Source organism: Diadema antillarum, unplaced genomic scaffold (assembly GCF_040938485.1).
Source record: "Diadema antillarum isolate AM-2024a unplaced genomic scaffold, OU_Dant_1.0 seq00001234_RagTag, whole genome shotgun sequence".
Lineage (NCBI taxonomy): Eukaryota > Metazoa > Echinodermata > Echinoidea > Diadematoida > Diadematidae > Diadema > Diadema antillarum.
The window spans coordinates 1,675,500-1,797,395 of record NW_027272022.1 but is presented as its reverse complement, the minus strand read 5'-3'; the positions used below and the strand labels follow the sequence as shown (position 1 = coordinate 1,797,395).

The 121,896-nt window shown below is 38.4% G+C and overlaps 3 protein-coding genes across 3 annotated transcripts; 1 reads left to right on the top strand and 2 right to left on the bottom strand.

Moving 5' to 3' along the window:
• Positions 1 to 474: 474 nt before the first annotated feature.
• Positions 475 to 8,891, bottom strand: LOC139745100 (transmembrane protein 185A-like). The gene is made up of 7 exons (XM_071655521.1): positions 8,777 to 8,891; positions 6,557 to 6,733; positions 5,474 to 5,699; positions 3,783 to 3,866; positions 2,684 to 2,860; positions 1,333 to 1,456; positions 475 to 686 (listed from the first exon to the last, which is right to left on the bottom strand). The coding sequence occupies exons 1-7, from the start codon at positions 8,812 to 8,814 to the stop codon at positions 475 to 477; spliced, it is 1,038 nt and encodes a 345-aa protein (XP_071511622.1). The 5' UTR covers positions 8,815 to 8,891.
• A 3,656-nt stretch (positions 8,892 to 12,547) lies between these two features.
• LOC139745116 (sorting nexin-25-like) lies at positions 12,548 to 49,511 on the top strand. The gene is made up of 23 exons (XM_071655536.1): positions 12,548 to 12,644; positions 15,136 to 15,471; positions 16,185 to 16,260; positions 19,837 to 19,921; positions 20,564 to 20,621; positions 21,852 to 21,925; positions 22,732 to 22,904; positions 23,256 to 23,442; positions 27,028 to 27,178; positions 28,242 to 28,447; positions 28,868 to 28,907; positions 29,381 to 29,500; positions 30,926 to 31,105; positions 31,770 to 31,925; positions 34,511 to 34,642; positions 35,353 to 35,493; positions 36,144 to 36,260; positions 37,605 to 37,693; positions 38,324 to 38,431; positions 39,893 to 40,033; positions 42,314 to 42,495; positions 44,014 to 44,114; positions 46,197 to 49,511. The coding sequence occupies exons 2-23, from the start codon at positions 15,235 to 15,237 to the stop codon at positions 46,509 to 46,511; spliced, it is 3,069 nt and encodes a 1,022-aa protein (XP_071511637.1). The 5' UTR covers positions 12,548 to 12,644; positions 15,136 to 15,234; the 3' UTR covers positions 46,512 to 49,511.
• Positions 49,512 to 69,714: 20,203 nt separating this feature from the next.
• LOC139745110 (fucose-1-phosphate guanylyltransferase-like) lies at positions 69,715 to 74,255 on the bottom strand. Its single transcript, XM_071655531.1, has 3 exons — positions 74,124 to 74,255; positions 72,692 to 72,859; positions 69,715 to 71,277 (listed from the first exon to the last, which is right to left on the bottom strand). Exons 1-3 carry the CDS (start codon positions 74,203 to 74,205, stop codon positions 69,752 to 69,754), a joined length of 1,776 nt encoding a protein of 591 aa, XP_071511632.1. The 5' UTR covers positions 74,206 to 74,255; the 3' UTR covers positions 69,715 to 69,751.
• Positions 74,256 to 121,896: the final 47,641 nt, after the last annotated feature.

Sequence of the window (121,896 nt, the reverse complement as noted above, 5' to 3'; positions counted from 1 at the left end):
GGACTGAACCTGTGTCAGCTTGCTGAAAGTTCATCTCTCCGAAGCAGCATTTTAATGCATTGCAGAAAAGGACGCTTCCTTCTGTGCAAAAGCACTTGGTGGGAATCGTCAATCATCCCAATCTTCATATCACTTTCCTTTCTATCTTGCTTCGTCATGCTGGTCTTGCTCAAAACTCCCATACATTCCCTGGTAGACTGCTGAATATCACATCTCCGATCCAGATCAATAATCACATCGGCCTGCACGCTTGATGCATCAAGGGTCAATGGGCACTATTGTCATCTACAGTTCAACTGTAACAATAATTATCATGAAGTCTTTATCGATAAGGGGTTGGGAGGGGAGAAGTCGTGGCTCTGTATAACTTACATGATGATAAACACAAGTCACACTTAAAAAAAAAAGACTTTGTGTTATCATGGCATCAAAATATACACACAGACGAGATGATCGTTACAATGGAGCTCGCCATCAATCCGGCGTGTCTATTGATATAATCGGCATAACGAGCTTGTCATCCAGTATAGCTTGCTTGGAATGTATGAAGACATCTCTTTCCATCTCCTCCTCCTCTGGAGCCTCGTCTGGCCGTTGGACCGTGATGGAGATGTTGCCGTACTCCTGGAGGAAGGGACAAGTCCCCAGTAGGAAGGAGCAGAAATCTTTCCGGATGCCAAACCACCCTACATTGAAAGAAATGAGACAGGTAACGGCATTTGTTCTACACAAACTCACTGGGTGAGAATGAGAAGGGTGTTAAGCTGTCTCAAACACTGTGGCTTTAGTGGCATCTTAACGACCCTCTCATTCTCACCCGACGGATTGATATTTAGTCATTCCAGTGAGTATGTTTTTAATCATGAATTGATAAGACATAACTTTCCATTTTTTGATGATTGCTTACAAATGATAATATCATTAAGGCTTAAAATAGCTGTGATGTTGGACTAACCATCTCATTCTAATCCAATTGTTATTTCTGTTTTTTCTGCTGTCTCTAATTCAATCTTCCCCAAGAGAAAATAATACCATCACATAAAAATGTCTTTGGTACTGTCACATTAATTCAATGTCCTACAAACAGGTGAAATAAGAAAGTGGAAGAAGGTTGGTATGCAGGCCTTGGCTAGAGAGAAAAGTGGTCATGTCTGTGTGTGAGTGGGATGGGGGGATGGGGTGGGGTGTTTCTCCTTCCGACAGTCATCACAACTCATTCAACAGAACCAACCAAACAAATTACTGAATTGTGCCTAATGACATAGAAACAAGCAAATGAACATGTTTGTCCTATCCACCAGAAGAAATACCACATCCCTGCAGCACACTTACACTGATTTCCGCCTCTCTGTCCAAAGGCAGTTGGTAAAAGAACCATGAGGGATATATACAGAGGACAGAACACAACGGAGAATGGGTAGTGATTCACTTCATCTAGCTTCTTTACCAGGAGAATCTGTCACAAGAAATGGGTGAGAAAGCAGCATGGCCCTAAGATTACACAAGTATAGGCACAGAAAATAACATCATGGAATGTATGTCAAGTGGACATTTTATGCCTGATAATTGGGAAATCAGAACCAATGTAAGAGTACTGGTAGTATGAACTCACACTGCCACTGAAGGCAAAAGGTCTTTGCATTTGCTGCTCATAAGCCCTTGACTATTATCCCAAAACAATACATACTAGACATTCCTCATCCATTGGCATATTTGAATCAAACTAAAGAAACCAAACACTTTCGGAAAATTTGACAATAGTTCATTACTCATTCATAAGTACAGTGCACTCCCTTTATAACAAGGTAAGTGCCAAAATGTGTCTCGCCCATTCGCGTAGAAGAAGTTAATGTTTTTCTAAATCCCGGGAGTTCATTGACACCGCCTATGACCTTTGACCTTGTGGTGACCTTCAACTCCCCAAGGGACATCTTAAATCCAAGTTTGGTCACAAACAGACAGATTCATCAAAAGTTATGAGCCATAATCAAAATGCGCCGTAAAAACTGAACATTGGGCCCTAAAAGTTTGTTGACCCTGTCTGTGACCTTTGACCTTGTGATGACCTTCAACTCCCCAAGGGACATCTACCATCAAAGTTTGGTCACAAATGGACAGATACATCAAAAGTTATGAGCCATAATCGAAACGCACCGTAAAAACTTAACATTGGGCCCTAAAGTTCATTGACCCCTGCTTGTGACCTCTGACCTTGAGGTGACCTTCATGTTTGGTAAAATGTGTAACTTTGTATAACCACTCTTCCCTCCAAGTTTGATTGAAATGAAAGTCCTCAGTAGAGAGTTATTCAAGTTTTTGTAGCGTTACGGACGGACGACAACGACTACGGACGACGAACAGACGGACGTACAGACGCCGCAAGCGATCCCTTAGTCTCCCCGCACCTCCGGTGGGTTCGACAACAAACAAGGTTATAACGAAGTAAAAATTCGGGCCGTAAAGTTATCCACTTGATGTATCTTTAATGTTTATTTGTTCGGTTAAAGGGAAATTTCGATATAACGAAAGAAAACTGCCGGTCCCAAGGACTTCGTTATAACGGAAGTCCACTGTAAGTAAGCATAAAAATGTTATTTTTGTAATGTAATTTGCGGTACAGTATATTCTCAAAGTAAAAGCACAGATATAAATGACTATGATAATCATGACAGCTTAAACTTACTTCAAACGTGAGGAGTGGCGTTACTAGAAACACAGCTGTCAGAGCGGTCATGAGATTGGCTCGTCGCTGCTCTGCCATAAGTTCAGTGGCTCGTAGGACAAGGAGGGACCATATTACATAATACAGGACTATCAGACACATAAGGCAAGTCAGGATCCAGAGGGGTATAAATACTACCTGTGATGAAACAAAAATTTAAGGAGCATATAATTATAAAAATGTCATTGTTTCATATCCAGTGTGTACACATAGCAGAGAGAGAGAGGAAAAAAAAACATACATTGCTAAAGATCCACTAAGAAAATCTTTGGGTACGATGTCCATAAAAAAATACACATTATATGTATTTCTTATCTGCGATGATTTTTTTTTTTTTAGTTTTGGAATGGAAATCACAGCAACAGCACTTGACATAGTCATAACTATATGGGTGCTACCATTAATGGCTGTAGAAAAGTTCAGCAAAGGGGGGACAAATGGAAAATACAAAATGGTTTACAGCTGTATCTGGTAAACATATCATAGAGCTTCATTTATTGCAGTAGTGCAACACAAGAGCCACAGGATATGTTTGCTGAAAACCTATTTTGTGAGTACCAAGTACCAAGAAAAATAATAATACATAGGATTTGAACTAACATTCATTAAAAAGAAGTACCAAGTACCAAGAAAAATAATAATACATAGGATTTGAACTAACATTCATTAAAAAGAAGTACCAAGTACCAAGAAAAATAATAATACATAGGATTTGAACTAACATTATCAAAATAAAAAGAAATATAAGATGCTAGAAAACAGTCATCTTTTGTGAAACACATTATGTCAGTTATTGCAATTTCAAATTTCAAAGTTCAAATTTGGTCTAGAAGTCAACATAAATGTAAACATCAAAATGTGGTAGAGAAGCAATTTTTGTCAATTTGCAGAAATGGTAGATATCATCTTCCATGTGGTAAGATCATCACCGAAATTGGAAATTATATTTCTGCTAATTTTTTTAGTATATAGATTACAGTACAAATCATTATTCTGGACTGATATTTTGATTGGCTTATGGTGCATTGATGTATAGCACATCAGGACAAAAGGTACTTACCCCCCACCTCCAGCTTATGATTTCATCTAGTTTCAGAGCTATGAATATAAACTGCAAAATGTTTATTGAACACATGGCTTCCAGCTGTAAAGTAGAAAAAGAGACAGATAGAAGAAAATAAAGAGTTTAATTCACCATGACTTTATCTGCAGATTCAAGGTGCCAGCACAAGCTGTAAGTTACGAATATTCACAATGTTGATAATTAATGGTTCCTTTCAGGCCTATCAAATTTAGATGAAATCACAAAAAAAGTAAGCCAAATAAAATAGATAAAAAGGAAATTACATTTTTTTCTCATAACTGATATATGCATACTGACTTCACAATGCATCACGCCTACAGTCAAACTGTTTCTTGATAATAAATATTGTTATTTATATTCCACATACTAAGAATCTTGCTATAGGATTGGTCAAGAGCTGATCACATGATGAAGCGTAGTTTTGCCCACCACATCACCTGAGAAGAAAAGTTCATTACACTCTATGATGATAGTCATTTTGTTTCGCTGATCTCTTAGTCCACACAGTCCTATTGCGTGATATAACTTACAATTTTGAGTACGCACGAAATAAAAGTGCGTTGCACTGTGGTCTATCATTTGACCTGGGTCAAGTGATAGACCACAGTGCAACGCACTTTTATTTCAATGCCATGCACGGGGCGCGGAGTAAATTTGTTGTTTTGTCATCTACGCGCATATGTCTAAAAGTAAACTACGTAGCCTAAGCCCTGAGGATACCCTAAGACAGCTAAGACGGTTTCAGATGTGGAATAAAATGGGACTATCTAGGACCCTAGACGTGGAATATAAAGCAAATAATCAACTTTTAGTTTCAGGCAATGAGACAAACTATCACTTCCACGGCGATCTGAATGTGTACGCTATCTTTCCTCAGCTGCGCTTCAGAAAGATAGCTACATCCAGATCGCCTCGGATGTGACAGTTTGTCCCATCACCTTCACCAACGTTGATTATTTACTTACTATTGCTGTGATGTCCATATTTACACATGCTTGCAACTTGTAAAATGAGCAACAAATACAAAAGCTATTACCAACAGATTTTATGTACAACTTCTGCAAAGCCATCCCCATAAACACAAACAAGAATGCATTAACAGATGAATGAGTCTTTAAATATCAAATCCATGGTCTGCAAAAAAAGTAGCCTGAACAAGTGTAAAACCTATTTTTTTTTCTTTTTTTTGCACAAACTTTATCAAACAACTTGCCATAGTGTACAATCATTCTTTTTATCATTTACTTTCATTTTTTTCAACTGTGCAATAGAAAAAAAAAGAAAGATGAAGACACTCTACACTTAAAAAAAAACAAAAAAACAAAAAAACTATTCCCTTAGAAAACTAGAAATGAAAATGAGTTACAAGACTCTTTGTAGTTATTGGGGGATGTACAGTGCAGTGATTAAAACTATCAACTCACATTCTGGATATCATATGTTCAAACCTTGTCCAATGCAAACACCCTTCAATGGAATGACTTTACTTACAACTTACCCCCCCCCCCCCCCCGACCCAGGGATGAAAATGTGTGCCTAGCAATGATGGAGTAATAACTACAGTACCACAGGGTCCTCTGGAAGAACAGTTCTAACACTAAAGAGGTCATCCTGGGTAAATAAGACCTTACCATAACTGACATCTCAAGAGACACACTGATACACACCTCCAAACCTCTATCATGCTTGAAGCCCCACACACAGGCTGCTATTGATACTGGCGAGGTCAGGAAGAGCGGCATGAAGACGATGAGCCACGGGTGTCGCCACGGCTCTGAGGCATTGGAGCTCTCCAGCTGGTCGCACACCAAGATCTCGAAGATGAGGAGGAGGGAGTTGAGGGCCAGGCAGATGATGATGGCTTTCATGTCGATGTACCCTTCTCCTTCCACCCTGATATATCACAGGATAAAGAAATCAGGTAGCAACATTTATCATCTGGTATTCTGACTGACCGTTTTTTTTTTAAATCAAATTTGCAGACAATTTTCCTTATCAACCCAATAATAGCTGTTCAATTCACTAGTGTTAACTTCTCACATTTCAACCCTTGAAATTCGGTTTGCTGACATCAGTTGGTTTCATCGGTATGTGAGGAGAGCTCAATAAAGCTTTCTGATCATTGGAACAGACACTCTGAGTTGTCATTATAAGGGCACATATGAAAGGCTGACTACTCTGGTAAACAGGCCCATACCATGATATGTGTTTATCTTTTGCTTACAAGTCCTTTCTCTCTCCAGCATTGTGGCGAATGACAAAAACAGCTACAAACAAGTATTGTAAGTCTTGTTCAATACTCCCATATAAATTACTTACACACAAACACACACACAAAGTTGCTGAAGGCCATGGTGAATGGGAGATGAACTTGAATACCTTTGTAGTGTGTAACCAATTTGTCATAAAAGAAAATGATTATCTTGTTCTTGTTTCGGGTTGTGCAACGTTTCCAGCAAAAAACAAAACAAAAAACAAAACAAAACAAAAACAAAACAAAACAAACAAAACAAAACAAAACCCAACTCGATAGAAATTAGTTCACTGTATTAAAAGAAGTACCAATAGGTATGCTTTATAATAATGGAAAATAATAAATTGATTGTAAACAAAGACCTATTCTGTGTTCGCTTCCATCCTAAACTAAATATAGAGTGATGAGATCTAAGAGGCTTCATCTAAAGGTATGGTTTAGCAGAAATGACACGGATTGCTTCAAACGCTTCATCCTTCTCAACCTCTCCACCAACCTGTACTCTGGGTGTCTCCACCAGACCACACCCGCCACAACGGCCCCACAGATCACCATGCACTTCCAGAACCACAGCGGCAGGAACACCAGCCAGAAGCTGCATCTTATCGTCTCATCCAGCCGCAGGGCGAAGACCAGCGAGAATATGAAGAGGCAGACATACACCAAAAATTTGCTGCAGGCATGAATTGCAAAGGCAAAGTTGAGAATGAGCATAAAATTGCAACTAGCAAAGCAAAAACCACATGAAAAGATATTCCTCTACAATTTGTTTTGGTTCTTTCATTGTGGAAAGTCCTCACTAAATATTGAGTACATGTACATGCAACAAACTACACCAAAAATAAACTAGAAACGTCGCTATGGCGACTGGTACGCCTCCGCCATAATGCATGATTCTCCCAATAAGTGTATAGTACAATGTCTTCACAATGTGTGATGACAGTTTCACATAGCTGGCAAAATATTGAAATGACAGGTTTGTCAGAAATGTCTTGAATGGTGATTTTTTTGTTACACACACATGTCCACTATCCATGATAAAAAGAAGAAAAATTCTGTAGTTTTTTTTTACAACAATCAAGTTTTAATCAACCGATGCACAGCGACCCATCGAAACACGGGTGCCCGCGGGTTTGCTCAATGCAAGGCTGCCGCACCTAGCGGCCTGATCCGACTAAATATTTTTAGAGCTTTTTTCTGCGGCTCTCACCTCTCCGCGCACGAATCAGCCTTGTGAAGCTGAAGTCTGACATCTTTTTACAAAAATTTGTAACGAGAAAAATAGAATCAGTACTAACCTGATCTTGTGCATATATTCCAAATTACTATTCCACCACTGATTCCACACTGATAGAGTAGGTGGGTACTCCAGTTTGTTAGCAAACTAGTCACTTTGTAGGTATGACGGGTTCAATTTCTTCGTCAATTCCGCCGTCCGCTAACCTTTGGGCGCTTTTTCTGGAATCATCCTGCGACGCGACGTCACATCACATCACGCATCCAGCACATACAGACAGCGTGCAAGCTCGCTCTGAAAATCTCACAGCTTGCGCGCTGTCTGTATGTGTGTGCTGGATGCGTGATGTGATGTGATGTCGTGTTGCGGGATTCCAGAAAAAGCGCCCAAAGGTTTGCGGACGGCGGAATTGATGAAGAAAGTGAACCCGTCATACGGTATCGGTTGATTAAAACTCGATTGTTGTAAAAAAAAAACCAGACGCAATTTTTTCTTCTTTTCATCATGGATAGTGGACATGTGTGTGTAACAATAATCGCCATGCAAAGTTGCAACAAGTTATATGTCAGATGTGAGATGAATAAAAAGTGAACAGGGAGCTTCATGAGTCTCTCTCCCCGGGGGTGTCATGAGGCTCTCCGGAGGCCTCGTGAGGCGGAGGAGTACTCGTACGGGGTAGCAGGCCTCATGAGCGGGTTTCCCGGACTGGAATTAGACGCAATCGAGAAGGGTGAGGTACTTCACCCAATTCTCGATAGAGACAGTGGTTAAGAGCTTCAATACAGCATACAGCGAGGTATTGGACAACCTTCGTCCTTCCGTCTGTCTATGGAAGAGAGCATACCGGTAACATCAAAAAAATAAGACTCCTCCAGAAAGACGGATCTCTCTATCGTAGGTGTCTAGCACCGATAATGTAGATCCCTATTCTATATCATTCACTAACCAAGGTCCACAGGTGTTTGCTTGCCCAACTGAACAGTGCTGAGGCAAGCATTAACGATGAGGAATCATTGGATTTGGAAACCAATATTCCACAAGTTAGATCTAATTTACACACACACAGCTCTGTATGAAATCAGTAATGTTACGCCGTTAGCTGTCGCAATGTCAGCTCAGGTCCACAGCATACAGCAGGTCCGGCTTGATCAGCTGCACCCATCCAATACATAAGCAGAATCTACACTAGAATTCGTAGAAAACACACTGCTATGCAAGCTAGGGGGCCTACTGTATGTACTAACTACTATTTAGGCTAGCCCTGATGTGTGTGAAGTGGCTGCATGCCTGCTGAGGACGATGTGGCCCGTACCGTCCGTAGGCGCAGGCCGTATTGTGTATACAGCCCAGTGTCATTGCAGTGAACAACACTTTCATCGGATCAGCAATTACATGCTCAGAATATTCCAGCAGAAGCATTCATCACCTATCGTTAGCCGAAATGGCAAAGACTCATCGTTGAAATGTGGAGATTCATACCTTGGATTGAAGTCCTGGAAAAGCCCCTTTAGATTCATTGTCGTCTCATTCTTGTAAGCAGTGCACTTCTTCTCGGAATATGAATACGATGGTTATCTTTTACCGTATTGTTTTGTGTGTATACGTTCATAATGCAGAGTTCAGCGTCTGGTACGTATACTCAGTACACGGTTTGCGCATCTCCTCATCATAGATAGAGGGAGCTATTGCTCTTCCAGCAGCCGACGTGATACTAGTACTGCGTGCGACGTGCGACGCATACCAACGACGATGACCGTCGCGTCTGCGGATCTCTGTCGCAAGTCTGCAAGAAAAATCGTTCCGATCACGACATATTACTAGTAGGTCCCTATGAATCCCTTGATCACATGATACCAAGATGCGATGATGCCATGATGGTGATGAATATGATGAATCTAAAATCAGATATCTTCACATTTTTTATGTGTGATTTCTATCCCTTTTCAACAACACTGTGAATTCTTTATTATTATTATTATTATTATTATTATTATTATTATTTATTCGGCTTTCAATCATAGATATATTACATTTTTCGAAATCAGAACATACACTGGAGTGGAATTCTTGTGCATGCTGTAGTAAAAAAAAAGATGATCACGACGATCGATGATTGTGGAAGGCCCTACAGATGACGACGATGAGAATATGAAGAGGTTGTTTGCAAAAACCGATAAGTCCATTTTTGAAGATTTTGAAGTACGGTCTCTATCATAAAGTACAAAATAATACCTTTAAAATGATATGTTGGTCACTACATATAAAGGTACATTTTGAAGTTATGGTCAAAAGAAGCAAATATTTTCTTATTATTCTCTTTATTTTTCTTGACCTTTAATCGCAAATATCTCCGTTTGGCAAATATTGACTTATCGGTTTTTGCAAACAAACTCTTCATATCATTCAAAATAGGCCTATGTAATGAAAGTGGCAATAAGATAATGTAGACAGTAATAATGATAATGATATAAAATAATGATAATAACAATAACGGTCAAAGTGTGTACAATGATATCATTGTCATCGCCACAAAAAAAAAAAAAAATCTTCTCATTAACCCACTTGTACATAAAACTACTTTTCATGCATTTGTTCTTACACATGTCGCATGATCCTGACGAAAATTACTTTCATATTATATTGTGATCTAGCCTCGGAGAGTCAATACAATATACAACTATTTTTTTTTCAGTTCTGTCGCATATCAAAAAAAAGTAACAGTAATAAAATGCTTCTATCTTTTAGTTTGTCAAAGAGTATATGGATAAATGAATTGTTGGCTGTCGGTTGTAAGTTTCGCGTGTAAGATTTTACACAAAGGGGATAGGCACCTACCCCATGCGGTGCGAATCAGTCAAGTGCACATAGATCCTAATCATCATTTTACTACAGGTAGGACTACTATTCAGGTGTGAGTTTCTTCAATTTTTCTCCCTCTACAAATCAATTTTTTTTAAAGATCACATCTGCTGATAATAATGTAGATTAACAATTTGTAATTTACAGATCGGCAGTTGCGATCTTAACAAATTCACTTGTAGAGGGAGACAAATATTGAAGAAACTCACACCTGAACCTTCACCCCTCTGAATAATATCTTTCTTGCATGTACTATCATTTAATATTAAATTATATCAAAAATAAAAATCCAACTGTATTTTGTGGGAGTACTTGCATTGAGGACATTTCATCATGTTCTGACGGGTATGAGCCACATATATAGAGATGATGTAATAGGCTACACTCTGCATAAAAACATTAACATTTTTCATCAATTCAGATTTCTCAGATGTCTGTAACAAAAACTAATGAATGATGCATATCAGATCATATAAAAATCTATACTCCTTTAAATAGCCTGTTAGGGTAACATATAACTCAATTTTATGCATGAATGACAACATCCGTTTTCTCTGTCAAGGCTGAAAAGAAAAAAAAATCTGCCATTGAAGTGTTAACGCACTTTCACGTAACAATGGAAACAAAATAACGGTATAGAACAATTTAGCCTCATCTTTGAATGAGTTATCAGAGACATAGCTGACTAACTTCATGAATGAGCCTGCACACACTCACACACTCTCTCTTTCTCCCCCCCCCCATTGATATATGCAAGGGGGGGGGGTCGGGAGGGTCGTACGAACCCCCCCCCCCAAATTTTCAAAAGGTCCACTTTTTGTAAAAGGCATTTTTGTTTTTTTGAGGGCTTTTTACTCTATATACAACAGGAAAAAAAAAGTGACCAGGTGGTGTTCTAGCAAATTGTCAAAGACCTCGTAAATTTCGTAACTTAGTTTTAATATGCCATACCTTATTTCTAAGCCGCACTGCCATGCCGAAAAAGTCACTTTTGTATGCACCAAATGGCCCCATTTTAAGATGTGAAATTCAAAAACTCCCTACCGTGGGAGGGGGGACACCCCCCTCCCACACCCTCCCCCCGCTCGGTCGCTCCGCTCCCTCGCAAAGGTAAAGGTCCAGAAATTTTGATTACGACCCTTAGAAAAAAAAATCCTGGATACACCCATGCCCCCCCCTCTCTCTCTCTCTCTCTTTCCCCGCAAAAGAAAAAAGAGAAAATTGATGCTGCACCGACCGATGCTATAGTGGCCCAACAAGATATTGACTTTAAAGAGAAACAGAAAGAAAAACCTGCATAAAAGAAAGAAAGATGCTGGCTATAAGGAATAATATTCTTCTTAATAACAATTTTCATTTCAAGTGAAATGAACCATCAAAACTTTTATCATGCTCTGTTTTACTTTTCTTCGTAAGTATTTAGGGTTGAATTTTACTTTGCCTAGCTTTTTGGCATTTTTGTTCAATTTGGCCTTTTTTTTTTTTGCACATTGGAATGAAGGAATGTGTTTTCGCTGACTGAAAGTGTTAAGTTTCACTTTGTATTTGCATGTACCTACCATGTTAGAAGACGATCGAATGTCCTTTACTTGGAGTGATTTCATTATGTACTATCTATTGACATGTATTAAAATCTTATATTGTATAAGATATATAAGCATGTAAATGTGTTTAGTTATTGGGTCTCTTTTTTGTGTGTTTTTGTTTTTTTTCTTGCATGTGCTCTTGGGGTTTTTTTTTTTCTTCTTCTTCTTTTCTGAGTGTGTTCATCTCTCCGGTGCGAATACAGGACTGTACTAACATGGACCCTACCATCATTTTCCGGGGTAGTGCTCGCTCATGCATGATTTATGGGTTTTGGGCAATCACCCACTGGACAATTTCCCCAGACCCTGAATTCCCTTGACCCTAACCCTAATTCTGAACCTAATCCTAAACCCTATTAAACCAAAACTCTAACCCGGCCTAAAAGGGCCTAAACCTGACTCAGTCAGTCCCTAACCCTAATCTCTGTCTTCCACCTCCCTAAGCTCTAACCTTATCACTAACCAGTATCTAGCCTGGGGCAATCCTCCGGGGTAATTGCCCTCATACGGCGATTGATCTACTAGTACATAGTATGCCAAACATCCAGTACTAGTAAACGAAAAGTTGATTGATTGACACCTGCTGTGATGGCAGAGCGGTTACCGGTAGAGGCTCTGTGTGCAAGCGCAATGAGTGCTGCTATACAGTTTGTATCGTGGTCCGCGCGCATTGCACTAGGACCACTGGGTCAGCAGGTGGAGCGTCATCCGATATCCGCGCCGGTTGAGTTTGTACACTAAAAATCCTATCTACGCAGCTCCCCTGGCCCAGCTAGTGAATCCCCGTAATATATTGTAAGCGAAGTGACGGTGAAGTCGGAACAAACAAAAGGAACTTCTTTCGCAAGGACTCTACAGACTACAGCCAGCTAGAAGAAACCTGTACTTCCAGAATTCCGTAGGTAGGTGCTAGATATTCATTACGCTGTTTCTGCCAGCTGAGGTGGTAATGACATGTTTCCCCGAAAATTATGGGTGAGCCCGAAATCCTTGGCTGTCTTCTTCGGTATGTGGGTACACTGCAAGCTGCAGGGCCTACTGCAGTACAGCCCGACCAGCAGACCGCCGTGCGAAGCACGACAGGGCCAGGGCTGTGCACAGCTGGCGCTGTGTCAGGGTGTATGAGCACCGTGGTGTATGTAGAATACCCCACTTGACTTTGTCTAACGCCTAACTAGGTCTAACAATTGGTTGCATATAACATAACATACCTTGCAAGTGGGGGTAAAGTTGCTTACATTCATTTTCATTTTAATTATTAATAAGGTGATCCGTGAATTATTCACCTTCTGCCTCTTTACAACTAACGTTACAAACAAGTACATTTTGTGGATCTATTCCTACACGAGCTACGTCACAATTTAAATTTTTAATAGATGTGATTGTCCAGACTATGTCCTCTGGGGCTATCCTGAGTTTTAGGGGTCTAAATTATTTTGGGCTTCTGGATATACATTTAAAAAAAAAATTGCCAAGAGGTTCTAACGAATAGATTTAAGTGATTGCAGACATGATGAACTGAACTCTAACTTTTGTCGGTGACTTTGTTTGAACTTTTTGCTTCAGGGACAGGGCAAAGCAGGCTTTGCAAAGCCTGTTGTTTGAGAATAGCACTTAGCCTTTTTTTGTAGTCGCTGAGTCTGCTGTGAACTTTAACTGACAAGTATGTCTAATTCCGCAAAAAAAAATCTCATTTATAGTAATGAAATTTGCTGGGTCAGTTTTTTGCTTCTTAGACAGACACCATTGATACATACGCCATTGCATTGCGACGGTTTCCACCGTTCTGGCTGAAACGCAACTTTGACCCAGTTCCCCCCGCATAAAAATGGTTAAATTTATTATTATTTTTTCCAGCTTGGTTTTCAAACCAATCTGGAAAAAAAAATATATACAGGATTGATCAGCAGACATTTTGACTCACCTCTTCCACTGTTTCCTCCTGTTTTCTGGTTGTTTCCTCCACTTCTTTGCAGCGCTCCCCAATTCATTGCCGCCTTCGTTTGAAAAATGACTGCACGAACGTCTATGGCATACCGGGTACCAAATGCTCATTCACAATATTACGAAGTTAAATTTAGTGCTCAAACAACTTACTAGTACTTTAGTCAATAAACGTAAGTGTACCGATTTTATGGAGCATTTGGCTTGCCATAGACGTTCGTGCAGTCATTTTTCAAACGAAGGCAGCGATGAATTGGGGAGCGCTGCAAAGAAGTGGAGGAAACAACCAAAAAACAGGAGGAAACAGTGGAAGAGGTGAGTCAAGAAAATGTTTACTGATTAATCCTGTATATATTTTTTCCAGATTGGTTTGAAAACCAAGCTGGAAAAAATAATAATAACCATTTTTATGCGGGGGGAACTGGGTCGAAGTTGCGTTTCAGCCAGAACGGTAGAAACCGTTGCAATGGCGTATGTATCAATGATGTCTGTCTAAGAAGCAAAAAACTGACCCAGCAAATGTCATTACTATAAATGAGAAGATTTTCGCGGAATTACACATACTTGTCGGTCAACTGTGAACTACAACATATGATGGTTTATCACTCGGGGTCTCGGCTGGCACTTTTAGCAGGCAGTTTGGAAAATTTACCAGCTGTACGAAAATAAAGGAAAATGTGTTGTCCAGCCCAGGGTCTACTGACTGTCTAGATTATTCATTGTAACAATACATACAATGTAATGTTTAAAAGAGCTCAGAGTCATTGGTAATCATGGTATAAACAGATAGATCTACTGAGTAGGCCTACTGTACATCATACATGTAAAAGTGGATATCAGTCCGGGAAACGCACTCACAAGGCCTGCTCCCCTGTACAAGCACTCCTCTGCCTCACGAGGCCTGCCGAGAGCCTCATGAGGCTTCCGGGGAGAGAGTTCACTTTTTATTCATCTCACATCTGACATATAGATTGTCGCAACTTTGCACGGTGATTTTTTGTTACACACACATGTCCACTATCCATGATCAAAAGAAGAAAAAAATTCTGTCTGTTTTTTTTTTTTTTTACAAAAATTGAGTTTTAATCAACCGATGCACGGCGACCCATATTGTGCCATTCGCCTGTACAGTGACGGGGCATTCAACTGCACATTACTTGAATATGAGACCGTTCTGAAGCAAACAATTTTCACACAACAATAGATATAATGTACTCTTAAATGAATCCCACAAGAATTGGAACAATCATCCCCCAGCATTCCCACTGATTCCCACTGATCTGTTACTAGCCATCCCCTTTAAGCATGTTTCACAGCTGCTGCACAATCACTGAAATGCAGTCAATTATCAATCTTTTAAGCATGTTAAGATTGTCAAAAGAGTTGTGAAACTATCTGATCAGTACAAAATACTGAACATTTAAAATGCACATTTTGCTTCATTGATAGGTCTACACAGCTGCTCGTGTGCAGTTAAATCTGACCAGTTTTCTGGTCAGAAGCGTACTTGTGGCGTACAACATTGTAAATGGATGTAACTACACAGCCATGATCTACATCGGGAGGTTCCTGAATGTGTATACCATTGGAGGGTTTGGGGTCCTCCTGGCACTTCTGGTCCAGTTCCAGCTTGTCAGCACCTCATCACCATGGTTATACCTGGGTGTGGCATTCGTGGGTTTCTTCCTCGGGTGCTCTCTGATCCTCTTCTCCGGGAAGATCACCAAACCAGCCACCGTGCAGCAGCCTCCACCAGCGTTCAATACCCTGGTAACCAAAATCATGGTGAGTCACTTGTCTGCAGTGATCTTCATACAAGTTGTATATCTCAGGTCATCAGTGTGTTGGTTGGTTGTCAGGATGGCATATTGTCATACAAAACATGACATACTGATACAACTGTACAACATTTAGAGTACTGCAGAACTTTGCTGTGCAAATGCTGGCCATTTGCATTTTGTTTTCTTTTCTCTTTACTTACCCTTCTCAGGCTTGTAGATTATCAGTTTGGCATTCTTGAGTTAGAAGCTCAGCTGTGAAAATGTTGGACATAATTAGAGTCAGTTACCATTTGAAACAATGAATGCTGCTTAATCCTCAGAGAGATTACTTTCTGGCCCCTTTCTCTGTGCTATATAATCTCTTCTCACCCTGTGATTGTCAACCTACGGCTATAGTAAAACAACTAAGATTAAGAATGACGTGTGATGTAATTTCAGCAAGTATGAACATGATAACGAGGCATCTTGTGTGTGATTTTGTGAGTGTGTTAGTATGTAGGTTTGTTTTTTAAAGGAATGAGATCAAACTACCTTGATAAAATCCTTGTTTGAAGTGTTTCATTGCTTGATGTAACAACCATGTCTCAGCTGTGACTTGTAGGCATTTCGAAAGAGACAGGCAAAGCGATAAACATCTCTTGACTATACCTCATGGATCTTTGAGAGACATTCTACATTGTAGTCAGTGATGAAATTCTTAACCCATGTTCTTGACAGGAAGTGAAAGCACGACGAAGAAGACGAGGAAGGAGAGTTGTCATCTCACGTAACCTTGACAACGCACTCAAAGAAGGTGAGATCACTTGAGCCAGGCTAAATTCAATCCAAGCCCACTGCAAGGCCATGCATGGCCTTTTATACCCATCTAAGGCTGTCTTTCTCAACTTTCCCATGTCTGAAAAGCATTTCAATACCCATTATCAAAACATGTTTGCAAAACTCCTTTTCGATCACGTTTCTCGAGTTGTTGCATTTATCAACTCTGTCATGAGTAGATTGGGAGGCCTTATCACTGCACAGCTCCATTGTGCAGTTTGACCCAAGGAGCAGAGATGTGTAGTTGGCAGTGGTTGACATGGGCAGGTCCAAGCTATCATCATGTTTCAAAACAACTTTGCGTTTATCAACTCCAGAGAAATGTGTTCTGGCTCAGACTCATTTGTGATCACACTTTTTTTGGCATTTCAGAAACGTGTTTCCAACCCCTTAATCAAAACAACTTTGCGTTTCAAACAGTCCAAAATTCAGGTTGAAAGTTTTTTGGAAACTTAAAGTCTGTGCGAGAACTGAGTTGATGAATGTAGCCTGATTGGCCTCAAGCCACTCAGGAATCACTGTTTGGCCTTGGAACATCTTTAATGCACTTATTAGAGCTTTTTATCATGGATTGCCTTTAAAATCCTTGATGGCCTGAACAGCTTGTTTCTATATCAAAAGAGCTGCACTGCGTGGCAAGAATGAGCTTTTCTATACATTTGAGCTAATTTCTTGTTCGATTCTGTAGTCATTTGCAAATTGTAGCTCCATTTTATGTTTCTCTTTCACTGATGAATATGTGTTGTTTGCCCCAATGTGCATGGTGCACTGGTACTGTACCTATCCCTTTGGGTGTTGAAATGTGATGTGCAAGTTAATTATTATCAATACTTACTATTTAGCATTAATTGTAGCGATGTTTATCAGAGTTGTATGTGCATTTTGTAAATAGTTAAAATTAGGATCTGGTGCCTTGACTATAAATTCTTTGTCAGATATTAGCTTCACTCCAGTGTAGTGACACATGTACATGCCTATACATTAAATGGTATCTGTGATAAGATTTGATGAGAATAACAATTCTAATGTTAACACCAAAGCCAATGTGTGATGAAAGAAACTTTATTGACAAATTCAAACTCATGTTTGGCATGATGATGTAGCAGACAATGGTCATACTGAATATACGAACATGTAATTTTAATTAAAAAAGAATTGCACAGTGATACAGTGTACATTTTTTTTTTAAATATGACTTGCCATTAACAGTTGTTTCAAGCCGTATGGCGACTTCAAGTGTGTACATGATACTAAATGGAAACTGGTGTTTTCATGATTTTATCCTATGTAAACTCACTCGTTCTTACACAGAAGAATGTATGTGTTTTCATGTTAAAACTCCACAAGTTTCCAGATTACAGTATCCGTTACCTCAGCAATATTAGATTACATGAGGGTCTCTCAGAAAATTTGTAACTTCATACTCATTTGTATAAGTCTTTGAAAGAGTGGCATGTCAAGCCCAATAACTTTACAAAGGATAAAGTTTGCATGTGAAAAAAATAACAAAAAATGAACAAAGCTTGCTTGACCTAGGAATGACCTACAAGTTTGTAGCTATGTAGCCAATTTGATGCAGCTACATGCATGAGCACAAGGGGCTAGTACAGGAAGAACAGTAGGGCAAAAGAATTCATAAACTAGAAAACCTGATTTAAACCAGTCTAGAGTGTAAGTTTATATTGAATAATCTTGACAGGGAAAAAGCAAACAAACACATGATCGTGCTGTAAACTCTATTTGTTGAATTTTCTAAGACTGCAAGTAACTGGCCGTTCAAGGACAGACCACATTTGAGAAATCTAGTCTGTATGGCAGACTGACGATACAGTTAAAGATCAACCAGCAGTGAGACTCAATGGAACCAAGCAAAATTCATTGTTCAGTGGGCACAGCGTCTATTGTCATGCACTGAGCTTTTGTCAGGAAAGGGTTCAGCAGTCCCTTTGTTCGTCCCAAACTTTGAGCACACAATGGCCCTGTTAGGGATCTTGGCCTCAGCACACATGGTAAAATGTAAACAGTTCTCTCTCGGGCAAATTGTGCACAGGGCATCACTGGTGTGCAAAAGTAGTTCAAGGTTCTGTGTTACTTGTTATGTATGAACACTTTGTGAAGCAAGTACATAGCTTTCACAGTATGCGTACAGTTGTAGTTCATATACAACTATGGATGTCCATACAACATAGGCATATACTGTATGTGAATCCTTAAAAGTTCGCCGTTAAGAAGTTATTTCATGCACTTTGTGAACTTGTAGTGAACTTGTGACCAATGACAAAAATCTCATATACCGGGTAGTGTCTCTTACACAACTCTATATGACTTAATTGCCATCAGTCAGCAAGTGCATTTAATGCAAAGTTGTAATTACCTCCGCCAAGGAGGGAGGTTATGTTTTCATTACCGTTGGTTTGTTTGTTCGTTCGTTCGTTAGTTAGTTTGTTCGTTTGTCCGTGTGCAAAATAACTCAAAAAATAGTTAACGGATTGGGATGAAACTTGCTGGAAAGGTTTAGAATGACACAAGTAATAAACGATTAACTTTTGGTAGTGATCCGACAATTTTGGGGGAATCCATGAAGGATTTTTGATATTTTGGCAGGTAGGGTCGATGAACTTGGGAGTTCAGGCTGCGCGTATTTGAGGTTTGCATGCGCGCACTAAAGCGTGTGCTCTACATTGTAGTTCTGCTAGGGCAAGGCGCGCTGTGCAGCTGAGGGTTTATGACGTAACAAAGGCTTCTATATTGGGAAATTGGGCGGCTTTCAGCACACAATGCAGTACGTATGGGTGGAAATCACTGATCTCTGTGGAAGAACAAGATCAGTGCGAGTGGAAATGGGCTGCATGCTTGGCGGAGGTCTGCGCTCTCAGAGGGCTTCTCTAGTTATTGTTTTCAATGACTATATAATGTGTCCTCTGTTTAGGAAAAGATATACATGGAAATGAAGTTCTAATCTTAAGCAGTCTTGATGAAGCAGAAGCAATTAATGAACATGTTTGATGAAAAAAAAAATATGAGTGAAATGAGCCATGTTTTCAAATGAAAGATATTTGTTCATATCAAATTATACTCGCCAGATCAAGACATTCATTGTGTAATTTCGTTAATGGGATGCCATTTTGATTAACTGCATTAAAAAAAAAAGATAAAGATTCATGACTTTCTCAATAACATTATTCTATAAATGGTTCCTTTTTGTTGTTTATCTCACTATGCAAATTGCTTCATTAGTATCAGTTAAGATAGTATTTGTTCAAGGTTCTTATACATGTATATTGACAGGTAGGCTTTTTTTTAGTTTTTTTTTTTTTACAATGTACATGTATGTCCTGTCATTCTGCTGTTCAACTTTTGCTCTGTCTGTGTTTCTGTCACCTTAGCCTTGTCACCAGCTGTTTGTACCATGATATAAATTCACAGCTACCAATCTAGTTATGACAAGATTATAAAGTTTGTGGGGAAAATCCCCCAGGACATTATGGTTTTATGCTCCTTATCCCCCCTACATTGGTCTAACATCACCCCTTTCTATATCTCCCTTTCTCAGTGTTTGATCTGGTTGTGAGAGACTATGTCATGTACTGGTACAACACTCTAGGACAAGATGGGAAAATATTCGCAGAAGCCTTGGAGTAAGTCTACATTTCTACCATTTATTCAACCTGTACTGTGAGGTCAGAAAAGAGATTCCAAATTTGATCACGTACAACAGTTGAGACAATGACAACAGGATGCATTCTGTATTGTATGCCGGTGGTAAATAGTATGATCCAAGAAATGTGCTCTGTCAGTTTGCTCTTGAAAAGATCAATGTTACTTCAAATCTCTTTGAAAAAAAATCTGTCAATATGAATAGTTCATTTCAGTGCAGTTTAAGGAGGAGAAATCAATTGAGATCCGCATTCCCCCTTCTTTATACATGCACTACAAATTCAGAGGAGTTGTTTCAGAATGATACCACTATATAACTCTGCTCAGCAAGTTATGATCATTATTGTACAAGTCTCAATTAAACAAAATTGTCTGTTTGCTGTCAATATTGTCTCTTTGCTGTCAATATTGTCTCTTTTTAATCATTGTTGATACAGATTTGATGAGCTCTGTTTTCTAACTGCTTTTATAAAAGTAAAAAAAGAACAAAACAAATACAGATCTGAAATTCTCCATGATATGTGCATTTTTGGGGAAAATAGACTAAAGAAGTTACTTATAGTTACTGTCACTGCAGCTGCAAGAATGTAAAGGATTTTATAATCTTCCTTTTCTTTATCCAGAACCGATTTTTGGGAGGTTGTTCATAACCTATCCCTGAGGTTGAAGCGAATAGACATGGTAAGAAACCCTTTTTGAAACATGTTTCTTTCATGTCTTCTTCTGCAATGGATTATCAAAATGGAGAAGATAAGCATTTCCACTATTAGACAGAGATGTCCATTACAATAATATCAGAACAATAGAACAGTGTAATGTAGAACGACATACTTTAACACAAATTTTATAAAAATAGTGAATATGGTTTTATGTGCTTTGAACTGTGCATTAAAGTTATCTTGATTTTTATGCATTACGTTGGTGTGAGATTATGTTTGAAGCAAAAATTTTATGCTGGATAGAAAAAAAGATATAATAATAATAAAGGACATTTATATTGCGCAGCTACTATGATAATATACTCTACTGCGCATTACAAAATGACATGCATACAAGAAATTCAAACAGAAAATACATTGCTTCAAGAGATGACTTTTTAACCTGGCCTTAAACTCATTAATTGTACAATGTAACTGCTTGTCTTACAAACAAAGGGAGATTATTCCATAATTTTGGTGCAGCGTACAAAAATGCCCTGTCACCAAGAGTAACTTTTGATTTCCCCAATCAATGGATATTTCAATAATGTTTGATCCCGTGAACTTCGAAGATGATAAAATATTTAAAATGATGTTTTTAACTCTACAAGTTCCTGTATGTACACTGGTGCTGTACCATGAATAGCTTTATACACAATTAGCAGAGTTTTAAATATGATTCTCTGCTTTACAGGCAACCGATGTAATGCACGTAGTAATGGACGACAATACCTTGATCATCACAGATAATACATCATAGTTTTCAAGTTAAGATCAATTTGTGCAGTGCACATGATAGATAGGTAGCATTCTTCTCCCTCTAACACTAGAACATAATAATGCTGAAAGATATCCATAGAAAAGTTAAGAGAAAGGTAATTTATTTGTACATGTATCATCATTTACAAGTAAATTGATATGAAATGCTGGATTTTTGCCAAATAATATCTCTAGATGACATGACAAGGGATTTTAGAAGATAATAGATGTTACCCGCTATCCTGAAGAATAACTGTGTATTTCATCTCCAAAATGTATTGACGGACTGAGTAGATTCAGTTCAGGAATTTTGCCTATAGCAGTTGTATGTGCAAAATGGTGACATGTGTACGTTTGTGTGTGACCCCTGGATTTTATGTCACTGAAAGTTTTACTGCAAGATTTATGTCTTTCGTCAAATCGCTTTGATTACTGTTGTAACTTGAATTCACAGGTTCGCTTCCTTTCAAGTGATGTCGTCTATAAAGTGTGTGATCATTTCCAGAAGTTGAGAGAAACCAGTGTAAGGTATGCACTATTAATGTAAAATCATGCTTTCATAAAACTCACTGCATGATATGCTGTCAATGCGAAAGCTGTTTGTAGTGGGCATTGTATCACCAAACCACATGCTTTTTGGTTATTGAATATAAAATTTGAATGGTTCTGAGTCCAATACATGTATTTTTAAGGTGTCATTGTGAACTCTTGAAAGCCTTAATTCAAGTTTATTGTACACATTGCTGCATCACTGTGCTCTCTTTTGATCAACAATGGCTATACAAAATGACATGTATAAGAACAAATACATTCAGAATGAACATAGAGCCCAAATTTGATGAAGTGTTACATGTTATCCTACACCTAGCACCACAAAGCATTTATATAAATACATGGTTTACATACAATGTATATGACTGCGCCTGAATCACCTGTAGCTTCGTGTAGAGCAGTGAGTCTTTACAATTTCATTGTCTTTATCTTTTTCTTCGCATGCTTTACTGGAAGCAGATTTCAGTTCTTTTGTTATCATGGACAATGTGTTTTTAGTCTGGAGACATTTTTATTATAACTATTGTTCTCATTTTGTATATTTAACAATACATAATATCGATTTTACTGATTACAATTTTTACAGTGGTTGTTTCCATCCCTAACACACATGTTAGAACTATTTTAAAGCACTAATGCTGGGTTTTTGTTTCATCTGCAAATGGTAAATTATGCCTTTAATGTAACCTCAACTACCACAATTGATGCTGAACTTTCTAATGATTGAAGTGACCTGTAATCCCTCTCAAACCTCTCTGGATTCTGCCTCTTCAATCTCGTAGAGAGGGGGAGGAACCAAAAATCTTCTACCTCCACCCCTCACTGGCCAGTGAGGAGGCAGAGATGGGGTTCCTACGGGAGGCGGTGGAGGTTCTCCTGGTGTTACTCCTCCCAGAGAGGATTGCTGGATGCGAGACGGCCAGGCAGCTACTCAGAGAGATCGCCACATGTCAAGGTAATCATCAAGTCATGATTTAAGTGGCTTTCATTCATTTTCACATTTTCTCTCTCTGTAAATATGAAAAATAACTCTGTGCTGTTTTCTCCATCAAATTATTGACAGTGCATATATCATTTATATTTGAGTCATATTTCATATATATGAGTTAAAATCTACTTGAAATGGAACAATCACCATCAGTGGCTGTTTGTTATCTTTTGTTTGTTTTGATCAAGAAGATTCGTGGATGTCAGGAAAATAACCCTAGTTTTAGTTTGAAATTTTGAAGGAAGTTTCACAAGAAGTTAGAGATCTTTCTGATCGTGGCTATTGATGGTCCTCTAACCCCTATCTCTCTCGGTGCAGTCATCAAACCAGCTGTGGACATGCTATGCAGCCCTCACTTCATCAACGCCACGTTCCTCATGCACCTAGAGAAGACTGAGAAGCTAGTGGAGAGGAGCAAGCGTCGCTACGCCTTCGCCGCCACCTACGAGGAGTTCATCAAGCTTATCAACGCCACCAATGACGTGGACGAACTCCTGCAGATCAGGTGGGATCTCAAATTATGATGATGTTCCATCTAATCTTGGAACATCAGTTTCAGAGGAAGCTGTTGAATCTTGGCATTTGTTGAGATGAGTCTGTAAAACTGATTGATTGGGGAGAAATTTTCGCTTCACTTTCCTGCTAATCCATAACTTGCAAACACTGTGTTCGTGCAAGTAATTCTTTCAAAATTCAGGAAAAATAATCATTCAAGAAGTCTAGAAAAGTAATCATTCCAAAAGTCCAGAAAAAAAGAAATCCTTCTAAAAGTTCGAAAAAGTATCATTGGTAATCTGTCCAAAGGTCAAAAAGAAAAAACATATGTGCAATAAAATGTTATTAAAACCAAAAGTGTCAGATAATATCGGTATAGTGTTCATACATCTCATGAACCTAAAATGTCAGTGAAACCAGTTGTACATACATGAAGTAGCAAAAAAAATCAAACAGAGAGCTAAATGTTTACAATGACATCTATCTACCGTTCTTACATCTCTAGACAGCATTGCATCTGATCTCTTTTTTAAAATCATTTCCATATTTCTGGTTGTCACCATGAGATTTGGTTGGTAGATCTAAATCTTCAACTTCATCAAATTCACTGGCACAGACAGAAGTGTTCAGGAAGTCACATACAGTCGTAGGAATGAGAGGGGAATGAACAATGATGTTATGGGTGATTAGGCCTGCACAAAGCCATACAGGCTACCTACAAAACTTCTGATAATCCCTGCTAGGCTGGGTGTGTGTGTGTGTATGTGTTGTTGTTGTGAGTGGGTGTAGGAGGGGGTGTCCTTGGGAGGGACTTATCTCATTCATAATGGGGGCTGAATACACTATTCCCATATAAAGGGAAGAGAAGGGAAAACCCCTTTACAAAGCAGGGAGCTTTAGATTTTAGACGCGCGGACGTTCAAAGGGGAAAAAAAAAAATGTTCTGATCGTGCGCAGAAGTGCGGGTCAAGTTGACGCACGCTTCTGCGCACGCTCAGAACATGTTTTTTCCCCTTTGAACGTCCGCGCGTCTAAACTCTAAAGCTCCCTATTATGGTAGGGATGAGGAATGATGAAGAAAAAATGACTTTATAGATTATGGCTCGGCACATTCAGAGATGAATACTGTACACTTATGCCGAATATTTCGCAAGGTTTTTATTTTCACGAATTTCGCAAGTCAGGTGCTATTCGCCAAATTAAAGACACGCGAAAATATTGACTCTGATCTCGTTGTGAATGTGACATATGCGTGTACATTTCTCTGTTCAGTACAGGACTCCACGATCGCGAATTTAACCACTCGCGAAATTGTCAGGAATTCCAAATTAGTGAAAATTTAGACTCGTGAAATATATGCCATATACCGTACAAGATTGAATTACTTTCCCTGCCACACAAGCTACCAAAATACTCATTTTGTGTGACCCCCCCCCCCTTTATTGATATACAGTGGAAACTCGATATAACGAGATGGTCGGGACCGAGTCATTTTCCTCGTTATAGCCGATATCTCGTTATATCAGTAGGCATAAAAGAAGGCATGAAATAAAGACATTAATTTGCACATGTGGGACTACCCATTATATTTCAATCAATACTGATAACTTGATATTGTGTGTGAGGGAATTACTCACCTTTATGGGTAAGAAGATGTTTTTCGCCAAGGAAATCCAATATCAAGAATGTGTTTCTTATCAATTGTAGATGTTTGAATTTGTAAATTTATATAGCTTGCGATTGTATCAAGATCGTCTGTGGATTGGTATGTGGTTATCGTATGGGTGTGTGTTGTGTGGAAAGCTTGAATATGGTCTGCACAATGCTGTGTGTGTATGTGACACATTCTGTATGTACATTATGACTGCGTGTGTGTGAAGACGGGGAATTCCCTAAGTAGAAGGCCAATCACAGAGACTCCAACCCAAAGTACCTTCTGATCTGGAGATTCTCCCGACTGAAACCCCGAGCAAATGGGAGACTCGATCAAAGTTGATGTGTGCGAAGCGCGAAATTCCCAGGGTTCTAGATGCTCTCTGGTGCTATCTAAGGCTTATTTTTTCAACATACGACAGAAATATGCAAGAAATCCTTTCCAACGGGAGACAAAGAGCCAGGGCGGGAGAAATTAAATCTCAAACGGGAGAACGGGAGATTTTGCAAAAATGGGTTTTCGGCGGGAGATCTCCCGTCGAAAACGGGAGAGTTGGAGTCTCTGCAATCACAGCATCAGATTGCCTCACACCTACTAAACGTCATGATGATGTCATATATGGCCGTCCCACCACATTTTCTGCATGTATCAGTGTGCGTGCACACACACACTTCACACGTACAACATGCAGAGCTAGCTGGAGAGCACTGAAGAAAATGATTATGTGTGTACAAGACAGTTTTTGGCGCATCAAGCTTTACAATCTCGGAAGATGATAGCACAGGCGAAGTAAAGCTTTACCGAAGGCATTTTGCTTTACCTCGCTATAGCAGGTTTGATTTACTATGTTTTTCTTTGTTTGGAAGTCACAAAATTTATCTCGTTATAGCAGTTATTTCGTTATAGCCGATCTCGCTATAAGAGTAGCATTTTACATAGACTTGTGTGGAAGGAAATTTGGGACTGAGAAAATTTCCTCGTTATAACCGATATCTCGTTATAGCAGTGTTCGTTATACCGAGTTTCCCCTGTAGTTTGTCACGGCCATTTCATGGCATTTCGGTGAGATAACCTTCTCCTTGGTATCAATTCTCCTCAGAGTATTTTGATTCTCTGTCTGTCTCTCTCTTGTATATAAAAAAAAACCTGACTAAAATGTATGAAGAAGCAGTGAATGTCCTTCTGCCAGTTCTCCAGGGTGTAGTATGTTTACAGGCTTGCTTTTATTTGGAAGTGTTTGGGGGAAAGGGAGTAAAAGAAGCACAATTATGTCAGCATTACAGGGTCTTCTTTTCACAGTACAATTCGGCAGTTTGTAAAATTGATAACAAAGACGACTGCTAAATACAGATTTAGGGATGGCAAAAGCATTAATGTGGAATTTCACCTTGAAGAACAGTTGTTTAGAAGTAATTCCAGTCTGCTGAGCAGAGATTTGTGAAAAACAGACTTGTTTCTAAAAAAATGAAATGACAGAAATTTCATGCATCAAACAGATGATGTATGCTATGTACTATTAATGTGTGTTTGAGTATCTGTATTTCTCCACACCATCCTTAGCAACATACTTCCTTCTGTCTGATTTCAAAAGTTTTAGTTGTTTATCAAGTAGTGGAGGGGAGATTAGTCTAATAAAAAAAATAACAAGAAGATGTTGCAATCAGCCCATTCACCAACATTTGTCTTTGTTGTAATCCAGCAGTTTTTCTTGCCCATTTTCCCACCTAAGATGCTATATTTTGCAAATATTGGATGGCTGTTGTTATTCAAGTTTGTGGCCTTTTCACTTTTCATTCATGGCTCGTGCACACAAGCTAGTCTGGAATGTATTGTAATGGTTTTCCTTTCTTTGGTCCTCAATTTCTATCTACATGAAAGTTATGTCCACTTTGAGAATGCAATTAAGATATTGACCATTTTGTTACATTTTCTTTTTTCTAGATATCACATTCTAACAGAGATCATGCATGCAACTGTGATAGAGGATTTCAAGCAGTCTAGAGGAACACTGGAGGGTGAGAAGGGGAAGGCAAAAGGAAGCAAAAAAGGAGACTTGCTCAAGGGGCGCAACCTCAAGAGATACATCAATCAGGTACGTCAGTTTAAACTTCGACCACCGTGTGCACCATACTCCTTTTCAATGCACCTGACAGGATACCACTCGTGTATTGTGGCTTCAAATAGAGTGTAAATGACCACCTATTTGAGGCTTTGATGTAGAACCAGTGCATGACATATGGTAACTTTAGCCCGCAAGGTTTTCAAGTTTGACCACACTGTTTACACTCCGTCAATTCTCTGAAAAAAAAGAAAGAAATGAATACTTTATTTGACTTTGCATTTGGTCCACTAAACTCTAAACAAATATGACAAAAAATGATATAGTAGTGCGAGTGGACTGGAAATTATTGTTAAGGGCACCTCAGTATTGTGTGTTTCTTATGTACAGTATAAACGCGGTTCTGTGATTTCAAAGAAGGTGTTGTCTGAGGGGCAAGAATAAAGTAAGCGCATAGCCTCTAGCTGGCTCTAGTGCGCGGTATGCGTACAGCATATGCCTACCTGCCTGGCTGGACTGATTAAATCACACGCAATGATGGGATGTGGGATGTAATGCTTACGCGCTGGCCGTGCATACACAGTTTTTGCCCCTCAGCAAGTTGAACCATGGCTTGATGACATCACTGGAGCCTCGTCTATTATGTAGCATTGTTTCAAGGATAACAAAGAAAGTTCGTGTAGGGGTTTGTATGGAATGATTTATAGAAAATACTAGTAAATGTCTTGTGTTGTATGTTTTAAAATTTTGTTAAACACAGAGGTGGAAGTGAAGCAAGTGTTTGTGCCAGATGGTATGATACCAGACTTTCATGTAGCTATTTAAAAACTTGAGCTGTTATTACTTACATACTTTCAACAGTTTCTCTCCCCCTGTTTACAATAAAGTATCCTCAGCCACAGAAATTTATATGGAATTTGCACTGAAGTATTACTTTTTAAATGGCACTCGTGGCACTTTGGCACTTTTTTAAACAATGATAGGTGCATAATGGCGTGATGACAGTACTTCATGGAGCTGCTTCAAATCAAATTCATGACTACAATCATCATCATAGACTTTAGAATGCTTAGTTTTCTTATCATACTTCGTACAGTGCAATGTGGCCAAGGCACAGTGTGAGAAGCGACTGAAGCTCCTGGGCGGTCCTGACTACCAGTCCTACTACCGGGTGGGGTCCGGACAGGAGGAGTCCGGCCCCACCCAACGCCTCATGTCCCTGGATGAGATACTAGCAGAGAGTAAAAAGAAAGGATACTTTCTTCGTTTCCTCAAAGAGGAGGGCAAAGAGGATCTCCTGAAGTGAGTACAGTAGGATTCTTTTAGATTGATTCTTTTATTCATATTTTATACATAGCTCAAAATAGTGTCATGACAATGGATGTTAGCAGCTAGTAATTATTTGAAGAATTATGGGTCATGAAGTCACAGGGTTAAAGGTCAAGTGAAAATGCTCAAATTCCTGAATACTAGCTCTCTTAAATGATTTAGCCTTGCATCCTAATGAAACCTAGTTCCATGAAAGTAAACATTCAACACATTTGTGACAAACATGTCATTTCATTTTTTTTTGCCAAGTATGTGAAACTATTGTCTTACATTGTCATGATGCGCTTTAGACCTACATGTATTGGGAGAACCATGTGATATGGCAGAGTCATACCAGTAACCATAGTGACATTTCTAGTATTTCTTGGCTTTTGTCCTTTTTCTATCATTTAGCTTCTGGCAAGCAGTTGAAAGCTTGAAGACAAGTAAGAAGGTAAATTGGTTTTACTACTGTTACACTGTCATTGTTGTCTTTAGATGTTTCTGCAGCTACACATGTTCTTCAAATGAACTTCCATCATCTACAGATAAATTCTAGCAATAAGATATAACTCTATGGCATATTATCCTGTCTTTGGTAACATTCCATACATATTGTGTCTAGAGCTGTACTGTAACTGCTTAGGTAATTCATATCTCAAACATATGGTACCTCTTTAACTCTGGTTTTAAGAAATTGGAATTCATGCCTTTAATGGTACATTGTACAATTAAATGCCAGAGAAAGCTGCCAGCTATGTTCTTCACTATCCTTTTCTTTTCTTTTTTCCTGTTTTATTTTTTCCTTTTGCATGGTTGGATGAATACATTTTGACAGTCTTCTAATGTTTCTGTATTTATGGAAATTATTTGAAATGAAAGCAGCATGGTGTATTCAGTCCATGATGTCTCCTTCTCTACCCATAGCCGCGAGACCAACACATGAATGCCACCACCGTCTACCGAACCTTCGTAGCCACCAGCAGTGTGGTCAAAGTGGACAGACCACTCATACAGGGCATGGAAGCCTTCCTCATTGGCAATGCTGTGAGTTAACACCACATTTACACAAGAAGCTCTTGTAGCTCAGAGGAATAATCACTATGGAATGTCAATCCCAAGGTCCCTTGTTCGAGTCTCCTGATAGCACTGCCATATGCCCGTAGACAAGGCTCTTGATCATCATTGTATTTCCATTAATAATTAATGTTATCCATTGTCATGAAAGAGTTATTTGATAATACCATATGTGGGTAACTAAACGAAAACAAAGCCCACATTATAATGTGGATACATCAAAGCCATTAGAAAGTAGTTATGACAAGTAATATGGCTCAAATTTTCCTCCTTTCACATCCCTGATAATCATTGAAATATAATGGTATCACTATTATGTGCATGAAGTTAAAAAGAGAAATGTGCTTTCCTGTGCAAGTAATGAAAAGTTCTGCTTGTTAGTATTCTTCCTCCAGAGTAGTGTCTCCAAGGCTCTGCTAACTATGTCTCTACTGATGTCTGCTATACTACACAAGATATCTATGGTGATAGAATAGTTTGCCTGAGAAGGAGAAATGGGAATTCCCCCACCCGTATCCGGGCAATTACCCCTAGAGGGCAATTACCCCCCAGCTAAATATTGGTTAGGGGTAAGGTCAGAGTTAAGATTAGGGTTAGGGTTAGGTTTGGTGTGAGGAGTTTGGGATAAGGTTAGGATTAGGTTCAGGATTAGGATTAGGATTAGTGCCAGGGGAAGGGACCGGGGCAATTGCCCAGGGGGTAATTGCCCTAGACCCCCCCCCCCCCCCACCCCACCCAATGTGCATGTGGATTTAAGGAATGCAGAAAGATCAATGAAACACCTGTGATAGTTTGAGGAAAATGGACAATCCATGTACAAGATTTAAAGTTTTGATTAATTTCACTTGCTGCCTTCTCAAAATGAAAACTCTATTTGATGATTAGTGATGTCAAAGTAATAATAATAATATTGATAATTAGTTCTTAGAAATGCATAATACCATAGCAGTGGAATGATGTAGCAAAATATAGATGTAGTTTCACAAATTATAATTTTTCATGAAAAGTAGACTTTTCCTTGACCTATTGCTGAGATAATTATGTGAAGGCAAATAATTAGTCTCCCTGCATGCTGGATGAGCAAGGTTCAGTGTTTATTTGATTTCCTAGAAGAGTGAGTTTTTGGTCAAATACCATTCATATTTCCTTTATGTAAGTTCTAATGTTGTGTCATTAGGAATGGTTGTACAGTTCCCATCTGCAGGGAAGGCACATGGAATTAAATAAAAGTATGAGAATACATTCCTTATTTATAATGGATTGTTTGATTTACTGCAAACTCTTCCTGAGCATTTCCTGATTTTTCTGTATTTGTTGAATCCACATGTTTGTATATCTCGGGAAATTCCCTTGTTAACCTGTACCTTGTGCTACCCATTACCTACTGCTCTCCAGGGACCTGATGCCTTCTACCAGGCGCAACACAAGGTCTACCAGCTCCTAGACCAGGAGCACTACCCTTCATTCCTGGTCAGCAACTTTTACGCCAAGCTGTGCCAGGAGATGGCGCCCCAGGCCAGCGGGGAGGGCCTACCATCGGCCATCAAGGATGAGCTGCAGAACAGCTACAGAGAGGTACGGTCTATGAAGTGGTGTTTAATACATCAAGTGTCATACTTATATATCGTACTGTCGTTTGATTCATGGATTGCATTTTCACCATAATTGTATCATGGGATGAATATAACTAACTTTCAAGAAGTTGTGGTGTGTTCTCATTTTTGTTTTAGATAAACTGTTTTCAATTATGTAAGTTGATTGTTGTTGTTGTTGTTGTTTTGAAAACACATGGTAATATATGTTTGTCAGTCTTCATGATTCTTCATAGGAGACGTTTAAAAAGTGCTCAGGTGATAGAGTGCCTTTAAAATCTGTTATCTTCAGCTTGCAATGCGGTATTCCTCATTTGGTGAGATATTACTGTTCACACTGCATATTTCATAGATGCTTTATAAAATGACATAGGAGAGTCCAGTGATGTGTGAAACTAATATGTCACCAAAATATTATCTCTTATAACACAAATGCAATATATATCATCTCAATGGGTTGAAAGCACTAAATTTGCTTCTTGAAATTGATATGACTTTTTCAGTATTTGACTTTAACCAAACTTCTTGTATCTTTTATGATTTTGTAATATACTTGGTGTATGCTTGAGGGTTAGTTTCCAACCCATTTTCACATAATTGAGTTTCTCTTTTGTTTCATTCAAAAACAATAAACCAAACAATCCTAGGAGTCATCCCAGCCCAGCCCAGATCTGGAGACTTCAGAGAGTTTAATCGAACAGACAAACACCATCGAGAGCACGCTGAAGAGGATTGAGGAGAAACTTAGCAACAAGTCACAGGCTCTTAGCAACTTGAAGAGCTCCCATGGTTCAGATTCAAAGGTAGGTTGGTGATGGGGAATGATGATGTTGACTCAAAGGACATCCGCTTCTTTGACAACGACAGTTCGTAAAACTGTCACCTAGACAATGAGCTCAGAGAGAATGATGCTCTTTTCAATCGGCAGCATTCTCAAGATGACAACTTGATGTCTGGTAATAAATCACAGGACCATTACCACCTGGAGAGGTTCTAGGACAATTACCCCTTGGACAGTTACCCCAGACCCTTCCCCCGACCCTAACCCTAATCCTAATCCTAAACCTAATCCTAACCCTAACCCAAACCCAAGCTCTAACCCTAAACCTAACCTTAACCCTAACCATAATTTTTTACTCTAACCTTATCACTAACCGGTATTTAGCTGGGGGGTAATTGCCCTGATATGCCTGAAGAGTTTACACTGATCTGATTTAGGTTTGATGCCTGTGTTCAAGGAGAGGGGACAACTTCTCCTTTTAAGCATCTGCCTTCTAGTAGTGCAGACAGCCAGTAAGCTTTTAGCCAGTAAACCCAGAAACATCAATCTAGAGAAGTCTAGTAGTATGACGCGACCCGCTGGCATTCTGCTTTTACAATTCAGACTTTCAGTTTGACTCTAATATCTTGACAATGTTCCTCTGTTGCTATTACTCCCCAAGGCAATATTCACCTACACAATATTGCCCAGACAATATTCACCTAATCAATATTGCCAAGACAATATTAACCTAGACAATATTGCCCAGAAAATAATCCTCAGGAGAGAAAATTCCCTGTCAATATTCCTGTTGATAATACTGTGATACTTTATTCCCAAAGACAATATTTCCCAAGTAAATATTCCCCAAGTCAATATCCCTGAAGATCTTGTACCCTGAGACAATGTTTCCTAAAACACGAAACTCCAAGGCAATATTCCATGAGACAATATTACCCCACAGTGATAAGCACTGCTGAAGGATATTTTCCCCTCTAGGACAATTGCATGCACAAGTTAGTTTTCTGCAGGACAAGGTATTTAATCCAAATTACCATCTTGGGGTACTGTTGAAGTGGATATCTTTGCATCAGTAATTTTTCAGGCTTGGCAGGATAAAAAATATCTTCTGTGTGTTTGATTCTGCGGAACGAAACATTAATCACGAGAACATATGACAAGCAAAAGTATTAGCATGCCTTTTTCATTTTTTATGCCTCCGCCACGAAGTGGTGCCGGAGGCATTATGTTTTCGGGTTGTCCGTCCGTCCGTCCGTCCTTCCGTCCGTCCGTCCGTCCGTCCGTCCTTCCGTCCGTCTTTCCGTCCGTCTTTCCGTCCGTCCGTAATGAATTTTGTGGACAAGGTAACTATCAAAAGCTGTTGAGGTATCTTAATGAAACTTGGCATGTATGTGTATTAGGGGGTGAAGTTGTGCCTATCAACTTTTGGGTGCACATGCTCAAGGTCAAAGGTCAAAAGGTCAAGGTCAAATACATAAAATTTCACTATTTCCACCATATCTATGCAATGCCTGAAGATGTTTTCTTGAAACGTAGTGTATACATGTATTACCCAATTTAGATTCTCTGGTGAAAGTTTGGGTCATGAGGTCAAAGGTCAAAGGTCAAAAGGTCGAGTAAAAGTATTAAAACTTCTTTTTTTTCTCTGTAAATTGGAAAATTGTTCAAGGTACAATCTTTTGTATCTTCATGGAACATAGTATATACATGTACTGACTGGCAGTGATTATCTAGAGAATGTAGGGTTCATGGGATCAATGGTCAGGGGTCAAAGGTCAAGTGCAACACTTCAAAATTTTACTATTTCCCTCATGTTCATGCAATGCCAGCAGGATTAGTATTCTTTTTTTTACACTTGGTGTATGCATGTGTAACCTAATAGAAATTCTCTGGAGAGTTTTTTTTTTCTTTTTCTTTTTTTTATTGCCTCAAAGGTCAAAAGGTCAAAGATCAAGTGAAAGTGCTGAACTAACTTTTTCCTCCATATCTCGGAAGTGGCTCAATTTATCGTGAAACTTACTGCATATCTATGCATGTTCTTCCTGAAAGTGATTATCTTATGAATTTTAGGGTCAAAGGCCAGATGAACATGGTAACAAATACTATTCAGTACAGAAATTGCACTTTTTCTCCATACCGGTACCATGAAAATTACTCATTGCATTAAGTGTATGAATGGGTCAAAGTCAAGTTAAAGTCCTTAAATCCCCAAATACATGCTCTCCTATTCATCCAATTAAACCAAGGTCAAGGAAGGTGAACATTCAACACATTTGTGACAAACTTGTCATTTCAATATTTTGCCAGTTTTGTGAAAATGTAATCACACATTGTCCACATGAACTATCTAGACCTATTAGGAGAATCATGCATTATGGCGGAGGCATACCAGTCGCCATAGCGACATTTCTAGTTTTTTTGCTACTTTTATTTTTGAGCTAGTTTCTGGTTGCACAAAAATGTCTACTTTTGTAGTATGTGTAATTTGCCTTGCTAATATGCAAAATGAATCTCTCACAGATGCCAATGGAATATGCGAGAGGAAATTAAAGAGAATTAGCTGCTAAGTCAGTTGATAAACCAAAATGTGTTTCTCCTCCCTGGCAGATGGAACAGCTCCTAGAGAAAGAGATTGAAAACCTGAAACTTCAAAAGAAACGGCTGGAGTTGTACATCCGGCAGACGGAACTCTGGACAGAGCACATAGACAAGTGGAGAGTGGATGTTGTTCTTCCAGTGGTAAGTTGGTGGTTTTTTTTTCATTTTTTTTTTCTTTTACCTGAATTTAACATCTATCCACTTTAAGGACATCATGTCATTTCAGGTGGAGCTGTGAGCACTGGACTGATGTCAGCTTTATGTAGTGTGAACATCATCTTATCGAGAAATAATCTGCCATAGGAAAATGTCAAATCATGCCGAGTTATATGTCTCGTGAGCTTTAATAGGAGGTCACTTTATCTTGAACAAGGAATTCTTGTAGTTCACTGACCTCACTGGTCTTTTTTGTTCTCTTTTCTATTGCCATTCCATTTTGAAATCACTGCATTTAAATGTTTGTTCAGGAGATTCCAGTTATCACTGCATCATGCTATAGATGATAAGAGAACCGTGCTTGTTTTTGCAACAATGTTGTGATTTATGGTTGTTTCAGACTGCACCTACTTAACAATTGAACATTTCACCCCATTCTGTGCAGAATTGTATAAGTCATAAGATGATTTTATGATACCATTGAGACCGTGTTTTACAAGCCTTGATTATTTAAGTGATGCTAGACCTCTTTAGTGTCTTTGTTGAGAAGGGCCAAGAGACATTGTGAGCAAAAAAGATTTCATATTATAACTGATATCACAGTTGACTTCATTTATACTAAGTAAGCTTTCTGGTTACTGAAGGCAATATGATGACTTTCTCCTCATTGTCCATTCTCTACTCCCTGGCATCAGGCTCAGGACTCAACAGACATGAAGTCCGAGCTGTACTTCCACATCGTTGTCCACCCAACTGACCCAAGCATCCCGCTGTCTGGCTGGGTAGTCTCAAGAAGACTGGAAGAATTCCATACCTTACAAAACAGATTGAAAGAGGTATGTAGACACTCTTTACGGTGCACAGCCCTTCCAACATTGTCCATAATCTTTCTTATTGTGACTGGTACAATAAAAAGCTGGTTACATGCTAGTGGCCATGACCAATAAATGTACTTCAATCAGGTTGTCTATCCCTAAAACTGCTGGCATTGTGCTGTAGCACAAACATACTGAGTGAAAGAATGGTCCGCAGTTACTACACAGTGCATGTTTTGCCTCATAAGAATATGAAGTGAAAAATTGAAAATTTGATTGTCATAATTTGATATCAATTGCTTGTTTGATGGATTTAAAGCCATATTGGTATGGCATCACTGCTTACTTTTGTTTGTAGATAAGATTACCAAACCCGGTCAATTTTGCTGCCTGCTCATGGGGAATGTTGTTATCTGTTAACCTGTTGAGGACGGGCTGATTTTGCTACAACACGCATTTCCCATAGACCCCTGTCGGAGTGTACCCGGGACTCATCGTTAATGGGTTAATGTAGAACTTTGGTATGATTTATCTTTACCAGTTTTTGAACCCCCACTTGCCCAATTAGGGAGCATAATTAGCATGGTTGCAAATCTTGACTTTACCTTGCCGTGAATGATGCCTCTTGCTTGACTGACTCAATCAATGTTATACCTATTTGTCACACACAGTGCAGTCACTGGCTGAACAAAGTCAAGCTCCCTCAGATGAACAAGAAGCTCTTCAACAGAGAATCCATGAATGAATTCTTGAAGCGATCTCAAGAGGAACTCCAAAAATATCTCACAGTAAGTTACATATGTGACCCTGCATCACAAAACGAACAGAAAGTCGCCAGACATGAAATTTTAGTTAAGGGCATATTCGGAAAGGGTAGACTTTAAGCTTTAAAATGATGTATATATCATATCAAATGGACTCTCCTAACCTATCTAAATATTGGAAAGAAAGCACACACTCAGAAAAATGTGAACTGAGAAAAGAGGCTCTGAAGTACAGTGTCTATTCAAGTACTAAATCTTTACCAAGCCGTGCTGGCTGTGCGATGAATGGGACAAAAAACAGGATGTAAACCAGCAGAGTAACAAAAATGAAGGGATTATCAGGTTGAACTGAAATTGAGCGTGCCTTATTAACACATTCTGTCCATAATTAATCCCAACTTTGAAAGCAGTAGCATCGTCCTTTCAAAAGTTATTAGAGTTGAAAGAGAAGAGTATGTATAAGGTTTTTAAGAAATGAAAAAGGGGACTCTAAAGACACACCTAATCACACTATTCTACCAAAAATGTCCCAGGTAAACTGCTAAAAAACACATTTTCCTGTACGTTTTATGATCCCAAATTTTAGCATAATGTAGAAGAAGACTTGTTCTTTCAGAAAATATGAAAAAGTCAAGATCGGTTAGGTTGACCAATTTCACCTATTTTCAGTCCTCACACAAAATCAGTGTGTGCGACTTTTTGTTCGTTTTGTGATGCACGGTCACATATACTCCATTGGAGGAGAGATACAATACAATGCAATAAGTACAGTTATATAGTGCTCTTACAAACCATGAGTTGTTTCACAGCACTTTACGTATCATAACTGTAGCACAGCTGCTATATACATAAAACTCTACTGTGCTGCAGTAAAAAATATGTCTGCTTAATTTCTCTTTAGATTATATATGCCTAAAACAATTGTCAATTTAGAAACAAAATTACTTAATAAAGTTGAGACATTATGGCAATGATTTATAGACTGTACCACAGAGATTTATGAAAAACCCCCCAAAACCAAGTTATTATAACATCTCCAAATGCATACACTTTACTTCTTGCATACCAGGCAGTGTTTCACTTCTAAAATACTCATTTTAAGAGAATCTTTCAGACACTTTTTCACTTTGAATCTGCCAAATAAAATGATGACAATTAATGCCTGAGAAATGTTATTTAAAAACAGAAATACAAAGTTGCTAACAGTCTTGTAAAGAAGATGAAGTCTGGCTGGAAGATGGTAGTAGGTAGATTCATCCATGGTGGTACAAAGAGAGAAACCCTCCATGATTCATCTATGCTTTTACTGCTGTGAAAATTTGGTTATCATTTTTTGTTGTTGATGTTTGAATTTTTCCCCATATGCAGGCTGTTCTAGGAGACGACCTGCTGAGGCCCAGTGAGGCACTGTACTCGTTTCTCGTACCCAAACCTCACTTGTTACTGGAGGAGCCACCGTAATGTATCGTTCCTGGATCTGTTACACCTGTTGCAATCCACTCTACCCTCATTGTGTGGACAATTTTTACAATTTGATTAAGATGCAGGAACTTAACTCTTCTAAATTACTGTAAAAAGTGGATATGTTAACATTATACAAACATGAAACTAGTATATTAGTAAAAACAATTTTTTCCTTTTTCTATGTTATACTACTCTATGTTTTTATTCCTTGGAATTTATCTTACCCAGCCAAGGGCAAAGAATTACTTTTTGTGAAAATTTCCACTTTTACAGTAGTGACTCATTTACTAATTTGTCATAAATTTTGACATTAAGAGGCTATTAGAAATGCAGAAATTGGAGAAAAAGAACAATTATACAGGAATGACACTGAGTTCAAATGAAAGAGAATTTTTAACTCTATGAAATGATATATTAACTGTAGGTAGTAAAAATTTACAGCATCTAACGATACAAATTAAGTTTCTGAAACTTAAATGTGCATTGCCATCTCCAGTTTGTATGTTGAATGCTGTATATGATGAGTGCCATGACATGTGTAGTAACTATGCAATCTAACCATCGACCAAGTATTCCTCCCAGACAAATCGAGTAACCACTATTTTACCATCTTGTGTGTGTAGGCCAGTGACAAAGAAGGGTGGCTTCTCGCTGGCCAGTATATTCAAGAACCCGCTCTCTGCGGAGGAACGGTCAAGCTTGGCTGCAGAAACGGATGCAGAGGAGGAGAGGTCAGTAAATCATTTTATGTATTTACCCTTGGTCAGGTATGGTGGTCAAGTTGAGACCTGCCATATGACCATATCCAGCCCCCCCCCCCCCCCCCCCGAACCTTATTTTTATTGTCGAGGAATGGTTCCATGACATTTGCTCCTGCAACAATTGCTCCCATGAAATACTGTAAAACGAGAAATGTTCGCGTGCATTTTAATTTCGCGAATTTCGCGAGCGCCAAGATTCGCGAAATTAAAATGCACGCGAAATTTCTTATCTACACTATATGCATTGAATGCAAGAGGCAATTCGCGAAAATTTCTTGCCACAAAAAAGGCCGTCGGCTCCAATTCGCGAAAATTTCGTGCCGCGAATATATCATGTATCTGCACGCCAAGCCAAACACAAATTCTACCCACAAACATAACCCTAACCCTATCCTAATCCTCACCTCAAACTAAACTTAAAACCCTATCACAATCCTAAGTCCTTGGAGAAGATATCACCAAAGCAACTGTCGCAGGAACAAATGTCATGCGACTCCAGGAATAGATATTTTGAGTCACTAATTCTGTGTATCTCTACATGTGGCATGCAAAAAGCTGTAGTGACCAGCCAAGACTAGTTGCATATTTCCTAAAGAGGCATGAGTGTGTTGTATGTTATCATTATTATTGTACCGGTAGTCTCCATGGCAACAATTGAAATGCTCACATCTCATAAGCTCTATTGGAACAGCTGCCAATGGTAATTGTAACTGCCATTCACAACAATTTTCGGAGCCGTTGAAATCATAATCTGAAGCCCCAGTGACAGAATGAGAAATGGGTATTTTCCCTTTTCAAGAGATAAGTTGGTGATTTCCCTCCTTGGAGAAGATATAGTAACACCAGAAATATTCACGGCATGAAATTTTCACAAATTGGAGCCAACGGCCTTTTTCATTACATGAAATTTTCACAAATTGTAGCCGATGGCCTTTGTCGTGACATGAAATTTTTTGCAAAGTGGATCTGACAGCCTCTTCGCGGCATGGAATTTTCACAAATTGAAACTGACAGCATGAAATTTTCGCAAATTGCCACTGGCATTTAATGCATAAAGTAGACAAGAACTTTTACGTCCATTTCGATATCACGAATAAGAATAGAGCACTAGAAAATATACCACATATACAGTTCATACTGTATGCGCTGTTATTTTCGCGTACAGATATTTTCGCGAATGAGGAAGTCATAGATACTTTTGCAAGATGCTGTTTTCACTAATTGACACAGAGGCCTTCATAAGCGGCACTATTACCTTATATAGCGCATGGTGACATTTTTGCGTGTTGTTAAATTTGCGGTCCACCTGTGATTCACGAAAATTAAACCCTCACGAAAATCACACCTCATACAGTAGTTGGCTGATATATAACTCAGATCTTGATGTGATGAATTCATGTATGATTGTTTCTCTCTCTGGTATATCTCCAGTGTCCAGGATAGAAAAGATTCCATTGCAGAGCCCATCTACAGTCTGATAAGTGAAGTCTTTGAACTCCATGGGATGTTCCGCTGGCTGAGGCGGACGCTCATCGTCTTCGTCCAAGCGACGTTTGGAAGAACCATCAACAAGTGAGTTGTGATACCAAGCAAATCACAAACACGTTCTTGTAATATTGTATGCCACATTGTCTTGTCATAGTCAAGAATTGAAAGTAGTATCAGTTTACAAGCAGATGACCACTAATTCAGTAATCTGTAAATGGTGATAACTTTGTCACCAAGTGAGTTTTTCTTTTTTTTAATCAATTGTGTTTGTAGTTTATGTTTGTATCTTTTAGTATCTTGTCATTAGAAGAATATAATATTTTAACAGTTCGCAGCAAAAATGCTTTTAACTCAGTAATTTATTCCAAAGTTATGGGACTTAGTAGGACATTTCACAGCAGTCACATGTCAAGCATTCAAGAATCCACAAACATTATCTTGCCCTAGATTCTCTTTATGGGGTCACTTGTAGTGTTCAGCCTCAACATAAACCAAGCAATAGTTGCATTTAGCCAAAATTATTGCAGAGCAAATACCTCGAAATGAAAATCAAATGCATGTTTGAATTTACTTTGATAGATAGAATAAAGTTATTAAAACACAATGGCACAAACTTCATAGAATTAGGCAAAAACAAAGAAAGCCTTTTATGATTGAGGTGTTGTTTTTATGCCTCCGCCACGAAGTGGTGCCGGAGGCATTATGTTTTCGGGTTGTCCGTCCGTCCGTCCGTCCGTCCGTCCGTCCGTCCGTCCGTCCGTCCTTCCTTCCGTCCGTCCGTCCGTCTTTCCGTCCGTCCGTAATGAATTTTGTGGACAAGGTAACTATCAAAAGCTGTTGAGGTATCCTAATGAAACTTGGCATGTATGTGTATTAGGGGGTGAAGTTGTGCCTATCAACTTTTGGGTGCACATGCTCAAGGTCAAAGGTCAAAAGGTCAAGGTCAAATACATAAAATTTCACTATTTCCACCATATCTATGCAATGCCTGAAGATATTTTCTTGAAACTTAGTGTATACATGTATTACCCAATTTAGATTCTCTGGTGAAAGTTTGGGTCATGAGGTCAAAGGTCAAAGGTCAAAAGGTCGAGTAAAAGTATTAAAACTTCTTTTTTTTCTCTGTAAATTGGAAAATTGTTCAAGGTATCTTCATGGAACATAGTATATATACATGAACTGACTGGCAGTGATTATCTGGAGAATGTAGGGTTCATGGGGTCAAAGGTCAGGGGTCAAAGGTCAAGTGCAACACTTCAAAATTTTACTATTTCCCTCATGTTCATGCAGTGCCAGCAGGATTAGTATTTTTTTTTTTTACACTTGGTGTATGCATGTGTAACCTAATAGAAATTCTCTGGAGAGTTTTTTTTCTTTTTCTTTTTTTATTGCCTCAAAGGTCAAAAGGTCAAAGATCAAGTGAAAGTACTGAACTAACTTTTTCCTCCATATCTCGGAAGTGGCTCAATTTATCGTGAAACTTACTGCATATCTATGCATGTTCTACCTGAAAGTGATTATCTTATGAATTTTAGGGTCTAAGGCCAGATGAACATGGTAACAATTTACTATTCAGTACAGAAATTGCACTTTTTCTCCATACCGGTACCATGAAAATTACTCAATGCATAAATGTATGAATGGGTCAAAGTCAAGTTAAAGTCCTTAAATCCCCAAATACATGCTCTCCTATTCATCCAATTAAACCAAGTTCAAGGAAGGTGAACATTCAACACATTTCTGACAAACTTGTCATTTCAATATTTTGCCAGTTTTGTGAAAATGTAATCACACATTGTCCACATGTACTATCTAGACCTATTAGGAGAATCATGCATTATGGCGGAGGCATACCAGTCGCCATAGCGACATTTCTAGTTTTTCTAGTGTTTCATGCATTTCCAAAAAGGATTATTTGGTTGGAACCCCATTTGCAAAATTTAATGAGGTAATGATGACATGGCCATGCATGTTTCTCACGATGTAATTTGCATACAAATTTGTTACATTTCCCTGTCACATATTTTTCATATCGAGCTGTTGTAAAGTTGTCATGATTTAGTAATGATTTGCAAAGTGGAGGGTGGTTTAATCGCAAAATTGTCGATAATACATTTTTAGCATGAATAATTCGTAGTATCATTAGAGATGAACGTAGCCTAGTCTACAATTGCTTAACTGTACCATTTCACATTTTGTCTATTACACTATTGTTATTTTTACCTAAGCTTTGAATACTTGTTACATCACTGTGTGATGTTTTACACACATCATGTCTTACATCATTGTAGCTGTAGAAAACATGATAAAATCAGCTTCAATCACACTAAATCAATTCAATATTTCCAATTTTGTGTTTTGTAGACAACTGCGTGAGACGGTGGACTGGCTGACATCGGAGTCCATGGTCCTGTTCTACATCCATTACTTCCAAGATTCCATGTGGCCTGAAGGGGAGCTGGCTCAGGCCCAGCCATCTCCCAGCTTAGAGGAACAGCGGGCAACTCAGAGGGAGGCCAGGGATAAGTTCCTGGAGAATCTACCAGGTGAGTTGATTTTCCACAAAACTTTGAAGCAAGACCATTGATGATGTTTAAAGAAGCAGTATTGTGATGATTCACCGATGGCCCGATCCATTTGTTGCCCACTGGGGTACATTTTAAAACCATGAATAGCGCTGCTCAGCGAATGCCCGCATCAAATCACACACTCATCCATGATTGACTCATGTGTAGATTCTATGGCTGTGTGTGTACTTATATATAGATCAATGATATAATTGTACACATTTCATTACGATGATTCTTGAATAAATTCAAACCGGGCCAGCCTTTTCACCCCATGGTATTCCTACACTACAGGATCTATAATGAAAAGATGAACATAATGGGAGAAATGTTGTCAAGATAGGACTTTCAAACAAGAATTTCCAAATTTTAGATATTCTGACTGAGTAGTGATACTGATTGTAGCAACCAATGGAAATGACGGACATGAAAAATCAGTGTCAAAGTTCAACAAAATGAGGTTAAGGTGTGTTAAGTGAAGGAATGTGTTCTTTTCATGAAAGATGAAATTTTATAGAATTCTCTTTATACTTTCTTTATATTGTCATGAACTGTAGTAGTAGTCTTATCCAGCGATGACAGCACCGAAAATTTAAAAATACTTAACTTTCGAATCGACTATCATTTTTATCCTCAAACTTTGCAGATTTTATCTACTAATATTGCTGCTTTCACATTTATATGTGGGTTAAGGTTTCCTTTGCAACAGATAGTACTCTACTAGTTTGATTTTCATGGGAAACAGATACAGTTTATTTGATTGTTTGTTTGTTAGTTTGTTTTTTCGAATTGACACTCCTTTCATAATGGCCTGTCATGTGTAGGATGTATAAGGCACATTGTCAATTCAATTCAATTTTTTTTTCAATTCAATAGTTTATTTATTTCCATCATCACAAAGAAAAGAAAAGAAAAAGTTGACATAATCCAAAGTGATACAATTTTTTTTTTCATTTCTCTTACACTCGTCCGATAAAGGATTTTTTCAATACAATATAAAGTATATTATACACGAATGATGTCGTAAAAAAGAAACCATGCACTTTGTCATGGCAACAAAAATAGTAAATAATTACAATGATGAAAAACAGTGTTCCACTAAAAAAGCCACGCTTGTAAAACGTGGAACACTGGAACAAAACAACAACAGCACCAATTTGTTATACCAATAAGACATATTCATTTCAAATTCTTCTATATACTATTGTACATTTTACTCATTGATATAATGATGTTGATACTATGAACAATACTTACTAGGATTTTAGGATGCAAACGTATAAACTATATAACATATCACATTTGTGGCACAGACACTATGGGGCCAGGTGTGCCAGGAAAATTGAACGGAAAGGAAGATATGCAATCGGCCACAAAAAAACATAACGACGACAACAACAACAACAATATCACAATACACAGAAATAACAGAATTTGAGGAAATTGTCACCACATTGATAGCAATTGTTAATGCAGTGCTCTTCTATTTTCGTGCAGATTTCCTGCAGAATCTGCTGGGGAAGGGTAACAGCCGTCTTGGAGCCATAAAGATATTTGAAGCCCTGCAAGACGTCCGCACCAACAAACATATTTTTTATGTAAGTACTGTGCTGTGAGTGAGCACTTAATGAAACCCTATGCTTCTATATCTGACAGCTCTATTTTGCATCTCATTGTTAGTATCTATTAAAGGACAACAGACTCGAGGAAAAATTGATATTCAATGGACATACTGGATCGAGAAAATCAGAATGGTGAAAATGTTCAGTACAGAGATTAGAGATGGGACATGGAAAAAATCACCAAATTTTGCGTACAATAATATTTTGAGATGAAAATCGCTCATGAGAACTGTATGTCACATACTGTATACCAAGTCTTGAATATATAGTGGATGCAGTCTTAGCTGTAGTCTTGCTAATAAGCCGCATTTTAGCCAGCTTGCATCAATGTGTGCTAATCAGTATCAAGAATCAAGAAGCGCAACTTTAAAGCTTGCTTTTCCCAAAATAAAGTGTCTCCGTGTAAGGCTAAATTTAGTCTCTCAGACAATACCATGCCGAAGGCTCATTTCCTCGTTTCATTTTGTTGAAAGGTTTCTCTGAATGCTACCCTAATGGAATGATGTGGGAGGGAAATGTATAGCCTTAAGTGCATCTAGTGCATTGTCTTATTAGACAAAAAACAACAACAAAGGATGTCTAAATTGGAACCCTCAAACTTGTTTTGCAATTAGTGTGAATACTTATTCTCACTTTGTGCCTGCAGGAAAGGGGATTTTAAATTCATTTTTTATACATTTTATGTTTTGTCTTTTTAAGGAGAGCGTGTCACAAAATGTGATTGTCGAGATGTTTTTCTTCAGCAATGTCCTTTTTTGTGTGCGTGGGTGTAGTGTCTTTTTATCTTCCATTTCTAAAAGTGACCAAATGAAGCCTTGATATGTTTTTCTGGCAGGGTTTATGTTCTTGTTGCTCTTGGTATGTTTTAAAACTGTTCACCAGCTTCAAAGGGATGTCTCCATACTGATGTAGAACAGATGAACATTAGTTCAGCAGTGATATCTTTAAGATATTATTTACTCTGTTCTGTGCCACTCTCATGAGAAAACATAATTTCTGCTTGCACTTGGCAATATACATTGCAGTTGAATGCAGAAGAGATCAATTTTTCACAATAATTTAAAAAAGATGTGAATCACACTTTATTCTGTCTCTATTGTAAGAGGGTGGAATTTATTATACTGGAAATCTAAGCACCAGGTGCTTGAAATTGAATATGATAAAGTGATAAGTAAAAAAAAAAGAAGAAACATCAAGCTATCTACATGTAAAAATAAATTAGTGATCTGTTACCCCGTTTTTACTGTGGGCAGGTTTTTGAGCCTCCTCTAGGGGGCTTGAAAGCCCGCGTGAAAAAGTGGTCTCACTCTCTTGTCTGTTTATACTGCGCGAGCTGAAAACAGGCCCTACAGGTGCAGGCCCTAGCAGGCTCAACTGGCTCCTCCACTCTGATACACAGAGTGGGCTTTTTCCTGAAAGTGTGCATGTTGTGCGGCTTTCTTCAGTGGGGGTTGGTTGTGACGGCTGGGTTGTCTACATTGGAGGGTGATGACCTTCAGCGATAAAACTTCCGTGTCAGCTAAAAAGCAGCTTCTTGAACCCCCTAGTGTTTATACTGCAGCAGAGGCTGCTAAAGCAGGCTTTGAAACCAGCCCCTGTAGGTTGTTTCAGAACCTGACCTGATTGGATTACCATTTGTCTGTTTATACTGAGCTTTAAGGCTGCGTGAGGCTGCTTCAATTCCTCGTAGAACTGAATGCTCTTTAACATTTCATAAAGTGGATTCTAAGTATCTCTCAAAACGTTACAGCTGAATCCTCACCTCATCCAATACTATACCATCCCTTTAAATTTCTGGGTTTTTTTTTTAATGCAGAATCCTATCAGGATGAAGATTTTTAGACTTAGTGACTGACTCTTATATTCTTATATTTTCTGGAAGTATACAGAAATGAGAGTATTTAGGAGAATTTCATGAAAGAAGGGTATTACTTCTGCATCATGGGTAGAGGAGCGTGGAGAGTAAAGGTCATTATCCAGTATGGTGTATGGGAGGCATAGCAGTCATTGTCATATAGCGGGCCATGATGTCCTTCGTTTCGCTTTTGATAAATCCAGAACCTCTTGGAGCTGGCCCTCCTAGAGCTGTGTCCGGAGCTCAAGGATCCACGACTCCTCGAGGAACTCGAGCAGGACGAACAGAGGCGGCAGAAAGGGTCTGGTGAGGTGGCACCCTCACCCCCTGTCCCCGCTCCTGAGGAACTGGGTGAGTCTTCGGTACCCAGGGAGGATTCTGAGCCAGCATCGGGAGCAGACGGCGGGGAGAGTCAGGACGTCTTGAAGGGGACTGCTGGGGATGATGAGGGAGAGTGGAACGTAAGGCAGAGGAGAAGATCGGTAGAAGGAAGGGAAAAGAGTGATGCTGAGGATTGAAGAACAACCTGGAGAATGTTTTCCAGGCTAAGATCTTACTTTCTCCAAGAGACAATGTTAACCTTTAGAAACCATGTTTATTTGTTTTTGTGTTTGTGTTGCATTGTGGTAACCGCAGAAGACCCTCCAAGGGTAAATATTCCAGAAAGTCTTGAGTCTGGCATAACACTGATCTAAATATAGTGTCTTTCATTACTTCATTCTGTCGTTAGTTACCAGTCCATTTAAAAGTCTCTTCTACTGTGTAGACAGAATGTTCTCCTCTAGAGCATTGTAGACAATCTGATATTTTTCATGGTGCTGTATACTTACTGTCTTCTTCTGTAGTTGAAAAAAAAGAATGTGGACTGCTGGTCCTCCCCAAGGGAAAAAAAAGAAGAGGCAAAAGAGAGATAAGTCTTTCAACTGAGTGCCAAGTCAAAGATGACTTGCTTCAGTAAAATTGTGTGGTGGTCTTGGTAGACTTAGAATCAGCAAGTCAAGTAAACATTTGTTTTTCCATTGTTTTTAAAGGCCAGGGTCACATTTGACTCTATTGGTAATGTTTTAAGACTAAAATGCAATTTACAAATGTTGTAGCTGTGCCTCTGGGTATGTGTGTGTGTATGGGTGTATGTGTGTATGAGTATATCTTGGTGGATCTAGAATACCAAACTTTCCGTGAGTTAGAGTCTACCTTTTAAGTATCACCAGAAGACGTCTTGAAAGTCACAAAACTTTGGTAACATGCTGCAATAATTTGCTTTTTGTGCACAGGTACAGCAACACAAGTTCGTTCGTGGCAAATAAATGTGATTGTTACAGTTTTCTGAATAAATCTGGTGTGATATGACACCCTCGCATGACATGTTGTGTATGCATGGTCTGGATAAGAAAAAATAACCTGGACTAGACAACAAAAAAAATCTACTTGGTATATTAAAACTCACATACAGTGCAACAAAACTACATGACAGCACCACAAGACCCTAGTGTATATGTCAAAATTTCAGAAGGAGCCTTGACCACAAGGTCTTTGAGAAAAAAGGCCTACAGAAAATAACTACCAGTAGTTTGGTTAACTCACACTTTAAAAAGAGAGGGTTCAAAATGGTTCTTCAGATGACTTTGTAAGCATGTAATGAGTGAACATTGCAGGAGCATGCTTGCACTCAATCCACCATATAGTCTTATCGTCATGTGCAATTGGCTGAAAGTTTGACAGAGGGACACTTACAGCCAATCAGCAATCAGCTTAGATGGACAGCACACACTTACTGTAAGTGATATCATGACTCATGATTATGGAGGAAATTTCTAGGGCACATGATCTGTAAATACATAAAGATATCAATGGACTGGCCTTGGACAAAGCATATCTGGTCAGATTGTTGATAGAGATTATGAGAAATATCAAAAGGCAGCAGCAACTTGGATGCAAAAAAATAGAGATTATAAAGGTATACTTGTTTTATCATCCATCATTGATGAAGATGTCTGCTTATGGTTGAGTTTGTTTTTAATGTTTGCTTTCATGGACAACCATGCATTCCATTCCAATGGTGCTGGTGATGATGTTGCAGGTCACTACAAGCCTTTTGTAGCGGCATCAATTTCTGTCAGGTTGAGAATATTGGCAAATTGCTGCATTTTATCCACTTTTGTGAAAGACCATGCATTCTTCATAAACCGCAAATGCTTTTGAAGTAGCTTGCATATTTGAGTCATGCTTGGAATAGAAAGACAAGGGGGGTAGGAAGAAATCTTTTGCACCAAAACTCTCAGAGCTCTCCATCTATTATGGTAGGCCTCAAAATTAAATCCGGCATCCATACACCACATAAGAGTGATTGAATGGGACTGAAATAGCTGACTAATATCTTAATATCCGTAAAAGCAGCAAACGAAAGTATGATGTAACCCAGTTTAGCAATATTTGTTTGAACTTTGGCAAACTTCATAAAGTGCTTGTCGCAACCTCAACAGCTTACCAAAGTTTTTATGAGCCATGCCCTTGTAAGCAGCAAATAATTGAATTTTTATACACAAAATATTGCCCAATAAAAACAGAAATGTGAGTAGCCAATGATGCAAGCAGCTTATTTGTAACATGTTATGCCATGAATCATCCAAATACTCATAGACATAATTCATATTACCACTTCCCATTAATCAGGGAAATTTGCCAAACATATGTAATCATGTACAAAACTTTTTCTTAAATGTTATAGAAAATATGATGATTTTGATGACAAAGATTATGACAAGAATTTATGATGAATTTTATCTACAAATTAACAGTAGACAGAATGAGTGCTGCAGAATGGAACAATTGAATATGCAAATTGTTATTCATATTCATCTGCATGTCAGCTCAAACATTACTGCCTCAAAATCTTTTGCCAAACTATGCTGGGGTTAATTTTTTGAACTCATCACCTTTGTTTTTCCAGCTCTTTATATTCCTGTCAAATTAAGAACTGCTTTGCTTTAGAATCAAATAATTCCGATGGGGCACACATTATAAGATCTTGATGTGAAATGCTAGTGTGTCTTGAGATTAGTTTTAAAGAACTTGTTTTAATTCTCCTTTTTGTATGTCATTGATGCAACATTTTATCTTTCAATTTGCTGACAGCATTGACGATGTTCCTTACTTGGGTATTAAATCTTTGTCTGTCTTGATATACTGTTCCAAATTGCTCCTATGTGAGAAGAGATTAGTGTAATGTTATCAAGGGTGTGGAAATTCACAAAATGTCATTGTGTGTACAACTGCTGCTTATTTGCTGACAAATCTGTGACTTGAATCTATGGTTGTAGTTCATTTGTTAGATATGATTATTTGCTTCATCCACAGCTGAGCAAGCCACTAGCAGGTTTGAGTTCTGTAATGTACTTCTTTTCTCCTTTCTTTCTTACTTTCTAGCTGGAGTTTGATGAATAATTATATTTAAACTCTGTAGAAATACATACATGGCAAATGATGCTCTTTGAGACATTTTAGAGGCTAGTGTTCACGAGTAGAAACTTTATCACATGAATACTTTTATTGAACAAACTGTTGTGTATAATGTACATGTAGATGTACATGTACCAGACTTGATGGCAATTTTTTTTTTTAGCTCACCTGAGCCAAAGGCTCAAGTGAGCTATTGCGATCGCCCTTCGTCCGGCGTCCGTCGTGCGTCGTGCGTCGTGCGTCGTGCGTCGTCCGTCGTCCGTCGTCCGTCGTCCGTCGTGCGTCGTGCGTAAACTTTTTACATTTTCATCTTCTTCTTGAAAACCCCAAGACCGATTTTCATCAAACTTGGCAGGTAGCATCCCTAGGGGGTTAGGAACTCAATTTGTTAAAATGGGCACCATGCCCCACCCAGGGGGCCCCCAGGGGGCCCAAACCCCCCAAAATTAAGGAATCTGTAAAAATCTTCTTCTCTAGAACCAGAAGTGATAGAGCTAAGTTAATACTATGAGTTAGTACATTGATGACTGTAGTTTCAAGTTTGTTCATGGCAGAATCAGGGGTGCCCCCCTTGGGACCCAGGGGAGGGGGGTGGGGAAGGGTTCTAATGGGGCCTAAATTGTACATTTTCATCGTCTTCTTGAGAACCCCATGACCCATTTTCACCAAACTTGGCAGGTAGCATCCCTAGGGGGTTAGGAAATCAATTTGTGAAAATGGGCACCATGCCCCACCCAGGGGGCCCCCAGGGGGCCCAAACCCCCCAAAATTAAGGAATATCCGCAAAAATCTTCTTTTCTAGAACCAGAAATGATAGAGCTAAGTTAATACTATGAGTTAGTACATTGATGACTGTAGTTTCAAGTTTGTTCATGGCAGAATCAGGGGTGCCCCCCTTGGGACCCAGGGGAGGGAGGGGGTGAGGAGGGGTCCTAATGGGGCCTAAATTGTACATTTTTATCTTCTTCTTGAGAACCCCATGACCTATTTTCACCAAACTTGGCAGGTAGCATCCCTAGGGGGTTAGGATCTCAATTTGTTAAAATGGGCACCATGCCCCACCCAGGGGGCCCCCAGGGGTCCCAAATCCCCCAAATGAAGGAATCTTTATAAATCTTCTCTAGAATCAGAAGTTATATATAGAGCTGAGATAATACTATGAGTGAGTACATTAATGACTGTAGTTTCAAGTTTGTTCATAGGAGATCCAGGGGTGCCCCTCTTGGGTAGGGGGGGGGGGGATGGTGGTTGGAAGGGTCCAAATGGGGGCCTGAATTGTACATTTTCATCTTCTTCCTGAAAACCTCATGATGGATTTTTGTCAAACTTGGCAGGTAGCATCCCTAGGGGGTCAGGATCTCAATTTATCAAAATGGGCACCATGCCCCACCCAGAGGGCCCCAGGGGGCCCCCAATCCCCCCAAATTAAGGAATCTTAAAAAAATTGGGCCCTTATTGTACATTTTCATCTTCTACTTGAGAATGCCTGGTCAAATTTTGGTAGAGCTGTGAATAATTTAGATTAGTGACTGCGTGAAAGGTGAACTTGCGATACTCAGGTGAGCGCTAGACCCGCGGGTCTCTTGTTTTAATGTAGAGCGATGATGTATGAGTTTTTAGTTAGAAATTGTAATTATAAATTTTATTTTGTCAATAAGAATGCTGAATGTACACTTAACTTGTGGAGCTTCTTCATTATTGCCAATGATGAAGTTGAGGTTGATGTAGAAGAGAAACATGGTTTGATAACACAGTGCATGAAAAGACAATCACAATGACCATGTGTACTTATCAGTTTAATGAGCAAAATGAGGCTCTGAAATTGAAAGGGAGAAATCCATAAGAATGTAGATTTATTTTACCAGGTGTATATAATGAGATTTCCAATTCAGTCAGGTTTTAATGTAGTCTGCTGTTCCAGACTCCACTTTGACACAGCTTGCCTGCAGTATTAGTCTATACAGAACTGACCATAATGACAAAGGTAGCTAAGAAAGGTTTCTTGAAATGCTCTCCTTGATTATGTAAACTTTCCACCTTCTACATTGTATTTGAAGTCATAAAAAATCAGATTGCTACCACATGAAAATCTGCTGGTTCTGGAAAAAAACACCAGGTACTTAATAACAACAACTATTCATGTGTCATGCAAAAACTAAATCAGGACTGTGGAATCATTTATCTGAAATCTAGTTGTTCCAGCAAAGAACAAGACCAAACAAAATGAAATAATGAGTCCACCGGGTACTAGAAATATGTGTTTGCTTGAGATATTTTAATGTGTGTGTTAGTGTGAGGTTGTTTATAGGAGTGTTGCTTTTGTGATATTTCAGCAATTCCTTTCTAAAGCTCTTGAGCTGTGTGGACTTCTACCAAATTCTGCCTCTGGGTGTTCACATTTAATTTCTCAACAATTTGTCATAAAATCTCATTAAACAGTGAGGGTGGGCAAGTATTTTTGTCCTTCCTCAGGCTTGGCCTGGTCTTAATGCCGATTATAACATCTGTAAGACTTCAGAAGAAATCATCTCAGAGAGAAGATTTGTTTTGGAAGTATGGTTTGGAAGAAAGTTATGATCATGTCCCATTTTATTTTTTGTTTTTCGTTTTGTATTCATATGCATGCAACACTCTGGGGTTTTACAGAATTGTGCTTGAACGTTTATCACTCTATGTACTACCCCCAAACTGTCACTGGAATCTGATGAAGTGCAGATTAACATTATTTTTTATCACATTTCACATGTTGCCTTTTTGTCTGTGATTCTGTCTTTTTTGTTATTAGTGTGTTGTAGTGATGAGTGATTCCCTGATTTTTTTTCATGTGTTTAAAAGAGTGAAATAGCACACGTGTAGATAACACCCCTTCTTTCCACAATCCCCATCTTCAAGAAAAAAGACTTAAAGGGAAAATTTTCCTGATATACATGTAAATTTGTGGATTCAGTAAATTGAGAAATGGTGGAAGAAGTTAACACATCTGTGAAGTTTGAGGAATATATAACAATCCATTCAGAAAGTTCATTTAAACTTTTCATTAAATCTCTGTTTTATCAAAAACTTTAAACACTCGCATATATGTTTTAACAAAAACTTTAAACACATGTTTTAACAAAAACTTAAAATGCTCACATATATATATTGAGTAAGTTGTCCACGTGTTGGTGTAATAATTTTTGAAAATAAAACTAAAACCAAGTTCACGCTGTAATCACCAACAGTTTATTTCGGCACACAAATTTTCAAGCGATTCACTCTTTCTCAATTGTTCTTGATACTTCAGAAAGAGCGAATCGCTCAAAAATTTGCGTGCTGAACTATTGGTAATTACAGCACGAACTTGGTTTCAGTTTTATATTTGATGATATATATATATATATATGTGTGTGTGTATTCATTTATCCATGTAATATGACTATATATATATATATATATATATATATATATATATGATACATGTATATATATATATGTATGTATATATATATATATATATATATACACACACACACACGCTGTGAAGACTATTTTTCATACAGTGCTCGATGTCGCGACGACAGAGCGTATATTAATAAACAACGCTCACACAGGTACATTGTATTTGGAGGTTCGTCAGTGCTTCAGCACTACATGTACTTCAAGTTTCTCGCACCTCGTGTGGGTGACGTGAAGCTCAGAGACACTGTAGGCATAGTCGTTCACCAACTTAGTGAATGTTATATACATACATCATATATATATATATATATATATATATATATATATATATATAATATGTACCCTCACCCCCCCCCCCCCAAAAAAAAAAATAATAATAAATAAATAAAAAATATGCAATCGGATTTCAGCATTGATAACTTTCCAAATGATTAAACAATCTGATCGCTATTTCAGGGAATGAAACTGTTCTTAGAGAAAACCCCATTAAGTTGGCTAAGTGGTCACAGAGAAAAATGTGGATCGTTGTAAAGCATGTCATGGGCCCGTTTCTTCCATGTTCAGCAATTGGATGCTCCTTCAGCTGTGAACACAATAGACAAAATTTGAAGGGAATGGATTCCTTACATGATCTACAAAGATCCTCATTTTCTCTCTGACCACCGAAGCAAATAAGATAAGGTTTTCTGTAAGATGTGGGTACAATAATAAGTTATACATAGTTCCATACCTTAAAATTGACTTGAGTTGATTCACTATTTCTAAAGTTATCGTTGCGGAAAGTCCGATTGTACTATTTTTTTTTTTTAGACATACGGTATGTGTATCTTATGTGTGCATTAAAAAAAAAAAAAATGTTTGTTTGTTTGTCGTTGTGTTTCCAGTCGGCCAACCAAATAAGAAGGAAAGTAACAGTTTCCGAAAACTAATGGAGCTGAGTAAGTCCGGATAACCGAAATTTCAAATGCAGCATATTGCGAATATTCAATTGATTATCATTAATTTAAAAAAAAAGAGGGGAAGAAAGTCTGAGAGCATTATGTTCTTGATAAACTCAGCAAAAGGGACTCCTTTAGAATGAAAAGAATAAAGACGAATTGATTGGACTTAGTGACGATTTGCTTACGACGTACAGACGACATGGCGAGTCGATAAAACTCGCCAAGTCTTTTTAAATTTGTCTTTTTCTGAAAATGTCGACCAATTTTGTGACGAGTTGACGAGAACATGGGCTGTGTTGCTAATTTCATTAACTTGACGAATTAATGAAATTATGATGAGAAAATGAGAAAAATAGATGTTCGAGAAAACTGCAAATCATCGAGTTTGGGATGGGAAGAAGAAATAGAAATGGTAAGTTAAACTCGTTAACAACGAAAAGATCTGAAGATTGGAGTCGTGGAACTCAGTGAGTCGACTTGATCATGTCGATGGCGAGAAGCCAAGAGGATCGACGAGTTGTTGGTACTCAGCAAGTCGAGTTGTTGAAGACCAGAAAGGGAAGGGGACGAGTTGCCAACCTTTACAGCCCACCTTACCTCTCGTTCTAAACAAGTTAACATTCGTTTCCATTAACCCATTGATCAACGAGACGTTCGGAAGTGATTTCACTAAGTGGGTCTTTTTATTGCTATTTGCACTCTGCGTAGATCACAGACCAATATCTCATACAAAATAATATCCACGAACAAATACTATAACAATTTCTGAAAAGAAACGCTAGAATTTCAAAAGAAGGAAAAGAAATCTAAAAACATCTAACAATGTTTTAGAACTTATGTCACTCAACACGTGCGGTAGTAAAGGTCACGAAATGAATGTGTTTGTGTATTATGGTATATAGTGCACTTATATCCACCATGAATATTACATCAGGGTGAAGTACATCTTTTCTCTATCGGTATTTTGTTCTCGCCCGCATCAACATCAGACCAATTTTATTATGTCTAATCACTGAATAAGATTTCATTACGAAGGGTATTAAAAATTGGTTAATTATTATAACCATGTATGTAATCATGATTAGTATATGTCATTTCTCCTTTTAGAATGTACACTTTTTTTTTTTTTTTTTTTATAATTTTGTTTTTATTCAAAAAATCAATGAAAAATCACATTTACAAATGATTTTACAAGATTAGCATACAAATCACAAAAATAAAAGAAGAAATAATAACAATAATAATAATAATAAAGGGCAGAACAAAGATAAAATGCATGTATTATTCAAGAGCTGAGCTCCGAAACACAGGAAGAGAAGCTAAGGTATTCACATTATGTCTTATGTTTAACTTCCAGTTTGGTATTTTGGCCCTGCACTTCATTTGACCCCAATAAATTACAAAACATCCTTTGATGTGCGCAACCAGCTGGCATTCCTTTGATGTACTGAAGGCGATTGGAGTCTGAAGGTCGACTAGCGGAGCGATCTACATAATAGAGTTTACACCACCAGATCAACTTTTCTTAGCTAACGCAGCCACCTGAAACAAACTCTCTCCCCCTTCCCCTTCTCTCTCCCCTCCTCTCTCTCTCACCCCCATGCACATTTAACATACATGTATATTCAACCTCCATTGCATCCCGAAACAACACTCGAAATCACTGTTATAAAGGGAATCGCTCCGCCACCCGATCTCCCCCATCCAAATATCCCAAAATACGTACATGTACAATCGTATATAGATGTATTATTCCATTGGAAGGTTAAGAATTCAAAGAACATTTTAAAAGCAGATTGTTATTTGCTCGCAAAGGCCTTGTGAATCAAGATGTCTTAATTAATCGGGGAGCTCGCCCTTGGAAGTATAAATGAATTAAAGGTACTATAGTATGTGAATATGCAGTATAACACTGAGCATTGTACTTATACTTTATAATTATGGTATTACAGGTACATAACATAAACAAGATCTTAACAAGGAAAAAAATAAAGGAAGAGTGGCAGTGTGCACCACTTTTGTCGAGGGTTGCAGAAGTATATCAGCACAGGCAATAAATCATTTAGTACAAGTGTAGGGATGAATATAAATGAGCAAAAGGAGCAGGCATTGAACTACAATATAAAGTGTAATGCATACATGTACATCGCATCACTCAAAATAAACAACAAAGTAAAATATATCAAAACCCATCATCCAAAATAAATATGGCTCGCATATACAAATTTGATGAGATAGAAAGAAAGAAAAAGTGAGGGAAAATTATAAATCAAATCGCCATTTCTTAAAGTGCACGGGCAATTTGTTTCTTTTTTTAGCAGAAAAATATTCAACTTCTTTCTGTTTCCTAACAAAGCATTTAAATGCAGTAAAATTGGGGAAACTGTTATTAAACTTGCAAGTATAAATGTAGTATTTTACAAGCAAAAACAAATACGTAACAAATTTATCACTACAAATGCCAAATAATTTTTCAAAATTGGTTACATTGCAAACATTCTCACATTTCTGTGAGATTACATCCAAAACCCCTTGCCAGATTAAAATGACTTTATCACATTCACAAAATAAATGAATCATTGTTTCGTCCCCAGTATCACACAATGAACATTTTGGAGAATCTCTTCTATTAATTTTATAAAGAAATTGATTCAAAGCAATTGCCTTATGGAAGATTTTAAAATAAAATGATCTCAATTTTGTGTCAATGGTACAAAAATAATTAGAAATATGTATTTTCTCCCAGTCTAAGTTAACAGGCACGGGTATTTTATCACCCCAATACTGATATCTCTTATCTGGAACATGGGAGCCTATTAAAATATCATATGCATTCTTTGGAACTTTCTTTGTGCTTAAAAGCTCTTGAACTATAGTTTCATGAACTCCAAAAATATCTTTGTCAAAATTCCTAATCCATTTTTCAGGTATATTTTTTATCAAGAAATTAAATTTTCTTCTATCACTCAAAGGAATGCCAAAATCTAAAACTAATTCTTCGAATAATTTATGACCTGTTAAAGGAGGGTTGAATAAATCCGACATGGTAAGAATATTATTATCGAACCAGGATTCATAAAATAAACACGATTTAGATTTTGAACGAATAAGCCGGTTAAACCAAAGACACTGACATGCACTTAAATCTGAAAATTTATGGCCATAAAACTCTACAGTAGCTACTTCTCGATATATATACCATGCACGGAGAGATTCTGCAAGTTGTGTACTGCCAAGTGAATTAAGAATATTTTCTGGAGCAAAGGAATTCCACAAAAATGAAATTTCAGCATTAAATTTTTGCAAAAAGGATAATTCAATAGATTTCCAAGGGGCAACAAAATTTACATCAAAGAGGTGTTTTACCCAAACCAACTTTTGGGCATTGGCAAAAGATAAAGGATCGATCATTTTTAAACCACCTTCAGCATAATTATTACACACAATCTGTCTCTGGACTCTGTCCTTGCCTCCATTCCAGATGAATCTAAAAAAGATTGAATTTAACTTTTGGAAAAAGGAACGAGGGATTCTAATACAAAGCACAGAAAATAGAAATATCAATTGTGGTAATACCAAAGTTTTAACAACACACACTTTACCTATTAGAGAAAGATTCCTCATTCGCCAACAGTTTAATGTTTGCTCAATTCTGTTCAATTTACTATTAAAATTTAAATCAAAGAAACATACGGTGAACATTCAAAGAAAATCTAACACCCAAACAATTAAATTCTGACTTTTGCCAGGATACACCATGACTGGTGAATGGGAAATCCAAACATCCTTTTTTTGCGCCAATCCATATAGCCTCCGTTTTACTAAAATTAAGTTTACATCCAGAGTACTGGCCAAAATTGGATAGAGTTTCAAATAACTGAGAAAAAGAAATATTAGACCCATCAATAAAACAGACAGAGTCATCTGCAAAAAGAGAAATTTTGGCTTCTTCATCTACAAATGAGATACCTCTTATTAGGTCATTTTGTCGTACGGACAATGCCATAATCTCAATTACGAAAAGAAAGAGATAAGGTGAAATTGGGCACCCTTGAAAAATTCCTCTCTTCATAAAAATACGACTGGATAAAAACCCATTATTTATTACATAACTTTGACGAGCTGAATACAAGGTTTTAATAGAATCAATAAATTTATGACCAAAATTGAATTTTTCAAGGATTTTAAATAAGAAATCATGAGAAACACTATCAAATGCCTTCTCAATATCAAGCAAAATAATTGAACCAGGAATGTCATAAGCTTCAGCATATTCAATAATATCTAAAATAAAACGGATGTTGTGCCCAATATTTCTCCCTTGCAAGAAACCAGATTGGTCCACATGAATGAGATAATCCAGACAACGTTTCAATCGGTTGGCTATGCATTTGGCTAGAATTTTATAATCAGTGGTCAAAAGAGTAATAGGTCTGTAATTTTTTACTAACAGGGGGTCTTTATCTTTTTTGGGAAGAAGGGTTATTATACCATTCCTTTGGGAGGCTGACATTAAACCATTTTGCAGAGAGAAATTAAAGGAATTTACAAGCATATCACCAATATCACTCCAAAAAACAATGTAAAACTCAATAGGCAATCCATCTAACCCCGGGGTTTTATTCTTTTTCATGGACTTGACCACATTAAATATTTCATTTTTGGTAAGGGGAGCCTCCAATAACTGTTTGTCATCCTCATGTAAGAGAGGTATGGAAATATTATTCAAATATGTTTCACATGCTTCATTGTCAAAATCAGTATTAGGAACTGAATATAACTTACTATAAAATTCATAAATATTATTCAGAATATCTTTGGAATCTGTAATCACATTATTATCATTATCTTTCAATTTATTTATATTTTTCTTTTGCCAAGATCTATTTTCCAAGTTACAAAAATATTTGTTACTTTTTTCACCTTCTTCTAACCATCTCACCCTTGATCTTATTATTAGTCCTTTTGTTTCAAAATCAAAAATTTTATCCAATTTATCTTCCAATTCTTCAAGTTGTGAGTACAAAGGGTCGTCAGGTAAAACAGAGTTGTTTGACAGTTTTGATTTAATCTTGTCAATGCTTTCTAATAATTCATTTTTCTCTTTATTTCTATCCCTTTTTTTTCGTGCAGAATATTCAATAGCGACCCCAGTGATGAAACATTTTAAAGAATCCCACAATATATTAGAATCACATTGGGAGTCTTTATGAATGATCTTAAAATCCTTAATTTTTTCCTTTATTAAATTAATAAAATCTGTATCATGATATAAATAATACGTATTCAGTTTCCAATATCCTCTGCCTCTGGGAGGCTGATTATCATTGAAACAAACAGAAACAGTTGAATGATCAGAATTAATTCCAGGCAAAATTTTAGTTTCTTTACAGTTATTTACAAAGTTATCTGAGACTAAAATAAAATCCAACCTAGATAAGACTTGAGGTGTTTTTTGGTGTCTTGTATATTTTTTCAAATTAGGATTAAAAAGTCTCCAGATATCACACAAACCAAATTCGTCCATCAATGCAGAAAGCATTTCACTTGCTTTTATATTAGAATGTTTATTCCTAGAACCTTGGTAATCAAGAGGGCCAAGAACAGTATTAAAATCACCAGCTACTAACAGGGAAAAAACATCAAATTTATTAATTTCAGCAAACAAATGAAGTAAAAACTCAGAATCGTCATTGTTAGGAGCATATACATTTACAAGAGTTAGGGGGAATTCATTGAGAGTGGAGTTCAAAATTAAAAATCTACCATTGGGATCTCTAAAAATGGATTTCACCTTAAGATTTATTGAATTCCTAATAAGGATTGCTACCCCACGGCTATTGGAGGTAAATGAAGCAAAAAAGGCATGTTCACCCCATTGAGAGTGCCACAATTTTTCATCCTCTCTACTGCAATGCGTTTCTTGGAGAAACAAAATATCACAATTAAGAGAGCGAAAGTAATGAAAAATCTTTCTCCTTTTCACATATTCCTGCAACCCTCGACAATTGAACGAATGTAGTTTTATATACATTAAAAAACATCTATTAATAATACCATTAAAACATATATGGCAAAACAAAAGGGCCGAGCCCATGAAGGAAAGAGTACAATACTCAAAGCCAAACAAAATATATATAATATATAATACATTCCTAGGTTGCCTTGAAAATAGATTATGCAATGTCTGCCAAACAAAAAGAAAAAATTAAGTAAAAAACAATAAAAGAAAAAAGAACTAAAACCGAGCATTGGTGTAATCATGAAAGAACAAACTGAGCAAAATGTGGTGCAAGATGAAAAATGCAGGCCTCAAATCAAACCACGGACCTGCACAATGCACACTTCTCTGGCTTGGTGTTTGTGGGCAACATCTTTTTCATGCCCTTTATCCAGTTACTATAGTCAGACATTAAAACAAGCATATTTAAAAACAAACATACTTATGAAAACAAACAAACTTAAAAGCAAACATGGAATAGTCATAACATTTTATGACACGATCCAAAATATTGTACAAAGCTGTGACAATATGATCCTCTTGTTTGATCCCGTTCATATTTGGATGACAGATTTCTTTACATTTATATCCAATGATCTGTTAAAAATCACTATCACGGACACAAAATAAAACCATGATGTACTCTTGATTCTTCACCGCTATTTGAAATCCAACGAGGATTCTTGTTGGTATCTTATTTTGATTGCTTCTGATCTGCAACAGCTGGTGGGTCTGATGGTGTTATGATCCGTCCACTAGAGTCCTTGGCTTTCAGTATAGCGGGAAAAATGAAAAAGGGTTTCAGACCCTTTTCCCTGAGCGCTTTGAAGGATGACATCTGAGCTTTTCTTCGCTCCAAAACACGCTTTGACAGATCATCACTGATGAAGATCTTCCTCTCCCTTTCTTCTTTGCTCGACACGAAGCGGATCAACTCCCTTTTCACTCTTTCTTTATCCCTGTAGTGGTTGAATCCAACATGCACTGGCCTGGGTCTCTGATGTGCATCATGCCTGTTGCTACGATAGGTGGGCGTTCGGTGTACTCTTGAAGTGCATCTATCAATGTCGACATCAACTTTGGCGATCTGAAGAAACTGCTTCACTACTTGCGTGGTGTTATTCTCCTCCTTATCCCCTTCGGGTAGGTTGTAAATCACAATGTTATTTCTCCTAGATCTATTTTCTAGATCGTCAATTCGGTCCTCAGCCTTGGCTAAAGCCACCGACAGACTATCAACTTTGGCACTTACTTCGTCAATGTTGTGTTGCAGCACGCCATGAGTATCCGCGCACTGAGCAGTAAGTTGCTCAAAACGGGCGATTTGCCTAGCCTCGTACGCCTTAAACCACCGGGGAGCGTCATTGTCGATTTCCGTACCTTCGGCCACGCCGACCATATTTCCACTGTCAGTTTTCAACTTTTTCTTCACTGGGCTGTTGGAGACTGAACCAGAGTCCATGTTTGAACCAAGAGGATCCTAAATGATAGTCTGACTATATGATTATATGTTAATTACTTGAAATGGCGTAAATCAGGGCATGATATGAAATTTCCTCAGAGCACTGTCACAGCACGTGTCGCTCTACCCGCCGCCATATTGCTCCTCTAGAATGTACACTTAATTCACATGTTCATGTTATCCATTCGCGGAAAAAATGATATAATGTAAATGCATCAAGCCATCCTCGTATATGAATCATACAAGATTGTCAAAGCGATTAAATCTTATAATTTTAGTTTTTGTTATATTTTGAGTTTACATGTAATACATAAAATGTTAAGTTATATACAGATTTGATACTGCAAACTTGATGTTGGTATTGTATTATTATTATGTGTTTATTTGTATGTATGTGTTCATGCAGGGCCTCGAAGAACGGGTGCTGTTCGTTATTCCGAAGGTTCGCTATTCCGAAGGTTCGTTATTCCGAAGGTTCGTTAATCCGAAACACACAAATTCCCTATACCTAGAGGTTCGTTAATCCGAAAATGAAAAAGGGTTCGTTAATCCGAACATTTGTGGCGTTATATTGAAGGTTCGTTATTCCAAAGATTTGTTAATCCGAAAATGAAATGCGGAAAAACGAACCTTCGGAATAACGAATCTTCGGACTGAAGAGCCTTCGGAATAACGAACCTTCGGAATAACGAGCTGTAACCCCAAGAACAACAGTGTTTAACCCACTGACGGAGCCACCCTGTGAAAATAAAACATATAAATAAATAAATAAATAAATAATTATACTGAAAATAAGTGCGAGACTTGCGGAAAACCAGTAAAAATTATCAGTGTTTCCTGCATTCTCCATAGCAGCATCAATGAGGAGATTAAATAAACCGTGCTGGTAGGCTGTAGACCAGAAATCGCATTCGTGACTGACCCATTACAATTAACCTGCCAGAGCTATAAGAACAATAAAAGAAGGTGTGGCATATATTCTTTGTCCCATTGGACACGCCATTACCCAAAGTAACATACGTATGAAGCGCATGCAATTAGCATTTTGGTTTACGTTTTCTTCTATGCCTTTCGTGCTTATTGTGTTGTAAAGAAATACATTTTGATATCGGTAACGGACATTCACATCCACATATCAATCCACATCTACTACTATAATACTCGAAGTTGTTGTTGTTGTCGCGGCCTTATGTATTTCCTGTTTTATTCCGGCGTTGCTGGTTTGTCTATCTCCTCCCGAGCCGTCGGCTCCGGGCAGCTGCGACCGGTGCCGTCGGCCGCAGGAGAGTATCCTACATCGAATGGCGCGGGTTTCGTCTCCTCTCCGCCTCCGTGTCGACGTCGAGGACGAAAAAGAAAAATTAATTAGCTACATGCATAATGCATTTTTGTGCGTGACGAAAGAGCCGAGCGTTTCAATATTCACGGAACCTGCGCTGGCCTCCTGCTTTCTCGATCTTCCATCTTTTAGCTTGCAGAGACACTGGGGGATACTAAAGATGATGGTGCAGCGAAATCTCTGACATCTTCCGGCGGACGCGCACGCACACACACACGATGTACCTCGCAGAACTCTACACACTCTACACTGTGTGTATAGTTCTGTGATGTACCTTTGCCTCCGCCTGTTACGTGTACTGTATGTAATGTATTGACGATGGTTACACGAATCTGTGTGTGCGTGATATGGACTGCAAGGGCATTTACGTATAGTTCGCCATTATCGGCGTCCCCAAATGAAAACAACGAACGTTGTTATTTAATTGTATTTTGCACAACTGCAGAATACTATATGCAGCTCAGGTACGTCATTTAGTTTGCTCGCCGTTTGCTCTCAAGTCCGATGTCATTGTACGCAGACTGTTTAGGACGCGGCTAAATATATTTGCCGATCGTACCCTTCCATATCAGATTACACGCGCAGCTGTGTCCATTCGTTTACTGCAGAGCTGATGTAATCATACATATTCATAAGATGACTGGACGTAGAGGAAAACCTCGCATTGCCGACCGCCTATTTTTAAAATTGCAAGTGGAAATAGAATGTGTGGTTCTATGGTCTATCAAACCAAGTTTTGGTGACAAAAAAAAGAGGGAGCAAATGAAGACGAATGCAGTGATGTATATATTCTTCTTTCTTCCATAACATGGGACAAATATTAAAGAAAAAAATACGAGGTCGTGAGACCCTACTCTCACGGGTGCCTATTAAACCTGATGACTATGATCTCCCCCTCCCCAAATAATAACAATGATGATGATAATAATAATAATAATAATGATAATAATAAGGATAATGATAATGATAATATAATAATAACAATAATAGGAGCAATAATTGTAGGCCTAGTATTAATTATGATAATGTACAGTCTGAAGCAGATGTAGTTCTTTATGATATATCAAGCTAAGTTTTGGTGATTAAAAACAAAAAGGAGGGAGCAAAATTATGAAGACGAAAATATCTTATTTTTCTCTCATAACGTGGGGAAAAGAAACATGAAAAAAAAAAACACAAAACAAACCGAGGCCTTGAGACCAGCCGTGGATTCCCGCGGGTGCCCGCGTGGATGCAAGAGCAGGGGGTAATCAAAGTCATAGTGTTAATATCTTCCCGTTTCGACGGGAACAACCTGTGGGCAGAACTTTCGGGGAATCTCATTTGCGTTTTTGGTAATTTTCCCTGAATGTTTTTGTTTTTTGCCCTGCGGAGGTGGAAATGTGTGTGTGCGTGAGGGGTGAGGGGCAACAAGACAACTGTTGAACTTCAACGGGTGCAAATAACCCCTCGAAACTCAAGTTCTATAATAAAAGCAAGTAGTGGCGGGAATGATCCCTACCAATGGACCGGATCGCCGGGCATATACTACAAAAATGTATTATAAAATTTCTGGGAAAGGTGGTCATTTAGAAGACAGCACATTAACGAAAGAATGAGAAGACTTTTCTTTTTATTTCTTCAATAAAAATGTGCAAAATCGTATTATGAGAAAAAAAAAATAAAACCCCTCAGACCCGTGGATTTCCACGGGTGCTGCTAGTCTTAAACTAATCTGGAATTCTGTACACTCCGATTTGAAATGTAATAAGACATTAGAAAGTTTTAAGACAGTCTGAGAGAATTTTACAAGAAAGGTATTCTAGAACTAATCAGTATTCTGAATGACGAAAGCATAGATATTAAGAGTTTTGAGGAGCGAAAGCCTTTGAAATTCATCATATTCTGATTCGTCGATCACTCTGTAAGCACGCTCTCAATGTATGTACAGTGTACTCACACAGGTGGAACTGACATTAGAAGCGTAATGCCCGTAGAGGTAGATACAGTACTACAGGCCTACACGTCATCATTCTATAGTAATGCATTCCTGCTGGTTTATACTGCTGTGTATTTTATGCGTGATGAGTGAGAACAGCAAATTCTATCTCGATATGGATGAGTGTGTTTATTAGGCTATCAACTTTAAATCGTTTCTTATATTTTTTTTTTCAATCTGTCCAAATTAATGATGCGGATACGTTGTATGTTGTTATGTTGTACAGAAATATCGGTATAGTTTACCGCCCTTACATCTTTTGAATGGAAATTAATAAATACCATTGAAAAAAGTGTGTGTATAATTATGTGTGCGTATGCGTGTGCGTGTGCCATTTGTCATGTTACGTCTATCTCACAGAGATATATTATTGTTCTTTATCTCTCTATAAATTATGGTCCAGCTATGTCATATTAACTTTCATATTGCATAAGAATTGCAGGTGTCGCGCACGTCATCCGTAATAAGATGTAGTGGCGGTGTTACGTATCAAGTTTCATTATGTGAGCATGGTAGGGTCCATGGTGTGTCTTTGCATGTGCCTGTCTGCGAGTGCCGCGCGATGTGAAAGTTATGCAATACTCTGTAGAAGGGGATATTTTCGCGCGACTAATTTTTAGCGCTTGGCCAGGTAAGAAGAGTTTCGCGAGTTTTTAATTCCGCGGAATAAAGACATCAGCTACTGAAACATATGGCATGCAAAAATTTTCGCGTGCTTTTATTTTCGCGCTAGCTTCTGGTTGAGCGAAAATGCGCGAAAATTTCAACATCGCGAAAATTTCCACTTTTACAGGATGGCTAAAAATGTCGGTCAGTTGCGCTATACAACATGATGTAATGTAAAGGGCTGTGAAACAACTAATTAGTTCGTATGAGCGCTATACAAATATGATTATTGATTTGTATTGTATCACCAGTGGTTTTAGGTGTTTGTTTGTTTGTTTTTTCAAAAACGTAAATCTGTACACACACACACACACACACACACACACACACACACACAATGCAAAAACGGCACACGACATACCACGTTGAGATATAGCACAGGTAAGCAGGAAAATGGGGGGAGGGGGGGGGGAATACAAACGTACCAGTTATAAAGAGGAGCTAAAAATAATGGGAAGCAGGGTGAAAGAAAACAGACGGGTGAGATGACTCTGTGTGTGTGTGTGTGTGTGTGTGTGTGTGTGTGTGTGTGTGTGTGTGTGTGTGTGTGTGCGTGTGAAAACACACATACAGAGAGACAAACATTACGACAGGGAGGCTGTATCTCACCATCCAGTCTACCAGAGAAAGAGAAAACAGTACTAGTATACAAAGGTTCTTTTTATCTGTGCAAAAACTAGGATAGTAGTCTGATGGCAGTCACAAAGGCAATTAAATGTGAATTGTTTCTCTCAAAAAGTGTGGCAAACTGGGCTATGAATGACAGTCTTCATACTCCAAGCAAACAAACAAACAAACAAACAAACAAACAAACAAACAAACCATGCCATCCAATCCTCACACAACACACCAAAACAAACAACAGGAACCAGCTTTCTTCTTCCTAATAATTCACTTTCACTTTATATTACTAAAATTATCATGTACATCAAAGAATTACACAATGTTTTCCATGAATCCAGGCAATCCATACAATCATATTTGGAACACAAGAATAAAAAGTATACTCAAGTAGAGTAAATAGCACACACATTTTTCATAATTCTTATTTTACACATTATTCTACACCCTGACCATGTTGTTTGTGTTATCACACATCAATCATGTTGTTAGTGCTCTATTCTCTCCATGCACTATGTTCTACATAATCATGAAACCTTACACACCAGTGATTTTTGTTGAAGTAAAGAAATATAGATGCAGTGTTCATTTCTTCCGCTCCCTCTTCCCCCTGAAAACAAAACATATCCAAGAAATAAAACATACACACAAAGAAAACATGTCAAACCAAGACAAAGGTAAAATGCTTGCCATGATCAAGTCTAGAGCTTGTGCTGCATACTTAAAAGTGTCATAAATAAACATGCACGATCAACAACATTTTCAGCTAACATAGAGACGGCAAAACACAATCAAAGGGGTTCCACATTCAGGTATGCTGATCTACAGTATGTTAGAGTGTAAAAGGGTTCAGAAGTGCAGTATACTCACTTTCATCCACTTCAACCACGTTAATCTCTATGTATTTGCACAACTGCGTATACGGTTATGCATGTACAATGCATTAAACTCACCTACACACAAGAGCAGTACATGTTATACTACTTCATATCACAACAGTCTAAGAGTACACACATAACGGCATTGTGTATGGGCAACGTGCTGCCTATAATATTTCCAACTATTAGAACTGTATTCTTAATTGGCAGATTGACCCTGCTGATCCACACTTCTTCATGATAAATGATAAGATGTTAACTGTAATCTCTAATGACCTACTGAGGGGCTGCACATTCATCTCAATTTTCCCTATGATTGAGGCACACTGCAGAGGCAGACTTTGAATGAGAAATTGGGCCCAAACACCTATTAACCCTCAGGGTGCTTTGAATGGCACTTGGCACTAATCCCCATACAATGTCCATACTGTCCAAAGTACCTGGTACAGAGAGGGTTAACAAAAGAGAATGGGATGAGCTGCTTCAAGTGACTGCAACTACAATAATGAATCTCACTCTATCAGCGTTATACTGTATGCACTTTTTTTTCACTCTTAAGCATGGGTATACACTACACATGCTTTCCATAGCATGCTGCAATTTAATTATTTGTCTATGCTTGTAAAATCAAAATAGAATGAAATAAATGTAGGGAAACAAATCTATCAGACAAGTAGACAGTGTGCAAAATCCTCTGAAGCTATCTATTACTTTAATACTCATTAAATTCATCTGCTGCAAATACAAAAAGAGTCTCAAAGCTAAAGTACCAACATACAGACATATCCAGCTCTTCTGCTTTTTCTCACAACAAAGCTTATTCCTGACAACCCAATGTCTTGCCCAAATCCAGCCTTGCCACTCATAGCAACAACATGGACATTTTCGCAGTGTGGAAATTTCCACGCATTTCATGTGACCAAAAACTAGCGCAAAAAAAAAGCAAGTGGATATTTTTTTTTATTGTTACATGATGTAATACTGTCAAATGTCCTGATTCCGTGGAATTAAAGACACACATAAATGATCTCACCTGGCCCAGTGCAAACAAAAAAAAATATAAAAAATATAAAAAATAAAAAAATTACTCATGCAAAATTTTCCACTTTTACAGTAATGTATGCAAACTTCATTCAGGGCTTTGAAATAGATCTAAAGGGAATCATGACAATTGCATAATAGTAAACTCCATTGATGAGGCTTGGTACAAACAGACACAATCAGAATATGAAATAAAAATGTTTTGCAGACAGAGGTCCCAATCTGGGCACAACTCAGGATAAAGTAGAACTGTGCTGCTAATTCACTGCTGACACATTTCTACATACACACTTCAAAATTTTAAATGATAAAAGAGTGCAACATGTGATATGGAAAACTGGCTTAACAACATTGTGTTATTGAGGTAGACTAACAGAAATGATACACACATCAAGAAGTGCTATGAGAGACTTTTTTGTTTAATCCCGCTATTGTCCTTTAGTTGTTCTAAATTCGTTCTCGGCTGTGCACATTTGCATAACCTGAACTGGAAGCAATTTCTTTCTTTCTTTTTTTCAAGACCACCTTGGAAAGATTAGTGATGAATGCATCATATATGAAAAAAAAAATCAGGATGACATATGTTGAATAAAAAAATCAATGAATACTTCGATCCATTTGATATGACTTTAAAAATAACATAGAGATTCTTGTCATTTATCACAAACTGAACCAACCATGATACACAAGGTGTGATTATCCTACTACATACAAAGACATCAGGAGCAGGAAATGACAAACATAACAAGTAAAAAATGAGTGCAAGAGGTACAGAAACTGATATTCAGAAGATATTCATTTGTTCCAGGCATAATGGATTCGTTGACTGCAGTTTTTACAACACCACATGTTGTACAGTGGACTCCCATTATAATGAAGTCCTTGGGACGGGCAGTTTTCTTACGTTATATCAAATTTCATTATAAACAAACAAATAATGGTAAACAATCATAAAAACCCATAGAACTGATAATGTTGCAGCCTAAATTTTTACTTCATTATAACCACAATTTTGTTACTATAACCGTGTCCATTATAATGGGAGTGCAGTGTACCTATACAGGAAAATTCTACATGCATGCACACACATGCACACACACACACACACACACACATTTACGTAATGACACATACTGTACAGCAAAATATTTTCACGGCATGAAATTTTTGCAAATCGAAGCCTACGGCCTTTTTTGTGCCATTTAATTTTTGAGGTTTGCCACTGGCATTCAATTCAGTTAGTGAAGACAAAAACATTTTACAAGTATTTTAATTTTGCAAATCTTGGCAGTCGCAAATATCCACAAAATTAAAATGCACACAAACATTTCTGGTTTTACAGTATTCTTGTAAATGCCTTCAATAGTGGACCTGCATGTCAGACCTAATTAATGCCTAAATATGTGTATGTAACAAAAAAGTAAGACCCTGGTACCCTAAAAATGTAGAACTATTTCTCACTGATGTGAGCTCTGGCCAATTTCACATCTTCAGCACCAAAATTGTCCATAATTATTGTGTTATAGTCAATAGTTGGCCTGTGTGCAGATCTTGGAATGGTGCAATTTTGAAAGCATTTACAAAACAAACATAAACACACACACACACACACACACACACACACACACACACACACAAACACACACACACACAAGCATAATGTAGTACTGAGTATTTATTCCACAGATTATAAACCTGCTTGACATCAGATGACATGTGCCCATTGCAAATATCGAACTTACAACTTAGTAACTTACACAGAAAGTGGCCTGGCCTTTGATAACTTAATACTGTTGGTGATTCTGAGCTTTGCGATATGTGCTAGTACAACTGTGAGGAATTTTGGAATGAAATCCTGGTCACAAAAAGTCAAGGCACTATCTTTTCGTTTCTCCAAACTGTCCAGGTGTATCTTGAACATTATGACTACTGCTCTAAGCCTGCATGATGTGTGAGTACAGCTGTTTTCGATAGTCGAGCATTGACTCAATGTCTTTGTATTGTAGGACATCAGCCATTGACAGGTTTTCTACAGTCATGCTGGAAAGAGGTGATTGGCTGTCAACCTGGGCCTTGGTCAAAAAGGTCATAGCGGCCTGGAAGGACTTTTCCATGGTGGGCATAGCAGGGAACAGCTTAGCGTTCCAGAGGCAGCACCCCACACCAGGTGGGAAGATCGCCTCTATCGCTTTGGTGATGTCGTTCCTGAATATGTCCTGAAAACTCTTGTTTAAGAAGGGGAGCTGTGCGGCTTGGCCTTGCGAGACAGATCCCTTGAGGTTGTCGCGAATGTTGAAGAAGATGGTGACGTACTGAGTGGTGTTCTCATGCAACGTGACTGAGGCAGTGTGAAAGAACATGGAAGGCGGGATGACCACATGGTCGCTGGGGTTGCTGGCCTGGATGACACAATTACTGATGATGCACCCTTCAGACAGCGTGCAAGGTGACTTAATGGTACAGTATTCCACCACACAGTCGCTGCTTGTGTCTGTGTGGCTGAGGATATAGCTGTTCATGATACAAGCCTTCCTGGGCTTTCCCTGGGATCCACTGGAGCTGCTTTCGGGTTGGACTGACCTGTTGAAGGTGTCCTTGCTGAGATCAAGCTCATTTGCCAGGCTCCAGTTATTGCAGTAGTGATGCAGGAGTTCCTGCGTCGTACCAATGTGGTAGAATTTAGAGTGTGGAAGCACCAGGACATGCAGTGGGGTACCTTGAAGAAGCCTGAAGACCTCCTGTCGCATGGACAATAGCTCATCAGTTTTAATGTGTACATTAGAAGTGTCATTGATGTAAGAACTGCTGCCACAATTTCCTAGTCCATGCAGGAAGTCTCCGTGGGAGTCTATTTCGCATGTGAGAGGGGATTTCTCCTCATAGAAATCAATGAGCTTCTTGGCGGTCTCCCAGTCCATGAAATAGCTGCTGTCGACCAGCACATAATCATCCACAATGCCAAGCGTTTCTCGACAAGACTGCCGAAGCAGTGCCCCCTTCTCTCGCAGGTTGTCGGCAGACCTTTTATGCAGGAACTCCTCACACTCCACTATGTGGATGTGAGACAGTTCCTTGTCCTCTGGCAGGAGGAATACACCGTGGGTCGTCCCAACTTCAATGGGTGCAGGATGCCCGAAGGCAGTGATTCCTGGCTTATCAAAGGACCACTCCACTCCGACCGTGCTGTCATAGAGGATGATGGTGTCTGCACAGGCCAGGAAGATGCCTCCGGACTCCATGTGTACAGGAAGATCGATGTACATGGCCAAAATCAGCTCCAGCATCTGGAAGATTGGCTTCCCACATGGCACTGCTGTGAAGATCTTACCCAACAGGCTGGCACTTGGCAGACGCTGGCTGAACCCACCGGCCGGAATGAAGAGGACTCTCTTCTTAAAAAGGGTCTGGTTGTAAATTGTCTGGAGCCATGACAACGCAGCCATCATTGAGCCTCCTGGACCTGCAGATACAGACAAATTGCAAAATCTAATGTGTTGCATGCTCTCCTTGACCTGGGCCAACACAAGTCAATACTGCTGATAAATGTATAGGGGCTATTATTTCACTGTTAGCTACTTCTATATTCTAGATGGTCATTATCCTCAGGAGCTCAGAGGAAGCTTACAGTCGACTCTAATCAAAATACATGTATATTTCTTCAAAATTTTGAAATCATGTTGTTGTAGCATCAGGGCGTGATAAACAAACTAACTTTGAGTTCTGAGGCAAGAAAAATCTCCTTGTTATGACAAGAATTTGTTATTTTGTCATGGTTTTGTTATGTAAAGTCACTTGTATACATCAAGGACTTTAAGAGAGTGACACAGCCAATAAGACTGGTGTATCTAATAAATTACTGAGATCAAGCAATCAAAGTGTAGCTTAATCACATTATGAAAGTGAATAAAAAATGTCACAGTATTAAAAAATAAAAAACTATTTCTAACAAAATGGCTGTGAGCCAGGAGCATGGGTCAAGGCCAATGTTAGTTTGCACACAGAACTTATAAAATCACACGCTCAAACTGGGCAGTATTGATATGTTGAATACTTACCATACCATAACATGCACTTTTTCTCAGGGTCAACGTACATCAGGTCTTCACTCTATCAACAACAATGACAACAAAAATTTAGGAGACTAAATGAGTTTGAGCGTGTTTATACAGAGAAGCAAAATACGCGCTCATGCCGGCTCATGCCGGCTCATGCCGGCTCATGCGAGAGGACCTCTCGAATTTTGCTCTGTATAAACACGGCATATGCCGGCATACACCGCCAAATGCAGGCTCATGCCCGCATACACCGCCAAATGCAGGCTCATGCGAGAGGTTCCGTCCGCCACCTTTTGAGGTGCTGATGCGAGAGGAGCCTCGCGTATTTTGCTGTGTGTTTATACAGACGACCGAAATTCGAGAGGTAACCGGAAAGCACGTATTTTAATATCTGTCATGATCGAACCACGTCTTCTCCTTCTTACTGAAAAACTGGATTTCAATTGATCATTTGGCCAGGTGGTTGTCAAGAGGAACGTTACAAGAATGACCTTCAGGCTTGGTGGTCCTGATGACTTTGCCGGTGCCATCTTGATTTTTTTCATTTTTTCCCATCATGCAATACACTGCACTGCGAACGTGACCTATGCTTGACCCCAAAATTCGAGAGGTCCAGTTCAGCTGAGGTCTGCTCGCATCGGCTCGCATCGGCTCGCATGAGCCGGTATTTTGACTTCTGAATAAACACGAGAAATAAGCGCTCATGCGGGAGGTAAAATACCGGCTCATGCGCGCCGATGCGAGAGGCTCCTGTATAAACACGCACATAGATTGAAAAGAAAAGAAGGAAAAATTATGTTCGCATGTGACAAGTTTTACCGATTTTGCAGTCGCCTGGATCTTTCAGGACATGGTACTTGATACCGAGGGGTAGCTGCTGTCGTGCCAACTTTTGCTTGAGTTGCAGGTTGTAAGCGGTCAGCTGGTCAGCATCAGCTGCTGTGATGACCACGATGTCCCAGTAGGGAAAATTGATTATCTGCTTTCCTACATAGTAGACACAGGAAAAACAAACAGAACAAGGTTAGAACAGAAAAATTGAATTTCCTGGGTAAACTTTAGTGACCTTAGTCAATTAAACCCTTTACCATGAGAAAAGAAAATCGATCAGAGCATCTACATTACACACACAACTGCAGCATATCTGGGCCAGTTACAGCATACCACAAAAAATCTTATAAAATCTTTTGTTCCTAAATCAAGATACATGCATTGATTTGGGATGGTTGCACAATGCCCGCACGTGCCCCCCCCCCCCCCCCCCCCAATTTTTTTCTTTTTATTTCGTTTTATGCCCAGTGCACCCCCCTCTCTGGATCCGCCACTGGTTTGGAGGATTGTGTTTGAACCCCCAAGCAGGCAGAAAAACTGTGTGCGAGTGTGAAACGTGTGTGTGTGAGGTGGGGGGGGGGGGGTGCACAGGTGGGGGTGGGGGGAACCCTGGCCCAGGGGTGGAAATGGGGAGAAGAAATGAACCAGTCATCATTTCAGCTTGCCTTGATGTGACCGATGTCAGTGTCGTGATGAGGTAAGTTCACTTCATACTACATAGATAAGCTTCATTTGATGCTGAATATGAATGAACGAAATGATAGAGCTAGTAGAGTTAAGCAAGACGTCTGAGCTGCCAAAAGGGGCGTATGTACAGCAATCAAGCATCCAGTGCAGTGACACTCAATCTCTAGTACATGTAGTTGTTTGTCACGATTGTTTGGTCGTATGGTTCATACGATTAGTTAACCTTGCTTGCCAATTTGTATATCACTGTATATATGTTTAGTATAGACTATTTTATATACATCATTAATGACATTATAATATATCACAAACATGTATTCTTTGATACTATTATTTGTAATGACCATATCTTGTATTTATGTGTTGGACTCTCATATCCCGGAATGGGGTCGGAAGAGTCGAATAAAATCTAAAATCTAAATCTAAAATCTAATCAATACAACGTATTACACGGCACATCAAAAGTGCCCAAGAGCGAGCACTTTACAACCAAGCGACATGAGAACGAGGTAATGTACGTGTCGTGTACTGTATTAGACAGTATTCCCACCTATGCGTACATAATGTAAATGTGCGGGTGGCGCCTACACCCAGCCGTGCGAAGGCTGATCGCCGTTCTTACGTGTGTTGTGAATGTGTACAGCGGTAATGCGATTGCGAGTGACGAAATGACCCGCGCAGATCCATCATGTAACAGGGTATAGCCACAAAATCACGTCTTCGTAACACTTACCTCTGATAGCTTCAAATTTCTTGATTTTCGCCTCCGTCGCCTTTTTGATGAGCTGCTCGATAGCCGCCCGTTTTTGTGCCATTTTGACATTTAAGTGGGTAACAACACGTGCCACAGGCTTTCTTTTTCTTCCAGATACTGGTAGCCGTTTCATTCACAAAGATTCTATGTGGTCGTCGTCCAGTCTTCGGGTAGTCGTGCGTGCATGCACATAGTGCAGCAGTGTTATCCGGCATATCCGGCATCTCGCTGCGGAATGATGCTTGGGAACACGCACCCCACAGACAAAAAGGAGCCCAAACACTTCGAAAAAACTACCCACTGATCTACTGCGTTTCTTTCTCCTGTTTACACAGATCTATGTGTTCTCTAAGACAAACACAAAATAATACAGCCATAATAAAGCAGATAACAAGTATTGTAAGATTCCCAAGAACAAAGCACTTTATTTTTTGGGGTTAGAACATTGCATATTGTAACTGGGTGGGGCAAGTGGTTAGATCATGTATTGCTACTGATGCACAATTCAATTCAATTCAATTTTTATTTCACTTTTCAACAAGAACGTATAGACATCACTTTCTTTTTGGTAACAGAAGATAAGGTGCGTAAAACTATGTAGAAGGAAAAGAATGTACAATGATTGTAGCACCTTACGATAATTATACATTATCATAAATCTCAAGTGATTAGATGTAAGTATACAATATGCAAAATTCGAAATATGGAGGGACCCACTAAACATACAAAGCTTGTAGGATGTGGGCCCCTCACAAGAAAAACATCAGTTGAAAGCAAGGAAAGAATCTGGAAGCCCACTAGAAAGACAGATCAACAAAAACAGTCACATATACACACGAATAAACATGAAATAGGACTGAAATAGGAGTAACAGTACAACAGAGAGTTGATGAGACGAGACAAAATGAGACAAAACTAACATAACAGTAAGAGGACAGAACAGAACAGACAAAAACGTTCAGCAGAGACAACGATCTCGTCAGAAGTATGGAGAGAGAGAGAGAGAGAGAGAGAGAGAGAGAGAAGTGACGCGAGAAAGAACAAGGTAATAGAGATATAATCGCGGAAATATCCTAGCCTTTTATGAGTATGATATAGGAGCTAGGATACGTAGCAATCAATAGGTGATAACGTAGGTTCTTAGATACGGGGTTATAGCAGCTGGTTAGTTCTATTCAGTAGAATTATAAGATTGCAATAATGAAAAAAAAAATCAGTTTCCTTTTGATATAAAGGGGGCCTTTTTTATATCGGGAAACAAGGAATTCTAAGAACTTGGGCCAGTGTAAACAAAGTGTTCTTGGCTGAAATCGTACGAAGAAGAGGTAAACGACATTCATTAGAACGTCGAGTTGGATATTCATGAAATGACTGATTTTTTAGGAACATGGAATGGAAATACATCAGGAAGAGAGTTATTGTAATACAAATACATAAATTGTCCTCAATTGAATAGAAACAAATCCCTAATTTGTAACAGCTTATAGAAGCAAACAATACATCTACTCCACGAACGTATGGGAGAATAACAAATGACGCGGAGAGCTTTCTTTTGCGAAAGGAAGACTGTATCCATAAATAATAATGATAATGATAATAATAATAATAATAATAATAATAATGATAATGATAATAATAATAATGATAATAATAACGATAATGAGGATAATAATATTGATAATAATAATAATAATAATAATAATAATAATAATGATAATAATAATAATGATAATAATAACGATGATGAGGATTATAATAATATTGATAATAATAATAATAATGATTATGATAATAATGATGATAGCAATAGTAATAATAATAATAAATATAGGGGGGGGGGCTCCCCCCCCCCCCCCCCCCCCCCCCCCCCCCCGTTGCGCCGGGGCCCTGTTGTCGCAAGTTGAATTTTATTTTTCAGAGACGTAATAGGAACAGTGTATGGCTTCTTACTTATGCTTTAGTACAATCATTTCGACTGTAAAGTGACAATGCCCGGGCCTGCAACTTGAGTCTAGGTGGGACTATGGGCAAATAATATATAGGAGGAGGAGAAGAAGAAGAAGCCCAGAAAAAGGAGAACAAGATGAACATGATGAAGAAGATCCTGCGGGATTGAGGGTGTCCCTAAGATAATATTTTCCCGAAGCTTTCAAAATAATGATAATAAAAATAATGATAATGATGATGATAGTAATAATAATATTTATAATAATTATAACAATGATAATAATGATAACAGTACTATAATATATCAATTTTCAATTTAATACTAGTAATAATGATAATGATAATGATAATAACAATAGTAATAATAATAATAATAATTATAATAATAATAGTGGCTACTTGTAATAGCGTGCAGGTCTACCCGAGGCTTTCGATGCTCATAGCGCTTCAAAAAATGAAAAGTTATAGATATCATAAAATCACATGTTTAAACATGACAACAGAGAAGAAAAATATAGTAAACAAAAAAAAACCCCAAAAGTTACTGGTCAGCTTTTAGGTAGTCAATTTTGTTTTCAAGCATGGTTCAAATTCCACTATAAATCTATGTTAGTCAGTGTGTGTGTGAATACTTCCACAAAATTATGGGTGATTTTATGGGGGGAGGGGGTAAGGATATCTAAAGAGAAAACGAACATGCAAGTCGAGGAAGACGAGAAGGGGAATAGCCCAATATGGCGGGTAAATCGCCAACGTTTAACACAGCACGTTCATGTTGGTACAAAACTGGCTTGGCCCGTGCGCGACAAGTCGATAATTATCTAGTCGTTATGATCTGTGTTTACATAATGGTCGTTAGTACGCATGCACGAGGAAACACGCCCTCGACACGCCTCTTTTTAATCAAATACGAGTACATTTGCTTGCATGTACTGGAAATATCTCGTACAATCGACTGCAGTCTACATTGTGTGCCCAATCACTTTGTCGTAACAAAGCTACCGAAGTAAATGGCAGAAAATCATGAAAAATAGGGAATACTATATAACATAATAAGCAAGGGCCGCGAAAACCGGAGATGTACAGCCCCCACACTTTTGGCTCTTCAAATAAGAAAAAGAAGGAATTTTGAAAAAGATTATAGTATATATCAATGTTAAGATGCGTGGCCTGTATAAATTTGGCAAGAATCCATTACTAGTACCAGTAGCTGTGGCTGAAGAGGGTGACCTTGCTCTGCCGAAATACATATCATTAATATTATTTTGAACAAACAAACAAACACTAAACAAACAAGCAAGCCTAGGGATTATGAAATTATATCTTGTGACGTAGATTTTGGTTGGAGACAGTAATTCTGCATTTAAACGTTTATACGCTTACACCTTCAAAGTGGGGTTTTAGTAAGAAAATACAAGGAAAAAAACACCCTCTCAGATTTTAGGACTGAAGTGAAACCAGTTGGTACAAAAAGAAAGATTCTGGATCCTTTAAGTTCTGTAAACACAATTTTTTCCTTTTTTTTTCAACTTTTTAAAGGACAAGTTCACCTTCATAAACATAAGGATTGAGAGAATGTAGCAATATTAGTAGAACACATCATTGAAAGTTTGAGGAAAATCAGACAATCCGTTCAAAAGTTATGAATTTTTGAAGTTTTTGTGCAGTACCCGCTGGATGAGAAGACTACTGCAGTGTATGAATAACTTAGATGTCACATGCGTACAACAATATAAGGAAAATATAAAGAGAATTTCACAAAATTCCATCTTTTGAAAAAAGTACAAATTCCCCTGACTCGTTACCGATAAATGTTATGGGTAATATTATTCCCCCTGCCTTTAGAAAGAGGCAAGTCAATTGCTCTTTTATTATGCTTAAAAAGTGAAAATATGTTGAATTTTCTTTTATATTTTCTTTATACTGTTGTACGCATATGACTCACAAGCTGTAGTAGTCTCCTCATCCAGCGGTTCCAACACAAAAATTTAAAAAATTCATAACTTTTGCATCGATTGTCCAATTTTCCTCAAACTTTCACTGATGTGTTCTACTAATATTGTTGCATTTTCTCAATCCTTATGTTTATGAAGGTGAACTTGTCCTTTAAGCCTATCGCTCGCATGTTTGCAGTTGAAACAATCTAAAGAGTGGCTTTTCTCTTAAGATGACAAAGAAAAAAAACACTTGACAAAAGAAGTATTCTAAATAGAAGCAGTGAAAAGGAAAACGGATATTATCAGCGAAAACGGGCAATTTACAAGAAAGTAATAGGATTTGCGGGCATTAATTCTCTCGACATGCGCCTTTAATATCATGTTATTTTGTTTTGCTTTATTTTATTCTTTATTTTCTCGTTTTTCTTTAAACCAGAGTCAATAATCCCATAGCTCCCGACGTAAGGTGACATTTTATGTTCGAAGGAAAACATGGCATGCGACAAAAGTTAACGCGAAACCAGGATACGGACATTATACACTCTTAGATCTCTCCCAAGTGCGCTCAAGTCTTGTAAAAACATTAATTGTGCGTTATGAAAATTTGTGTGTGTGTGTGTGTTTGTTTGTTTGTTTGTTTGTTTGTTTGTTTTTTCTGGCATACTACATCGAGAGCGGGAAAATAATTTTTGTTAAAGGAATGATAGTATTGGTGGGGTTAAGAATTGGGCTTTTAACTTTTTGCAAGATTTCAAGAAAGCACATATGAAATCATACAGATCATACCATTCTAAGAGGAATTCAAAGTTTATTTGATGAAAATCGGTTTTGGAATGGCTGAGACAGCCTAAAACAAAGAAAAACAGAGCGATCGTAATAAAAGGTGAGTCCCATCTTCAATATTTAGGATTGCTCTGTTTTGGTTAGTTCAGCCATTTCAAAACCAATTTTCATCAAATAGACGTTGAATTCCTCTTGGAATTACATGTTCTTTCATATTTTATAAAGAGGTTTCTCAGTATCTCACTAAAAACGTTAGAACCTGAAATTAGGTCTCAACCAAAACTATACGATCCCTTTAAGTTAATGGTGATCCCTTTAAGTTAATGGTAGTCAGAATGGAATGGTGGCGCTCTTGCTGATGCGCCGAAACGACAAGATTTAGCTTACTGTTATCTCGGAGCGCATGAAAACACCTGTCGGCCGCGTTTTTCTCATTTTTATGCACCTTTCGTCATGACCATAAATGACGGTAACAGAAAGGCTATTGAAGTTGACATATCGAGAACCTATCATAATTGATATTCACAAACTTAGATTGAAAGGGTAGAAATATGAACGAAAAATCATTGATACTATTATTTGTAAAAATTATTGATATTGCTATTTTGAACTTAACCTTATGTAAAGACTCATATGACCAGGGATAACAGAAAATTACTTTTACGAGCTGTTCTAAAGTCTTGTTTTATTCTTTATGTTCTTTATCATTTCTTTATACTCGTTATATCTAGCTGGTCTTTTACTTGCTCCGATCGAATTAATGATCTAGTAATAATGAGGATGATGATGATATGTATCGTAATACTACTACTTCTACTACTACTACTACTACTACTGACATACTCTCTAAAAAGAGTGAATACAAAAAAGAGTGAATTTAGAGTGAAATTGGAGTGAATTTTGAGTGAAAATGTTCATTTTTACTCATTTTGGAGTGACCTAATACTCCATCTTCGATAACGACTGAAAATGAATGAGGAAGTTACAGCAGAAATTCACTTTTTTGTATTCACTCTTTTTAGAGTGAAAATTTTCACTCGATTTTTTTAGAGAGAATACTACTACTAATAATAATAATAATAACGAATGAAAATAATGAGGAAGAAGTAGTTTGTCAAGAATTAAAAAAAAAAAGTCACCGATGGGCAAGAACTATTGACACATTCCTGAATTCTGAATATTAATATTTTTTTGTGTTCCCATTTGAATGTTTATGTTGAAGAAACAGATCAGTAAATTTAAGATTTCTTCTGCTATACCTTTTGTCATGACCCTTTACTTTTAATCCGAAAGAAGAGATTAGATCTAAATTGCGAAGAGACTTGAAAGGCAAGAAATATGATAAATAGAATATTTCATGCAATGTTGTTATCGTCTTTCAAAATATTTTATACTTTCCTCTATAGTCCTGACAAAATTTAGACAGCTGTAACTTTCTTATTCTCGCGCCATTCTTTACACTGTATTGTTATCTTTTAAAATGATACGATAAAACTTTCAAAATAATGTTTAGCTTAAAATGTAGCTTGGAAATGAGGAGTGTGGTAACCTAAAACGTGTAAAATAATTTGATAAGACTTTCAAAATAATGTTTAGCTTAAAATATAGCTTGGTAATGAGGAGTGTGGTAAACTAAAACATGAGCTGCAGCCCAGCAAATCTTTGAGATATATCAGACTACATAAGCTATTCCAGTATCGTGACAATTACTAGAGTACTCGATTACTAAAATGGCATAATCGTTTCGATGGGTTTAAATAGGCCTTATGTCTAAAACACCCTCGCAGTCAGGTGTATTTATACATGTACAAATCGCACAATTTCCATCCATTGTTTCTTATATTATTTTAATTCGACCCTCTCTCCTCATAGCGAAAAGAAACAGAATAGACATTCCATCAATCATTCAAAGAAACAAACAAACAAACAAACGGAAACTATTTATCATAAAGTCATCCATAAGAGCAAAGCGAATCAATAAAGTAAAAGCTTGAAAAAAAAGGTGATGCTGAGCAAGAGCTAATATAATCACGTGACCAAGATCTTGAGAAGAATACAATCGCGTAATCATTCTGTAAGTCTTCGTTGTTGTTGTTGTTTTTTTTGTTTGTGATGTTTGAGTATTCCGGAGTGTCATGACTTTGGATTGATCGTTATCCCCCTTGACATTATCCAGAATATAATGACTGCTAGCAAATGTGTGAATACCAGCAGTGGTCATGGTGGTAGTGTAGTACATGTAGTTATAAATGCAGAATCATCAGTCGCATTCACACACGTGAATTAATTTTTTTTGCATGGCGATGCAAAGTTAAGTTTATTTCCCACCAACTTTCACACACGCTGCACAGGACAAATTTATCGTGATGTTTCGGAACGAAGTGTGCGTGACCCAGGGCATCCGAGTGTGCCGGCCTATAATGTGGCGCGTTACATTGTGGAACTAAAACTCTAATTTCTCTTCGCGTACCGTTCACACACATCTCTTATAGGGCACATCACAGCAAAGAGACAAAATCAAGAGGGGATCGATTTTTGCAATCGCGATGTGGATCACGATATATACCGGTATTTGTGTGTGTTCTGCCAGTGTGTGTGTGTGTGTGTGTGTGTGTGTGTGTGTGTGTGTGTGTGTGTGTGTGTGTGTGTGTGTGTGTGTTTTGTGTGTGTGTGTGTGTGTGTGTGTGTGTGTGTGTGCGTGTGTATACGTGTGAACACGAATTTCATGGTTTTTATCATTTTTTTTTTTTGGGGGGGGGGCATCGTGATGCAAAACTCGAGTTTGAAAAAAGCGTCACTTCGGGTGTGTGTGAACGGCACTATAATGTTGCAGTCGTTGTCATTGTCGCCGCCATCGCTGTGATAGTGGTGGTAATACCAGTAGTAGAGGGCTGATGATCGTTATTTCGAAGGTTCGTTAATCCGATACACACGAATTTCTTATGTACCTGGAGATTCGGTAATCTGACAATTAAAAGGGGTTCGTTATTCTGAACATTCATGTGGCGTTATAAGCCAGTTCGGAGTTCCACATTACGCATGAGCAGAAAAAAACAACAAGCATGTTCAAATCACTGGGATAAGTGCATCTGCGACGTAATGGTTATTCATGTAATCCTCATAAATGCTGCTTGCCAGCATATCTACCTGACAGCAAACGTGGTATTTTGCAATATCAATAGAAGTAGATTGTTAAAACATTCAATACAAAGTAATGAAATAAATGCTTTCCCAAGTGTTAATTTACAGATCATACTGGTCATCTGGTCTACGCACATTCATTCTTTGTTTGAACAGGATTGATGAATCCCATGAATTCTTACGTAAAACTTATGCATTGTGTCGCTCTGAAAACGAGTGAAGTGCCCATAACCGACTGAGAAAAAACAAAACAAAACAAAGAAAGGCCATTCGTACCAATGTGTCTATGAGCTAACTCCGAACTGGCTTATTCCGAAGGTTCGTATTCCAATGGTCGAAGGAAGGTTCGTAATTCCAAAAAAGAAACAAGATTCGTTATTCCGTTAGATGAATATTCTGTTTATGTTTCGTTGTTCTTAAGGTTCGTTAATCCGAAAATACAAAGATTGTGCGTGCTATTTTTTTTTTTTTATTAAACGAATCTTTGGAAAAATTAACCTCTTTTCATTTCCGGATAACGTACTTTCGGAATCACAACCTTATTTCATTTTCGGAGTAACGAACCTTTCGAATAACGAACTGTAACCGTACTACCGTTAGTCTTATAGAAGTGATATAGACTGGAGATATAATGGCATCATAATTAGCATCATATAGATTGTGGTGTGATAAAGTTGCTATACAATATACTGTTGTTGTTGTTTTTTATTTTCATATCACTCTTCCTTCTCTTTTGTGATACATTTGGTGGACGCACATTGGACCAAAGTTATACACACCCATATGAATTCGTCCAGTTGAGTCATAATTGTTTGCTGTTGTTGTTGTTGTTTTTTTTTCATTCCTTTTATACACCTGCTCAGGGTAAGTTTATCAAATATATTGTCATATCTTGTCAACGCAGTCACGGGTTAACAGGTAAGGACAATCAGTAATTTGGGGAAAAAAAAGAAAAAAAGAATAGAAAAGACAAGTGTATAGTGCCGCGGACAAAGGCAGTATATGAACAGCGATTATATTCAAATTTTGTATTGTCAGACATGACACCTTTGAACATCCAAGAGGACATCGAATTGTTGAATGCGAGAGCTGTTGATTCAGAAATCATCTGCACGATCGATCACTTCTAAAGAACTGGGCTTGAAGGTTGATGAGAAAGTGCTTTTTACTCTTTTTTGCTTCGTTTTGCTTTGTTTTCAGGAGATTGTTTAAAAAGTTCATACTTCCACCTGGAAACAAAACAAACTGTAACCATGGTAACGGCACTACTTCCGTCATGACCCCATTTAAGTCAGATAGGTCTTTGAAAAATATCAAGATTCGCATTTGTCATCTGAGAGGAAATACTCGTGCCAACAGTTATTTTACCATCCTTCCATTGTTTCTGTCTTTCCTGTCGTTAATGGTTTTCTCTCTTGTTTTTCCCGCAACGCGTCAGTGTGGGAAGGTGTGCATAAAATACCTTATCTGTGGTTTCATTGCACTAGTTCCTTATCATTTCTGGGGGGAAAATAGCTTGAGTGGCAAATTTTACGGAATCGTAGAGAAAGAAAAGAAAAAACACGAAGAATTATTTCCTAGGTGATTATGAATACTGCAAAGCGCATCATCTCATGCCCTCATGCCCTTTGAGCACTCAGACTGAGTGGAAAAGGGCATTATAATTACCCCTATTATTATTTATTACTACATGTATTTTAACCTTCCCATTACGTTTCGCAGTGTTTTCAAACAACCATTCGTGTTCATACATCTCTCCTTTGTCTATTGAGGTGTCGTGAATACATTTATACTATGGCCACTTCTAAGAAAATGTTATTGAACATTCTTGCACACTCGTTATCGCTTGGAAACATTGCGCAGAGCATTTTGTTATCTGGATATCTTGTCTTGTCACCATTTCGATTCCAAAGACTAAAAACAATAAAAACACCAATTAATGATTATGACAGTCACTATATCATATAGCTGCGCATCTGATGCCTGGAAATGACTGTGATAATTGCAATTTGTTTTGCGCCTGTTCGAAGATCGATTGCACACGATTTCCAAGAAGCGGATTTCATATACGACGGTCATTAGAGATCGTGCTGGTATTCTCTTAGGCGATAACGTGATATCATTATAGAATCCAGGAATTAATAATCTGCATTCCGTCTTCATGAGGCTTTAGCTGGTTGCTTGCTTCTCCAATTTTCTCGTTCTAGGAAGCGGCAACTATATAAAATTTGATTGAACGATTTTAAGACAGAGATAGACTGTCGAGAAGATATTGGGAGAGAGAGAGAGGAAGAAAGAGAGAGATGGAAGGGGAGAGGGAGAGAGATATGAACTACCTGTCTTTGTCATGGTTTGTCATCTACTTGGTTTTATGGAATCATCGTGAGGATAATAGGTATAGTTAGATCGTAAGAAAGGTATGAAAAAAAATTTCGGCAAAAAATGTTTATATCTCAGTGTATCATTAAATCGCTCTATAGTGATCACCTGTCTGTAGCGTTCACCTGCCTAATGCGACCACATTTTCGGTTCCCGCTAAACAACCCAAAAATATGCACAACGACAGCCAATCGGAGAGTGGCGGCAGATCGACTAGATAGCCTTTTTTTTTTTTTTTGGGGGGGGGGGGGGGGGCGTGGCATCAAATGCAGCTTACACTCCCCCATAGATTTAATACACAGGCCACCAGGTTCCCGTATGGAACGGGTAAAGTTCTGCCACAAATTACTTTTAGGTGTATGCATTATGCAGTATCACGTTGTAGGCCTATACAAGTAATCATAATTAATTATTGTAGGACACTGAAAATATCTATCACAATGGCTGCCACATCGAACCTGTCTACAACGACCACATGTTTCCTTTTGGCTGGCATTGTAGACAGCTTTGACAGTGTGGGCTCCTGTATAACAAATATAATGAATCATTGGTCAGTTGATTTGTACTCCACGTGACCTTTAGGTATTTTACACTTCTAAGGTGCAGCAACACAATTCAGCCAGACCGCTGCTTTGGTTTTGCCGGACGCCCAGGGCCCAGGGCTGTGTCACGATGAACTTGACCTTGAGACAGGTGAAGCCGTGACAGACAAAACTCAGGAAGGTTTTGAAGGAGGAAGAGAGCAAGAAAGAGACAGAAGATAAAAGATAGATACTTGGTTTATACTGCTAATGTAACTAACATGAACGTTGGGGTTCCTTCCTGCGTGGATACATCTGTTTACGTACGGATGTCTCAACCACTTTAACCAACTTGCAATGCCATTAGGACCGACCAGAAACTGTGGGAATTTGGTCTCTGTTCTGTCAACAAGGCCGAAGTGGCAAGAAAGTACAAGGACACCTCGATTTCTCAATCTCGTTTAACTACCCCAATAACAATAACTACAAGTATCGACAATTGCAAAAATGAAAAAAAAAGAGAAAAAGATTGATTATCGACTAAGTAGGAAGGGTTCAAGGTGATATCTTTCTCACAGAAAACTTTTCATGGATCGATGATTTAAGTTTACGAGATGCCGCATAATATGGGTCACCATCGAACTGAAGGTAGGTGATATACGTGCAAGTCATGTATATAAATTTTAGATACAGAAAAGCGTATGATTTTCATGATGATAATATTCATCATGAAATAGATTTATACATGGGTACTTGGCACTACAGTAATAATGAAAATGTATGCACATGCCCATTTGGGCGATCAGCATTAGCACTGTGGAAGATACCCTGGTCAAGTAAAACAACGTTATCAAAACATACATACATAAAATAAAAATGAATCAATAATATTAATGCATGAATGAGAAAATAAAGGAATTGATTGATAGATCATCATTTTTTCCTAAGACGCATACCACACTTGCTCATTTAGAAAAGATGTGCTCTTGCAAGATGTGCGTTTGCAAAGAAGGATTTACGAAGAAAATTGCTCATTTAAATGAAAGAAAGATATTATTCAGAGGGGTGAAGGTTCAGGTGTGAGTTTTATTTGTCTCCCTCTACAAATTAAATTTTTTAAGATCCGACATGTTAGTTAATTTACAGATCAGCAGTTTCAATCTTAACAAATTTAATTTGTAGAGGGAGACCAAATTGCTCACATTAGTTTGTGTGTGTTTTTAGTTTGTTTGTTTGTATGTTTGTTTGTTTTTTCGTCGAAATACTGGCAGTACATCTTCAGTGGGATATAAATCATACTTAGCGGACATTGTCACCAAAAGATTGCACCGAGTTCAGACAGCCTGTTGTCTTACAATGTATCTGAAAGACAATGCGTTCTTGTCGCCATTTTTTCTTCTTTTCTCCTCTCGATATTGATATACTCGATATTAAAATTTCGAAAATTTAATAACTGCTGATATCCCATGGTGGACATTTTTGAAAGCTCGATTTGCTGAAGGCGGCATTTCCCCCTGCGACAAAAATAACCAGTCACCTAAATTTATTGATGATAAGCTAGTGGAGATAGCTAGTGGAGAGCAATGACGGTCGAGTTCATACACAGGTAAGTATAGATACAATATATGGGTTTATGATTGCGTCATTGATAAACAAGGAAAGATAAAGGATTGAGTGAATATGGACGACAAACTTTAATCGAGATTATACCAAGGAGGTGCAGTACTAGGCTCTTTTCCCACCTCCCTGCTATGGCACATGCTATGCCTTGTGATGCAAACTTTTGGTGCAATAGCGACATCTTGAGTTACTTGACGAAGAGCTCTCTGGGAGAGCGGGAAAAAACTCGCTTTTCGGTCAAATTTCTGTTTTGTTTTGTTTTTTTCCTCAGACAACTTTTGCCAGAAAAAAAAAAGACCACTTAATTTTTGTTTCATATTTCATTTTGTATGAAACTTGCTTTGGGGCAGTTTTTTTTTGTGTGTGTATGATTGTCATTATCATTTCCAAGATATATTGCAGCACCGTGACAATGATCAACAGGAAAACCCCTTGGAATTCACTTACTTTCACGTCCACGCCAGGTTTGCAAATATATATATATATATATATATATATATATATATATATATATATATATATATACATATATATATATTCAGATTTATCTATCAATGTAGTCAACCTGTATACCTTCAGTACTTGAGGAATTTTTGCTGCTGCCGTGTTTGGCAAGCACTGAGACAGCTTTTTTGATTGTCAGAAATACATTTGTTTTCTGTTAAAGAAATGATTAAGAATATAATTATTTTGGTAAAATGGTATATTTGGTGTGGGGGTCATTCCGTTAGTCCCTTTTTGGACTACCCATTTGTTCGTTTGTTTGGACTGTCATTTAGAGGTAAGTGGTTATGGCTTAGTCCGGGTTTGTTTGTTTGTTTGTTTGTTTGTTTGTTTTTTCCCCCATGACTGCAAATGACTTGTGCCAAAATTTAATCAAACATAGTACCGGTTGGAGTTATGGCTGAGCCATTCATTGACATACTACTGATTTGTGGCAAGTCAGGGGTCAACGATCATAAGGTCAAAGGTCAAGGTCAAATTCATTACCCTGGAATCACGAAAGGATTTGGGAAGACTTAGGAAAAGGGTCCCGCGTTGAAAGACAAGAATTCCTTGCGTTGATGTCATGGGTAAGCATCAATAAATTGGTATTGATAACCTTTCCTGCTTATGCGCTAAACATAACGCCATACTGAACTTCTGTCGTTTGATTTTAAAAAGCTTGCCGCAAATCATGCAAGACCATTTCAGGTGAAATTCGATCAGCGTCGCGTGCTGAGGCGTTGAATGTTGAATGTTGCGACATATCTAGTTTGTTAATCGGTTTAAATGAGGTCCTGTACATGCAAGTGATGCTTGAGACATGTACTTCTTTGGGTACGGAATGTTGTTCCTACAGGTTAACCTGAAAGGTTAGTTGTGGGAAGGTAGCATCCTCTGTCTTTCTTATCTTGTGGCCACGGTAATGACATTCCAGACCCAGTGTTGTTTGGACTGTAAACCTGTGCTGAATGTTTTCACAATTCTTGCGAACTTTCCAAAGGCATAGCGGTAATGCTCCTACCTGGGATGTTATGAGGGAATGTGTTCACAATAGGAGCGCAAATGGCCCTTCACAGAAGTGATGGTTAGAATGAAAAAGAAAGAAAGAAAGAAGAAGAAGAAAGGATTAGAGGGAAGAAGAAGGAGAAGACTACTAAGAATAAGGGAAAGGGAAGGGAAAGAATAAGAGAAAAAAAAGAGAAGAATATTGCTGGTAGGTTTCTTAGAAGTATGTTGAATATGAGGAAAAGGAGGGATGTTGATTTAAAATCCATGTACTGTACTTGGAAACTATTCAAATCGTTTTCTTTCGTTGTTGGAAAGGGCAACAACTCACATTGCCTGTGTCATGGACTGATATCTTGGGATAGAAATGTGGACTAATAGCCCGATTTGGGTGTCGTGTCAGGAGCGAATGCTGTTGTTGAGTTGTAGCTTTTGGTGGAGAACGGAGGCGGGCGTCTGTTGAGATGAGTGTATATCATTATGAAACGAGATGAAATGAAAATAGACCGCCGTCCAAAACTGCGAAATATACCGCGACGGCTGAGATTGAGAGATCACGACGAGAGAGAGAAAATGAGGGGGAGAGAGTAAAGCGAGAGTTGTAGAGGGTAGGGGATTGAGTGATGATTTACGACAAATGGCCAGGGGATTGGAAGGATTTGTGGGCTCGATTTAATGCGTTTGCACTCTTGGCTAAACAGGCTGCAGGGTTACGCGTAAGGAAACACCTGAAAATACAACGTGTAAAAAAAACTATGACCATTTTCCCTCCTCTTCGTTAAGTCGGATAAGTAGATAATCGTACATGGAATTGACAGCATGATATAAAGGTCTTATTTCTGACATAATTGCGACGTTGAAGGAAAGTAGTTCTAGAATGAACCAGACCGAAAATATCGCAACAGAGATAGAAAATGTAGTATGAATTAAATTTTGTTCCTTTGTTATGAAAAAAGATAAATCATTAGAACATCAACTGTAAACTGAACTACTCCGCTTTGTATTTACGTTTATTTTAAATCCCAATTTTGCTTCATGAAGCGAGCATTGTCTGTAAGACGTCATAATCAGAACTCGATCCCAGGCCCTTGACTCACGATGTACTAAGTATTTGGTGAATGATAGGTGTTTTTAACGTTCCTCGTAGACACAACACACTTTCAATCCTTCTCTTATACTGTTTTTTTCTCTCTCTATCATTCTCCAGGGCCATTTATCTTATTATCTTTCCTTTTTGGGAGTCTCTTTGTATCAAAAAAATGTTATCGACAGATGTATTCGACGTCAGCTTACAGCCGGCTAAGCCGCGGATTACATCAATGCAAATAGAAGCACGCAAAACGAGACTGCGCTGACTGGTATCCATTTCGCATCGCTCAGTAGAGGAATGTCATGAAGAACAGCCCAGTGAAAAGTACATGCAGCCTCCTTACATTCAACCAAGGCACCAAGCTTATACCATGGTTAAAAGTAGCGACGAAATGAGCTGTGAGGAGTTTTATTCTGCTGTTACGACCATCAAATGTTGCTGCTGGACCTTTGTCAAAAGTCGTCAAAAGCAGTAACTTCTGGTTCTAGACAGACCAATAGATGAATAATTTACATAATATAGATGGTGACACGACATTTGCTCCTGCGACAATTGCTCCGGTCTTATTTTCTCTAAGGACTTAGGGTTAGGGTTAGGGTTGTGATAGGGTTTTAGGTTTAGTTTGATGTGAGAATTAGGATTAGGGTTAGGGTTATGTTTATGGGTTGAATTTACGTTTGGCTTAGCATGCAGATATATCACGGGAGTAATTGTCGCAGGAGCAAATGTCATGGAACCAATATAGATATATTGGCTTGTTTGGGAGAGGAAGAGAGAGGGGGAGGAGGTGCTTGAGTTTAGATTTCGAAGTCAGGTGCTATAGTAGAAAGCTTTAGCAAAAAAATATAACTACCGTTTTTTATTTGTTTTTGTTTTTGTTTTTTACTTTGGCTCCTATTCTCACACCACTTCAACAGATGAAGCGAGTTCCTGATACAAAACCTGAAACCAGAAAAAGTGCAAAGCGTTGGAAAATTTCTGCCAGAAAAAACGATAAAGAAAAGAAAAATAGTATCCCCGACCTTCGCCCCACTTCCACAATACTGTCGAAAAAATAAGCTGACGTGTGTGGAGGTCAGTTTATTAATTACTCATCCGATACTTTTCCTCTAACCATCTCCTCCCGGTTTCCCGATGAAAGGGAAAAAGTCCCACTAACCCACATCTAGACATAATATATTCTGTGTGAGTACTTTCTATGAAAGCTATAGCTAGGCCCATTTATGTCACCATTGATTTATGATTACTATCAAACTTGCCCTAGTAAAAAGGACCTAGAACATGTTACGCACAAACTAGTAACCTATCACACAACATCGTGGAATTCTTGCACTTTCTCCTAGAACGCTTTCGTGCAATGACTTCATGACATGGATTGTGTTCTATCTCCATTTGAAAGGGGATCCCCCAAAGAATCATGCTTACTTGAGCTCATCACCTCCATTACTCTCCTGTCCTCATGCACTTTCCTACATCAAACACCTAGGTTAATATCATATTGTTATTGTATCTCATCCATATGAACTATATACTCTGTAATTCATTATACATTGTGAGTATTATACTTTACCTGTCTTTTGTTTATTTTTTTTTCATTTCAAGTCATTTTTTTCATTCTTTTTTTTTTCTTCAACAAAACATAGCAAGGTATAAATCAGGAATTACATCACAAGTATACATTCGACTTTGCAAAGGATATGATACAGATAAAGATATACACGCATACCGGCAAAAATACAAAGTTATGCTTCAGTTGCTTTAGTGTTTTGCAAACTGAAGAACAGACAGATCAGTAGAGAAAGAACAATGATGAAAGATGGAAATACTGTCAAATCATGTTTATCTACAGTCATTGTGTTTTATATATATATATATATATATGTATATATATATATATATATATATATATATACAATGTATATATATATATAATGATATGATGATATGTTTCTACATTTGTAAATATACTTATCTATCTATATGATTATGCGTACATACTGAGAAATGCTAAGAAGTGTCCTGTGTCATCCACTTTCACATGTCTCATAATCATGAGAGAAGATGAAATAACACAGTTATAACAATACACATATGCAAATCAATTGGAGTGTCACAATTGATATCAATCTCATAGACTTTCGGAGATAGAAGACAGATATACACACAGACAGAACGCCATACTGTCGTGTGTAAACAAATGCTACAAATTCCGAGCAGGCGATCCGCTGTTTCTCCTCGTTTCCCTCCATCATTTCGTTCCCTAGTCATCCGTGACAGCGCCTGGTTCCCGGGGAATCACGCATCTCTCCCGAGTCCCGATGACCGCGAGCGATAAGTTGAGCTTAGCAGATTAGGCGGATTGGGAGGGGGGGGGGGTACGTTTGTAAGACCCGAGAGAGAAGAATTCGCATGTCAATTACCATTTCATTTTCACAACTATCATGAGAACTCTGTTTGGGCCTTGATCAACCACAAGAGAGAGAGAGAAAAAAGTTTGTACTATAAGATATACTGAGAGAAAGTTTTAGATGGTCTCAATGATCGATAGTTAATCATGCAGAGAACGAGAGTTGTGTCATTTTAGATGATTGTATTCTTAATCTTAACCCATTCCTCGCTTCGTAATAGATGCTGAAGTGTTTGCTGGTTTTCATTTCTTCACTTCCGGATTGCGCAATTTAGGTATGTTGACAATTACTATCACACCAGCTTGAAGTAATATCATAGATGATACTAGCGGTACACAGACTATAACCAAAAGACATCTATAATCAGATAGAGAAATAGATACGTGAATGCACGGTATACGAAGAGGATTATATAAATATATATATCATTATATATATATGACTATAACAAAATATGTAGGTATAATTATGATATGTATATGATGATGATATATAAACATGAGAGAGAGAGAAAGAAAGATTGATAGAGAAATAGACAGAAAGATAAGTAGGCCTACATATTGATACATATACGTACTATGAGTATGTGTATTAAGATAAATAGATGAATATATAAATTATGTTAGCAACGTAAATCAGATAAGTTATGAGAATTTAAAGCGTTTTAAATGTCTGAGAATATTATGGACAATCATTTAAAAGATGCAGGAAACAAACGTTAAGCTCTCGCTGTAAATCATATTCTATTCCTCTCACATACTCTTATAATTTCCCATCTACCGCGCCGTTGCTGCTCACCGTCAGCAATTTTGCTGATGATAATAATACTCACGGGTGATAAGATCTTTCTTCTGAGATTAATTGCAAAAGACTCGGATGGCTTTAGTGAGCGCGCTCAGACCACGCAATGCGCGCGTCATATAATTGCACGCCTGTATATCACTTCCCCTCCCCCAAGAGATCGCTTTGCGAAAGCCCGTTCTCTGGCAGGGACACGTTTATCAGGGATGCCCGCTCTGATTATCACGTTGCTCATCGTGTAAAAATTTGCACTCGAAACAGATATTTCCTCTTTGTAATGCGATAAGTGAGACTTTCACCAACTGAACTGTGACGAAGAAGTGTGCCTCGTCGCAACCGACCCCTCTACCAACTTCTCTGGCTGTGAAGACTCGTGGTAGCTATTTTAAGCCCCCAAACCAGCAAGATGCTATTAGCGTCCAGCGGAAAATGATTCGGTGACCGTTCATTCAATTATTGATGCTCACTTTTGTTTTCGGCTTCTTTTTTTCTTTTCTTAAATAGACGATCTTGCGTCTACTCCAGAAATGAAATCATTTCTCGGATAAATTGTCTCTCGAATTATCGAAAGTGCTTACTGACAGATCATTGGAATTTCATCTTTCGATGCCACAGCAAAGCTCGATGTCAGCTAAAATCGCCGTAGAGAGCATATGCTGCGCTAATTCTCCGCGCAGTTCCCTTTGGAATTAAAGTAACCCTCTCTTCCCTTTCACCAAGTTTCTTCCCCATGAATCTATTTTTGTTTTGTTCTTTAGTTCACAAGCATTTTAGATGACCAGTCATCGAAACGACCATGTCCAGTGATTAGGAAGTTTATTCACGAAATCATCGCTTCTATTATGACATGAAACAACTTAGGGTGTCAGTAAAATGTTCTCCACCCACCCCAACCCCCACCCTCGAGCCCCTTTTCACGAAAAGAAAGGAAACTTGCTGATCATAACAAAGGAACATCTTTTAAGAATTAAACTGTGGGGTCCAAATCTTACCCCTTCCTTATCGCACCCCGAAATCATTTGGGCCGCTATACCTGAGCCACCTCATGCCCTGACGTTCCCCGAGGATTCGGGACCAGGATACCGGCGCGCACAAGACGCCCTCAACAGACCTGCCGTAGAACAATAAAACAACGGTTGCTACGGGATCTGACCCAATTATTGCGAGTCCACAAGCGGACGCCAACGGAGTCCCACGTCGAAAATGATCGCGGAAGCATTTTTCCGATACTCTTTCTCGAAGGTATTTCCCATATCCAATGTCTACCCTTTGTAAAAACAGAGCTCCTTTTGAATAAATCGCAGGTACAAAGCTTAACCGGCCATAACCTTACCCATCTGACAAAGGTCCACTTTCCTCCTTTGTTTTCCCTTTTTTCTTTTTCGATTCTAAAACATTTATGACTTCATATTTCCCTCTCTTCTCTCTCTTCACTCTCCCCCTCATCCCCCCCCCCCTCTCTCTCTCCTCTGTTTCGTCTGCTCTATCTCTCACTTTGCAACCCTCCTGACGATTGTTTAACTGCCAATCACTCATCGCCTTGGTGCGAGGAATAAAGAAAATATTTTTCCTTTGATTGCCATCGTAGGATGACGATTGAGTAATTAGATTTACGAGACGGATTTACAAATGGATATTTATTGTCATTTTGACACTGAAATTCTAAGCGCTGGAGAACTACTGAAGACAGACTTGCAGAGAAAGGGGGGGGGGATAAGCCTCATTCACATGCTGAAATTAATCCATGGATTAAGGATTTTGCAAAAATATTATGCTTGTCACACAATGGCTTCTTGTCTCTATCTTATATTCTATCATAATCATGCTTACCTTGTTGTGTGACTGTTAAAAGGTGCTTCTTCGTATGTGTCTGTTTGTTTGTTGGTTTGTTTGTTTTTCGGGGGGGGGGGGATAATTCAAACAGCACTTCAAGAAGTAAGTAAGCAACTTCGGGGAAAAAAGCGTTGACATTTCTCGTTCAACTCGACGACTTTGCAAAGAAGAGCAAAGAATTAATTCAAATATAATTAAAGGAGGCAGTAACAACTGAGGTAGTAACTATGAAAATAGCACAAAGGATAAAACAACAAACGAGCCAAATTCGCAGACCGTCATGTATATTACCTGATAGAGGCTGCCCCACCCTTATGGTTTTATTTTCTTGCCGGCATTATTCATGTGTAACTATATTCTAAAGATCAGGGTATGTCTGAATACAGGGAATCTCTTGCAAAATTGCCTATGAAATTGTCCGGTGTAATTTGTTTGTTTTTAACCACACCTTCTTACTTGGTGATCCCCATACGCTCACACATACGCTCACACTGAGTATTAAATAGTTGTGACCTATATGGTTTATTCCCTGAAAATAGCTCTTTAACAAATTTGTAGCAATTACAGCAAATCTTTAATAACTGTTACTGTTATTTGTAAACCACTTCACCTGGCCCTCAAGGCAGACTTGCATTGTTGTAATAATTCGCTTGTCAATAAACCTTCCAAAACCTCTAATATATAGGAGGAGGTACATTTTACATGGTTAGTGAACACTTTTGATAGTGAAACCCAAATCTAACGCTGCTTTCCAACTCCATTTCTCGGCCTACAAGTCAGATCCTTGATATTAGATGATGCTTCGATTTAATCCTTGTTTGATTTATTGCCTCATAGCGACGGCGTACTTCAACTTCCACGATGCACCTTAGCAACAAACAAACAAACTATCAAACAACAACCTTGTGGTCAGGAATAATATCTGAAATGTTGTCTGAAAGTTGGTTTTTGTTTTTGTTGTTGTTGTTGTTGTTTTGTTTTGTTTTGTTTCTTGTTTTTGCTCGATAATATCGCGTTCTCGCATTTCATGAACCCGCGCTTAAAAATACCAACAAGCAAACAAACCTAACAAGCAAACAAAACGAAGTCCCTGTTGATTTTGAGGGGAAAACTTGTCTAGCCTCCATGTGGGGTGAATTTCAAGAGGGAATTTACCCTCATCAATCGCAAATAACTATATGTAATTCTTTTCAATCTAAGATTCTCTCGTTCATACGAGATTCCTCACAATTTTAGCATGGTATGGCAATGTGATAGGGTTCGGAAATGTTGCCTCTATTTATAGGCGTCTTTCCAAACACAATTGCTAAATTTCGCTTGCTTGAACACGTCCAGGCAACATGTTGCATTAATGACCGGATCAACGCCAATTCTTAAAATTGAAAGCCCCCCCCCCCCCCCCCCCCCATCAAATACATAATATTACAGTAAGCACTGGGGCACAGGTAAGTGTAGGTATATCAGTCCCTAAACAAGGCAATTTCTCTCAAACGAAGAGCAACAAAAACAACAAGATTCGTCGCCGGGTGTCCATCTTATATTGGCATCACAAGTTATCGTCGTCGTGTCGGATTGATTCAAAGCATTCGTCGCATCTGACCTCCCTAGCCGGGTTTTCAATTAGATTTTATCCCTTGCAGAATAAGTGAAAGAGCAAAGTTCTATCGATTTTTCGTTTCCGGTATCGCTTTGGAGCTTGGATTAGAATTACATCTTCAACGGACGATATAATGCTGTAATACCATTACATCTTTCACTGTAATCTTCGTAAAAATTCATCCCAGCATGAGCCCTGTCATGCCTGTTTTGTAGGAAACATATCAGTTTAAAGGAAAACAAATACTCTCAGTCCGTAATTTATACATTCTTTCACCATGGTTTGAAAATTCTTTCTTTTTCATCCTCAAGTCAATGTTCTTTACGTTCTTTACGATTTTTGTTTAATTGTAATTTATTTTAAAGGCATTTACAAGCATAGTTTGTTCTAACATCATTATGACTTTAGCATAATGTCTAAAATGACAAATGAAAAGGCTTTACTGCTAGTGTTTATGTCAAAGTTTCCTGTTAATTTGTGATGCTGTCACGACTTAGGATAATCTGGTATTCTCGATTGAACGACGCCAACATCACAGAGCTGGGCAAGGCCGTCTAACTATATCCTGCTTCTATTTTAATGTTTCATTTGGTTCTATTACATTACATTACAATTCCTAGCTGTGATTTTAAATGTACTCCTGCAATCTTCAATAGTTATATTTTAACCATGTAAATGTTTTGACCTGCCATCCGTTTGGCATGAAACGATGGACCTGGGCCCCACTTCATAAAAGATGTTAGGATAGCAACTCTTGCTGGAATGGCAACTTCAAATAGTAACAGCCAATCGGGAAGCTGGATTCTTGTCATTACCATGACAATTGCCATCCTAGCAAGAATTGGCTATCCCAGCAAGAATTGCTATCATATCAATCAAACGGGGCCCAGGTATCTGTTAAAATATGCGTTATATATGTTTAGTTATCATTGTCTTGAACTTGAGTTAAATCACGATTACATAATTCTTTTATACCAAAATATAGTTATATATTCCTTCACCCTTCACTCTTGTCTGAATATTCATTTTCAAAATTTTGTCCACTAGCAAACTATGTAGTTCAATAGTAAATCGCAATACATTTCTTATCATGCTTTCTACTGCAATTACAATGACAATTGTGCTATTCTTAAATTGTGCACGATTTTACATCGTATCAAAATGTTCATGTAAACGTCTCCCACAAGGATCTTTGCTGAGGTCATAGAGGCACGGATCATCTCTAGGTCTCTTCGTACCCCGCTCACAATCTATTTTCTACCCATTGTGCGCTGAAATAAAAACCAGGTGCGCTGTCTCGCACCCTTGTCTCTTTGGAGCGCTTATCTACTGGCTATCTATTCCTTACATCAAATCAAATTTCCAAACAGTAAATGTCATCAGAATCACACTCACAAATCCAAAAGAGTGCTGATACGTGATTTTCAGATTTTCAGATTTTCATTTCTCATTGTGTGTGTATGTGTGTGTGTGTGTGTGTGTGTGTGTATGTGCTCTAGTAGGTGAGTTTGCGCTTGCGTTTTTTCGTTGCTGTCTGTTTTCTGTTTGTTTGTGTGTGTGTGTGTGTGTTTCTACTTGTAGCGTTTTACATGTCAATGCATGTATTGATAGAGGTACAAACATATCGATGTTGCGATAATATCGCTGGCTGCCTAAATCGGTCCAGTTTTTGGAAGTCGCTTTGACAGAAACATAGGGGTTCTTCATAGAATTTGAAAGTCTGCTCGGGCGCACTATTTCTGACCTATTACAAAGCCAAACAAAATCGATGATTGCATGTCTGGTATTTTCAAACCGTTACAACCCAAGGATGGCGAGACTCGTAAGTTACGTTAGATAATTGTGGTCATTGTACCTCATAACGTTGAATCACTGGAGTAATTGATAGAATTTATATCAATAATTATTCGATGGCTTGTACCTATCGTTTACTAGATCTCATCAAATTTCCCCTGTAACACTTTTTTTTTTTGGGGGGGGGGGTCAAAGCGCGTTGCGTGTTCAGAAGCGAGAAACAACCGCATTTTACCCTTTCAGATGTTGGTAAATTGTTCATTTTTTTATGTTTCAGACGTCTGCTATTGTTTCATCGTGATACGTTCATAGCACGAGTCAACAACTTTAACCCTTCAAAAATAAATGCACAATATCTCTGAGATATCCCATGGTGCTTTGCAAATCAAGGTGATACTATTCACCTTCAACAAAGATTGCAAAGATGGGGGTCTTCTAATAATAATAATCAATAATTGACAGTGCTTATATAGCGCATAACACAAAGTGATAATGTCCCTATGCGCTCAAAAAATGGAAAGATTATACAAAAACGTACAATTCCAATTACAGTGATGGTACCGAGCTTCATGTTTGCTTACATTGTCAACAAATGCGTTTCAAAGCAGACTTGAATCTATCTATATCAGTGATTTGTCTTAATTTTGAGAAACTTATCCCCTACGTCCCTCAATGAAATGTGCTCACAGGAAGAGCGATGTATCAGGTTGTTTGTCAGACCTTGAGTGTGTGATCTAATACTCCTCCACTTTTCTTTAGGAATCGTATCGAACAACATCCCTGTGCATCCTTGCCAGAACAAGGAAGAAAAATACAATACTATTGTCCTGTCTTGTGGAGATTAATATATAACGATAGTCATGACGTCCTTGAAACAAGCTATGATAAGATAATGAGGACTCTTGTCGAACAATACCACTCTTGGAATTTCATCAAGTTACGATCGAGAAGTCAATATTAAGGCGGGTACCTTCACTTGCAAAATATTTATAGGCCTGTAATATAGGCCGAGGATGGACGGACACCATAAATCACCGTAAGAGGGGGAAAATGGGATCTTGAAATTTGATGTCATACCAATTTCGCTTACTTATATAGAGATTTTTGACACATTTACGCTATTCATCTATCATTCTTTTCTTGGTCAATCCTGATCATAGTAAATTGTCATGCGATACCACTTCTCAAAACTCAACAGTAAAGATATGTGGGGGGGGGGGGTATGACGGACTGAAGTCTTGCAGTCAGCAGTGTTGTGGCATAGTCAATGCTGTTGACTGTTTTTTTTTCTCTGTGATGGCAATTTGAACTTGAGAGTTTCTGGTGACGCACACATTCTTCGTGGTCTATTTCGTCTATTTACTTCCTTCGAAGTTGGCCTTTCAAGTTGCGGATTATGCTCAGATCTACTCCCACGCAATACTTGTAATAAGAAAAAAATATAGAGAAAGAAAGAGAGAGAGAGAAAGAGAGGGAGAAAGAAGAGCGTCACTAAAAAAGGGGACAAAATCGGAGGCTCACTGCCACTACTCGCACCATCAAAGTCATTCAATTTTTCATTTTGAACAGCGTTGAGCACACCCACGTGTTGGAGGCGGTATATACGATCTCTTGAATAATGCGTCAAAATATTACCGTCATCTGCTCGTGAGCGACGACATAAAAATAATATGTCCCGGATCGAAAGCAAAATTGCAGGATTGATAAACGTCCTGTAAATATGGGACAAGGTTAAAAGGTGTCGATATTGGGCACGACCAAGTCATTGTACATGTAGCAAAGTAAATATTGGCAGGTGCAGAAATGAATCATCTCAACATCTCATTAACGTCATCGTAATCATCATCATCATCATCATCATTATCGTCATCATCATCATCATCGTCGTCGTCATCACCATCAACATCATCATTGTCGTAGTCGTTGTCGTCATCGTCGTCATGGTCATTATCATTGTCGTCGTCATCATCCTCTTATTCATCTTCATCATCATCATCATCGTCGTTATCTTATTAATATGAAGGCTTTGAGAAAGGATGATAATAGAGCCGTAAGGTTGTGATATCTAGATCTATTCATTTTTCTTTCTGTATGAAATATCCGGCGACAAATGAAATAAAATTGTTCGTGTTAATCAAACGTCAAACCTCCCATTACTAAGTACTCTGTGAAGCAAGTGTAGCTGTTTGTTCTACGACTCCTTTGTTTTAAATCTACTTAAGAGGGAATTTGAGTGAATGCACTCAAAGATTCCGTAAATACAATCTTGACAAAAATAGAATTTCAGTACTGTTTGAGCACTTTGTTGTAGAGGAAGAGGAGTATAAAAAATTTAAAAATCGTATAATCCCTACTGGAGAGAACTCAGTGTCCCACAGTGTGTTCACAGTGTGTTCGCATAGTCGACTATGTGAAAACGCTCGAATTTAACAGTGTGAAGATGATTTCACATTGTGATGTGGCTTTCACAGTGTGTTCACATAGTAATGGTTTGTTTCACACTGTGAATTTATGACTCACATTGTGTTAACACTGTTAGAATGCTCCGAGTGTGAAGAGATTTCACACTGTGTTCACTCTGTGTTCACACTGTGGTTTCTCACACTGTGAGACAATGTGTTCTTTTCAGCAGGGATCGTCTGCTCTCCTTCTTCTTATTCTTATTATGATTATTATGAGTGTTATTATTATTATTGTTATTATTATTATTATAATTATCATTATTATTATCATTATTATCATTATTATTATCATTATTATTATTATTATTATTATTAATATAAGTAGTAGTAGTAGTAGTAGTAGTAGTAGTAATAGTATTACTACTGTTATCATCATCATCATCAATATATTATTAACACATTATAGCTCTATGGTTATACCATGGAACTGTGTAGCTCCATGGTAGTATACCATGGATTTACAGTGCATAACTGTCGCAGTTCAGGCAGAACGGACCTACGCACTTGTACACTCGGTTTCATGCAATCCTTAGTCGGCATTTACCGGCAAGATACAAACACAACTCACAAAGAGTGAAAGTTTATGCGTTGGTTACCTGTAAAGCATCATTTGCAGTTTTTTTAATGTCCATTTGGTTGAACAATCTGAGCTTTAAAAGAATGAAAGGAGGGATCGTCCGCCAAGAAGTTCAGTTCTGTGAAGTACGGGGCAGATCGTACTAATTCGCAGAAGATATTCTCAATTACCAGATCGAAAACCACGGGTGCACAATAAATGTTAACATTCTCTTATAGCCTTGAAAACTTCATATAAGTAGAGTAATATACTCGTTTGTTAAAAAAATGCAGGCACTTATAGGCAATTCGGGAATCCGATTGTCATTTTCGCTGCCATATCATCATCAACCAATCATCGTCATCATATTCATTCTTCTTCTTCCTTTTATTTCTTCTTTTTATCTTTCTCTCCTTCTCCTCCTCCTTCTTCTTGTTTCTTCTTTTGTTACCTCTTCTTTGACGTTCCGACCAACGTAATTAGCTGTTATTTCACCGATGCTTACGAAAGTCATACGACTACGACTGCGTGAATCTATAAACAAACAGTATTATCTACAATATTACCTTTGATATAACATACTTCTTCTGATAGCGCCAACACTCTACTCTTAATTTGATATTATACAGTTTGTGCAACTATACAACTACTCCTCTTATCAATACAAGCAATTGCTGTATTTCCATCTTTTACTATTTCCACTCTTCTACAGGTGCATCTACTACTACTACTACCACTACTTCTGCTACTACTACTACTACTACTACTACTACTACTACTACTACTACTACTACTACTACTCACTACTACTACTACTACTATATACTATACGCAGCAGCTCCATGCTATTATTATTCCTACTGATGATTGTAACGTCTTTCCTACTATTGCAACTTAAAATCTAATTATATTTTGGATCAAAAATTTATCCTCTATATAGTGATTAGTTGAAGGAACTTCACGTGATTATAGGTATTTTCAGCTATATCAGGATGTTGGCATGTTTGACACTCCATGAAGTAGGCTACTATTTGCAAAATGATGTTACAAAGTTTTAACAAACAAAGGAACTATGAATTTATTGAGGGGTGCGCCCCTCGGTGAAAAGTTCTATAGTTGGAGTCACCGAGGCCTATAGTTTTAACCAGAAACTCTCAAGGCGAAGTTCTTTGTACTATAAATCGTACTGATATTACATGCTGCACATAGGGAAAAATGATTACGCTGGGGAAAAAACGATTTGAAGAAAGCTGGTTGTGAATGCCCTTGGATCCTGCAGTATCATTTACGTCTTCCAGTGAATCGTGATAATCTTATATTCGTTCTTTTTTCCCCTTTTTTTGGGTCTTTCTGTCATTATATTGTTGTCTTGGAAATCTGTCTGTTGGCTTGGCATTGCGTGTTGTATGAGGATGGTTCATAAGGTGAGTACTTCCAGATTATTTGAGTACTAGTAATGCTTCTCATAAATTATGAATACGTACTGGAGGTGGTGGAATGGTGGTATAGGTTTGGGAGTTGGCAGAATATTTGTTCCTTCTCCATCAGGTGTCTCGTAAAGGTTCAAGGTCAAGTTCAAATGTCAAAGGTAGTTAGCTCTCGTGCATAAAACAGAAGGAGAGAGAAAGAGAGGGAGAGAGAGACAAACAGACAGACAGAGGTCTATGAACTTTTTGAATCATATTATCATTTCAAATGGAAGACTCACATGAGTGCATTGCTTTGGTTTAGTTTATTTCTGCATTATTCTTAAAGTACAATGACAAATCAATACAAATTGATACAGAGTATACGCAGAAAAGTAAAAACATACAAATTAATACAGGAATTGTCAATGTCATAACAACATCGTTCTTAAGACATATGAATTCAAAGCAACCTTGTAGTGCATACTAGTCGTATATTAAAAAAAAAAGAGAGAGAAATCAATACAGGGGACCGTCATCATAAGCAGAGATGGACATGGACGAGGCCTTATAATTACATTACAACACCAATATACCTACACGCATACTTAGATAAACTGTTATACAGTACACGATATTCCTATAAAGAATAGGAGATTATCAAACGAAAAACGCAACATCATTGACTACATTAGTGTATTTGTATGCAAGTGACAGTGCAATTAAGACGACATCAAATTATTGTTGGGTTGTGTATAGTAATTGGGGGGGGGGGGGGGGGAAGGGGTGAGTTCTCTAAATTATTCACCAGAAGATGGTTTTGACATTATTTTGTGTTCAAACCAATATTAGCAAGGATAATGATTTCAGAAAAAAGGTGCCCTGTGAACACCTCAAAGAAGGGTCTCGGTCCTAGACTATGTCATCTTTGCCCTTATTCCTTTTTGTATGATCTATGTGTTTATATATTCACGTCTGATGAGAGAAAAAGAACAACTTTCCTGGCGATGTGATCGTAAGTATTCTTTGTATAGTGATCTTCTGTAATGTGACGTCCTTACCAATGTTTTCGAGGAAATATACCCCGTACAATTCACATGATACGTGTACATGCAATGCACAACGAAAGAAAAAAAAACCTCTACGCATCAAATTTTACGCATTTCCTATTCCTTTTATTTTTATTTATTGCTTTAAAATATCATTTCTACATCTTTGAATGTTGAGAAGACATCACCACCATACCACCGGGCTAATTGTAACATTATTATCCCTATTACTCTGGTTTTATGATCAAAACGCAGCTGAATGTCACTTACAAAGGAGATAACTCGTTTTGCAGACAGTCAATACCGTCGAGCAAAAATGGTATCTTATTATGAGAATAACATGTGTTCCAAACTTGAAATGCGACAGTACGAAATGGGAAAGGAAATACCACGACACAAAAAGGTGAGAAAAAATTAAAATCAAAACTTCTTTTGGGTTTAATATTTTTTATTGAAACAGAATTGTCTTTGGAGCTCTCGTTGTCGCACGTTTGATTTTAAACCGTCTGTGAATATCCTTACCCCCCACACACCCCCACCTACAGACTTCCCAATGTCAAGACAATGTACAAGAGAAAGAGAGAGAGAAGGGGGGGGGGGGAGGGGAGAGAAAGAAGAAGAACAGGAAAGTCTGTGGGCAGGCGACAATGATAGTTAGAGGTGTGAGAACTTCCTATTATGGAATCACGCTCGTACCTGATCTTGGCCTTGAATAGGAACGTGATTGCTAGAGGAAATGTCATGTGCAAATTGATTCAAGTTTTACCTTAGTGTGTTTCCTCTCACCTTCGAGACAGTAGCAAACCTTGCCTTTTGCGTAAGTTGTGGATAGTTGTTGATTTCAGAATATTTCAGAAGATTCCGCGACCACTGAATTGTTGGTTTGTAGTGATTGTGCACGAATTTCCTTTTCCTTTCAATGACCCGTCCACCGCAATCCCACTATACATCATTCTTAATTCAACCTGTTGTCTGATCCATTTACTTTTGTGGTGGACAGCATTGCCAAGAAGATAATATTTTTCATAATTTTCGTGCCAAACATGAAACCTCAAGAAAGGAATCATGTACCAGCCTGTTAAAATGAGTGTATATCATTTACTCATACCGGTTGTTTACTAGAATTCTGAAAATTATTGTATATATACCCCATATTCTTGAGAGTGTTCGGAATGATAACTTCATGTGATAAGTGAGGGTGATTGCATCTCTCTAAGGTAGGCAATTTGTTAATTGGGGAGTCATAAGCTCACAGATACCCTCTAGGATTAAACCCTCTCTGCAGTGATGACCTATGGTGCGAAATGAAAAGTGCGCATCTTGGTCATCGATATTGTCGTATACCGACCTTGAATTCTGGTTGGAGAAAACTGCCTTGAATTTCCTTTCACAGTATTGCTCACGATCTGAACTAAACCGAACGCGGTAATCAGAAAGTGCTCAAACAAAAGACGTAATTGTTGAAATCCGATCTTGATCATGTCTGCGCGATATAAATTTAGTAGTGGATTTACGGGAATATTCATTCCTTTAGGACGTGAGTTCCATACTTGATATAACTTCTATATCTGCCTTGATTCTTTTCTCTTTTCTTTTCCGTTTGTCTCGTCCTGGTAGAAAAATTCGAAAGCATTTCTCTGCTAATATCAAAGCAACTCAGAGATCAAAGGTATATTGTGACCTTTCCAGACTATTTAAAGATTCTGTATCGGCGCCAGTGAAGTAGAGCCAGTTGCTATTTACGCAGACAGTAGGTACTCGGCCTCAGCTTAATTTTATGCCTAAATAAGTCTGATTGACTTCCTGCCAAGATGGGGAAGCTTCATCCAAAATGGCACCTTTTAATCCTTTTTTTTTTGGGGGGGGGGGGGGGGGTTAGTCTCGAGAGTGAGAATGATGAATACATATCATTCTGTTGACTCTGATGGAGCAAGTTAATAATCATGATAATGTAGAAAGTAGGCAAACTGGTAAGAACGTTTTTTCTGGTCATGCTAACAGTCATCTCCACTTCGCTTGTTAGCTTTGCAGAGCTTGAAAGATTTACTTGTCAAATTATCTCTGTACAGAGGCTTACAACTTTTCATATTGTATTAAAGTGGGGTTTTTTTTTGTTCAAATTGTAATCTATTGTCTGTAGTATTTTTCATTTCCTCGCCATAGCTTGCCTGTTTTCTCTCTTAAGTGTTTTTAAAATATAAAATCTCAAGTGGGAGCCCAACCGTAGAAAGGTCAATGGCCTCTGCTGGCTCCTCCATATTCTCTCTTATGGAATTTCATTTCTCATTTCATTCCATCGTATTGCAATCCAATGTAATACTCTGTTCTGGGCCCTGTTTTATGAAGAGTTAAAATTGATTATATAGTTGATTTCAACTGCAAGTCTATGACAGACTGTGTGGTAAGGAAATTTATGATCAATTTCATCTTTTGATAAAACGGGGCCCTGGCCTTTGTTCTTCTTTGTATTTTAATAAGAATTTGGAAATAAATGAAATGAAATATTTTTGTCGCTCATCGGAAAACAAAAGTGTTTATTCCAGTTCTTCCACTCGTGACATTTTCCTTTAATGAAAATAATCATTTGAAAGATTTAGGTGATTTATCTTAGTCTACATGGTGAAGTTTTCAGTTTTCTTTTCAGTTAGGTTTCTTTTAAGTTTATGTGAAAATATTGCCTCTCCATTGTCGTGTGAGTGATGAAACACCAAACAATCTCCCCAATTATGTTGAAATAGACATGGGTGTCGAACTCAAGTTAGATCAGAATTGAAAAACAAGTTTAAAAATGAAATAAACTAAAAAATGAAATAAAAATGGAAAAAGAAATAAACTTTGAATTGAATTGAATTGAATTGAATTGAATAAAAGTAAATGTAAATGCAATTGTTACGGGCCTGGATAGTGGGACGTGGAGTGTACATCGAAATCCGCCTTTTGCTGGCACAGTAGAGCGTGCCTTGAAAGCCGCTGCCTCTTTTTGAACCGGATTAACGCGGGTAAGAGAGAACCTATTGCGCTCGCAGCGGCACGTAGTCCAGTCAAGGGATAGGTGATGTATACCATGGCAACAAATCCGCTCGACATAGTCCACAGATCCTCAAATATTTTCAATATGAACTTCAAAGGACAGGTAACCAGAAAGAATATAGTTTATTGACGAATGCAAGACTTCATTCGCTCTTCAAACGTCTTTCCAGTTTATTAAAAAAACATGGAAGAGGAAAGGCGGGAGGGGGATGAAACACCAAGAAACAACCCTTATTTTCTAGATCAAGGAGGTATCACACAACTTCTCGGCTAGACGTAGTGCATGGAACCTAAACATGTAATAACGATATGCCGACATGATAGTGAGGTCTCACATTACAACCATTCCATTTATCATTCGTTCAATTGAATAGCAATCTTTGAATGCGTAGAAAGAATAAAAACATTATAAACACACTATTATCATGTAACACGTCTTTACATTTTCTTTGCATACCAACCTCCGCTATCGAATCCATTTGAAAAGGAGATGTAACATCTTTCGCATCGAATTATTCCAAAAAGGTCATGATTTGCACCGACCACTCTCAAAGGGAGATATAGCGGGTGCACGTCACGAGCAAGTGACGAGTTTGACACCCACGAGTCATACAGCCCACGAGCTCGACACTGGGCAAGCAGGGCCCACAAGTCCGACACTAGGCAAACAAGGCCGACGACACCGACTCAAGCCCAGTGATATAAATCAGTCTGGCGGCCTTTTTTATTAGTGTCGAACTCGTGGGCCTTGTTTCCTACTGTCGGACTCATAATAAGAATTCACAATATTCATAGAGCGATTATCACATCAAAAGGCCTCTATATGGGCCTTATTTGCTTAGTGTAAAGCTGATGGGCTTGTATGACTCATGGACCATTTTTCTAATGTCGAATTTTTGGGCCGTATAAGACTCGTGGGTGTCGGTCTCGTGGGAAGAGTCTGATACATCGTTGCAACACACCTTCGACATCAGCGCTTCATATAACTTACATAATAACGCGATTAGGACAAATGATGATATAGACTCATGAAAACAAATTCAAATGTCCATATGGCTTTCCAATCTTTAACCGATTTCAATGAAAGTTTTACTGCTATGTTTAGTTCGATATCCCTCCCCTCATTTCAGTTAACTCAAAACATGGAGTCTTTTGGAGCATTTCCTTCTTGACTCGACTACAGAGTGGGATGATTATAGCAGACAATAATTCCTTATTATAACTATATATCGGTGATTCTCCGGAAAAGTAAACACACACCAGATGTCACTCTTCCGCGTGGCAAACAGAGAATGTTATGATAAAACAAAACGACTATACCCTCCCCCCCCAAAAAAAAAAAAAAACGCAGAAAACAGACAAATAATCATACATAAATTGTGAAATTGTGGCCCCAGAAAAAAACAAACAAACTACTGTTTCATTTTCACAGTTATACAGTGAACGACAGGAACATGATGAGAGAGGTAGAAAAAAAGAAAAGAAAAGAAAGGGCAAACGAGGTACACAATCATATCAATGGTAGAAGTCATATCATATATATATATACATATATCTGTCTCGTTGATATGAATATATATATATATATATATATATATATATATATATATATATATATATAATTTGTGTTTTATACAACCAAATTTCGTGTAAACTTTGTATTATAAACATTTCTGCAAATCGACTTAGTTCAAGCTAGTCAGCATGATTTCATGACAAGCCAAAGTCGGTAAAAATACAAAAAAAAGGAAAAATAATAGGGACAATATGTGAAAGCTTATCACGACTTGTGCCCTGGGCGATTATTGGCGGGATTATCGGTGAGGGTTCACGTTATGTAGTGACACATGATAAGACATGCAACATGATGTGATTATCTCCCGGTCAGATCACCCCGCAGGCTACGGCTGATCGGCCGGTCATGAGAGGTCCGAGCAGAGAGGAAATGTTCAGCAGAAAGAAGAAATCATGACTGCTATCGGTTCCTCGTGTCAATCATGGCCGAGAATCAGATAGAATGGTTGAAAAAGAAAATACTGGTTTCATTATTTTAAACACTACAGTCATCGTCATGGGATTAGATGTAAACATTGATCGGCATAAAAATGTTGGGAGGAAAATGATCCTTCGGAGCTGAAACACCGTTGTTAAAGAAAAAAATGACGAATCCCTGTCATGTTCGATCGTTTTTGATTTCAATTAATCCACTTTCGATTGCAGGCGACATACAGTTTGTCTCTTCAGTTTTATCGTCGCCTTATGGTATCCTGTCTCACCAAAGATTTACTCTTTGGTCTCATCATTTCGTCCTGGGAGTCCATGGTGGTTAACCCATGAATATGATAGCAACAGAGAAAGTAGCACACGTCAAAAATCCATCGTTAGTGAGTGATGCAAGTCAGTTGTTTTAGAGTTCCGATGTAGACAGTGCGCAAAAAATGATTAACTAAATCTTAAGACTTATGCGATAACGGATTGTTCTATCGATCTTCATCAAACTTTCAGGAAATCTTTTTGAAATAGCTGAATAATATGTTTCGTTTTGCGAAGCGTACGTTCCCTTCAATATTTCATACGTCTTTTTCAGAATTTGAGTAGACAGAGATTTGACCACAACAAGAAAGAAAGCCAAGGTACTCGTTACTCTTAAGGTGCACCGGATTTAGCAGTTTGATGATTGCACAATTTGGAAAGCATGATTCTATCTCATTTAACAGCCTTACTTAATAGACCGGGGGCCCAGAAGATTTATTCAGCTGAAAAGGGTCACACTTTTTAATGGTCTCATCATATAGGGATGTGTCCAAGGGTCAATAAAATGCATTGCTGGCAAGTCACATCCTGTACCGTAAGCCTAGGGACCACAAAAAGGGACCTCGAAAAATGGATTTATTCAGCCGAAGGGGGTCACGGACAAAAGTTGGTGGATATTGTTCCTTTGGGTGTACTTATCATGAAAACACCAATGCCAGCTATTTTATCCTGTACGGGGCCCTAGACAGTAGCCCCAAAGGGCCCCACCCCCCATAGGCCTACGTACAAACACACACAAACATTGATTTTATTCAGTTGAAAAGAGTCACGGCTAATTTCTTTTGCAATTGAAGTAGTTCCCATCAGAGATATTTAAAACACCAATACCAGCTATTTTATCCTGTACGGGGCCCCAGACAGTAGCCCCAAAGTGCCCCACCCCCATAGGCCATACGTACAAACACACACAAACATTGATTTCATTCGTGCAGCTGAGAAGAGTCACGGCTAATTTCATTTGCAATGGAAGGAGTACCCATCAGAGATATCAAAAACACCAAAGTCAGCTATGTTATCCAGTACGGGGCCCCGGACAGTAGCCCCAAAGGAGCTCCCCCCCCCCCCAAACACACACACCCACACTAGTTTCATTCAGCTGAAAAGAGTCACGGCTAATTTCTTTTGCAATGGAAGTAGTACCCATCAGAGATATCCAAAATACCAAAGCCAGCTATTTTATCCTGCACGGGGCCCCAGTCAGTAGCCCCAAATTGCTCCCTCCCCCCCCCCCACACACACACATTGATTTTGTTCAGCTGAAAAGGGTCATGGCTACTTTCTTTATTTTTTGCAATTGGTAGTAGGCATACTCATCAGAGATATCCAAAACACTAAAGCCAGTTATTTTATCCTGCACGGGGTCCCAGACAGTAGCCCCGAAGTGCACCCCCCCCCAACACACACACACACACACACACACACACTAGTTTCATTCAGCTGAAAAGGGTCACGGCTAATTTCTTTTGCAATGGAAGTATACCCATCAGAGATATCCAAAGCACCAAAGCCAGTTATTTTATCCTGAACGGGGCCGCAGACAGTAGCCCCAAAGTGCCCCCCCCCTCTCCACACACACACACACACACACACACACACACACACACACATTAGTTTCATTCCTCCAAAATGGGTCACGGCTAATTTCTTTTGCAATGGAAGTATACCCATCAGAGATATCCAAAGCACCAAAGCCAGTTATTTTATCCTGAACGGGGCCCCAGACAGTAGCCCCAAAGTGCCCCCCCCCCCTCCACATACACACACATACACACACACACACACACACACACACACACACACACACACACACACTAGTTTCATTCAGCTGAAAAGGGTCACGGCTAATTTCTTTTGCAATGGAAGTAGTACCCATCAGAGATATCCAAAATACCAAAGCCAGTTATCTTATCCTGTATGGGGCCCCGCACAGTATAGCCCCAAACACGGGTAATTTCTTTTGCACTGGAAGAAGTACCTATCAGAGATATTCAACACACCAAGGCTAGTTATTTCATCCTGCACAGAGCCCTAGACAGTAGCTCCACAGTGTCCCATCCATTATACATGTACTGTGAATCAGCTGAAAATGGTCTTACAAATTCTTTTGTAACGTTAATATCAGGGCCTACTGAACAGAGATATCACAAACACTAAAGCAAGTCATCTTATCCTGTATACGGGGTCCCATAGGTTACAGTAGCAAAACACTCAAGAAATTTGCAAAGGAAGCATACTTCTGTATAGTGCACAACCAAGATGACCATATTACGAAAACCAGTCATTTCATCTTGTACTGGGCCCAGGTTACAGTAGCCATAAAGTGCCCCTCCCCCACATAATTATTATGACATCATTTAGCTGAAAAGAGTCATAGTTGTTTTTCTTTTACAATCGAAGTAGGTTTTAGTTTACATCATAGATACCCAAAACATCAAAGCCAGTTAGGTTTTCCCAGCCAATTTCGCACTTTTGTTGGTTCATTAATTTTGATAGAAGGTTCGAATTCGTAAAATGGGTATTCAAATTGGCTGGTACCCTACGTTCATTCAAATTCGCCTTGACTTGCCGAAAAGTGTATTTCAGTCATTAAATTTCGCGAAAGACAGTCAAATTCCAAACGTGTTCATTCAAATTCAAATCATGCTATTTCTTTGTTTCAGATCTTTTTAACATGTCTTTCTATGTGTGTTTTCGTTTCATCTGTAAATTACTGTTATAAAGCAGTAAAAGTGTCATATTTCTTATCTAGTATAACTGGATTTGGTTGTTCTGTAACCAGACTGGTAACGCTCCTTCTCTTTCATATACATGTACATGTCATTATAGGCATATACGTGTACCAGTAATGCAGCTTAACTTCATTTTTTATAGTCATGACAGCACAATATATACAGACGTATATCTCTAGAAGACATAGAAAGAATTATAAAAAAAAAAAAAACATTTGAGGATCATAACCTTGACTTCTTGTAACTGGCCGACCGCTCGGAATAAAGCGCTCGTAACGGCCAGATAATTTGTGGCTTCTTACTTCTTTGGATTAAAAAAGCACGTTAAAAAATGGTGTCAAAGTCTCTTAAACGAATACGAAAACATGAAATGCTATGATGCTTACAAAACAATAACTACGACGAAAGAAAATAAGGAAAGAGGCCAAGCATGAACATATCTGTTTAATTGACTGCAGAACATGTTAAATTAGATGGCCAGAAATCAATTTGAATGAACGAGCGCAGCATGTAATCACGTGACTATATCATTATGAATTTATGAATGAACGGATAGTGGAATGGTACTTGTCTTATATCGTATGGATTTCAGTTGAAAAAGTGTTATTTAGAATAAGGTTAGAGGTAATGTGAATGTTTCAAAATAAATTTGAATGAAGAGATTAATATGACATTGAACTACCATGTCATCTAGGCGAAGTTTTTGCTAAATTTAATTCAACATTAAAGAATTCGATTAAAAGAGGTGCGATATTGGCCCGGATGCAGGGCCCTTGACAGGTATAGCCCCAAGGTATTCCCACCCCATATGAATTAATTGTTTTTAGGTGAAAACAGTCCTGTATGCCTATTTTCCTTGGCAGTGGAATTAACAGCTGAGATACGTAAAACACAAACCCATCCAGTTAAGGGGCCCCCAGCCAGTAGCTGAAAAGTGCTCCCGTATTATTATATTCTAAGTGAAAAGAATCATTGCTATAATTTCTTTTGCAATGGAAGTAGTACTCAAGGAGGTGTCAAAAACACCGAAACCAGTTATATAGCTGTACGGGGCCCCACGGAGTGTTCCTAAAGTGTCCCCACATGTAATTCCACTATCAAGATCTGCATCCCGATCTATTCAATCTGTCAGATCGGGAGAGAGCGGCAAAAGTGTACGGGGACTGGGAGCATCGTAGCAGCAGCGTTTGGGTGATGGGGTTGGATCTGGCAATTTTACAGATCGGGAAGAAATTTTGAACTGGTTCAAAATTTCTTCCTCATCTCCCCATCAAGATTGACCTATTTTGAATCGTAGCTCAAACGGGGAGAGAGCAGTGACAGTGTAAATACCGCGGGATGAGCGTAACAATTCCAGGTTTTTCTGACCGTAGTAACAGCGGCACAAGAACGGGAAATATAGTCTAAACTAGACACCGACGACATGGTCCCGCTGCTACGCCGCTTGATCAAAGCACGACCTTCCCGCTTTAACGACGCTCTCACTAAGTTCTCTATATACTCTCGTATAAAATCAAGGCCTGTTCCTACGACGCTTCATTCCTGCTTCGATGCAGGTAACGCTGTTGGCCGCTTTAGCTACGCTGTTCCTACGCTTTCCCAGACTCAATTATGCACGTCTTCCGCTCTCGCCGCTCTAAAATCGAACGTAGCCGATACGCTGGAAAATGTTTGCCAGAACAGCAAAACTGATGATGATGAGGAGGGCGCGTTGTCGTTGTCGCGAAAATGAAGACGAAGGAGCGCATATTTAAGAAGAAGAGATGCACACAATAAAGAGAATAAAGCAAAACACTTTGGAACTACTGTACGGGACCCCGTGCAGGATAAGATATCTGACTTTGGTATTTTGATATCCGATGGATACTACTTCCATTGCAAAAGAAATTAGCCGTGACCCTTTTCGGCTGAATGAAACCAATATATGTGTGTGTGTGTGTAGGGGGCACTTTGGGGCTACTGTCTGGGGCCCCGTACAGGATGAAATAACTGGCTTTAGTGCTTTGGATATCTCTGATGAGTACTACTTCCGATTGCAAAAGCAAGTAGCCGTGACCCTTTTCAGCTGAATAAAATCAATGTGTGTGTGTGTGGGGGGGGGGGGGGGGGGAGGGGGAAGGGGAGGGGGTAAGGGGGCAATTTGGGGCTACTGTCTGGGGCTACTGTCTGGGGCCCCATGCAGGATAAAATAACTGGCTTTGGTATTTTGGATTTCTCTGATGGGTACTAATGCCATTGCAAAAGAAATTAGCCGTGACCCTTTTTCAGCTGAATGAAACTATTGTGTGAGTATATGTGTGTTGGGGGGGGGGGGGGGCACTTTGGGGCTACTGTCTAGGCCCGTACAGGACAAAATAACTGGCTTTGGTGTTTTGTATGTCTCTGATGGGTACTACTTCCATTGCAAATGAAATTAGCCGTTACTCTTATCAGCTGAATAAAGTCAATGTGTGTGTGTGTGTGTGTTTGTACGTAGGGCTTATAGGGGGTGGGGCACTTTGGGGCTACTGTCTGGGGCCCGTACAGGATAAAATAGCTGGCTTTGGTATTTTGGATATCTCTGATTGGTACTCCTTCCATTGCAAAAGAAATTAGCCCTGAATCTTTTTAATTGAATAAAATCAATGTTTGTGTGTGTTTATACGTAGGCCTATGGGGGGTGGGGCCCTTTGGGGCTACTGTCTAGGGCCCCGTACAGGATAAAATAGCTGGCATTGGTGTTTTGGATATCTCTGATGGGATCTACTTCCATTGCAAAAGAAATTAGCCGTGACCCTTTTCAGCTGAATAACACCATATTTCTGGGGCCCTTTGGGGCTACTGTCTGGGGCCCCGTACAGGATAAAATAGCTGGCATTGCTGTTTTCATGATAAGTACACCCAAAGGAACAATATCCACCAATTTTTGTCCGTGACCCCCTTCGGCTGAATAAATCCATTTTTCGGGGTCCCTTTTTGTGGTCCCTAGGCTTACGGTACAGGATGTGACTTGCCAGCAATTCATTTTATTGACCCTTGGCCACATCCTTACATGATGAGACCATCAAAAAGTGTGACCCTTTTCAGCTGAATAAATGCTCTGGGCCCCCGGTCTATAAGGATCTATCTAGGGCGACTGTCCCTTCCATTACGCTGCTGCGTACGGCTCTGTTATTGGAGTTATGCCCTGTATGCAGAACTGATATGCCATGATAAAACACAAAATTAATACATAATGCTCTAGCAGTCCTCAAGGTACTAAGCGAAATTGCTTGTGGGTAGATCCTTTGCGTTGTTTACAGTAAAATCAGAGGTCTGCTATAAAGGTATGTCCCCGGTCGGAAAGATGTTTAAAGGGTGTGTACAGTTCTGGTCGAGGTGAGGATTTAGCATTTAACGTTTTGCGAGATATTCAGAAACCACTCCATGAGATGTCAAAGAGCATGCAATTCTAAGGGGTATCAAAAGTTATTTGATGAAAATCTATGGCTGAGATATCCCAAAACAAGGTGAAACAAAGAGATCCTAATAAAAGGCGTGGCCTGTCGCCTTTTATTATTATCACTTTTTTTGGGATATCTCAGCCATTTGAAAACCAATTTTCATCAAACATTAATGTTGAATCCTTCTTAAAATTACATGCTCTTTTATATTTGATAAGAGGTTTCTCATTATCTCACTTAGGAATGTTCAAAACATGAATCCCCACCTCAACCACTACTGTACAGTCCCTTTAAAGTGGGTGTGTGAATCCAACGTAACGAGGCCAACTATTAAAACCGAATTCGTCACGGTTTCTGTGTTGTGACGTAATAGTGAACACGTGACTCCCCATGACAAGACTTGTGCTCATGACATGGGATAGAGTCATCAATTGCGCTGTTGTAGTCGTTTTATTTTTAATGGAGTACTTCAACAGCCTCCTCAAGGGCATTACGTGTGATAGTGCTCTGGACTTTGAACTTGAGGCTGCCAGGACTGGTTAGGCCGTCAAGCGCCTCAACCGTCGCACCAAAGGGGCAAATGTACATTAAAGGCATAATGTACCATTTGCAGATGAAACAAAAACCCAGCATTTATAGTGCTTTAAAATAGTTCTAAAATGTGAGTTAGGGATAGAAACAACCACTGTAAAAATTTGAATCCGTATATTTGTTGTTAAATACACAAGATGTGAACAATAGTTATGATAAAAATGTTTTCAGACTAAACCGTCTACAGTTATGGTTTATTGAGAAAAATATTGATCTCTCCCTTATATTTTAGGTTTTATTGCAAATATATATATATATATATATATATATATATAAATATATATATACATGGTAGGATGTTTTGTGATGCAACAGACCTACACATATGCATCAAATGTGATATCTTGAAAAATTTTTAAATCACTGCTCCCAAAGGTAAACAAGACCTTTAACCCTTTGGCTGCATTGAGTGCTGATTGGCACTGAAATCACCATGGCATTGTGCACACTGTGTAAAGTCCTTGGTACGGAACGGGTTAAATGCACCAACGCACATCTTCTGTTCCGCACGTACACAATGTAGACACGAAAGGGACAAGAACCGTGACATTCACGTACAGCCGTACACACCTAGCCTTTTTCAAGAAACCACGCGTTGTTAGCACTGACAGCTATGAGCGATTTTCAATAGAGAGCCAAAGTCGAACGCTGTCAACGGAGAAATCCTCTGCTCACTTCTCTTGCTACATCGAGTGGGCCCGTGACAAAGACTACAACTGACACACTTAGCATATCTCCATGCTCCTCTTCGTTTACCATTCGGTGACAGCCTGTCTCGTATATAACTCTTCGCCGTACTAATTGTCGAACACCTTTAGATTGCAAAGTCACGGCTAGCTCCGACACATGTACTCTATTCCGATTACATCATCAATTCATGTTATCTTTTCTTTTTAACTTATCGTCTCATGAACACGATGTTTACACACAACAAGAATAAAGGGGATAGGGAGCTCACGTGCAACATCCATCAGTAATCCAAGTACAAATTTGAAATGGACGGCAATCCGATTTAGGCTGTTGTTTCGCTATTTAGTGTACGAGAAGGAGGGAAATAAGATCGTAATCAGTTGTTTACTGTGCGATTTATGAATTGAGCTCTTAACGGGCATCGTGCAAACGGGTGGGCTCTGGGCACATGTATGCCTGCGTGCTATATGTTTCTCTGGCGACGTCGTAATACAAACTTAGATCTCGACCACTCTAAGCATGACCTGGTGACTTTGACGTGTCTTTGAAGGCGGATATCATTGCATAATAAAATTTACATTTATGTAGATTCTTTGTGTGGTCATACTTTATTTCAAAGTAAGCTAGGATTGACAATAGTGATTATGATCAATAATTATTGCATCATACATTCAAGAAAGAATCAGACGCGAATATTTCTTTATTAGAAACGTTCACACAACTAGAGTAGAGAGGTTTGTATCAAAAAGACAGACAGGATGGAAGAGAGAGAAAAGGGGGGGGGGAGAGAAAAAGAAGAAGAAAAAAGAAAGAAAGGAGAAAGAAAGAGCGGCGATAATGTGACTTAAGATGATTAGATTAAGATGATTTGATTAGATTAAGACTCTTAAGATGATAATCTTCCATAATGCTTGTAGAGATTTGAAAAAAGTAACTTAGAAAGTCAAATCACCCTCTTTATTTTCACCTCATGATCATTATGCGTCACTTTGCAATTGCTTAATTTGAGTTATATATATTCTGCATTAATGGTTTCATCGGAACCAAAATACAAACAAACAAACAAACAAACAAACAAACAAGTCCATTCTAATCTAACTGATATGTTACCCATTGTTTTTCACAGGTGCTTTGTGAGAAGGTATTCGTTACTTCTTCTTCTTCTTCTTCGTCAGACTTTTAAAGTGGAAATTAATTTTGCTTGTGTGACTTGTTGACAGGATGATACTGTTGTCTTGGAAACAACATTTTGATGAGATGAAAGTATGAGTATAGAATTGTGATACATTGATCGGTAAATTGTTTTCGTCATATTCCACAATCCTACGCAACATTCCTGATTTTATATAGCCCCGGAGAGGGATGTATAACGCCAGATGTCAGACTACATAGGCGATGAACCATATAGAATCCTCAATGCTCATCACGAGACTGGCGTTTTCTTCTCAAGAGATTGGTGTTTTACTTGCCAATCACTACAGGGGCCCTTCAATGCAAGATATCATAGATCTAACAATGGAACACACAAACCAAAACCAAATCAAGATAGAGATAAACATCTTCAGACCAGTTTTGAGGAAATCACGAGCCGAACGGAAATATGAAAATATAGTTTGTTGACGTGCGAGGCAAAATTCTTCAAAGCTCAAGAAAATGGGCATTATAGAAGAGAGGGGAAAAAATCAAAACACGTGGAGCTATCACTCTTCCGAAAAGTAAAACCGCCACCTTTGGACACGTTGCTCGTTCTCAAACACGCTTCGTGAGCTGATCCAATTTCCTGAAGCTTGTTCCCAGTGGAAATGATATTCGATTCCTTCCTTACGTTGCCTTGTGTGGCCTGCAGATAGTTTCTCTTTTTGCATTCAACACTATGGAAATAGAATGGTGAGGAAATGTATCATATCAATTACATGAATATAAAAAAAGAACAACAATTGAAAAGAAAAATAAAGCATGAGATAGAAAGAGTCTGCCCGCCAATCAACCTCAGGCGAGAGGAGTTAAAAGTCGAGGAGCAATCCCAGCAGGGAAGATGAAAACCTCAGAGGGACACTTCACACGAATTTCACCATGAATGTCCATGATGAAAAACAACTGATGGGAAAAAGAAGAGGATAATTGATCAAATATGGGCAATTACCCCCCCCCCCACCCCCCACCCCCCACCCCCCCCCACCCCGGCTAAATGCTGGTTAGTGATAAGGTTAGAGCATGGGTCCATTGTTAGAGTAAAGATTAGGGTTAGGGTTAGGTTTAGGGTTAGAGTTTGAATTAGGGTTAGGATAAGGTTCAGGATTAGGATTAGGGTTCGGGTCAGGGGAAGGGTCGGGGTAATTGTCCAGGGGGTAATTGCCCTAGAACCTATATGGTGGTGCAAAATATCTAAGTATATGGTTAGATAGACAAATAGGCAGAAACACAGACAGATAGTTAGATGAGTAGCATATGACTGAAACGATAGGAAGAAGAATAGATATACGGATAGATAAGAAAGAAAGATTAACAGACAAAGAAAGAGAGAGAGACAGACAAACAGACAGACAGACAGACAGAGACAGACACTGAAAGAGAGATGAAAACACAGGGCTCGATCGGGCACTTAAAGGTCCTGTTTACCTTTGGGAGCAGTGATTTTAAAAATGTTCAAGATATCACTTTTGATGCATATGTGTAGGTCAGTTGTATCACAGAACATCCTACCATACAAATATTTTGCAATAAAGCCTAAAACATAAGGAGATACCACTACTTTTCTCATCAAACCATAACTGTAGACGGTTTAGTCTGGAAACATTTTCATTATGACTCTTGTTCACATTTTGCATATTTTACAATAATTAACATCGATAAACACTGGTTCAAATTTTTACATTGGTTGTTTCTATCCCTAACTCACATTTTAGAGCTATTTTCAAGCACTAATTCTGGGTTTTTGTTTCATCTGCAAATGGTGAATTATGCCTTTAAAACTCAAATGGATTTCCGTTTATTTAATTATTTCCGTTTATTTTGGGCCACCAAAATCTAGAGTTTAGTGGTCCGAACGGGCCATCAGAGGAAAAAAAGTCAGTGTCGAGCCCTGATATACATGTACATAGACATGTTGTGTGTACGGAGAGATACTTGTTTCAGGGAGGTGGAATCTTCCACATCCCTGTTTGTTTGCAGATAAGATATAGAGTGATAGGTTAGTATCTACAGTCCTACAGATAAAATCTACACTTACAGAAACGAGAGAAGTATTATACGCAGATATCGGTATGATGCAAAATTGTACAGAATCTGTTCTAAAGGCCCAACTAATACACCAATAAAAGGTCTGTCAGTTGGTCTTATTTTTTGTATTTATGTGCCCAGTAATAAAGATATGTTGTATTTATCTATATTCCACCCTTTCCTTGCATTACATAAAGAAATTGTTCTCTCTTCCCGACTCTTTATTGTGAGTTGGTTGAAAATCAAATGATTATTGCAGAATTGAATTGAAATGAAGTGAATTGAACATTGTTGAATGGAATGGAATAAGTACGTAAGTGGTTTTCCTCGCTCATTTAAGTCTTGTATCATAATGTAAACCTTTCGATATAAACCAGACATCTGCTCTCATGACACGCAGTGTGCGAAGCTCAACAAGTTAATAGCTTTCATGCTCTTATGGAAAGTCTTATATGTCTTATGTCTTCAAATGAGCTTTGATGGTCTTAGGAGTGTCTCTCAGCAAGGTGTGTGCCAGGAGTTTAATTAGCAGGCAGAAAATACGTTACATTTTTGAAATGGTAATATTATATTCATTGATTTTTTTTTGATTGATTGATATATATATATATATATTGATGTATTGCTTGATTTTATTACTGCATTTCTTTCTTATATTTCAATGTAACCCAAAGACAACTGAACAGAGTTAATCGCGTACTGTGTGAATCTTATAGTTAAATCAGGAGAATAATTAACCAAAATATACATTATTCCTTGATTTAAAAAAAATAAAAAATAAAAAAAATATATATATATATATATATATATATATATATATATATATTACCTATGTTTTGCTCACTCCATTGGTTGGGTTTCTGCATTGAGATTTTGGTAAGGGCGATCAGTTTATGAGCGGAACGTATCTTCGATCATCGTTAGGCAATGTGTTGCCGTGGTACTATAATGATACATTTGGGGTGTTTACATACAAATCACCAGTTTTGTTGAATGAGCTAACATCATCAGGTCAGGGTGGGGCATCGGTCACATTCAGTGATAGTTTTAGTTGTACTTGTATTTGAATTCAGTGCATATTTTAGTGTAATAATGTATTATCTGATAGTGTTTGTAGCTGTTTTACATTGATATAGCTGATTCTGGGTACATGCACTGGTCGGGGAGGAAGGCCTCGAGCCTCGGTGATTAAGTTTGCCTTTTCCTCCCCTGGAAACCAGCGGCATTCACCTAGAATCACCACAATTTTTATATCATGTAATATGATTTTCTGTTTGTATTCTATGTCCGCTTGTATTTTATGTTGAATTGCCAAATAAATGATAATGATAATAATAGTAATAGTAATAGTAATAGTAATAGTAATAGTAATAGTAATTGTAATAATGATGATAATAATAATAATAATCATAATGATAATAATAATAATAATAAATAAATAAATAAATAAATAAATAAATAGATAAATAAACAAATAAATAAAAGACTAGCAGGTGGTATTTAGAATGCACGTAGACATAGTGGCCATGAAATTTCCACATATTGAGATATACCAAGCTCCTTTTATATCAAGACAGTTCTATGATCAATGTGAGATCACTCTCAGTTGTGTGGTATGTATTTTCTCTTTTGTCAAGAGTCTCTCTAATAGTGCATTAATTCAACCTTATGAATCCTATCAAGAATGACTTTCTGACAGTCTCGATACACAATGAGTTCTTGATTTAAATAAAGTGACCTTTTCCTCCTCCTCCTCCTCCTCCTCCTCATCATCATCATCCTCCTCATCATTATCCTTATGAATATGAATTTCATAATCACTGTTCTATTCATTATTTCTTTTTACTTGTCCTTTATAGTAGATGATTGCCCATATTAGACCCATATATTGCAATTTGATTTTATCTGATTTGATTTGATTTATTGGTATTCTGTATCATCCTCACACATACATGAATCAAATGCAAAATATAACATGACCGTCAGAAATACAATTTATCTTATTCTTCTTTCTTTTTTTTTTCTTGGGGGGGGGGGGGTACAAAAGCGGTATATTAGGCTGAAGCCTCACTAGCGTTAAGTGCTATCGAATATGAATTAGTGCAGCCCGTGGTAGGGTAGTGATATCATAGATTTTCCAAGTTCCAAGTTTAAACCTTTACACTTTGGAGTTCTAATGTGTAAGAAAAGGGGGTCAAGGGTTCATATTCAGCATCATCTCCACGGGAAATGATACCTATTTCCCCAAAATTTCAGTTTTATTTTCCGTAAAATTATCCCTAGTCGACAAAACCATAAAGGTCTGACAGGGAGTCACTTGTAAATGATTCCTCAAGCTGGCTGCAAAGCTCGAGGGGTACCTTCATTCCCCCCTCCCCCAAACCTGCCCCCTATCTTTGCCTCAAGCTCCCGTGTAAAGTAATCGCGAAGGACTTCAACCGAGCGAGACCATCGTATGACGCCATCCCGGGGCGGTCGAATGTGTGCTTCGACAGCGCGAAGGTCTACCGTGACGTCATATTACCATGTCTCCCTGCAGTAACGCCTAGTTGTCCCGACTATGCCGCGCTTTACCTTTTCTTCCCCTCTCTCCCTATCTCCCCCTCTCTTAACTCTCTCTTTCTTATGTCAAATTCTAAGTCAAATATCAGGCCGAGCGAGTCGTTTGAACGAGATCGCCTCAATAAAGGCGACACACCAGCAAAAGTTAGGGCAAAATCGGACTAGGATAAAGAAAATGAAGAATAATTATCAGTCAGTTATCCAACATGAGGACGGATGACTTACGAAGACAATTGTTAACGTTTTGACCATGATGTTCTTTGCCTCTAAATCTTCATTTGATAATCACTCAAATTAAACTTATTCATTTACTATCATTTTAAAGTCTTGATTTTGATCAACAAAGGGATATACTCTGGAAGTGAAGTACCGTGCTTGGTA

Coding starts and splice junctions, on each gene's coding strand:
- LOC139745100 (XM_071655521.1), bottom strand. CDS start 8,814: ATGAATCTAAAGGGGCTTTTCCAGGACTTCAATCCAAG. Junction 6,734..8,776: donor TTCCAGGACTTCAATCCAAG/GTATGAATCTCC, acceptor TCATGCCTGCAG/CAAATTTTTGGTGTATGTCT. Junction 3,867..5,473: donor AGCATGATAGAGGTTTGGAG/GTGTGTATCAGT, acceptor TCTACTTTACAG/CTGGAAGCCATGTGTTCAAT.
- LOC139745116 (XM_071655536.1), top strand. CDS start 15,235: ATGATCTACATCGGGAGGTTCCTGAATGTGTATACCATTGGAGGGTTT. Junction 27,179..28,241: donor TCAAGAGATACATCAATCAG/GTACGTCAGTTT, acceptor TACTTCGTACAG/TGCAATGTGGCCAAGGCACA. Junction 31,926..34,510: donor CCCATGGTTCAGATTCAAAG/GTAGGTTGGTGA, acceptor CCTCCCTGGCAG/ATGGAACAGCTCCTAGAGAA.
- LOC139745110 (XM_071655531.1), bottom strand. CDS start 74,205: ATGGCACAAAAACGGGCGGCTATCGAGCAGCTCATCAAAAAGGCGACG. Junction 72,860..74,123: donor GAAATTTGAAGCTATCAGAG/GTAAGTGTTACG, acceptor TCTACTATGTAG/GAAAGCAGATAATCAATTTT. Junction 71,278..72,691: donor TCCAGGCGACTGCAAAATCG/GTAAAACTTGTC, acceptor CTGTATCTGCAG/GTCCAGGAGGCTCAATGATG.